At 42.1% G+C, this 144179-nt stretch overlaps 4 protein-coding genes and 1 long non-coding RNA gene across 9 annotated transcripts; 2 read left to right on the top strand and 3 right to left on the bottom strand.

Annotated features, from left to right (window-relative positions):
- Positions 1–6469: 6469 nt before the first annotated feature.
- On the bottom strand, positions 6470–7172 carry LOC115358254 (uncharacterized). Its single transcript, XR_003928170.1, has 2 exons — positions 6855–7172; positions 6470–6668 (listed from the first exon to the last, which is right to left on the bottom strand). It is a non-coding gene; the product is annotated as an uncharacterized LOC115358254 (long non-coding RNA).
- A 37212-nt stretch (positions 7173–44384) lies between these two features.
- Positions 44385–75522, bottom strand: xxylt1 (xyloside xylosyltransferase 1). 2 transcript variants are annotated; one of them, XR_003928152.1, is made up of 5 exons: positions 74848–75522; positions 69979–70126; positions 62268–62400; positions 45327–46394; positions 44385–45068 (listed from the first exon to the last, which is right to left on the bottom strand). XR_003928152.1 is itself a non-coding variant. In XM_030049900.1 (4 exons), the coding sequence occupies exons 1-4, from the start codon at positions 75385–75387 to the stop codon at positions 45998–46000; spliced, it is 1218 nt and encodes a 405-aa protein (XP_029905760.1). In that variant the 5' UTR covers positions 75388–75522; the 3' UTR covers positions 44385–45997. The 2 variants fall into 2 exon arrangements, 1 of the variants encoding a protein (XP_029905760.1); XM_030049900.1 differs by having other exon boundaries at positions 44385–46394.
- A 2579-nt stretch (positions 75523–78101) lies between these two features.
- LOC115358397 (serine/arginine-rich splicing factor 11) lies at positions 78102–88492 on the top strand. 4 transcript variants are annotated; one of them, XM_030050363.1, is made up of 12 exons: positions 78103–78494; positions 80007–80140; positions 82126–82235; positions 83793–83879; positions 83972–84018; positions 84108–84241; positions 85345–85432; positions 85580–85693; positions 86050–86139; positions 86251–86322; positions 86439–86616; positions 87572–88492. In XM_030050363.1, exons 1-12 carry the CDS (start codon positions 78373–78375, stop codon positions 87776–87778), a joined length of 1383 nt encoding a protein of 460 aa, XP_029906223.1. In that variant the 5' UTR covers positions 78103–78372; the 3' UTR covers positions 87779–88492. The 4 variants fall into 4 exon arrangements, with proteins under 4 accessions (XP_029906224.1, XP_029906223.1, XP_029906226.1 ...); XM_030050366.1 differs by lacking the exon at positions 78103–78494 and adding an exon at positions 81731–81850 and having other exon boundaries at positions 80006–80140; XM_030050364.1 differs by lacking the exon at positions 83793–83879 and having other exon boundaries at positions 78102–78494.
- LOC115358396 (ankyrin repeat domain-containing protein 13C) lies at positions 88319–125469 on the bottom strand. Its single transcript, XM_030050362.1, has 13 exons — positions 124809–125469; positions 122476–122517; positions 112905–113009; positions 105301–105386; positions 103570–103615; positions 101650–101716; positions 99308–99452; positions 98541–98672; positions 97262–97423; positions 93381–93460; positions 92049–92147; positions 91366–91466; positions 88319–91079 (listed from the first exon to the last, which is right to left on the bottom strand). Exons 1-13 carry the CDS (start codon positions 125191–125193, stop codon positions 90949–90951), a joined length of 1581 nt encoding a protein of 526 aa, XP_029906222.1. The 5' UTR covers positions 125194–125469; the 3' UTR covers positions 88319–90948.
- A 2415-nt stretch (positions 125470–127884) lies between these two features.
- Positions 127885–141327, top strand: LOC115358193 (cystathionine gamma-lyase). Its single transcript, XM_030050057.1, has 12 exons — positions 127885–128152; positions 128548–128629; positions 128841–128936; positions 129159–129268; positions 129648–129782; positions 130017–130074; positions 130281–130358; positions 133320–133472; positions 133849–133970; positions 135655–135707; positions 136480–136618; positions 139386–141327. Exons 1-12 carry the CDS (start codon positions 127976–127978, stop codon positions 139401–139403), a joined length of 1221 nt encoding a protein of 406 aa, XP_029905917.1. The 5' UTR covers positions 127885–127975; the 3' UTR covers positions 139404–141327.
- Positions 141328–144179: the final 2852 nt, after the last annotated feature.

Raw genomic sequence — 144179 nt, 5'->3', positions numbered from 1 at the left:
GACCCAAATAAGGATCAAACCAGCAGATGGGTTCCAATGTTGTGAGCGACACTTTCACATCTTATTTTAGCAAACGTTTAGATCAGAAAATATTGCTGTGTGTCCAGCGGTCAGAACCCACAACAATGTACCTGATTCTACCAAGATCCTCACATTCGACTGGACAGAGGAGACACTGACAACATCTGCAGTGTGATCCAGGACGCTCGCTTGTTTAGCAGAGTGACTTCTGCCATTATCTGTCCCCAGAATGCAAATGCAACAGTCCTGCGTCATCACTGTTTCCAAGGGATTTATTCACAAGATTCTTCACTTGGATTTGATTGGGAGGATGGGAGGAACTGTGACACAGAGGCAACTGCTAAAGGTTACAATTTTCCAAAAAAAAAAAAAAAAAAAAAAACATTTTTCATTCAGGTTTTTGATTCCAGAATCGATACAATTAAAAAAAAAAAAAAAAATCTCATTACACTGTAATATCAAATCACAATACTTAAATGCTTAAATACTTAAATACTAGGGGTGCATTGTTTTTGGAAATATGACTCATGATAAACGGCTAGAAGTGTATGAACACTTTCTGCAATGTGTATGAATGATCTAGTGTTAAAAAAATGAAAACAAAAATCACAATGAATCACAATATCGAATTGCAATCCTTGTAGAATCAAAATATTTAAGAATCGTAATACAAATCAAATCAGCACCAGAGTGTCATGATATTATCAAATCGGGACATATGTGGGCATATAGGAAGCCGGCCTGAATTTCCACGTGGCTTGACTGTGCAATATGGAGCCAGACGACAGCCAGACTACCAAACAGCACGGCACTTTTATAAAATACATTTTCCTATCAGTATTACTGGAGTCAGACTTTCTCTCCTCCAAATGCTCAGCTCGCCCCTTATCTTGTTTATTTTACAGTTTTTGATTTCTTGAGCTGAAAGCTTGCTATCCAGTCGCCTGTCGCTGACTCGTGTTCATAAACTACAGCACGTGTACCGCCAGCGTTCACACTGAGAAGAACATTACCCTTTGTTCAAAGTGACAAAAAAAAAAAAAAAAAAAAAAAAACAGCTCGTGTTGAGTCAGGTCTGATGAGACATTTGTCTGCAGTCTTTAATTGTCACGTCTTCCAAAAACCCCAAAATTATCAGCATGATTTCCTTGAATTTTCCACCGCTGAGTATGCTGACTCAAATTTGAGACCATGACAAGAGGAGACACAAAAAATGAGAGTCAGGGATTAAAGGTCTATTAATTAATTAGAAATAATGAATAGAGACATATCATAATGGCCACTTCATCATCACCTTAGCAACTGTAGATACATTTGCTCCCTGGTGAAATGAGAGTCTCTCTCTTTCTCTCTTCAGCACACAAACACTTTCTTTCTCTCCTCTGCCTCCATCACTTTCATGTCAAATTGTCCATGTGAAGTAGTGGCTGAATACAAGTTAATTATATGCTTGGAGAGAGACAGATGAAGACTGTGGGAGACAGAGAAAGGGAGGGAGAGCGAGAGATGACTGAAGACCAGACTGGCCTTTCCCAATTACATTTCAACCGGAGAGCTGCCCCCGCCTGCCTGGACCGCTAATTAATATCCATAGCAATAGGCCATAGGGAACCTCTCAGAGTCGGGCCTGTGACCTGCCATTCACCCTGGTCTGACTGCACACAATCAAGCAGCCAGTCAGACCATAATGAGATCACCCTCGGTCAGAGGTGGTGTAAAACAGTGAGTATCCCTTAAGACATAACTTTGGAAAACCACTGGTTGAAAATCCTAGATGAACTTGAGCAATTCTGGATTGCCGACAAAACCGTATTACTGTGAGGCTGAGATCTTTGTATGTGACACCGGAGTTGGCCTACACTTTGGTTTGGGGTTCCGTCGATATGAGTTTTTCATGGCTGATGTGGTTTATTTAAGCTAATGAGCAAAGATTTTCATGCTTCCTCCAGAGTTCTGTTCCTGGCATGGAGTACAACATCAGATGTGGCCTGAGTTGCCCTGCTTTTCCAAAGAGCCTCTCTCTCGTTTCTACACTCTCTCCAAAGCAGTTGTGTTTTAGCTAAAGGCCGAGGCACACCGAATCGACATCAAAGAACTAGCGGCGATAAAGGCCGATTGTTGTGTCGCCTCACAGTGCCTGTGTTGGAGCCAAAAAACTGCACTTGAACTGCAAAGATGACAGCCGATGGCCAACGAGCACATACCTTCTGCACCAGTGTGAGCCGAAATAACTCTCCATACCAGCAAGTGGTGGTAGTCTGTATTCTGCATTCAAAAAGGGAAAGTGGAAGACCTGGGAATGCAGATAGACAAACCGTAAACAAAGCAGCATTTGCTCACCACTGTCACACTGCTGTCACTCACCACAGACCACTTCCTGCTCAATGTTTGGTTGTGGCGGCAAAGTTGTCAACTAGCTGTGTTTTTGTTCATAAACCAAGTCAGTCCATTTTGCCAGAGGAATTTATACAAACTTTGACTGCTGCACAGACAAAAATAATGTATTTTCACTTCAAAACATGAGTTTTCAAGACAAAAAAAAAAATTGTTATAACGCTGCCAATGCTTGTTTGTAGTCAACACATATGCTACATCAGAAACCCAGGATTCCAGGTTTTTCCAGGTTATTTTCCAGGTTCTAGTTCCAGCCTCACGTTGTTTTTGTACACTAAATGTCCTGCTTTGTCCAGCTGGAGCTGCAAACACACTGACTCAGCCCTTTTCTGCATTTCCTCCCCAAGGTGTAGACAGTGCTGCAATAACAAGATTTCCTCTCAGCTAAATATCAGTCATGTGGTTATTTCTGATTCATGTGATGAAAGTATTTGTCATTTGGCTCAAAGTGATTCAGGGAAGGTTTGTAGATACAATATGCAAGAAAAAAGGAGTGACACAGCACTTCTGCGGTTTGAGAGTATTACACCGAACATGACTTGCTGTTTTTGTTTGTTTCCTCATGTAAAGTCCGTCCTCCCCTGCAGGCGAGCAGCACTTTCCAGCCCTGCAGCCACTGAACTTCCTGGCCCTTCTGTGGCTGTTTCACTCTCAGCTCATGCAGCAAGTAATGGGATTTTTCTTCTGAACCTTTCACACATTACATAGTTTTCAAAAATAATTATTCAGCTTTACATTTTATTCTTGAACTGTTACTGATATCACAACCTCCTCTGTTCATTTTATGTCATTATTCAGTTATTTATTTAATATTGTCTTTTTACATTTGCGTTAATTTTTGTATTTAAGGAAACTTTACTGAGGGAGGAACTGTTTATCTAAGTAATTAAATTTAATTGTTAATTGTTGCTCTGCACTGTTGCACACTGCAAATGTTGTAAACCAAAAGAAATTAAAGTGGTTAACTTGTTTACAGTAACTGCATCGTTACTGTTACTTTTTAATACACCATATTCAGTATCCCACTTAACAAATTAATCAATTAATTAGCAAATTAATCTTGTGAGTTTGCTACCTTTTTAAGATTAAAAGCCACAGAAGAGTAAAAACATGCCAGGCAGCAAGCAACACAGCTACAACTAATAAAACTCGATAAAACTCGGGTGTGTTATATTTATAGTAGGTGAGCGAATGATCGGGCTTGGTGTCTCAGGGCCTTTGCTCTGGCATTAGTTGGGTCTTTCTCAGTGTGCATCCTGGTGTCCTCTGATGCTTTTGACACGATACATCTAATAACCATAGTTTGAGTGTAAAATCAAATAACACCAAGGACACAGAGCAGGGAAAGATCCCAGGAGTTTTCATGCCACCACCTCAGATGGTGTCGTGGCCAACAAGAAGGAGCAGGACGCTCTAACACTAACAGTTTCTGATTTGATTACCTGTGTGTCTTATGACACACATTTTAAAACCTCTCCCCTTTCTTTCTTTTTGTCTTTCATTCTGTTTTCCTTTCCTTCTTTCTTTCTCTGTTTCTTTCTTTCTTCATCACACATTCGTAATAAAGCACAAAGAATCTGTACTTTTTCATACTATGTAAAAGCAATCATACACTGTACACTGGATCGACATAAAAGAAGAAATGATTATGAGGTATCACACTGCTGAAAATGGCTTCTTGCATCAAGTGAGAGAAGAATGCTTATGGAAACAGTTGTGCAACAGCTGAACCTAGATATGGATGAAGGGTTATTGCATGAGTGATGGGGAACACTGGCTGTGCCTGCCAGGGAGAGAGACAGAGACAGAGAGAGTGTTAAAGTAATGAGGGATAGTGTTTTGATCTAAGGTGGCAGGGCTTCTCGTTAATTGCTGAGGACTGAACCAAATCAATCTGCACAACTCCAGCACATTTGCACGAGCACACACACTGGCCTCTGAAGATAAGTAATCCCATAGAACATTTCAAATCAATTTACAGAGACGCAATCTTGAAATCCCATTGTGTTCTGTTAATGCAACAACAGTCGCAGCAGCCCATCTTCTCCTCAGCAAAATGGCAATCCATTAATCTAACCTCATTCTCATGTGTCATCTGGGATTTTAAATGGAGTGACGCCGGTATAATCTATCTGCAGCAGCAGTTACCAACATCCCACAGCAATCTTGTCTTGACCTCTGACCTTTATAGCATCATGTCAACAATAATAAACAACAATAACTGGATTTGCAGCAAGAAACACAATAAGTAGTGCCTGACAGAAATCGAAAACACTGTTGCAGAAGAATAAAGCAGGCAAACTAGAATAAAAAAATGAGATAAAAGTCTGTGCAAAACCACATTTTGAGAGGTGATTTGGCAAAGGACAGTGATGAGGCAACTTGCAGTTATAGCTCTTAGAATAGCAACAACTTAAGACTGGTTTTATCCTGTTTCATTTATGTGCACAATAACCTATGGAAATGGGTATGGGAAATGCATACTGCAATACTGTGCTATACTTAAAGAGGATCTCCCTAGTACCTAATGCTGTTTTCATGTGAACACCCTGTAACTGTGATTTTCATGTTTTAGCATTTTATTCTCTGCTATTGGAGAATGAGCTGCTGGAAATCTTTAAAAATCCAATGGATTCACTCCAACATACCTGGCTGTCAACTGCTGTGACTTTTTTTTTTTTTTAGCAGGTTTATCTCAGTTTTCACTCGACAATGACAATCATCAAGTTTCAGTGGTATAACAGTACAATTAAGTACAAAGAGCAGAAACAATGTACTGAGTGTTATTTATCCTAAATGTTACAGAGTGATATGCCAACCTCTGCTAATGCTTGCTGAATTTATGGTGTGATGTTTTTCATGGACCATGACGGCAACAGCTCTTAATACATGAGCTGACACTTAAGGGCCGGGTAAAAACAGGAAAATCTTCTGGGCCCAGCGGAGGCTGTACATTTTTTCCGCCTCCTGGGAGCTGGGAAAACACAAAGGCACTGCCTGCATATCCCCTTCTCTGGTGCTCAAAACTTCAACCATAGGCAAACATTTGAATTTCTTTACTTTGACATTCAGAGCATTGGCTGGAAAGCACATGAAAAACCATGTTCCCCTGGTACTCCGACTGGGTAACACGCCCCTGGTACACCCAGAACCAGAATACTAGTACTGCAGGCCAGAACCTGACCCATCAGACAGCCAGCCACCCTCCAGCCGTCCTGGACCCCCAGGTGCTGATATGAGTGAAGCAATTTTGGGGGGGGGCATTCACTGGACCTTTTCAGGGGCCCAGCTATTTCTGTGGCCGGGCTGGTGACACGTTATGTAAGAAAATAGAAGTGCACAAATTGCTTTCACATTATGTTTCTAGCGATATCTTGATACTGTACATAGGTAGCTGTCAGCACAGTGTGTCCTGCAATCATCTCCTACTAGTACTGCACCAACTGAAGCCTATTTTTTCACATTTTCTAGACAGAACAGAAAACACTGTAGCACAAAATCTTTCATAGAGCACTCAATATGTTTATCTTCTGTAAGAGGATCACACACTCCCTTTGAAGGTGAAGTAATAACATAGAAGTAATGAAACAAATGTGAGTCTCCTTCAAGGGCTCCAACTTTAAGTTTGTGTTGTGATAAAATTCTGGGCAATATGTTAGGGATAAGCCACGACGAGGCAGACTGAGGTGGATTGTTTGGCTTATTACACGGCTTGTGGAGCTTTTTCCAAACCAATTGTAACCAACTGCAAAGAATTTACCCATTTGTAACTTCTTTGCGTCAAAGCGAAGAAGTTACCAATGTTTTCGCAAGGGTTTGCAGTTCTGTCATGTTCATGTTTCAAGGACGAAAGGCTGCCAACCTGGCAAACAAACACATAGAGATGGATTTTTTTTTTTTTTTTTTTTTTAATAATGTGACTTTTCTTTCTGTTTTAAGCTTCTGCTCTGGCATTTTTTGGTCACTGAAAACTCAACTTTTGGCGAAAACTCTGTAGTGTGAATTTTTTTGAGAGCACCATTTTCCTTTTGTCATGTGGACAGTGAAAACAGAATCAGAATCAGAAAGACTTTATTGATCTCCGAGGGGAAAATAGGTAAACGAAATGAAAAATAAAACAAGTTTAAATCACAGATGTCGCCGGCAAAACTTTGCTCCTTTGTGCAAGCTCACAGATGGACAGTGACCTCTCACAGGTGTTCCCAAGACTCGGCGTATAATTTGGAGTCGGCTTTTGATTGAAGTTACAGTAGCTGAAATGATAATAAGGCCATAGTCTGAAACAGTATTGTGCTTTTTACAAATACAGAAACAAATACTAAGCAACAGGTTGCCAGCAGTCTCAGTGCATTTCCAAAAAAAAAAAAAAATGTTCTGTGAAATGACCCTAAATGATCATAATATTGTGGATGGAGTCGTGGAGTTTCCAAGACACTCACCTGTCGATCTCCTGGACTGGAGGACAGTATCTTGGACCACCTCGTGTCTTGCTGTCTGATGAAGATTAATGGTTGCAGCATCTGTTTGAGTCGGCAACCGAACCGACCTCTTTCTCTAGATCTAGCCAATATTAGCCTTCATTTGGAGCAAACAGGCATGTTGATGATGTTGCAGCTTTGCATCGCTTGATAGACCCTTTCCGCAGCAGCCATGTTGACATGAACTAGCAGGTAAAGACAGGTGTTCCTGGTGACATTGATGAAGGTTCAGCTCCATGTCAGTGCAGCCGGGCTTCTCCAGTGAGCCAGCAGGAGCAGCAGCAGATTAGAGCGGAATCAACTGAACCTTAATTAATGTCATTGGTAACACCTGTCTTTACCTGCTGCTCATGTCACAATGCCTTCATTTACCAATCAGTCAAGTATTCAACATAGCCGTGTGAATATTATGATTTGTCTATCTTTAAATTGACTGATGTTATCATGAAACAATACTATTAAGTCATGGTTCTGTTGTCAATATTAATAATAAAAGGAAAATACTCATGAGAATCTCACACAGAATGAGATCCAGAACAAATTCTGAATATTATTTGAAATGTTCGATATATTTGCAGCATCAGTTCAGGTGTGCACGCCCTATGGAGAAGATGGTGCTGCATTCATGTCTTGTTGAACTGCGAGTGGGATACTTTTTGAAAGTGGCCTGGTGCAGACAGAAAGTGGAAAGACACATATTTCATCCAGCTTCATGCAGACACAGGCCGAGCGTTTGTGTATGTTCCATCGATATGGGTGAGGATTGCCCTCACACTGACCCAGTTTCCAGTTAGGTCACCGGTGACGTGCTTCCAGTCCACGTGAGGGAAAGCTGGAGGTACTGTATGTCTGCGCTTGACCAGTTAGATCAAAATAAATCATCAACCTACATGAACATCGTCACTCGGTATCTCTAAAATACTGCATAAAAATAAATAAATAAATAAATAAATAAAATTTTCATCATTTTGTTAACCCAGGACTTTTGTACTCATTCTTTAAAACTGTTCAATTTTTAGTTTTGTGCAACAGATATCAGTCATTTTATCAGGATGTCACTTATTTCAAATCATGTGTGTTCCATTTGGAAGTAAATGTCTGAGTGATGCTCATGCTGCCTCCCCACACGCTCTGACTTGAAAGGGGAGAATCTGGAGGTGAGAGCACAAAGTGTTCTCTCCGCTCTCACTGCAGAGATCAATGCCAGCAGAACACTACAGGGAGATATGGAGAGATATGCTGTACCATCTCTTTCTCTTTTTCTCTTTCACTCTGCCGTGCTTACCCTCCCCTCCTCTCGCTGTCTCTCCATTATCTCCCCCATTAAACGACTGAAATTGAATCTTAGGCAAAGCCCCCGCAGTAATCCCAGATTCCAGGGCTCCACACTTTAACTGAGATCACTCTCATCTCTCTCTCTCTCTCTCTCTCCTGCCAGCAAACCTCTTTCTTTCCTCCTCCTCCTCCTCTGCTCCTCCTCTCCCTTTCTTCTGACAGGATGCAGGTCTCAAAGGCAATTACTGTACTTTTTTGTCATAGCACTCGCTTTGCCTTGCATGGCACAGAAAACCTGGAGGAGAAGACAAAAAGGCTGTGTGCGCTGAACTGTGCATCTCTGGGTATTGCTCAGTTGATGTGGCTCTTATATTTTACTGCCCTGCCATGTAACGCTGAGTTGTAATTATTCTGCGGCAAAGGCTGCGGCTGCACTGGGCAGCTCTCAGCTGGAAGTGTGAGGAACTGTGAGCGCTGAGCATTGCTCTCCTGAAAAGAGCAAGTGTGCTCCAGCCATTATCCCTGGATAAATTAGGGTTTAAAAAGTAGGTCTTTCCTTCTCTGGATGCATCATGTGTATAGCTTTGTAAGGCTGACAGGCATAGAGGGTTGTCAATTTGCTGCCTGCTCGACATAAAACAGATTTAAACTGTCTATAATTATGTCTGACATAATTAAACTGTATATAAGACAGTCTGCTGGCCCACGTAGGCTTTATAGGAAACATCAGGTGTAATTATTCAGTCCATATCTGCAGCATGGAGCACCCAACCCTGCCTCTCCCCCTCGGCTTTACATCGCAATTTGCGTCTTGATTTTAGCCATGGTGGATTATTTCTAAATAAATGAGTCAAACTCCTCAATGTCAGATGTGAATTCACATAAAAATATACCTGGGACTGTGCAAACTGCATATTTAACAGCAGTGTAACTAAGATACATGTACTCAAGGATGTAAGTACAGTAAGTTTTGACACTAGGCGTATATAGATTTTGTGAAACGTCATCATTTCGCTGCACTACATTTCACAGGGAAATATTGTACTTAGTTTTTGCTGCACTACAGTGATCTGACGCCTCTTATCTGACGCCCACTTTGCAGGATAAACTTTCCATGCAAAACAAAATCTGATGGGGTGATGGAGTGTAAACAACAGTATAGTGTAGCCAACAGTATATGGAGCAGTCAGAGCTACAACATTAAAATACTTCTTACAGGTTAGTGCATCAATAATTTAAGTAAGAGTCCATGCACTTGTTGCTGTTTTAGCCGGCGATTGCTGGTTCAAGTTGCTTATGGAACCGCCGATTGGCCTGTTTGAAGGTTCAGAGTCTCCTTAGTTTCTGTTTGTCAGTCCAATGTGGTGAACCATTCAACAAGCCCGTCCATTGATAGTAAAGCTGGAAATTATTCATGCGAAGAGGATCTCTTTCACTTCAGCCAGTTGGTGCGCACAGTTAGGCCTGACAGCCTGTGTTCTTGATTTAACCAGAAAAAAATCAACAATGATTTATTGGGTGCAAGCAAGACTAATATTTCAAAACTGTCTCTCTCTGTAAGAGTTTGTTTATATTGTCTTCTTGGAAATTATTAGGTTTAAATGCAGGTTTGGGGTTGTTTTGCAGCTCCAGCATTTGCTGTTGATTTTGCTGGAGGTATAGGCTCTATCATCCCTACACTCACCACAAAAAACACAAGTTTTAGTTATACTGAATTCTTAGAAATTATAAGCTGTAGCAAAGACATAATTTATGAATAGAACGTAGTGCTCAGTCCAGCTTGGGTCTGAATATCTAGTCATATGTCTAATCAGTAGATGATGTGTGTAGTGTGTCTGTTGGATAACTCGTGCTATCTCTTTGCCCTGTACAGGACGTACCGTTTGAATCAGTACGGACTGTGAAACTTAATATGTTGTTATGATGTTGATATGTTTCTGCAGCCTCGTCAAGCCTAACTCGGACAGAGGAATGTTCTATTGCCTCATTGATGAGTTATGCGGTGTTTGCACAAGTGTATTTTTAGCCCCACGCTCAGAAAGCAGGAACGCTGAATATTGTCTCACCACTATGGGAACGAAAGCACCTCAGGAGACAAAAGAGGGTGGTGAAGTGGTGCAAAATTCAACAGCACACCAACAAAACTAGGAGCAGCGGCCAAGTTATGATATATGCTCCTTCTGTACTTTCCATACGCCTTCGTCCTCCACAGAGATGGAGGGAAAGACAAGGTGAACTCACAAAAGGACTCTAATGTTTTTTTGCAGCCATTAAAGCATCACAGCCCACCCACGGTGCAGGTGCTGCTCATGCATATTTAAATTAAATTGTCCATATGAATTTCGTTGTCGTTCCATACAATGAGGCGAATTACAGGGCAACTTCAGTTCATGAAGACAATTAAGTCAATTAAGGTGACACTGTTCAGAGCTTCCGAAAACTAACTGTCATGGAGGTTTAAAAAGGGATGTGATGGACACATTTTCCAGTCACTATGGCAACTGGGATTGCGACCGTGTGAAGACAAGACATCACCAACTTCCCAGACACAATTTTGCATGAGAATAACGTTTCAGATATCTCAGCCTGGAACTACAGGCCATTAGAGGGTGTTACATAAGTTAAACAGTTGTCAGTGTGTTATTAATGTGTTCAGGATGACACTGAGCTCGCCAGCCACCCAGATCCTATAAAGCTGTTAAATGGCTGTCAACACATAAAGGACCATTCTGGTGATTTTGCATGTTTTCCATTTTTCCTGCCTTTTATCCCAGCCATTGGCCTCCATTCATCCCGCTATGATATGAAAATGAACTTGCAGAGACTTCAAACTTTTTTTCCACACCAGTATACCATCACTGTAGTAAAGTCCTCCACATTAGTTTCCCCTAAAAGCAGCAGCACTGTTGTGTTTTAATGACTTGAATTGGGTGTAGTGAAACAGTCCCTCCACCAGAAAATAGTCCCAAACGTTTGCTTTACGCAGACAGGTATCAGTTTTGTGATTCATGAATAGTGATGGCTTTACTAGGCACAGGAGCAGAACATTATAAACAAACAAACAAACAAAAAAAAAAGAAATAGTTTGAAAATGGAGGGATTTGATATTGATACACTATATTACCAAAAGTATTCGCTCACCTGCCTTTACTCATACTATGAACTGAAGTGCCATCCCATTCCTAACCCATAGAGTTCAATATGATGTCGGTCCACCTTTTGCAGCTATTACAGCTTCAACTCTTCTGGGAAGACTGTCCACAAGGTTGAGGAGAGTGTTTATAGGAATTTTTGACCATTCTTCCAAAAGCGCATTGGTGAGGTCACACACTGATGTTGGTCGAGAAGGCCTGGCTCTCAGTCTCCGCTCTAATTCATCCCAAAGGTGTTCTATCGGGTTCAGGTCAGGACTCTGTGCAGGCCAGTCAAGTTCATCCACACCAGACTCTGTCATCCATGTCTTTATGGACCTTGCTTTGTGCACTGGTGCACAGTCATGTTGGAAGAGGAAGGGGCCCGCTCCAAGCTGTTCCCACAAGGTTGGGAGCATGGAATTGTCCAAAATGTTTTGGTATCCTGAAGCATTCAAAGTTCCTTTCACTGGAACTAAGGGGCCAAGCCCAGCTCCTGAAAAACAACCCCACACCATAATTCCTCCTCCACCAAATTTCACAGTCGGCACAATGCAGTCTGAAATGTACCGTTCTCCTGGCAACCTCCAAACCCAGACTCGTCCATCAGATTGCCAGATGGAAAAGCATGATTCATCACTCCAGAGAACGCGTCTCCACTGCTCTAGAGGCCAGTGGCGGCGTGCTTTACACCATTGCATCCGACGCTTTGCATTGCACTTGGTGATGTGTGGCTTGGCTGCAGCTGCTCGGCCATGGAAACTCATTCCATGAAGCTCTCTGCGTACTGTACTTGGCCTAATCTGAAGGTCACATGAAGTTTGTAGCTCTGTAGCAATTGACTGTGCAGAAAGTCGGCGACCTCTTTGCACTATGCGCTTCAGCATCCGCTGACCCCTCTCCGTCACTTTACGTGGCCTACCACTTCGTGGCTGAGTTGCTGTTGTTCCCAAACGCTTCCATTTTGTTATAATAGAGCTGACAGTTGACTGTGGAATATTTAGGAGCGAGGAAATTTCACGACTGGATTTGTTGCACAGGTGGCATCCTATGACAGTTCCACGCTGGAATTCACTGAGCTCCTGAGAGCGGCCCATTCTTTCACAAATGTCTTGTTTCACAGTCTGCATGCCTGAGTGCTTGATTTTATACACCTGTGGCCAGGCCAAGTGATTAGGACACCTGATTCTGATCATTTGAATGGGTGAGCGAATACTTTTGGTAATATAGTGTATGTTGTAAAATCTTTAGCCCCCAGCATGATTTGCAAAATGGTTTGTTGACATGTAAAATGTGGGTAAACTGTAGTAAACAGGCCAAACATTCAAAATCCCTGATATTTTCCCTTAAATTTCTCCTTATGTAGTTTCAGAGTTAGAAATATTTTTTTTGTCTGACAACGTCACACACATATTTTGTATCTGCTGGTTGCAAGCGCTTCATCCAACACAAGCATTACATCAAATAGTGGCAAGGCCGAGCAAAAGTGTTGAACCCAAATGCACGACTCGAGACGAGAGTTCCAATAAACAAACAGTCTTTAAACGGTGAAAAGTAACAACACAAAATCACTCATATAGAGGAAAATACTAATAAACAAAAAAAAAAAACACTTTTTCGAGGAAAACTGCTCTGAAAACTAAGGAGAGACTAGACAAAGTAACAAAGTAAAAGAGACTAGGCAAAGGCAAAATAACAAGGCAATGATCAAAGAAGCAACCTGACTTGACTTGGCGTGGTTCGCTGGCAAGACGACACAAGACGAACTGGCACAGGACAAAGGGAAGCACGAACTATAAATACACACACAAGGCAATGGGAGACAGGTGGAAACAATCAGGGCGGGGCAGACGTCACGAGACAACACACAACAAAACTCAGCATAATTTCTTAGACATGACAAATACAAAATATGTGCATGTTCTGTGCATCATTCTATACACATTTCCCTGTAATTCGACAGGACATCGTTGCCGTCTTTGGAGACTTTGAGATGCAAAATCAAGTTGTGTGGGTTTGAACAAAACTACTCACCTGTAGGAGCAGTGGAGCTGAGGAAGTTAAACTAAAACAAGCACTAAAATTGTGTAAATTACAACAACATACAAACTGAAAAGCAATATACTGTAGGTGTTTTAAAAGAATTTAAAAAAAAATGATTTCTCCTATATGCCATCTACAGTATTTTGCCGAGGTAACAGCTACTGTATGTCTTCAGCCACAGAGGATCACGGCTAGTCAAAGCGTGGCCAGATAATGTAGAAACTGGCGGCTCACTGGAGCAAAAGGTGTCGGGTTCCAACAGAGGACCTAAGGGAGAGATTAGCCACCCAGAGAGAAACAGAGAGAGAGAAGGGAAGGAGAGACCGAATGGCAGAGAGGCAAACAGCAAGAAAGAAGAAGCTAAGACGGGAAGAAAAGGAGGCAAAGAGAGAGAGGGAGAACAGAGAATGAGAAAGCGGGAGATGGGAAGCAGTCATGGTTCATTTGTGAATGTGGTGGACTCCAACCCGTAACCAGAGACAGTGTTATCTCTGCACGTTCAGTCCTGTACATCTTACATAACAGCTAAACCTGCGACAAGCTCTCCCGCTGAGGCTCAACAAGATTTAATGAACAGGTCAAATTGCCCGTCCGCTCTTTCCTCTCCACCGCCACAAACTCTGAGCGCTCCAACAGCTTCATGTGCCTCTGCTCTGTTCCCTGTGAATAAAAATGCCAAATCCAAATGTACATGGCCTCCTCAGATGAAAGCACAGAAACTGGTTGGCACGTTTGATGCCCATTTTCACAATAAGAGGCATCATATCGATTCGCCGTGGCATGTTGGTGGTCTGTCACCATGGTAAAAGCTACGGGGGATCATAATGTCATCATGCTGCTGTCTGTCTGGCTGCCAGTCTGTCTGTCTGTATGTGGACACACTCTTATGAACACGGTTATGAAAGAACAATACACGATGGAAACTTGCGCCACAGCTTCCCCCTCTGTGATTACATTTTGGAGCACCTCGCTGCACAAATTTGCATATTAATAAGGAGAATGCATTTTTCTTAAACCCTAAGTGCCCTGCAACACAAGGGTCATGAAGTCCACCTACGTCTTGATACAGAACTATTGGCATGACCATTTTAAATAGTATAATGCAACCCTGCCTCACGAGGGTTTGTGCAATAGTCACAAATATTAATCACAAATTTTGGTTGGACTTTTAAAGTGGTGCTGACTGTCCCGGGAAAAAAAAAATGGACAATTTGTGTCCATGAACATGAATCTATACATTACATTTTCATGACTATATCACAAACTGGAGTGAGGCTGTATAATAACACTGACGAATATACATCTACAGTAGCGTAACATCACAGACTGATCAGATCATCATGTAGTGCTAATTCAGTGATGTTGCATACATGAATTCAGTTGAATCAAATTTTAAAACAAGTGAGCACATTGACATCAATCACAGCCAAGCATATGAGAAAATATGGGGAATTTTTCTTACTGTAAAGTACAGTTTAATTGCATTCCTTGTTCACAATACCAGTCAGTTTACCATTAAATGATGTTCCTACTGTACTTCTGGCCATCACACACAGATGTGAACATTTTTCAGTCCTATGGACTGAGTTATAGAAACGCAAGAAAACCAATTTACTGGCAGTCCGAAAGGTAACTCTAATAAACATCACAGAAATGGACTTTTTTTTTTTTTTTTTACCTTCTGAACAGCAAACATAGACTCAAAGCCTTAACAAACACAAGTACATACAGAGTTACAAGTGCATACATAGTTTTGACGACTACACTGACAATATGAATTCATATTTAAAGGAATAGTCTGTGATTTCTCCAGGATAGTGGCTGCCCTTCCACTTCATTTTGGTCAGTTGCTCACTTCTTACAGACTTTTAACACACCTACCAATTATAATTATGCCTTTTTCAGAAGTAGCAAGTATGATAGCTTCCAATGGGTGAAAATTAGGTTTCAGACCAAAAAAATAGTTTATGTAAATATGCAAAAAAAAAAAAAAGAAAAAAGAAAAAGAAAAAGAAAAAGAAAAAGAAAAAAAGAAGAAGGTATGGTCTCAAAAGACTCATAATGGCATTAAATTATGCTAAAAAAAAAAAAAAAAGGTAAGTATTAACAAAAGATTTTTGCTTTACACAAAATTTCACATATCTTCTGTTCACTTATAATGGAGGCTCCAATGGGTCCCTCTGAGGGGTTCTGGGGGACACAGGGGACATTGAACACACCAGTCGCTACTCTGTGTCTCTACGACCTCACGTTCCAAAGATAGAAACAGATTTTCTACTGTATTTTGGTGGGAACAGACTGGTATTCTCTAAGAACTGGGGGCATGACCCCCTCAAAGCATGCGTGCTTACCCCCTAGCTTGTACGCCTGTGCTCTTTAGACTTCCACGAGGCTCAGCATAAATGGAAACCACAATAATGCAGGTGGCCTCAAAATCTTATTCCTGTAAAAGTGAATAAAACCAGTGAAACTCAGTGGCCTCTCAATCATCCTCAGCCTTCTCCCTCTAAAAAAAAAAACTCCACTACAAGACTACAAGACTATTAAGTTAGACAGGTTAAATTACCAAGCTTTCTGATGGATGCTTTAATTAGACAGTTTTATACAAAAAAACAAAATGATTACCTTCAGTTTCAAGTATTCTATTCATTTGGACATTTCATGCAGGAAAACTTTAAAAAATCACAAACCCCTGTTGAAGGACTGGATAAATGCTCTGTAAATAATGAGCATCATCATTATTATTATCATTCTGATTATTGTTATTGTTCACAATGCAGCACAGAAAGAGCCTGGGTAGCTGGGCTGTGGAGGCAGTGGGCGCAGGGGGGGAAGGGGGCGGGGGTGTGCTTGGCAACCCACGCGCACGTGTCATGGCTGCCTGCTGTGGCTCCCCACTGCCTTGTGGGTAGGGAAAAAGGAGGGCTGATTGATCACCTGCTGCACAGAGAGGCATCAGTCAGCAGCGGCTCTGTTCCTGTAGAGAGACACAGACAGAGGGAGAGATGAGTAGAAATGGAGAGGAGAGAGAGAGAGAGAGAGAGAGAGAGAGGGGCAATAGAGGGTGAGATAAAAGAAAAAGGGAGAGAGAGGGAGCGTCAGACATGCAGGTGAAGAGAGCGAGGCAGAGCGACGGGGATAATCGCCTCCACCCTCAAATATGATTTGATGCCACCAATGAGACACAGTGTAGAGGAAGCTGTGGTCAGGAGGTGGGGACATCTGGGGGTGGGGGTGGGGGTGGTGGGGGGGTCAGGGCAGCACATGGCATCCTATAAAAAGATCTATTTTTCCTTCTTTTTTTCCCCCCCCTTAATCACGTTTACTGCGTCGAGGTATTGAGGGAAGGACACACGTGGCGATGGAGGATGTTTCCGTGTCACGCTCGCAGGCTGCCACCGCATCAGGAGAGCATATAGGTGAATGATGTGAGAGATGATGCGGTTTGTGAATGAGTGCCGGGTGAGAGGAGAGTGACTTTGGAGGGGCGGGGGGAGGGGTAGAAATCTAACAGGTGATTAAAAAAAAAAAAAAAAAGGCTTCATTCCGTCATTCATTGTTTCTATTGGATCAATCTTCTTCACGTTTTCTAATCACACTGATGCCACCGTTCATCATCCACCTGACTTGGATGTATTTAGTTGAGTTCATTTCTAATTGCACAGGCCTCCTATATGAACATGTCTAGAAGAAGAAAAAGAAATATCCCCTCAATAACAAATCAGCTGTGTTTTCTTTTGTGTATTTCTGGCATTTCCAGCTTTCTTTTTTATTTGTTGATGAATGTGTCATATGTCCTCATAGTTTTTGTCAGCAAACGGTCGCTTTTGTCTCATTTTCGTCTTGAGTCATCACAAATGCTTTTGGTCTTGGTCAACAAAATGAACCCTTAGGAAACTTTCACTTATCGGTTTGCAAAGTTGGATGTAAAACGTTTTGTTGCATTCATGGGCCTCAGAATTGGAGGCAGAAACGTCAGCGTGAGCCAGCATCTTTCCCCCAAACCATCAATGGTGTCTGGTTTCTAATTTTGATGTGTTGCATCACCTCTTCCACTACGACACGCCCATTTTGCTGCTGCCAAAATCATAAAATCTGACCCACAGTTTGGTTTCATTTTGACTTCACAAACTTGATATCAGCCTTCAACACACAATAACAAGGCCAACTTTAGCCAACAAGCGTGAGTTTTTCACTGGTTTACAAAACCGACCACGGAGTTCATGTGTTCACAGTATTATCAGATCACATTTGTTATCAGTCGCACGGCGCTCTGTGCTGTGGGCAGCCATTTCAAAACTTCACAACTGGGCCAATCCTTGTTACATAGAGAATCCAGATTTACCTGACTTGATCATGCTGGGCAGGGCGTTCACGTGCACTTAATCCATCTCACTATGAGGCAGCACCACTAACCACTGAGCATATTTCTGAAACAGTCATTTCAGCCAGTCACAAACATCAAGTGCTGCAGCTCTGTGTGAACGCACAGCGGGCCAACTCAGAGATTCTCCACTGCTCAGGCTCTGGAAAGCACATACTGTAGCCTTCATATATGCACGCTCACATACTTAAATATGGGGGAAGGGATTAGATATAAAAATATTTTAATAAAGGACACTGGAATAACCGAATTGGATGGCGGTGACTGAAGAGATAAGGATAAAGAGAAAGAGGCAGAGCGTGGAAAAGAGAGACAGAGCGACAGATGGAAATCGAGGGATGACTAAAAAATCCGCAACAGCACGTGAAAGGCAAAGCAAGAGCTGGAGAGGGAGAGAGAGAGAGAGAGAGACAGAGAGAGAGAGAGAGGTAGCCAGTGAGTGACGGAAGCCCAGAGTTGCAAATGTAGGTCATCAATGGAGAAATGTGTGTCAGTGTGCAATGAGCGAGGGACGGCAACTTCAGAGAGCAGAGAGGAGGAACACGGGGAGGGAGAGATAGAGAGAGGGCGAGAAAGCAAAGACTGCCAAGAGAAGGTAAACAGTAAGATAAATAAATAGCGACTGGATACGGAGGTGTTAATGGAACACAGCGGCGGGGGATGAAGGGAAACAGAGAAAGAAGAAAGAGGGAGAGAAAGTAAGAGAAACAGAGCAAGACAGAGGAAGAAAGAAAGATAGGGGAGCTGTGAAGTGTGCCGTGGAAGATCAATTGTCTTTTTAATTATTTATGGACCTGGATCACTGGGTGTACCCAGGCAATTCACAGGCCCGCGGTAAGTCATCTGTTCAGCGCAGGAACGCTCACAAACACAATCACATATTCACACACGCTCACAGATTCCTGGGCAAGAGGTGGCTGGTTTGAAATCACATTAACTGTAACACTCAACATGCAGCAGCAGCTCCTGCACAAGTCCCCATTCATCCTCTTATCCTGCTTTCATCCTGCCTTAGAACTGTATACACTGGTAACCATTGTAGAAGTCCCCCTTTGTCCATTCAGCCTGCATAAATCAGTTTATTGCCACACAAACCTCCAGTGTCTCTCAACCAAGTTAGCAGACCATTCCTGGTAATTTACAACAGCTGACTTTTTTTCCCCCCGTCTCTCTTGCAGATTAAGCTCAAGTGTGGAAGTTGTTGAGAAATCATGCAGTGAACAATGACTACATCTGTGTTTGGATTTTAAGGTAACAGGTCACCCAAAAAAAAAAAAAAAAAAAAAAAGATATTTTACCACTTAGCCCTCTAGTTCAGTCTATGGTTTCTGTGTGATTTGGTGAGGTTTCCAGTTTGTCTCCTCAATACAATGCTAGATGGGTAAAAAAAAAAAAAAAAAAAAAAAAAAAAAAAAAAAAAATTACATGTGAAAAACTCAAAAGCAATGGCTCTTTCCAAAAACAATGACACAGATGTCTGACATAAATAATCCACAACCCTTGGGGGCAAAGAGCTTCATTGGGAAATATTTTGTGCTGAAGAACACCAGCAAAATGTGGGTACAGTGTATCTATCTGCCCCCAATAAAAAAATAAATAAATAAATAAAAATAAAAATAAAAATTAAGAGAGTGTGCATGTTTGATCAGCAGGCCCTCCTGAGCATTCAAAAAGTTGAATGGAGTTTCTACTGTATACATTTGCTGACTTATACACACAATGGGAGTGGATGGGGTTTCATTGACTTCCATGTATTTTATAACTCATAAACCATACTTTTCATCAACATGAAAGGGTGCACATTTGATCAGCATGTCATATTAAGCATTTACATGGCGTCAGTATTAGAACATGCATGTGTGATCAGCATGTCATACTGAGCATTTTAGAAACTTGAATGGAATTTCTCCTGTCCACAGTGGCTGACTTATAATGGTAGACTATGCAATTGTATTCACATGTATACATATGATAAAGTGCGTACACACACACACACACACACACATCTATATATGGAATGTAAATAATAAATAATAATACATGTCATATCATTATTATTATTATTACAAAATCTGCTGGATTTTTTATGGTACAAACTGTGATCACTTTATGGCATAAAACACAATGAGGGCGCTGTCCAATATAAAAATATATATATCATTCAGAGTTTCTGGCAATGGCTTATGGAATAATCTTTTATCCTTGGCAGTGAAGTGAAAGAGGAAACAAGCATGGGTGGGGCCTGCTATTTTGAATTGATCAGAATCTTTTCAAAGCGTATTAACAGGACCTACAGCCAGTTCATATTTTCCTCTTCTCCATCTTTTGCTGTCGATCTTTTCTGCCTCTGATTTGTTTTTCGGCCTCCCTGCCACGTGCTCCTATCAGCCTTCCTGTTCTGTGCTGTTTGCTTGAAGCTCTGGTGTTTGTCATGATGCTGGGAGCTTGGCCGGGTTGTTTCCCTGGGGGCTACATGTTAAAACAAAAAGTTAAAAAAAATAATTCACACAAAACATATTTCATCTCTCTCTCTCTCTCTCTCTCTCTCTCTCTCTCTCTCTGGAACAGCAACAGCTGAGTTGATTTAACGCCACAGAGGCAGTAATGTGGTACAAGCTGCTCACACTAATGGGGATGAAATTAGGGAGAGCGGAAGAGAGAATGTGTGTTTAAAGTGCTTTGCCCCATGTCATGAACACAACACGTCCTCTCGTCAGAGTACAGGAGTGCCCCCTAAAGGCAGCCCACAGGATGACTGCCAACCCTGAGCAGTCAATTCGGTACATACTGTACATACTGCAATACAATGGAATTCCCAATGTAAGGGAATAGTTTAGGGAATATGAAGGGATGAGGGGGGCTGAGGGACACTGACACCATGTAGAATATAAAAAATGTCTGATAAATTGCATAATGGTTCTTTTTTCCTTCATTCAAGTGAAAACATTTGAAGCTTGAGTAACTATGTTATGCTGTGTGTGTGAACACGTGAGACAGAGAGTGTGTGGGTCAGGTCCTAATGACTGTAACTGATGATGTTTCCATTCATTCACCCAGCGGGGCAGCAGGCAGTGAGTGGGTTTCTGACTGACAGGTCAGGGGCCTGAAATCTCTCCGATCGACTCAGAAAACCTGGGCAGGGCAAACGAAGAAATGTTCTCCTCTCCTGCAACATTTACTGCCTAATTGACCTTAGGCACGGTACCCCAAGAGTGCCAGTAGTCACAAGAACAATCTTGAGCTCAAGTGGCGCATGTTTTCTCAGTCGGCTTTACCTGGTTACATACAGGTAACAGCAACCAAACAACCGCACAAATGATCCACAGGAGCTCAAACCACAGAGCTGCGTGTTCTCATCACAGTGGCAGTGACAAGTCACAGTTCCCCTGCTGTGATGGCCTTTAATAATGAGCTGTGATCAGCGTTACGTAACGTGATTAGCTGGAGGCACGGCAGCATCCCTCCACTCTGATTCTAAGAAAATCCAAATGTGATCATCCCATTCTCTGCAGTATCAGCATGTAATGGACGGAGGTGGTGGTGGTGTGGGTGCATGTGTGTGTGTGTGTGTGTGTGTGTGTGTGTGTGTGTGTGTGTGTGTGTGTGCATTAATGTGCTTGTAGGACAAAGAAGTTTGAGATTACTTCACATAAGGTAATTTGCCTCCCCATCACCATCCAAGATTTTAATCCATAGCGCCACATAAAATTAAAATGAAATAGCATGTGAAATTTAAAAAAAAAAAAACACTTCAAAACTGTAACATATGCCATTAGGAAATGTTTATCCAAAAGCAAAATATCATCCAATATGACTCCCTATTATATTTCCAGCATGGACAGCAAACCCTGGCGGTGGTAGTTCCACATTTTATCATTGGAGCCACACAGGAACAGGAACAACCCTGGAAGCAGTGATACTCTAGAGCAGGGTTCCCCAACCCAGTCCTCAAAGGCCCCCTGTCCTGGAGGTTTTTGTTTCAGCTCTGCTCTTTCACACCTGATCCATTTAAGGGCTTCATGCTGATTGGTTGAAGCAGATCTACCTGAACAGGGCGTGCAGGAAGATGCGTGGGCCTTAATGAGAGAGTTTGTGTAGCATGAATATGTATGTAGTATGAATATGCACTATATGAATAGGAGCAGCTGAGTGTACGTACAGTGTGTGTGTGTATGTGTGCTTGCGTGCATATGCCTGCCAGTCATACGTGAATGAGAGGTGTCCCGGCCGGTGTAGCTGCACTGGAACTAACAGCAGTGCCTTGTTGAGTGGGTGGTCCGGGCTGCTGGACAGGGCGCTGTTCCAGGGCTGAACTGGCAGCCTCATTTGGCAGATGGAGGAAGTGGCACTCAGTGGGGTGTGTGTGTGTGTGTGTGTGTGTCTCTGTAGTTTAGGTGGTGATGGGGGACATTTATGAAGTGAGCTAGTTTAGGGTTTGGACTTGGATTTAGATTGAATTATGGATAGGTTTAAGGATAGAGGGTGAGGCATAACGATCTGGTTTGTGGATGAATGTAATGTGCACATAAAAGTGTGTGTGTGTGTGTGTGTGTGTGTGTAGGAAGAACAATGTCAGCTGACATTTGTAATGAAAAATCTAAATGAAACAAGAAATATCTATTTTCACTGATGTCGAAAAGGGTCTGTTTCCGGAGCTCTTAATCAGTCACAAGCTGGCTCGTTTTGATTATTTATTTTCTGACAATCAAAGAACAAAAGAACAGCAGTCATGCCTCTTTGGGTGGCCTCAGTTCAGACACTGAGTTTCCAAATGCCTTTAATCATTATTATATTTGTTTTGATACTTTTGATATTAATAATGACATTCAGGAACTGAATCACAAACTTTAAGACAATCAGCACTTTGATGCAGACCAAAAGGATTTTGAACAGGCATTCATCTCGGTAACAGTAAATAAGAATCATTGACCTGACAACCTCTGTGCAAAAATCTTGAATCTTAAAACATTTCCATTATGTAGTATCTATTCTACTTGCATTGACTCTACTCACTTGTACTTGTCACTTTTCCGGCTTTTCGTCTCCACTGCAGAGAGTGCATCCTCATGGCAAAGCCCCGTTGGTCGCTTGTGGGTGTGTTAATTAGTTTTTCCTCCATTCTCCACTAGGCCCCCACATGAACGTTTTATTTGAAAAAAAAAAAAAAAAAAAAATCAACAAGACCAACTCAAAATGACTGCTTCACATGAACAATATTAGTGGAACTTAGAGATTTGCTGAAAAAATTTGAGTTTTTGGTTTTGTTTTGTTTTGTTTTTAACATGGATAGATGATCAACTACGACACAAGTTTGTCAGTTTTTTGTATTTCCTAGTTGTAAGCAGCGACCAGCAGAGCTTCGCCGTTCAATTTCTCTCTGACTAATAAATGGTCGGCAGCGTTTCACACCACATTTTAGTATCGGCTCAACTTGCTTGGAACCTCAACGGCGCTGAGTCCAAAATACTATCTGATGACAGATACCATCCCAAACTTTAGCCTAGTAGAAAACCAGAAAAACTGGGTAGTGCTAAGGCAAGTAAGGTAGTACCACGTAAATAAAAAAAAACAAACAAAAAACACCCTTAGACCAGTTGCAGTTTCAGTTTTTATGTAAACTTTCTCTGTTGATTTTTCCTCTGCTTTTAATGCAATTCAACTCCATATTCTATCCAGTAGGCTTTTAGAACAGTTTTCAGAGCAAGAATGTGTGCTTTTGGTCCTATTATTTATCCTCTACACAAATATGTGTCAGAGCAGGTATGAAAATAAAATAGGACTATTTTATGTATGCAGATGACTCTGTTATTATTAGTTGGCTCCAGGACAATGAGATCAGACACAACAAATCAACGGCTTTGTCAAGTGGTGTTAGGAGAGGGGTACGTGAGGATCTTCAGCTATACATATCTAAAACCAAAGTCATGATAATTCATTTTAGAAGACAAGACCCCACACATAAAGCCTTATCCATTAAGTGTCAGACAGTGGAATGAGTTAAGTCTTATAAATATCCTGGGACAATTGCTGACTCACAACTGAGCTTAACTTCCACACTGACAAAACCATGATGACCTTATTCTGCCATGCTTTCACTGACGTCGATTTTATCTTTTTCTCTGGTGTGATGATTTGGAAAGCTATCTTTAAAGAACAGAGAGTGAATCAAAAATGGTATGCTCTAGTGGGATGTTTGGTGATTCACAGCTTAACGGAGTGGCCCGGCACACCAGACAGTTACAGTGCATAACCGGCTCGATTTTAACATGACAACTCCCACCCATTGCACAGTGAATATCCGCTTGTTCCCTCTGGACGGAGGTTTATAGTCCCAAGGTGTTAAAAAAAAAAAAAAAAAAAAAAAAAAAGGCAGTATAAAAATAGCTTTGTTCCAGCAGCCATCAACTCAGAAGAACAAGTGGTAGCAATATTGCACAGATGGTGGCTATTTATTTCCATGTTTTCTTTAGTGTTATTTTTCTGGTTTTAAGTCCACATTATTGGAGCCTTGACTACTTTCATCATTTTGGCCTGTTGTCTGTGTTGTTTGAAAGTGTGTGTCAAGATCAATCTACCTACGGCTTCAAATAAAGTAACCTGAACCCGATAACAGCTAATGAAAGCTGGTTGAGACATTTCGTTCATCTTATTATTTCACACTGTCATCCAATTACCTCATTAGTTTCCCGTGGTACCAAATCTGCTATAAATAGCGATTATGTTTTACATAGCCAGGCGCTCTTGTTAACGCCTCTGCGTGTCTAAACCTGAAAGTTTTAAATATTCTACACACCTGAAAGGGAAACTTGTCAGGCACGTGAGCAGAACCCGGCGGCCGTGCGACGTGTTGTGAGCCCGGAATCAAACGTGCGAGGCGTTCTGTGCTCAGAATAAGCTTTAAAGATACTGAAGGTGACATCTCTCATAAACCACATAACCTGTATTTGTTCACCCATGAAGCACTGACAATAAAGTAACTTCAGCTATGCCTGAAGAGCTGTTTGTGTCAGGTACACAACACATATAATAAAACAATTTCTTATCTGGAAAGGCGAAGCAGAGCCGTGTATTTCCAAGGTCACAATGTGAATAAAGTACTAATTGAAAGTACTAATTGAATGCCCTACATCTGCTGTGGCTTGCAGTACTTAAAGATAACAAGGCCAAGTGTAGAGTGTAAAGATAACTGAATCAACACTTAATTGCAATTCTGCTGTCAAAAGCCTGCAATTCAACTAATAAAGACTGGAAGTAAAGATAAGTCAGTGCTGTTTGGAAAAAATAATAACTGTACGAACCCTGTGTTAACTTTCTGCTGAAGACAGAGGTGAAACAGGCAGACAAGCTGACTGTAATACTCAGCAGTTGGTAATTCTACAATGTCAATCATGATGCCATAAATAGTGTGCACATGGAAAAATGTCAAGGAAGGCAGCAGCAGAAGGGGCAGCTGCTCGGAACGTGACTGCAGCCACAGGTATGCAGAAGGGTCTCTGTTGTCTATTGTGTGTGAGTGTGTGGCTGTGAGGGGAACGTGCAAAGGTCCTGTGGCAGGTGTGGACGTCATAGCAACATATGTGCGAGGTTATGTTCACGGGGGGATTCGACACGTACTTAAAGTGACAGGTAATCCTAAAAGAACATGTGAGCTGTAAAAAAAAATCTCCAAGCATGTAGGTCACGCAGACACTTTTTAACCACCAAGGTCCATGTAAAAAGCCTGTAACTACTTGGTTATGGTTAGGAAAAGGTCATGGTCGTGGTCATGGTGAACGTTAGCTACAAATATACTCACCTTGTGACATCCGCCACCCCTGCCTTCTAATGCAAGTGTTTTTTGCTCGCTTCATACTATGGCACGAAATTTGAAAACGTGACATTTCAGCATATCCTTGGTTTGTAGCAACATAAAATGCCAACACTTTTTCCTGGCAACTGGGTTAGGAAATTAAATGAGATTACGCAGCCATAGGGGTTGCATGCCCCACATGTACCTTATGAGCATGCACACACACATACATCATCATCATCCTCACACCAACAAGAGGAAAGGCATAAAACAGCATATCAATACACACACTCCCACAGATACACACTTTTCAAGACATTTCAAAGTGCTCTCCGACAGCACGTAGCCTGTATTGCTTTTAGGCAACAAGCTCAGGTGCATTGAAGCGAGTCCCACAGTAGAATTAGTTTCACTCTAGATGACAGAAACGGCAGCCTTGTCTGCGTGGGGCTTTGCTATTCACTGTTGGCACCAAAGCTGGCGGAAAGCATGGTTGAATTCAGTTTTAAGTACTCACTGCCGCCACCGCTGAGTTTAATTAAATCAAAACGATTTTTCCTTCACGGAGCGAAAACTGCGTCCTGATCTCGACGTTGCTTTGGTAAAACAGCAAAACATTTAAAGCGCCGTCGATAATTTGTGCGGCACCTCGCTGCTTTCTAAAGCACCCTCACCTGAGGGAGAGGAAGAATTTTTATGAGTCATTCTCTTTTTTTTTTTTTTTTTTACTCAGCAGGCAGGCTCATCTACAAAAAAAAAAAAATAACGATGACTGCAGAGAGAGAGAGAAAGAGAATAAGCGAGACTGGAACAGTAGGAGCACTTGACTCTCGTCTGGGTACAGAATGTGGGTCAGACTCGGGGAGCCCACACTGCTTACGAGCCCCGTCAATAAAACACTCCTTTGCCTGGCAGGAGATGAATTTTTTTTTTTTTTTTTTTTTTCTACCAGTGGTTTAACCAGTTTGTGCAGCTGTGTGTGTGTATGTGTGTGCATGCGTGTACGAATCCATCCTCCACACCTATTCAGGTGTCCCTGCGCATCTGCTCAGCGTGACATGTTTTAATCAATCAGCAGCTGGCCCCTGATCTGCACGTTTCCGTCCCTCTCCTTTTCCGCCTTTCCCTCTCCCTCTCTGCATCATCGCCACCGCCACTTTGAGGTCAGCCGTGGCCTTTCTGTCAGATCCCTCTTGCTCACTGCAGTCGTCTCCCCGTAAAGGGTCAGTGTGTTAAAAACAATCTTGTGAGATAACAGCAAACCTTAAGTGAGCAACATGACCTACATTATTGTGCAACCCACTGACCCACATCCCCATGGTGTCTCATAAGAGGTCTTAAACCAGAGAAATTATTGTTATTTTAGTCATGATAGCATCAAGAAATTAGTTTTGGGCCGAGCAACAGACCGAACAAGACTGATGATTATCCTCGTATCCGACAGTAGTACAGTCTAAACTAAATAGGACCCTCTTGGACAAATTGCAGACAAAATGTTTATTGCTTTTTCATTAGGCAGTTGCTTTTCTTGATGTCTTCCAGATGAGAAGCCGTGCAGATCGATTGATCGACCCTCTCCGTGGGAGCAGCCTCTGTAACACTGGGCTGTGGCAGTCCTGTGTGCCGTGTCTGTGTAAATGTGCATACTGCGAATGTGTACGTGTGCCTGTGCGAGTGCATGTGTGAATGTGGGGCGGGATGTTTGTGCATGTGCAACGTGTGTATGCACGTACAGTATGTGCATATGTGCAATTGTGCGTTTGTGTGACTGATGTTGTAAATGAGGGCACCGAGTGTGAAATTTTGAGTGTGTTCAGCGCATTGAGGTCAGTGGATATGACACAAGTGCTCAGTCATCAGTGATGTTACACAGAGCCAGCAATTTGATGAGACAGAGTCTCATCAAATCAGAGTGAGGGGGACAGAAAGAGGGGATATGTACTGATTTCTTGGCCTGTGTGTGATTGCAGGTTTGTCATTACATGCATCACATAGATTGTAATTACATACATTGTAATCAATAGTTTTTTCTTTGTTTGTTTGTTTGCTTTTGCCAACTGCACATGCTGTGATTCTGTATATGTGTATGTACTGATCGCTTGTCCTCTATGTGATGTCTATTTGTCGTTCCAATACAGCACTTTTGAATTTGACTGCTGAGAAAGAGAGAGAGAGACTTTTGATATTCTGAATACTTGCATTTCAACACAAGAAGACTCAAGAATATTAACGATAAATTCAAAATGAAGCATCCAACATTTTAAGAGCCGCACTTACTAACTGATAAGAGAAACCGGACGTGGATTAATATCAGCGAATGAATTTAGAAATTCAGACAATGGTTCTTTCCATTCTGGACACAGATTTGAGTTACATACAGCCATTTACGCTGATCTAAAGCCCCTGGACCTGGCATTTCAGTCCTGTGTTCTAAACCCTGCCACAGCCCCAGGTAATGGTTGCCTTCAGGTCTGCTTGGCAGGTGAAAAATAGGTGGAAAAAGGCTGGCTACAAATTTGTGTTCTGCATAGGGCACAATGGCACAGGACGGTCTCTGCATATTAAGGAGGCCGTCCTAACCTCAGAGTGACTTCAACCCCTTGATCTCGTATCTTCTCTTGAATTCCCTGTTAAAAGTTCCCCTTCAAAGTTGGTATTGCATGATAATGCTGCACACATATTCTGTATCTCCTGGTTGCGGCACTTCACTGAAGCGACATCACACTTACACTGAGTGAAATATTCAAAGCCAAGATGCCATGAAACAAGATTTGTTATGGCTGCAGCATCACATCAAATAGAAAATATCTAGATGTCTTGTGCACCATTTTACACACATTTCCCTGTGATTCAGCAGGACATATTTGGTATCTTTGGAATACTTGTGATCTCGACTACAATTTAAAATAAAATAGCTTTGAGGAAAGCTCAGCCATGCGGTACTGACAAACCCATTGATGGAAGCAGCAGATCTGAATAGGTTGATGTATGTAATATGCTAAACTGCCAATACATCATCATCTTCTGCTTATGTAAATGGTGTCATTAGCTTTTTTCTAAGCAGATAGTCCTGGATAAAGAAAAACAAGAAAAAACACAGGTGCAAAACCTGCGTCCTTGATGTAAGAGTGGTATTAGTCTTATCCTGCTTCAAAAGATCCGCTTCATCTCATGTGAGGGGGGATTCTCTCAAACCCTCACTTACCCAGAGGAAAATTGGCTGGGCGTGCGTGCTCATTTTTCTTCACGCACATTCATTCATAAACACTTGTGCCTGGAGAAGCATTAAAAGCCACGGCTGACGAGTGTGCCGTCTGGCCTATAAATGGATTCCTATTGAGCATCAGAAAGAAACGCCATCAATGTCGTGCGGCCCAGGTGGGACAATAATGAGCTTAGAATGAGCATCGAACCGTTTGCAATGCTGTTCCTTGAGGACACGTGAGTGGGAACCCCGCAGCTCTGGAAATCATAGCTGCCAGTCAAAGCTAGCCGTGATGAAGGGGAATTTGGCATGGGTGCTGAATGAGTTTCCACTCCAGGTAAGTAATCACTGCCTGAATGGGGAGTCGAAGGCAGAATAACTGGGACCTTTCAATTCTTAATGTCACTGGCTGCTGCCGTTCCCTCCAGTGGATGACTACCGAGGCTTTACCTGTCTCGTCTAATATACAGGGTTTTTTTTTTTTTTTCAGTAGACCCAATCTCTGCTCTGTTTAGCTGACACCTGGGGAGTCAGCTCGTGCCTGGGGATGATGACAGTGATGGCTGTGGTGGGATCAGGTGCAGGGCCAGGGCTGAGAATGAATGTGTTGTTTTGAATGCATGCACTTGAAAGAGAAAAAAAGGGAACCCTTGTGATGAAAGAGCAGTCCAAGGCATAGAAACGCATGGCCTTCGAGTCAGTGTGCGATTGTTCGGTTGTTTTTGAAATCCAAATAGGACGTAAAGGCGAACATTTTCAAAGGGGAAGGCACCCCACCTTGTTATGACGTGGTAAAAAATGATGAATGGCACTCGATTCTCAACACAAAGTCACTTAGAAATGCCTCAGGAGCTCAGTACAACTCTTTTATCCCATCATAATAGGTATATGAGAATGTTGCTCAGTTTATATTTATGTGTACTTTTGACATCAAAACATTAGATTCAAGACAGACATTTAAAAGTGTAAATTAGTTCTATGGGTTATTACTCTTGGCATGAACCTGAGAGGCTTTATCCTTCCTCAGCCTCATCCTTAACATCAGTAAACAGTGTGGTGTGCTCTCCCATTTCAAGCTGCATAGTCTGCCTTTAACGCCATAATCTTTAACAGAAGAAGACAAAGAAGCATTTTAGCCTCCTTTTTGTTGACATTTGTACGAGTGTGTGTCCGTATGCAAAGAGGTTTTTGTGTGTGTGTGCGTTTATGAGAGTGCCATACAGAGAATTAACCTGGCTGACGGCTTTGTTCATTCAAATTGCTGATATTCAGCCAGTGTCAGGCACAATACAGTCCCCTTATTATCTGCACAATAAGATCATTACAGCCATTCCAAAATACAGAGAGTCTGGTGTTAGTCTGGTGCTACAAGAGAACAATAGAACATGCATTTTTGGTGGGTTTTAGTGATCCCACAATCCTCATCTGGCCGCAGTTAGGGGTGCAGGCTCAGCCAGATTATGCAGTATGTTGCTCAAGATTCAGGTACGATGGAGCATCAGAAACGCTCCCTTTGACTGGAGAACAACCGCACTAACCACCAAGCCTGCAGAGCCTTTTCTGCCTAAAACCTGTAATCCACTTCAAGTTGTTTTTGCAAAGAATTTAAAGCACAAGCAGAGCAGAGATGTGGGCTGGGACCAGGACCTTTATGTGCTCGGCTTATCACCTAAAAGATAAACTTTTTTTTTTTTTCAGCTTTATCCGTGTGGAAAAACATGAGCTGCCTCACAGTTAGTACTACAGACAGAATCTGCAACTTTTCACGGCATTTTGGCAGAAAGCGCCCTGCAGTCTGAATGGGCCCTAACACTGCTAGGCATGTATGGAGCTCAGTAGCTTGAGCATGACACTAACGCTGGTTAAAGTCCCACTCAGGCCACCTATACTAAAAATACATGCTGTTGGGATGAAAACAACTGTGAAATAGGAAGTGAGGCCCCCAAAATGACAGTACATATGCACCAGTCCATGCCATGTTTGGGTGATGACAATATGGGAACAGCATGTGCATCAGCTGAGAGGGGCTTGGCTATTTGACTCCTCTATCATAAATGCCAGCGAGTCACCAGCAGGCTGTGGACGTTGGCCATCTGGGCCAGTAAATGAGGACAGAGCCGGGTCACACAGTCGGGGTGGGGGAGCAGCGGGGTGCGCAGTCCTTTGATGGTGGATGGGTGGATGGTGGATGCTCACGACACCATCCTGCAGCCCTAAAAACTTTTTGAATGTGGAACAAAAATCCACCTCCAGAATTGATGGAATAGATTGAGAACGGACCCCATCCATGTGCAGAACATTTCTGAATAACGACATCTATTCAGGAAGACCTTCCGCCATCTGCCCGCAGCACCTACATCCTGTTTCTAAGTGCATCAGCCTCGTAAGAAATGCAGAGGCATGGCCATAGCGGCTACTAATCACCAGTAGGAATTCTTCACTGCGAGCCTGTTGCACGTAGCACACTGACCTACTTCTGCAGTCCACTGTGAGGCCGCCTGTGTCTTATCGTACGGGCTGTGCCGCAAGGTGACCGGACAGATAGACAAATTAGACTTTCATCATCACATGAGGTAGGCAGCCTTTCTTGTTGCTTTTTCTCCCAGACCCCAGGGAATGTGTGATGGCAAGCTTATATAAAAACCACACAGTGAGAGGGATGGTGACTCACAATATCAAAAAAACACTATGGGGCAGGCCATTTTGTAAGCTCCACTGACCTTTTCGTATTTCCATGGATCTCCCAACACACATGCGCACACATGCACTTACACACACGCATCCTGCCACTATCCCTTTGAAATCTGAGCTTATTCGCTTGATTTCTTGCGACTACACATGGGACAAGAGGTGAATGACACATTAGCAGGAAATGGCGGGAAAATGAGCAAGAAATTGGTTGAACAGTTACAGGACAATGACCAGAAAATGAGCAAATATATTAGCAGAAAAAAATCTAATAATGCTACTATTAACGTTGACACTACTACTACTAGTACTTATAATAATAATAATACTAATACTAACACATCGACTTGATATGTTATCTGGAAATAGCCCCCCCACCCCACCCCCCGCCATCTTCCTGAGCTGACTGCTATTTTAGTCGACATGAAAACCCTGCAGTGCTTTATAATAAAAAAATAATGACTTGACAGGAGATAAAAGCACTCGGTCTGACTTTTGCAATCTCATTTACAAGTTCCTTAATTGATTTTTTTTAATTGTCACTGCTCTCCCAGCAGCCACATGAGGTATTAATTTTCTGCTCAATCACATCCAGTATGAGCTCAGGCTTTATTAATTTTTCACCGACTTGAGAAAAGGTTATTATATGCTGGAGGAAACAGGTTAACAAATCTGCTGCCATCAGTGGCAGATGAAAGCTATTCATAATATTCGCCACATGCACTGATTTATTACCTGCGCTTCTGGACAGGGGACTATGTTTTTTGCCCCGTTCCGTCTGTGCGTTTGTTAGCAGGATATCTCAAAAGTTTACGAACGGATTTTCTTGAACCTTGGTGGAAAGGTTGAGCATGTGCCAAGGAAGAACCGATTAATTTTTCACAAGTTTTTGGCCAAAGGGGAACCGAAGGGTGGTGGACGTGGCTTCGCATAAAAAATGCATGTAACTTTCAAACAGATTCACGCAACATCATAAAACGTTGTGGAAAGGTTATTCACGTGACAAGGAAGAACTGGCTAGCTTTTCACACCGATTGGCCAAGACAGTGACGGTGGGCGTGACGCATAGTGTAGGCGGATGCATGTGTTAATTTCTAATTTCATTTTTATTCTTTTTATTATTTGTTGTTTTGTTATCAAATCCTAAATTTTCCCAGCACATTAAATATCAATAAAAAAGACTACCAGCCTTGTTTTTTTTTTCTTTTTTTTTCTTTTTTTGGTGGACATCCTTGTTCTCATAAAAGGCCAATAATTAAATAATAAATGAATATAATGCCTCAGTGAGGAAGTGAATCGACTCTGCACCAGCACAATAAAGCAAGTGAATGTCGCCTCTTGATGATGCAGTTCCACACCGTCATGGCGAAACTGAATTTTGAGAGCACTGCTTCCTCGATGTGATGCATTTCCTGTCCATAAACTGTTAAGGAGGTGAATGTTACCAACAGCATGAGCTAAAAAGGCAGAAAAGTCATTTTTCATTTCGGCGCGACTTTGAAGGGACAATAACTTAGCAAGATAACAACAAGATAATGCGAGTGTCTCTTGAAATTCAATCCACTCACCCCGCTGTCAGAATACTTTGCCGCCTCAGACTTTGAGTCCAATTGTAAGGCTGAATACAAGATTAAATGTTAAGATGGCTGTTTCTCACTGTGAACTTTGAAGTCGGGCAACACAGAGACCTAATTCCTACTAGATACAGACATATATTATGTGGGTCAGCATCCCAGCCAGTTTTCAGTCTGCATCCTGCCAGAAGGCATTGTCATTCTATATCTTGTGAATAGTTGCCTGTAATATGTCTAAGTGTAGCTCTTGAGACAGTCTCTTCATATGTTTCACTGTCAGTTCATTGTGACTCAGCATGCTCCCTGCAGTTCCCAAATCCATCTTCTCTTCCCACCTAATCTGACATGGCTGGTCCTGCGTCACTCACATGATTAGACACTGAGCGTACATATGAGGCTCAGATGTCTCAAGAGTTGCTGAATGCATCCTGTACGTCCTGAGGTGCTCAAAGCTGGACTTTTGAAGTGCACTCGTATAATAATCCCTTTGAGGCCGAATGGAGTTTTTGGTTCCCCATTACTTTACAGTGGCCTTATTCCACTGTGTGCTTAACCTATGGAAAACTCATTTACACTTTCAGTACGACATAATGGAAATCTCCATGTTACATAATGTACTGAAGGGTTCAACACAATGTAAGTACAGACAGTCCCATCTTTACACTGTGTACTTACATTGTGGCGTTTCAAAAGGGTAAGTACATTATATGACTTCCATTAAGCACCGAAACAGCATTATTGCGTGCATACAATACAAAATTTATATCACAGAGTACCCAAATGTTCACTAACATAAACATATAGATCATTGTGGATTACTATTAATGTCGTGTGAGTCTGTTGCGTACATAGATTATTGCTTAAATAGATTATGGATGCTAGTTTTGAAATATTTCCTGATAAAAAAATAATTTGTGCAGGCTGCTATTTTGGATTTAAGCTCTGATTCTGATGTGAATTCCTCACATCCTGACATGCATGCAAACGCACACAAACAGTGATTTTCTTTTAAAATCTGATCAGTCCAGCAGGGTATTTTGGATTTAAAACTCTCTGTATGAATGCTGGCTTAAAGCTTGTGTGGGCAACTTTCGCCAGAATTTAGCCCAAAAACGTCCACCTGAGATTCAGTATACATCTTCCAAGTCCCTCCCACCCTCATGCATGCTCCTGTGTGTGATAGGAGTTCATAAACCACCTCCTCTCTCTGCCATTCTGCAGTTATGGTAAGAAAGTTTAAAGGAATACTCCAACATTTTGGGCAAAGTACCCATTTTTTGACTTACCCAGACTGAGACAAGGTATTTGATACCATTTTCGCCACTGGTTCACCTATGGTAGCATTTTCTGTTAGCTTAGCATTAAGACTTAAAGTCTATAGGAGTCGTTAGCCTGGCTCTGTCAAACTGAAAAAAATAAACCTTACAGCAACTTCAAAGCTGCCTTATTTACACGGTGCATCATGCGGATTTGAAATACACGCCTTGGAAGTAAAAAAAAGAAGAAAAAAAAAGAGAGTTGTTTTGGGAGAAGTTAATTCGCTGTGCACTACAACAGACAGAAGGATAAACGTGTTCAGTGGTTACACTTCCACCATCTAACAACTGAAACCGCTCTCATTTTTTAAATTAAATTCCAAGATAACAGATTAGAAACCACAGCCCCCGGAGCGGCCTGAAAGACTGTATTTTGTCTTAACTGGCAATAAATCATTCAGTTCTTGATTCAGTTCTTAGCATGAGCAACAAAGGGCGATTTGTTTTCTGTCATTTTTGTACGCTCTCATGTTACTTGGACTGAAATCGGAGAAACCAGTGCTCTCAAACGCTACTTCAAACTTGTAATTCCAATTGGACTGTTCAGTTTGTTGTTTAAGCTCATTTTTGACGACACATTATAGGGTGCGACCACACACATTTTCTTTGGTTCGAATCGTTGCTGCAATTTTGCATTTGGTGCATTTCCTGTCCTAGATCACACTGCTCAGGTATTTTGTTTTTTAGAACAATGTTTAAGTAATACCGGTTTCACACCAAACAACTTTTCAAGCGATTTCACTGTCGTCGACAAATTTCCAGTGTTGGCATAAAATCACAAGAGTTCTGCTAGATTGTTGGATGTATCGCGGTCATTAAACTCAGTAAAACAGTAAAATCAATTATATCATCATTAGCCTTGGCTCCTGCAAATAGCTGAGTTAAATGATGCGAACATTGTCAGCAGCCAATAGGTGCGCTTTCTTCAGCACCCAGCAGGTAGATAACAGGCTAAACATGGCAGGGACTCACAAGGGGAGGCACAGGAGCGTGAAAAAGTCATGTGTGTGTGTTAAAGTGTGTGTGTAACGTTGCTGAAGGCTCCCGCGATCCTCCAGCTGTCATGTTATGTAGCTCCATCCATAATAACCACGATTGTTTTTAGACTCCATACCTTCATACACCGGTAGTCAAGGTAACCCAGACAGACAGACACGCATACACATACATACATACACAGAGACAAAAATACACACACACATACAAGTATTACTATTAATTCACCCCTTATGGCTTACCTGAATAAGCATCACTGTAATATTCCTATAATATTTGTCATATAGTCACAAAAGGAATCAAGTTGTTGTCATGCAAATAGTTACCCTGCAAGATCCCCAGTCTTTGCAAAAAATTATATTCTGTGACTAAAAACTCTGTCCTCAGATGTGACAGTGTGTCAGACTTTAGTCTTTTAGTCTAACTTGATAACGTCTAACGGGATGCCAAGTCTACCCTGGCACCTTGCGAGGGTGAACATTTTGACACAGGGGAATGGGAGGTTTGTTCCTGTGAGCCAAGCATATTTGGGCTCTTTTTGTTTTAATTTACACTCTGTGGTGTTAAAACCAGTTAAGAGCGCATGGGCGTTTGGCCTGCAAGTCATTTTGTTATGCTCGGCTTTCCAAGCATGAGAAACCGCTTCCTATCAGATGGCAACATCTGTCTCCTTATACCCATAAAACCGCACCTTTTTGGGTCGTTTCCTGTAGTTATTTCAGATTACGCACATTAACTAGAGCAGCAAATGCTCCAAAGCGCAAATAAACCACAGTAACTGTGTTTGGGGTGAGCACACCCTTCACTTCACTAAGTTAGAGTGAACAGGTCCAGCAGGATGGCTTTAAAACAAAGGCTGCCATCTTCGCTGCTCACACTCTGTTTTCTTTGCTTGTACTTCTCAGGACATTTTAGTGTCACAGGTATATTTTGCTATGTATTCATTGCTAGGCAGCTATGGCTTTGACTTTTGCATTAGCTGTGATATTGGTGATTCAGGGATTTAAGGGTATTCTACAGTTACAGTCATTTAAAGTTATAAACATTAGAGAAGAGCATCGGCTTTACTACAAAGTAAACTGAGACCGACGCCTCGCAAAAAAACCCCCAGGAAACGCTGCTCGTATTGGAGATGTTTCTGGGGGATGTATGCGCTACCTGTTTAAGAAATGCTCCTGTGGTTTGTATTAGAGGCTTGGAACAAGGGGTTGGAGGACTTGTGTAAATTGCAAAATCACATTTCAGTGGTTGAACCTGCTGTTGACTTTAATTAATGGGCCGAGGAGACGAAGTTGACAGTCTGTGGTCAATTACAAGCAGCGCTGATCTGGCTGACGTTCATCTGCTGGTGATTCATGAAATGACCCTCGACTGCCGTCGTCATCATCATCTCCTCTTGTTTATTAGTTGCAGCTGTCCAGACACCCAGAGCAATCTCTGAAGACTTTGTTTGTGTGTGTGCCTGCATATTAATATGTCTCTTCCTATGCACATGCACAAGCTTTGGGTCAAAAACACCCTCTAAAGAGATGAAAACAGCAACAAAGAGAGAAGGAGGGAGGTGGAGAAGCAGGGAGCTGGGCTACATTTACATTGGGTAACTCCCCCAGGTAACTCTGGTATTTCCCATCCTGTACACTGAGGTCTTAGTTAGGTCTTAGTTAAGCTGTTGACCCTTTGACCAGGCACCTTCAAATACAGAGGAAAGATTCAGTTCTAATAATGCCATGTTTTGACATGTTTTTTGATAGCATCAAAATGTAGGCTAATACTGTAGATGTGAATATTTGGCTTAACAGATTCAATTTGATTCATGATTCACATGGCAATTCAATTTAAGGATTTTTTCCTTAGGGACAGTTAAATTTTGGCTCAGGATCAACTGAAGCCAATGATTTGATTCAGTGCATACGTGTGCAATCATGTAAAACTGTCCTTAATCTTCTGAAATGTGAAAAAAATCAGACAAGAGAATAAACATTTATTCTAAATAAACATAATGGAGAGGTTGTAATTCATAATGTTCTGTTAGAATACAAATACAACACAAATATTAGGTCTTTTTTTATGAATCATGAATGATTTGATTCAAAAATATTTCATATCGATTTAGACCAAGGTCAGTGATTCATTCTTTTTATATTCTTTGCAGTTGAATCCGCAGAATTTCTGATCGATGCATCCGTGCACTGAATGAAACATCACCCTAAAATGCACGCTCAACCTTGTGCAAGTTTGTGAAAAAGCAAAAGTGTTGCGATGTTTTCATAGCACAGTAACACATTTAATGCAGGACTGAGCCAGGCATTATAACTGCGTCTCATGATCAGCGTATGAGCTTAACTGGGTTAATCTGTTGGTGTTATGGCATTTACAGTTATGGCAATTACATGCATTGACCCAGAACTGGGCGACTGAACAAAATTCTTATGCAAGTAAATAGAGCCGCAGTCGTCTTCTACTGGCCTCCATCATCATCATGACCTCCTCATCCTCACATAGGCTGATGCCTCCTCCACACATGATGATGAGCTGTATGTGTTCACTAACATGCAGGTACAGGTGGGTTAAGTGCCTAGATGGAGGGAGTGTGGGAAAGCTGATTCCCCTCCTGCCTCTTTCATCACTGAGAGCCAAAAGCGCCGCCACTGCTGCCTTTCAAGGGGTTTTACCCGCAGCTGCTTGTGCCAGGCTCTTCCAGATGGGATCCTTAACAGCTGAAGTTAACCAGCAGCTCGCTTAAGACGTCAGCACGCTGAAAGTAGGCCGCGCTGAGGCCACCGGATCTGGAGACACGTGAAGGCCTTTTACTTGCGGCCCCCTGGAAGCATCATTCAGTGTTTCTCGGTGTCGACCTCGGCCATTGTTCACCGATGGTTCGAGAAATATCAAGAAAAGATGGTCGAGGTCAAAAGCTTTTGTGGCGCTCACTTGAGTGAAGGCTTTTCATGCATATCGACTGTGTCGCTGAGGTTAGAATCTGAGACATTGTTGATGGGTCAGTGTTTAAAGCGGTGGAAAAATGTGACAAGGGTCAGACAGGTGTGCTGCTGGCTTAGAGAAAAGCACTGACACTGAACAAAAGCAGAGGCAGCACCCAGTTGAGTGAAGCTTGGACATAACACATGAAATCAATGGGAGACATCACAGAAAGGAAAAGCCTGTCCACTGTTGATGTTGACCTGAAACAATCAATACGGACTCACCAAGAGGATTCAGTTTTGCAAGCCGAAATATTTTCTGTTTCAAAGAGACACAAGGTGACAGTGGGAGAGAGAGCAGAAAACAGAGTGACACGTACACACAAATCCAAGAACAGTGTGAGCGGATGTGCACAGTTGGATGAAAGTGTCTCATTGTGTGTGTGTGTGTGTGTGTGTGTGTGTGTGAGCCTCCTTCCTGCTTTGAGGCAGGACAGACTGCAGGGGCACTCAGGAAGCTGTTGGCCTACATTCAATCCACTGGGGCAGTGTGCCAGCTGTGCACACGCACACATTAAGGTAGAGCACACATGTAAACACACAGACGTGTACAGCCTCACACAGTTTACAGCTCTTGCTAAGTAAGTGCAAATGGCCGGTTGTAATTTTTTTTTTTTTGCGACGAGCATGTGTTCTGTTTGTTTGCGTTTCAGGATCAGATGCGGCATTAGTTTTGGATTTGACACGGTCTGGATCCTCAAATTGCAGCTCATATAAATCTATCACTGCCAGCAAAGTCTGTGGCATTTCATTTGTTTTGCGACGTAAAAGCCATTTCCTGCCTTTCTGCCATATTATCTCCCCGAGCAGTTTGAGATGTTTGGTTTTGTGCGACGGCACATTACCGTGGTATCATGTTTATCCTCAAGGCAACACAACAACGTGAGCTTCTGCGGCTGGTAATGGCTCTGCGCTCTCAGCATTTTTATCGAGAACTGTTTGTGTGAACAGTGAAGGAGGGGACGGATGTGCTCAACATTGCTTTATCACGCTAACACTGGCATTCCTCATGGGTAGCATATCCACATATTGGTAATGCTCTATTATTTTATCTTGTGGCTGACGGCAGGCAAAACAGAACTTCGCATGCCAAACACAAACAAATTATGTTTGATATATTCATTTTCTGCCTCTTTGTTACACTGAGGGACGGTACCTCTCAACAAGGATAGTGGCTGTCAGTGATAATGTGTCTCTGACGTAGATAGAGACAGGAGCCCTGAAAATCCAAAGCTACACCTATGCTTAAGATTGGTTGAACACTGAAAAGATACGTTCAAATATAGCAAGACACTGATTCCTCAGAATGACCATTACCAGCTGTCTCCCTCTGCCACATTTTAATGGCTTGCACTGGATGATGTAGGCGATTGAAACATGCCATGTGGAGAATGAGGCAATCTGATGTTGGTGCTATGAAGTGTGACAAACGGTGGCCTCACACATCTGATTCCATGCCTTAGTAACCTCGTTCCCAGGCGAGGGGGGCCTAATAAGACCCAATGACGTCCTCTCGTTGGTGTCTCAAGACGTCGTCCTGACTTGTGCAAGGCTCTTCAATAGCCTGAACACCGTCTCCGATCTATATTTCGCTGACCGCTTCTTTGTCTTCACACTCTCCATGGAGAAACATATTTCGCAGGGCAGGCAGAAGCAGAAACACCCCCAAATTTTCTCGCTCGTACAGGGGAATGTCTTCAAAGCTAAGGCCTTAAGGCGATCAGTTGCGATGGACAAAAAGAGTGGCAAAGATGTATGAAAATATTAGTGGGATCAGACTGGGTGAGAATCTCTTTCACTAGTCTTCCTCAGGTTCACATTACATATCAGCTGTCTAGATTTCCAACGCTTTTAGCGGTTATGTGCTTTAAAAAAGTAAGTTGCTAACAAGTTGCTATTCTGAAACTACAAAAGCTGTCGAGGTCAATTCCACATAAAGTCAAGCACCTTCACTCACATTCTTGTCCATTCTGCTCTGTAGCTTTTAGTTTGTGTTCGTTCAGGCTTTTATCAAACGGACTCACTTAGTATTTGACAAATGAAGTAGGGCAAGGGTACGTGATTTTCAAGGCTGATATGGGAATGATTTTGAGATCGGGTGGAGTCCAGGCCACTTGAAGGCAGTGGCACCGCAGAGTAGCTGTAATCGTGATGTGTGTGTGTGTGTGTGTGTGTGTGTGTGTGTGTGTGTGTGTGTGTGTGAGTGAGTGAAAAACTCAAATCTTCCTCAGTTGGTTCCCAGTCGGCTAGGTCATGATTCAGTCCAGCTTTACACCATGGTCTAGGTCAGTGGTTCAGGCATTTGTTCCAGCTCTGTACGTGACCAGCCCTGCGTTCCAATACCCATACTGCCATACTATTTAGTAGGCAAAAAAAAAAAAAAAAAGAATTAGTATGTCCAAATACATAGTATGTCAGATACAGTATGCCAAGAGTACCAGGATGTTCTACTACATCCCGTCAGATTTCGCAGTATGGATTTCAGCATGCTTCTCTGGCCATTCTGACCCACAATCCTTTGCGCAGCGGACGTAATGTCACACTGACTGAGCTGAACGGAAGACAACATGACACACACATCGCACTCACCTTGGTCAGTGACAGCAGAAGCGACAGAAAGACAGAAGATAAGAAATATGACAGACGTCGGCGCAGTATGAAACAGCACCGGCATTTTGACAACATTCAAATGTGGCGCTACGGACGGCGGCAGAAGTGAGCAAGAACGGCGGAGTGTGTCCCAATAGTATGCATACGCATGCATACTGCATACTACACTACATACTTTGTAAGGGCAGCTGCAGTACATACTAAAAGTAAAAAGTAGAAGTATGCGATTTGGAACGCAGTCCAGGTAGGACCCACACACCTTCATGCACGCCCTGTTCAGGTACATCTGTTTCAACCAATCAGCATGAAGCTCTTGAATGGATCAGGTGTGAAAGAGCAGAGTTGAAACAAAAACCTGCAGGACAAGAGGTCTATGGGGACTGGGTTGGGAACCACATTGTGCCTTTAAACAGTTTAACATGCACCTCCTCATTTATTATCCCTTATATCCCTTATTACCTAACTGTGTGGTTCAAAAGTTGAGAAAAAAACGCATCGGTTTCTGGAGATCACTGCATTGCACATAACGTATTATAAGTTTCTTAACTTAAACTCTTACATCTTCACAGAGGACTTGGAACAACCTGTTGGAAATGTTGAAAAAACAACAACAACAACAAAAAACTTACACACATACCCCTACTGTCTTTTCGCAGCTGGCACTGTAGCAGCACTGTCCTCAGCCACCACAGCCTGCATTTTATTACAGCCATATATTTGCTATAGTAAAACTGATTTTGATTTTCAAAGCCAGACAGTTTTTGACTCTTTTATGTTGCCTCCCGTGAGTCGGGGCGGTAACTGTGTCACCAAGCATAAATACTGTCTTTAATTTGATCTGTTGAAGCACCTTATAACATGACGTTTAATGACTATTATGTATGCAAGCTTATCCAAACGTCGGCCAGACTGAATTTGTGTTAAAAATACATTTCATAAGTGAGTCATGATATACACTACTCACAAAAAGTTAGGGATATTCGGCTTTTGGGTGAAATTTCAGGATGAACCTAAAATGCATTATAACCTTTACAGGTGAACTTAATGTGACCTTCTGTAAACTTTTGAATGCACATGTCCAACTGTTCAATGTTTCAGTACTTTTTGCACAAGTTGCTGTTCTCTAACAAGGAGTTTAACGGCAAAATTCACATCAGGTGTTTGATGCTCCAGCTCATCGAGGTCGTATCATTAGGGAATGGCTGCTGGAGACTGGGGTACCTCAAATGGAGTGGCCTGCACTTTCTCAGACCTGCATCCCATAGAAAACCTATGGGATCAGCTGAGTCGCCGTGTAGAGGCTCGGAGCTCTGCACCCCAGAACCTCAATGTCCTGAGGGCCGCCCTTCAAGAAGAGTGGGATGCCATGCCTCAGCAGACAATAAGTCGACTTGTGAACAGCATGAGACGTCGTTGTCAAGCTGTAATTGATGCTGAAGGGCACATGACAAGTTATTGACACTGACATTTTTTGTTGTGGTATATCCACCACTGTTGTTGGCTTTTGTTTCAAGAAATTGTTTGAGATGAGGAAATCACCAGTGTATGCTTCTACTTAAATGCCCTACTTTCATGATATAATATCACTGTAGCGTGAACATTTTACATTTTCCATAAATTTCACCCAAAAGCCGAATATCCCTAACTTTTTGTGAGTAGTGTAGATTGGAATGTCACACACTTGTTTTTCTTAACCTGTTTCACACAGTGTAAAATTGGGTCACAACTTCAAGCTAAAACTTTGGTCCTGCTGCAAAATCATCAGTTGGGTTTGATTCAGCAGCAGAGGGTTTGCTTACTAAATAATGATGTCAGCTCCAAATGGTCACTAGTCACCTTGAGAGGCAACTGACTAATGATAGGAGGTGTGTGTGAGCATATGCCCCGGCACGTGTCCATATGCTCTCCTTTTTGTTAACATGCATGTCTGTGGGAGTATCTTCATGTGATGCTTGACCTTGCGTACACACAAGGCGCTGATCTAGAGTGAGTCATCCTACGAACAGGCCCAGCACTTGCAGCAGCAGTGGAGTCTGCAGTGCCTCGGCATTGCCTCTACTGTCACAGTGCGAAGCAGAGAGGTGCAGAGAAACCTTTTAACTTTAACCAAGAGATGGATCAAGCTGCTTGTGTTTCTTGGCTGGGGTATACAGAGCGGCATCAAGTTTTTTTTTTTTTGCTGCTGTTTCTAAGGATGAACGTACTCAGTGTGTTCATGAATGAATCTAGGCGGGAAGATGTACAAATCACAGTTTGCCAACGGGTTCCATTGCCTCGGTCTATGCCCAAACCAAATAACTAACCTTGTGGGGTCTGTAACACAAATCTGCACTTTCAAGAAAACGTGAGACAGATTGTATAAAATCCATTATGTTAAAGGCACAATCCATTCTTGTCTCTTGAACCACGGTCACCCCATCTCTGGTTTGGTCTGCAGAATTGGACTGAAGACACTTCTTCCCATTCATAGCTATTTGGGTTGAGCTAAAATGTACAACTATTCAGGTGTAAATGCTTTCACAAAATTTAGTGAAGATCAGATTGCCAAAACCACCTCAAGGTGGTCAGCAAGCTGTTTCAGTATCTAAGTGTAAATGCAATGGCATTGTCATTTCATACCCAGGTAAATGGCAATACATGTAGCAAAGGTGCACAAACAGGTGACAGGTATGTTTGGGTAGAGGCTCAAAATTGGCCAGGACGGTATCCTACAAAGCAGGGCTAACAAGTTTGACAGAAAACTTTAAAAAGTTGAAAGTTGAAATTGTTTTCAACATGGATAACTGAAACACATTTCTGAGTGACAGAGAGGAGACTTCTACTTTTATTAAACAACAGAAAACAATCACTTAATTCTTATCCAGAAGAAAAAGAATGACAATTCTGCAGTAAATATGTATATCATATAATTTATTTAGAAACAATCCTTTTACAAATTTGAAGAGTAACAAAGCTGTGCACATCAACAAAAGTACACTATACTGCTCTGAAATCATGTAAAAAACGGAGTGTATTGACTGTGTGTGATACACATGAAATCAGCACACTGAGTGTGTTAAAGGTCAGAGTTGCTCAAATTATTTTGGAAAGACAGTGTGTCAGTTAAATCAGTTACTATACAGAGATCAGCTTTCACATCTGCCTTTGGTGATGCAGTGAAGCAAACATGACATGACACACGAGCTCTTACACTGAAAAGAAGAGCACTCTCATCGACTCGCTGGTACACAGCTGTCATCCTACAACAAAAAAACGTATGGATACGTACACTGGGACAAGTAGTGAACAAAATACAAAAGAGAGTCACTGAAAAAAGCTTCATTTATGAATTCACCATGAATGAGTGACTCACAACTCAAACAAAATTATATACTGAACCCAGCCAATAACGGCTGGACAAAACCCTTCATCATAAAACATTCGTCTTGCTTACAGAAGTTAGGAATTCAGAAGGGGAGGATCAGAAGATACTGATGACTTAGCTTCTTGTTTGCTTCACTTTTCTCTCTCTCTCTCTCACACACACACACACACACACACACACACACACACACACACACACACACACACACACACACACACACACACACACACACAGTCACTGACCAGAAAAGACACCTTCAACTGGTTTGCTGCCATGTAACTCTTCGGGAACAAATAAGTTTTAAACTACTGAGGTAGAAGTATTGCTTGTTCACTTTTATCTCCAATAATTTCCAGTCCAACAAAAAAGTTCCTGAACACAAATCTGCGTCTCTAACCTCTATGCTATTGGCTAATATTGATGGAATATATTATTATTTAATGGATTTCTCATATTTGAACTAAACTATGTTTGATTAATAGACTCAGTAAGAGTGAATGGAAGGTTTAGTGATTTGAAATATCCGAGTGGTCTTCAGTGCCTCTTCTAGACTCCTTTGATAGTGCAACGCATTCAGGTATTTTATTCTCACTGTGTGTTATGTGTGTGCATACATGTGCCTCATATCAGACAATTTCCCCAGTTGCTAACTGGTAAACCGGTAACTGAGTGCTGACGGTTCGGTGAAACGGAGTGCCAGTTCAATGAACACAGCAAGAAAACACAAAAGTGGGTCAATATTTGCAGTCACACTCTTGGCCGTGTCACTTCCCAAAACGTGTGCTTGGGCTTTTGTGTGTCCGTTTGGCCTCAGCTGACCTGTAAGTGCAGGGAATGAACAACAGCTATCAGTGCCATCATTGCTAACCCTTCCCTCTCCAACCCCTCGTCCACCTCCTCCTTATTTTCTTTTCTCTCCTCCTACCTATAAAAAAAAAATAGGTTTAAATGAAACCGTGCCAGTGTGTTGTGCCACTTGCCCCACGTGGCGTAGCTGACTGGAATCCAGGTGGTCAACAAAAGCCCCCCTCTTCTGCAAACCATTAGAAAGGTGAATGGTAACAGATTGGCCCTTACCTGGTGGTGAATGAGGACAATGCAGGGGGGCCCTGGGCCACTGACAGACAGCAAGAGGACGTGGCAAGAAGAGAGGGAATTGGAGAGAGATTTCTTTTTTATAAAAAATAAACAAAACTGAACAAGTGATGAGCATGTTTATAGTAGCTAATACACACACTTAGTAACGCCATATTAGTCGCAGATTATATTTTGACTGTTGTCAGCAACGTATTTTTTGAAGGAATTATTAGCTAAAGTAGTTGCACTATTTGGTAGTGCAAGCATCTTTTGGCCTCTTGTTAAATTGGTCGTATATTAAAGTAGAATGTAAAGAGACATGAGGCAAACAGCTAATTTAACATGACATATAAACCATATGTGACGTGTGTGAGCCACATTCCTCTTATACAGTGGCTTTGGAAGCCATTACTGAGCCCTGTACTGTCTGCACTTGCCACTGTATGTCTAACAAGTGTCTTATGGTTGGTTTCAGTAAAGAGCGTCAGCAGCACCCCTGACCAGCAGGGGGAAGAGTAGTGATCAGTGAGGAATCAAGCAAGACAACTACTAAAAAAAAGTCACAAGCTTCCCTTTCAACAACCTCAAAAAATTCGGTGTACATTCAGTCCAGGTATACCACAGTCGTTCATGAACTAATTCTCAGGTCCAACATTAGTGTGGTCCATACGTCAATCGTCTGGTATGGGCGTGTTGCAGTTCCCATGATAGATATAGATAGGTCCATCACAGCGATAGTACAACTGAAATACATCTCCATATCCGTGATCCCTCCACCAGGTGCACAGCTGGCGGTTCCAGCCACAGGCCAAGACGTGGAATAGCTCAGGGTGCTCCATGCCGATCATGGTGAAAAAGTCCTGGTCCCCGAGGTGGCCCCTGAAGCGGTACTGGTCGGCTAGTTTGGCCACATTGCTGGGCTCCAACAGCTGGTTGTACAGGGCCGAGGTCCTCATGGTCCCCAGGTTCAATAACATCACTCCACTGTTGAAGCCTGGAAGCCCATCAGGAGGAGGTTCCCCTACCCTGGTCTGCGCGTTCTCCTTACGATACTGCCAGAAGGTGTGTCTGTTGGGGTGAAAGGGAGAGGTGTGGGGTTGAGGTTAGTCATGGTGAAAGCCCTCAATCAAAAAAGCACTTTGACAGGAAAGGATTTCATTTGGATCAAAACCGCCAGGGTTAGGGACATCTTCTCTAAGGGGCTACTCACATTAGCCCATTCGTGCCGTGCCCAAGCACGTTTGACATTTGACGTTTGGCATTTGTGCTTCAGTACGATACGGAGCAACTGGGCCCTAAAACTCTTGTGGTAAGGTGCTTTGGGGAGGGGGGGAATCATACTGGGTATTATAAGGTGAGATTAGTGTTTACGATTAAAATTTACATGTAGGCTATGACTGTAGAATGCAAGTGCAGAAAACTCTGGTTGCCATGTGTAATACTTGGCTCTTGCCTGTTTACAATGCCATGATACCTCTTTGGGTGGGTATCATACCAAACCTCAGATTCAAAAATCGGGAAATCTCAGTCCCTCCCCACACTGTGGGGAACTCGTAGACCAGTGGTGAAATGTCTCATTCACATGTGTGTTTGGGCTGATCTACAGTTAGAAGAGTGAAGGGCAGCTCTGTTTCTGCCTGCTGAACAAACAGCACTGCGGCTCAAAACAGGAAGAGAGCTGGCCCAGGAGCATGTTAGTGTCAGTGTGCCAGAGGCACATGCCAACTCAGCACCCTGTTCTGCCAACACACCAACTTCTAAATTGGGACAGTACTGGAGAAAACCATGTGTTTTCTATCACCACTGTATTTCTATTATTCATACATATTCTGCACAAATGAGGTATCTCGATACTTCACTTAGCTAAAGCTAAAACTATAAAACGTAAGGCCTGATTTAGCTGTCCCAGACAACTTTTGAGAATAAAATCCTTACGTTGAAACCAAATTGGTCCAAGTGTCTATCACCAAAGTTTGTTAACAGAGGGGGTCAGAGAATCAGTCTGATCCAGTCTTTGAGCTGTCTCACACATCTGAAAAATTTCAAACACAAAATCTGCAGTGCTCTTGTAGTGTGAAATATGTTAAGACAAGTTTGGAGAACAGTCAGCAGCAATAGCCAAGGAGGGCTTGTGAGGACACTGGGCAGAAATCTAAATGTAAACTAAAAGACAACAGAGCATCATCACGACTTCATAATTCACCTACAAACACTCTCCTGCAAATTCAGCATTTAGCCCTCTTCTTTTCTCTTTTTTAGGACAAATGGGCACATACAGTGCATCTTAATTTCAATATACTGCTCTTCCTTTTCAAGCTTCATTTTTCCAAGTAGAAAACAAAGTCACACTTTGCCTTTATTTTCACAAGAAAGAAAACTCGTGATCAAATACAAGATATGTTTGTGTGAACCTCGCTCTTTCCCACAGGCCATCTCTTCTCTTGCTCACAATATGTGCAAAACAAGAAGCGATAAGAAAGAATATCATTTAATGTAAGCAGTATGAAATCTCATATTTTTGACAGTTATGTACATTGTGCTAAGGTTTAAACATATACCATGTAACCATGATGGCCTGAGTACTTTCCTGGCAGAAGCAAAGTTTTCAAGCCAGAGGATGAAGCATTTTGCTTTGGTTTGCATGTTAGATTGACCTGAAAATAACTTGTGTTCGATTGTTTACAGGCAGAATTCAGAAATAAGACACCCACTCCATTCTCATCTCAACCGTTGTGCTGTTCCTCAATGCACAACTTAATAAAAAACAGTGAACAAAACATCTTTCACAATGTTAAAATGGCTGAGTTAGTCTCCAGAGTCAGTTGCAATTGAATGTGACTGAATAGTATGTCTAGGAGATAAGGCAAAACTGATTTAAAAAAAAAAAAAAAAAAAAAAAAAAAAAAAGATTGCATAAACATCTATTATTGACAGAAAAAGAAAAAACTGCAATTGTCCAAGTTTTACCTGAAGTACGAAGATTCACACCTAAGATCTTCAATACTGGTTAATAATTAGCATTAAGATTACTCAAGGAATATAATCTTCAAGGCATTTACTATCTTTCCACAGCAGCTCCAGTCTGCTGAGGAATGTGAGGTAAGAAGCTTGGTGGTCAGGTTGTGGGTTTGCTCAGCTGTGGTTAGCTTAAGGGACTCTATTCTGAATTTCTCAAGTTCAGCTCCATACCTTATGGGTCACACAGCCTCAACTTCCAACATTTTTCATCATTCCATCAAAGCAATTGAAGGCTACTTAAAAGGGATTAAAAAAAAAAAAAATCAAACTTATAAGCTTGACTCCTCTTCAGCTAACTAGTGTGAAAAAACAAAAACTTTACTTGTCAAGGAAGACTCTCTAAAAGCAGGGTGTTGTTAAATGAAAGCCAGTGGAGGAGCCTTAGGAATAACTTGGCAGCAAATTCATGGAGAGTTTGGGCACTCTGTCACTTTACAATGAGAATATCTGAAATGCCAAATATGTCAAAGATGGTGTCCGAGTGCCCTGTCACCTCTTATAATCACAGTGGATGTATTTTATCATATGGTCGTTTCACAGACAGGATCTGTATTTATCAATTTCATCTTTGGTGTACAGCTAAGATCAAACTCATGTCTGGTCAGAGAACATGTAGATTTGGACACAGCATTTCAGCAAGCCAGAAAAAATGCATGTTCTCAATCAACTGATCTGCTGACTTTAAAGTGACTAAAAAATTACATAAAATATGCCATTTGGTGGATGATGCTATTCAGCATGCCTTATAACAGTATCAATTTACACTTTAAGTGTGGACTGACGCAGCACAGACTAAACACATATTTCTGGCACTGTGAGTGCCATGTTCTACATAACCACTAACCTACAGCATTATTAACCTACAAGTTATTTATAAGTAGAACTGTAAGTACAGCGCTTGACAACCAGCAAAATGAGTGGATTTTCATCATTGTTGCCAATGTAGTCATGTTTTAGCTTGCTCTTAAAGCAGAAGTTTTGCTGCCTAAGAATTGTAGCCTGGGATCTCTCATATGTTTGCATAGATGTGCAGAGACAGAGCACACCAAAGTTCTGGCATGATGGCTGAACATGGCAAAACACACCCTCATCTTGAGGAAAGTGCAGGAAACACAGGCAGGATGGAACACAGTGTACTCCTCATGCCCTCTCCCTATACATCTAGCCCCTTCCTCACTGATTCTTGTTCTTTTATTCTTTATTCCCTCTCTCATCATTCTTGAAAGGAGACATTGAAGAGAAAGCTTTGAAGAGAAAGTTTCACAAGAGCAGTGTAGCTCACAGGGATATTAGACTCTTAAGTTAGAAAACAACAGCGCCTGGCCTTTAAGCTCTCTGCTCTCAGTGGACAACACTTCAAGCTTCAGCACAGAGGAGCCTAGAGAGTGGCAGTGGGCCATGAAATCATGTTTTATTTTGTTGCCGCACCGTTTTGACAAAGAGTTTCTGAGTGTCTCTCAGGCACTCCTGGCATCTCAAAGTCATATACTCCTGGGTATGCCTGCCGTGCTATGACCATCAGTTTCTTCATTTTTCTCTTAAAGTTTAGGAGGATGACAAAAAAAAGCATGAAAACTGAGTCATGGTCATCATTAACTCTTGTTTTTTCTATCTATCTATCTTTCTCTCTCTATATCTATATATTTATATAGATAGAGATATAGATCTCTCTCTCTCTCTCTCTCTCTAAGTAGATAGCTATACAATTTACAGCATCTACAGATTCACTAATTAATTCAGCTCAAAAAAGTCTTAATATTTGAAGATAAGCCAAATGAGACTGATACCACTCAGAAAACAACTGTGGCTCTGAAAAGACAGACATACTGGATTCATCTAAAACATCCAGAGGCATGAGACCTTTTCTTTTCTGCAGTGAATTCCAGATATCTGAACGATATTCCTTCTTTGTTAAATATGTCAGTTATTTATCACTGAAAATAAACAACATAATAGAGGCTTAAGTGAAGGGAAAAACAGTGTCATTATGGTCTAAACTGGTAAATTTCACAATATTTATTGTGGCATATTTCTGGGACTCTATCAAGACAATGGAGAGCATGATGTTCTATTTTGTAGGTCTAACTTTTGTTTTTTGGGCTGATTGATCAGTTCAAGAAAGGACAAAGAACTCCATGCATTGTCTGGCCAATGCGGTGAGATTTTACCCCATCCAAAATTTAAGTAGAGGCAAAGCCTCTGGATATCTTTTGAGGATGAAATATTCATGCAGACGTGTGCTGGCTTAAAACGCGTGGTGATGGACGATTGATAGCATGATGATACACAGAGGAGCGAAGCTATTGCAGGGCAGCTCCTCTGTTTAAGTCAGGCAGACAGCAACTCTGTTAAAGAATACAAAACATCCCTTAAGACATCTTGTTTCTAAAGTTGAATACATAAGTGAAATCTGTGAGCACCCTCTATGTTGTACATGCCAGTTCATTAGCCTAGCTGCCTTGGTGCAAATAATCATCAGTGGGGAAATTTTAAAGAGGAAGATAATTAGGATTCTTTTAGTGCTTGGTGTATTGCTTGGTCAGATCTAGTGAGACTGTTGGATTCTCTCTGCCACAGTTCACTTTTACTGCTGACCTATATATAGCAGCTACAAGCTACATGGTGCTTGTTCTCATACAGTGGCATTAACACTTCATGCCACCGCAGACCCTCTTGGCATAAAAATATGAATGTCGCAATTCATTATTCTCTGAGTGTTGAGCCTCCGCTCCGCAGGGCTGAGGAAGTCGGTGGCAGATGTGTTTTCATTTCCTTATATTTTCATAAGTGGTAACAATGGGCCAGATGCAGGAAGCCATATACCAGGGGTAGGCAACCATGTGCCATGGAGAGCTGAGAGTCTGCAGGCTCTCAGTCCAGCCAAAACCGACACCAGGTGATTTCACCGATGACCTCACTTCCACGCAGAGAGGAGGAACTAATCAGTGAAATTACCTGGTTGGCATGAAAACCTGCAGACTTTCCCACCCCTGCCATACACAAACAAATTTGCTCTTATTTTTGTTGGTATCCACAAGAGAGAAAGAGAGCAAGAGAAAATTTGACAAGTGGTTGAGAGCACTCTTACCAAAGCCGGTTTTACACCCAAATTTCTTGGGTAAAGTATTACCAGGGTAACTTTTCAAGAAACTAAAAGGTTCCTACAGCCCATTGCTGGCTGTACTTCCACTGCAATCTAAAGACCCGCAAAGAAGCAAATTAGTCCACTGATATATGAAACAGTGACAGCTGCTTTACCCCGAATTTTTTACGATCATAACCGATCAGGCTTTTAAACCTATTTAAACCACCTTGTGGACAGATTACCAACTAAATAAATAAATACCCATGTGTGGGTATAATAATAACTTGATGAAAACACAAAATTGAGCTGTAATCATCGTCCATTATATTGCATTTATACCTCTCTCTCTTCCTTTCGCCAGTATGTGATGAGACTCTTAGTGTGCAAGGAATTTTAAAGCTCCTGTTTTAGCAGCTTTACATCTGGAGGCAGTGTTGGTCTTGATGGTGCCACTCTGCCATTTGCAGGGATTCCTCATTAGCCTTTATTTTAAAACTGTGTCAATGCCTGGAAGAATACCGGCAGTTCAATGTATAAACAGTTTTATATACAAATATGCAATTACATTTTGTACTATCATAGTAATTCCTAAGAATAAGTTAAATCCTTTTAGCCGCCTTAGATGCGCTTAGTCTCAAACGCTGATCAGAGCTGGAGACTGTGTGAAAATGCAATATTGTGAAATGTAATGTTTGGTGTGAAACTTGAATAAATAATTTTTTTTTGAAGGACAAATTTGTAATGTTTTTCACAGCAATATAAAGTAGATACTGGAGAGGGAGAGGGTAGGTGATGAATTGGTTGCTCTCTTGATAATTTTGCCTGCCATTTTACTTTCATGTTCTTCTTCTTGGTGAGCAGTAGTGGTATTTGCTTCCTTTTCATTCTCTGTGTGAGGGCTTTTTCCTCGTCTCTGCTCATGCTTGCCTCTTTATGGAAGGCCTCCCTCATCTTCTCTATCCATGCCTTTTCTTTAATGTAGGCCTTTCTCATCATGGCCATTTCTGCAATTTCCTGCTGGAACCTCTTCTTCCTCACAGAATTTTTCATTTTCAGTGTTGAAAACCTTCCTCCTCATTCGCCGTGCTGCAGTCTCTCTTTCGAATACGTCTTTCTTTCACGATGTTGTCCCCCTGTAGTTGGAAGGCCTTTCTCATTGCATTCATTTCATCCACCTCTTGTTAAAAGGCCTCTTTCTTCAATCATATTCAGTCTTTCCATCTCAAGGTCAATTCTCAATTTGCCTTCTCTGCAGCGAATTTCTCGGCTTCCACTCTCACCATATCTTCAAGCCATTCTCTGTTGAGAATGGGATGCTCTGTCTCTCAAACCAGGACATTTTCTTTCCTGTTGATGTGCATCTGCTGTAGAGACTAGTTCTCTTTCTGGCTCTCTTTCTTCCTAGAACAAAAATGACGTAATTTTGTTCGATCATAAAGTGGGCAATCTGTATGTTGCCTCTTACTCATTGATCCCCTCTGTCATAATGTGAAACCTCAACCTGTCACATCCTCTCCAGCCTCCTTCCCTTCTCTACAGTGCCTCTGTATTCTTCAGAAGCCATTCCTCCTGAGAGGAGATAGGCAGCATGCATGACTAGAGTCATCTTTTCTCTGTCTGAATCTCCCTCTTTAGTCAGAGCCTCAATTTGCTGAAATACATCAAGTGCCCCAATCTTCATCTGGAAGCACAAAAACGTAATTACAACATATAAGCCACACAACATAGTACCAAACAATTCACTGTGGAAAAAATTAAACTGAAATTGCCTGTTTCGAATCATACAACAATCATAAAACCAAATCTCTTTTCAGGGGTGTTAAGAACATGACTTCACTACAAAGTCAAGATGTGGTGTACTTTGAGAGTCAATAATCATTTTTCTTCTGATCACATTTCCTTTCATCTCTCATATTTCTTTTTTTCTCTAATCTTACTTTGAAACCTTTTTTTCTCGGTGTTTGTGCAACAACAGTGGCTAATTTAGTGAGAGGAGTCTATGAACTTCAATCCCAAACTACTGTTGAGTCAGTCTGATGTTAGAAAACATCACTACTTTTTGAACAGAAAGACAACACAAAAAGGTACCTACCTTTGAAGATGGGTTGTGTGAGAGTTCCAGGTCAGTGGTTTCAAAGTGGTAATGGTCGCTGTGATAATTCTTTCTTAATTTGTACTTAAGGATTTTGTATGTACAGTATTGATCGTCTGTCTGTGATCAGCTGAAGTAGCTTCTCTGATGAGCAGAAGAAAAGGACCTGCCCCATGTGTCTAAAGTCTACCCAGGGCAGGATGAAGTTTTCCTCAGACACAGATCTGAATGTGAAAGCTGTGCCTTCTAACTAAAGGTTGCCTGAACACTTTTCAGTGATGGGGCTTATACGAAATCCAGCAAATCAAAGACTTGTCAAGCCTTAGCTGAATGTAAAGTTCAATTTACTGGCCCGATTCATCTCCATGATTGTCAGAGTTTTTGGCTCAGTATAAACAGTATCACGGTCTCTTAAGTTACATTCGCGCTGTGGCTGAAAGTGACTAAATTCTGATTTGATTTCTGACATTAGCATGGACAGATTTCTGCCATGTCCCCAAATGCACATATTTCACATTTCTTGAACAGTGATGTGGTGTCAGTCCTTCAACTGGTCATGCTGAACAGAGGCAAAAAAGAAGGCAAAAAAGGGCTTAGATTGAGGTGTCTTCCCATATAGCTACTAAATTTGCGACCGCCTGTCTCCCTGTACTGCTGCTGCCATCCTCCATATGTTGTTTTGGCCCACCACCGCCTACAATACATGAATGATGACAGTAATGTGAGCATGCTAAATGGCAAAAACATGAATTCTGATCTGACTGTTCACACTGCCATGAATCAGATACAGTATTAGCTGACTTTTCTGATACCTATAATACTCACGTTTCCTTTTTGTCACAGTAATAGAGGTGTTCATTCAATTCTATGTTTGGCATTGAGCTCATAGTTAGAGCTGCTGTTGAACTGGGCTGCATTTTATTGAGAGTTTTTTTATTCCTTATTTATGCAGATGGTAACAGTATATGTATTAAATTCTTTTTCAATTTTAGTTCAATTTCCCACATGGAAAATGGTGTCTTTGTGCATATGCATCATTTATGCATCTGGCCTCACGTCTATGGTGAAGATGGAAAAAGGCAAACTCCAGAGGTGTTTGGACAAATAAGTAATTAAAATTAGTGCTAAAATTATCCTTTTTAGAGTAATACAGTACAGGCCAAAAGTTTGGACACACCTTCTCATTCAATGCGTTTTCTTTATTTTCATGACCATTTACATTGTAGATTCTCAGTGAAGGAATCAAAACTATGAATGAACACATGTGGAGTTATGTACTTAACAAAAAAAGGTGAAATAACTGAAAACTTGTTTTATATTCTTCTTGATGAAGATGATAAGAAGACAGTGGTGTAATGAAGATGTGATGATGATGTTGATGAAACTGCCTGATAAAGATTTTAGAAGCAGGACTTTGTACTAAGTGAGGAGTTTGTCTGTACTAAGGTTGCGCTGAAAAAAAGGATGTCTCCACTGTTTCTGTCTCTTATACTTGTGTCTCAAATGTGATATTTTGAACCATTCAATTTGGTTACAACACTAGTTTTATGAAAAAAAAAAAAAAAATGGCCACTCGTTTTTCTTTAGTTAGCTGATTGGTTCTTGCCATAATATGAATTTTAACAGTTGTCCAATAGGGCTGTCGGCTGTGTAGTAACCTGACTTCTGCACAACACAACTGATGGTCCCAACCCCATTGATAAAGCAAGAAATTCCACTAATTAACCCTGATAAGGCACACCTGTGAAGTGAAAACCATTTCAGGTGACTACCTCTTGAAGCTCATCGAGAGAATGCCAAGAGTGTGCAAAGCAGTAATCAGAGCAAAGGGTGGCTATTTTGAAGAAACTAGAATATAAAACATGTTTTCAGTTATTTCACCTTTTTTTTGTTAAGTACATAACTCCACATGTGTTCATTCATAGTTTTGATGCCTTCACTGAGAATCTCTCAGTAATAGTAATGTAATGTAAATAGTCATGAAAATAAAGAAAACGCATTGAATGAGAAGGTGTGTCCAAACTTTTGGCCTGTACTGTATATTAACTTTCTTCAATCTGCTCTCTGAATTTGACAGGAACGTTTAACATGAGGCATGATTAATTGAGTTCAAGACATCATGAGAAAGATTTGCGGTTAACTGTGTTAACAGTTGTCTGTATACAAGTGATGCTGCATAATGTTAGGTCACATGATGACAGATATTCCACACACACTTGCAGTACAAAATGAAACCCTCTGCTTCTCATATCCTATCCTTCAGCCATGTAATATTATGAAATACCATAATGTTGTTCAAGTGCCTAGTTAAATTAGTAATATTTTAATTACCTCTGTTGCTGCTAGCCCTTGAAACACTTGCAGTGCAAACATTACAATCAGTTGTTTGGCTGCTTTCAGTCTAAAGTTTAAAGTAGCTCTGACATACACACAGCAGACATAACTGCTCACCAGCTGCTTTCAAACAACGTGTTGCTGTAAGCGCCAAACAACGCTTGTTGCATGTATATTTTTAATGTCTATTCAAATCCATGGATTGAAGCAGGATATTTTAAATAAATGAATGGGAAGTTCAATATCAATGGAATTGCATATGCAATTTCCTGATTGATACTGTACACTTAGTTAAAGAGGTCAAGAAAAAGAAGTATTATTAACTTTTAGTAACTCTCAAATTTGGTGGATGATAAAGATAGTATTTAACAATGAAGTCCCTATTTTTGCCCATCCTTTTAAAGATGTTGGCAAATACCTCTGCTAGTTCATCAGTGCAGTCCTTCATTACTGCATATCAACTCTGTGCATCTCTAATTTAAGTATCATTCTTTTGGAAGTTTTGTCTTGCACACTGGTCATGTCCTTGTGTGCTCTAATGCAGTTTCTGATGCTTGAGTACCTCTTCAAACTGGTCACCTTGACCTTACATAATGGTGAGATTTGAGTTACTGGGGACATGATGCAGCGCTGTCCTCTGAACCTGGCTTGGTTGTATTGGTACAGAACAGAAAATGCTGTATATGAAGACATTCTGACAATCCAACGAGACATACAGCCTCTTAGCTAAGATCAGCACTCCTATAAGTTCTCCCGATCTGATCCGCAAGTTCACAGAGCCATCGTCGCCTGCCTCTGATTTTCACTGCCAACCTCTCGGCGAAAGTGTCTCTCTCCATCCAAAAAGAACGGCAAGCATTAGCCGGTGACAGGGACACGCTGTGCTGCGACACCATCCAAATTGGTCCTCCAGTTTGTTCAGAACAAGAGACAGTCTGATCTCTGAAAGCTGCTTTAAACATTTTTGCTGATAGTATCGTTCTGGGATAAACAAATGAACTGTCTGGTCCTTTTCATCACCCAGCAGTTTGGCAGACTGAAGCAGGTATATCAAAGAGAGCTCCAGCAATGACAGAAAAAGGGAAGCAATTCAGTGTGGAAGCCCAGATATATTTAAAATGTGACTTCACCAAAGCTAGAAGACTTTATTCTAATTTAAAATCTATCCTGATGAGTAGTGGAGCTATTTGATGATACAATCTTTTTGAGAAGTTGTGTGTTTTGGGTATGAATTTGCTCTCTTTCTTTCCTCTCTCTCTTTGAAAGATCTGACTGCAAAAGATTTGAAAGACTAAGTCTGTAAATGGTACGAGGCATAAAACATTTGATACCATCTTATAACAACTATATTCAAGTTGTGAATATGCAGGATGTAACATGTCTACCTCAAAACCTAAATACACTCATCCGCAATAAGAAATGCTGACATGCTTCTGGCTATTGTCTCTCCAGTGGCTGTGTTTGTGGCTCTGAAACTGCCGCTTATGTAAGAAGGTCTTGTTTCTCCGGCCTTAAAACATTATGGATGTGGCTACAGGAGGAAGAGATGTGACATTTTTTTTTTCCAATAATGAACTTTTCACTGGCAGGACGTGCACTGACTGCGGCTAGTGGGTGGATGCTTTCTCCTGCATAAAACTGTCCATTAACAGCAAACAAGAGTGGGAGCTGAGAGCTCTCTTCGCTCACCACAGGAAAACACTCCAGTGAAGAGGATGCACATGCTGGCTCACACAAACCAAGTTTCAAACTTAAGATATTACAGAATATCTAGAAATTTCCAGTATACTGATAATGACTTAGAGCCATATGTAATTACATTCATCTTCTTACAGTCTTACAGTTACTCAACAGCAAAGAATAGGCTAAATCATGTTTCACTGGGCAGATTATATTAAACAAGGCATTTTCTGTTTATGTGATTCACTTAACTAATTATAACTAAATTGGAAACTGCTGACGTCTGGACAAATAGCAATGCCCTTGAGAATGCTCTGTGACTTTAAGTACAACTTTCAAAATGTGCTTCGCTGTCAACACATTTTAATTTCTTTAAAAAAAATACAGAAAAAGAAAGCAATTGCTGGTCTCATAATGTCTATTAAAATGCCCTTCTCTCAAAAGCCAGAGAGCCTGCTGAATCATGATAGTTTTCTGAGCCCGGACAAATGGGCTCTGAGAGGGAGTTATCCTTTATGTCACTGCTGGATGTTCACAATCACACTGGCATGCCTATACACACACAGACCAATGATGGTGTGTGTGTGTGTGTGTGTGTGTGTAGGGTGAGGTGGGGTTTTGTCACATGAGGTCTTGCTGAAACCCCGTAATTTTCAGCTAGGCAGTGAAGCGGTTTCTGTTAACTGGCGTGAGCTCCTGCTCGGCTGTCGTGTGTTTTGAATGTGTGTATCCGGGCAGACAGGGAGAACATTTCTGGGGTTTCCACTGGTCAGCAGACCACTGAGCCGTTACAGTGGCAGGGCTATGGAGAGGGCAGAGATACAGATCTGTTTGGAGTTCCTGGAGCCCTCCTGGCCAGCCAGGAAAGCCCGGGCTGCATTCCTAAAACCACTGTACCATATACCTGACATCATCCTCTGCATATACAGACATTCAGACACATCATTCGTTCCCTTTCACTCATGGAGACACACAACAATCTCTTTTTGTCAGAGATTTTTGACCTTTGTATGCAATGCCAGCACATAGTTGCTGGTGAATGGCCATGTGTAGTCATGTAATATTAGGATAAACTGTTACATGAGCAAAATAATGGACCTGAACATGTGCAGCAGATTGAAAATATGGTGCTCAGTCTTGTAAAGCCTTCTTCCGCCACATTATTTGAATTACAAGTTATTCTGAAAGCAATGCTACTGAATGGCAATTGGGTATGCAGCATTGGGCATCTGGTGCCTCAGGACAGAGAACACAAAACAAGAGGCACTTTCAAAGCACGTGCAAGATTTATGATATGCAACTCACGCTAAATTGGATTCTTTCTGTGGCCGTCTCCCCCAGACTGAAGTATATTGTTTCATTATTTTCCTTTCCTCTGAAGAATGTCCAGAGAACGGACTTCAAAGCGCTGGAACAAAAGGTTATCAATTAAGGCTGGAAGTTCCTCTCTGTTGACTGGGACAGTGGCGGCATGTGCTGAGGCATGAGGGCATATGGAAGGTGATGCTGTTCTTTGTCTCTGCAGATTAACAAACGGGAATAAATTGAAGAGTTCAAAAGGGCCGCTGTTGGTGCACCTGAAGCCATAATCATTACAGTGCACTCATCCCTGAGTGTGTGTGTGAGTGTGCTTGTGTGTTGCTCTAATGAATAAAAGGAAAATGGTGAGAATTAGTAAAAAGATTCAAGGCACTAACACAGCTGCTAACTTCTTAACCCTGACTCCCTTTTTAATTAATACAAACGGTGTGTAAAAACCTGGAGGAAACCACCTGGCGTTGTGTTTATCGCAGTAAGCAGCTGCTCTGCAAAACCACCCTGTAAGTGTGATCCAGTCTCATGTCGTCTTACTCTCCCTCATGCACCCAAGCATGCACACACAGTGACGTCCTGTTTTGATGATGTGCCTGAGTGGAAAACAGTGAAGCAGTCTAAATGGACCAGTTGTGTTTATGTTAGTACCTCAGCGAAGGATGGAAAAACACAGCGGAGGAACAAAGAGCAAAAAAGTCAGAGCCCCTTGTTTACTGCAGCACACACACACACACACACACACACACACGCACACAGCCAGACAAAGACACATACTCGCACACGCAGACATGCACGCACACAGCATCCGCTATTGGCTGTACTCCAGAAATCTATTTTGGATTAGTGACGGCTGACGTCATGATTTGGCGGACTGGCCGGTGGCAGATACCTTAATCAGATCTGTCTCTGATCAGAAGCTAATAAAGGCAGGAAAAACTGGCTGATAGGCATGCTGAAGTGGGCAGAGAAGTACGGGAAGCTGATCCTTACTCATTCCCAAAATGTCTGACTCAATAATTGTCCCGACTGATTCGAAGAGGCTGACTGTGCCAGCAGAAGCTTGAGTTGATCATAACAAAGTTAAAAGTTAGACTGAACTCAACTGGGACTAAACCGGTGAACATCATTTTTTACATTAAAAGAATTATTTTATCACCAAATATGGCGGCGAATCAGGAAAACTACTGTGAACACAAACTGACTCAAGATTCTGGCGCTTGTGACTTTTCTAGACGAGTGCCATTACGCACACTGTTGAGGCTAAAGCTGTGTTTATAATGGAGGATAGAAACAATGGTCTGAGAATGCTGCCTATTCTTCCTCTTGAGCTGCTGTGCTGCTGCAGGGCTGAGGATGTGAAGAGGGGAAGGAGGGAGGGAGAGGACGACAAAAGCAGCGAGAGAGAAGGGGAGGAGAGAGGGAGAGGGGAAACTGGACAAAAAACAAACAGGAATCGCCGGTGGAAAAAGTTTGGTCTGCAGCGCCACCGAGGGGGCTGCCACAACTTGACGTCCAAGTGGGCTCGGTGAGTCAGTTTCATTTATTTTGAGTTTTGCCAAGAGCTCAGATCGGAATACAGCCAGGTAGATGTCAGCCAAGAGCAGGGAGGGATGAGAACATTGTTTACTGATGCCAAACAGGTGTGACAAAACGACATGAGATGCATATGAATCACAAACCTTTCCTGACATTGAGCATCAGCTTGCTCAAGTCTGCCAAATCATCAATTATTGAATTAGGCCATTCATAAAAGCCACATCACCGTGTTTTTGCTGCCAGGTAATGGCTTGGTTCTCAATGGTGTGTTAGCCTTTTGATTTTGTACAGTGGTAACATTTATCTTGCAAATAATAGGGGAGCACCACTCAACTTTAATTAACAACAATTTTGCTTTTATATGCGATAACACCAGGGCTTCGAGTCTTAGTTCTGTAGTTTTGGGAAAATGTTCCTCATGTTTGCACAAAACACTGGCGCTGACAAAGTCCTTTTTGTCACAACATCTGTTGAATGGAACAAGTGATACTGGACTGCATCCGTGCACCACCAATCCAGAAAAAATGTCCTTCTCTGTGAAATAACATCCTCTGCATCCTGTCCTTATTTATTGGACTGTTTATTGGACAGTCTCAGACTGACGGATATTGTGACTGCTTTAATTGAGTGGTATTTCCCTTTAAGCTGTTTCCCTGTTTCATGTGAGGTGGCAAATGCCTCAGGGAGGAAAACATGATGAATGGAAAGTTAATCAGCTAGGGGGTGATGCAAACACACACTGCAGGGAGACTAAAATTGCACCATTCTATACTCATTAATATTACGATGGAAAAAAGTAATCTGTGTCCCATTATTTTCAAATTCATTTCAAATCCCGTCATTTTTAGAAACACTGCTTCCTGTTGTTGACCCCAAACACACGCACACACAAAAGCAAAACACACTGACCTTCAGAATGTCACAACACTCACATAGAAGTTTCCTTTAGAGCCAGAAAGCCTAGTCTCTTCTCTCTCTCTCTCACACACACACACACACACACACGCACAGGTCACCATTTCAAACGCCTCTCTCTCTCTTCTCTCACTCTCTTTGTCCTCCACACCTCCCTGACAGTGTCTTCCCTGCTCACTCGAGCCCTCAATCTTCTGCTTCAAAAGTCTTGACAGTGCAGTTCATGGGGCTCCCTTTAACGCTCTCTCTCTGTGCCTTTCTTGCCCTCTCACAGTTATGCAACAGAAACGGCTCCTGTCACTGTCACTTTGATGAGAACCTGAGACTGGTGAGCTCTCTGAAATCAAAGGTGGCGTCTCCTCTCAGCTTTTAGTGGGCGCCCCGTGACACTGATGGGCCACGTGGCTCCTATCGACCAGACCGCAAACCCACTTCATCAAATCTAAAAGCCCTGTCCTTGAGGAGAAACACATCAGGAGATTTTATCTAAAGACTGCAGCTAGAAGTTTCAAATTGTTGTTGGAGGTCTGGAAATGACAGGCTGGCTGTGTTCTTGTGATTCAGTGTCTGAGACTGTGGGAGACTTCTGATGTTCTTTCTCACTTAGAAACTGAGAGAAAATGAGTGAGAGTGTGCAAGTGAGGCTGATAAAAACTTGATTTAAAACCATCTGGGGTCGACAGAGAGCATGCAAAATTTGCACGGTTGATTTTAACCACAGAATAAAATGAGCACAAGACAGAGTGAAAGAGAGAGGTAGAAACAGAAAAGACACATGACATCTAAAATGTTGCCAAATACCAAAATTCAATACCAAGAGTCTTGTGTAAAATGTCATACATCAAAGCAAAACTTACGTTTCTACCATAAAAATATGTCATGGCTCTCCCACTAAGGGAAAAAAAATATAAAAGAAATATGAATGCGTGTTTCTCTAATAGCTCATGTGTTGCACCAAACCGCCTACCTGTAGACGGGCTGCATCTCTCTGGTGATGCCTATGACTGCTCCAGGAGGGAAGCGATCAAACTCTTGGAAGAGGTCCCTGATGTTGGTTCTGTATTTGAGGTCCAGGTCCAGCTGCACTATGCGAGTCAGACCTAAAAAAAAAAAAAGCAGCTTCTGGTCAAAAATCCTGAAAGGTTTTCAGTTTTTTTTTTTTTTTTTTTTATTTTATTTTAAACATGTCATCTGCTGAGAATAAATTCTTATAATAATCAGCTTTTATTAAGGAAGGTTAACCTTGCTACTTATAACTACCAAATTCTTAGTAAAGATGAGGATTTTCTCCAGTTTTATTTAGGATTATTCATTCTTTTACTAACATGCTCTACAAACTAGGAAGAAATCAAGGACAGACATAATTTACAACTTTGCTTGTCTGCCACAAAAATATGCAACCTCTGTACATTCAAAATGACTTATGATGAATGCTGTTCTCCAGCAGGTGCAATGAATATAAAATGTGAGCTGCTAATTTTTCAAAATTGCTGATGCATTTTCTCAGGCAACTCTGCAGCAGAACTGAATTTATTTTAGACTAATACTTAATTGACAGATGGTACATCACCCAGTGATTAACCAACTACTTACTTAATTCCCCTATCTAGTTCTATGACTAAAATAAAGCGGCTGGGTCAATACAAACAGTAGCAACAGTCCATGGACTATGCAACAATTTATATGTAGCAATATATATGTAATAGGTTATGCAGGTGTAGCTGCAGCTTTCCTGTTATTTATACTGTTGACATCAAACAAGGACTTTCCATGAAAATGTGCAATAAATGTTCAAAATACATGGAAAAGCATGGTTTTAAATAGGATTTTGTCAGCAAGGCCATGTACAGTACCACTGTGACTTGTTTTTTGTGGACAAAATCATAGCACCAGTATCCAGGATACACAGACCCTCATCTGTTCATTGTTCCTACTTCCTGTGTTTTCCTGGTTGGCATAGCGATGAAAGCTTGGGAAACACTCAGGATGCTGGACTGGTGTGCCATGGACACAACATAATTATTGCACTGGTGAAACATTCTGTCATGCAGATTTGAGATGGACTGTCATGCTAAATAAAAAAAAAAAAAAGAAGAAATATTTTGGATCACATTTTGGGGAATGGCTTTTACCACACATTGGCATCCTGATGGATGGATCATTATAACTATCTGTAGTAATTTACAGTGAGATTAAACTAGTCTTCATTTTGCTGAGAACGCCCCCTGGAAAGATGACAAAGTGACAAATATTATGTATGTATGTATGTGTGTGTGTGTGTGTGTGTGTTTGTGTGTTATTTCCATAGTGAAAACCTGTGCCATACATGTGGTTTACTAGGAAAATGCTGTTAATAGTTCATGCTTATTGATCAACTGTTCTCTGGTTTCACCTGATAGATGCTACGCACTTTTATGGCTTCTAGGGCTCACTCTGGTGAAGCCAGAAGAGCCAAGCAAACTCAAACACAGGACCAACTAGGGGACAGACATCATCATCATCATCATCGACCTGCACTTGAAAAAATGAAACTAGACAACCTTGAGCCTCAACTAAGCTCACTGACACGACGAAAAAACGATGACCGCATGGTGAGCATGGCTGGACCCAGAGCTTGAGCTGGAGAGACATTTTAGGTGCCAGTTTCTGTTCAAACAAGTGACGAAAAAAGAAATCTCAGCGAGACACCATCAGCATGTTTTATGTCCTCTCCAAACAAGGAAGCAACCCGTCACAATGCGTGCATGTGCTATGCCAACAGAGAGGAGCTCGGAAACAGAGTCATCTCCAAGCGGTCAGGGCGGTTTGTTTGCACTGAGAGGGTTTAACTGGCGGTAGAACAGCAGGAAGAGGGTCTTTGGCTGTTGCAACATTGCGGTGTGGTGGGTTTGATGTTATGTCAATGATTCAACACCAAGTCCCATGGACAAGAAAGCTCGCATGCACTAAAGCTTGGAGAAGTGGGCTTGAAAACAAAGAACACAGTCCAGAATCCCTCGACTGGCTGGGAAACTGGGAGGAAAGTACGGAAAACAGGTCCTGACCTCCCCTCCATAAATGACACAACCATCTAGGTACCCTTGGGCAAGGCAATTAACAATAGGACACCTTTGGAAAACAGCAAGAATCAATTTCATGATAAATAGATGGATAAAAGGAATGATCTGGATCAAACAAGCAGGAAAAATCTATGTCTAGTAATGGTCACTCGGACATTCTGGTCAATTCTTGGACTAAATGAGTTTCACAGGTGTTTCACAGGTGCTTCATGTCACCTTGGGGTGACATGAAGAGAGCTTTCCCAATGTGTGGCACCTAATAAGCAGACCGTGACTCTGATATACAGGACACAGATGATAAAACACTGCTTTGTTTCAATAAAACCTTAACCATAGTGAGACCCTTTAGGACAAAGAGCTTCTCTGTTATCAAATCTGGAAGAGAGGAGTATGGGAATATAGCTGGAAAATGTAATTTTGAGGACATCACTTGTCAAAATATGAATGTCCCGACTTTCAACTGGTAAACATGTTCCTGTTTGTTTGGTCATTTTACCTCAAGTTCTTTTGTCAACTGTGAAATTAGCAATTCCATCTAGCCCTTCACAATGACTTGTACCGAATGAAATAGAATAACAATAAGCAGTAATAACAGGGGTTTAAATCAATCTCAGATTTTGATTTTCTCATGTTGTGGTGGCCACAGGCCAGGTGGTTTGTAGGTGGAGGAAATATATCGCAGGAGTAATGTTGTTATGTTGCTTGGAGCTTGCCTGAGGCACTGACCAGCTCACACGGTTGTCTTAAGTTGGTGTGCACCCCAAATGGCTACAACAACAAGAGACAATGTTACCCAACAACATAATTTTTTTTTTCAGGAAGAAAGTAGGCCAACCTGATTAGGCTCCAATACCGTCTTTATGTGAGCAGTTATAGCCTACAACATGCTGGGTGCATTTCAAGGTTGAGCAAAGCCATTGCCGCTGAAGAGGACTGGTAAAATTATAGCCCTTTTCCACCAGAGGAAATGTGCCCAGAAAACAGCAGCTTTTTTGAAGAACCAGGAACCCTCAACCCGGTTTGCACCAGACGAACCAGTCCCTCTTTTCGCCCCGAGGTAAAAAGTTCCTGGCTCCCAAAATGAACATTGCAATTGAGGTAGTACTCTCTGAGACCCTGACAACGATGAGGAAAGAGTTTTATCGTTGAACATCCCTAGCTGGTTCAATGTTCAAAAGTATGGCCCCCTGCCATTTTCAAAAACAAAGGTGAGTGACGAATTACTATTAAACAAATGATTAAAAATTTGTTTTATTAAGAGATAGTCCAGCTAATAATTGAGAAAAAAACATACCATTCATTTCTGTGACTGCAAGCTGGCTGATGTCCATTACTCAAAAAAAAAAAAAAAAAAAAAAAATGCAACATCATAACGGCACTGTAGTTAAAATCATGAACATAATGACAGCTTTGACATCAGCCTGCTGTCAGCCTGATGCAAAATAACTAGACACTTTCATATTTGCATTACGTTTGCTGTTCTTGGGTTGCACTAGAAACGCAAACACAATGCTTAGGATACTCACTTTGACCCTGGAACCTTTTTCACAAATCAAGAACCAGGAACGTTGTGCCCAGAACCTTTTGTTGGAAAAGGGGCATTACAGTTTGAGTGCATTCTTGGTTTCAGTAAATATCTAAACTTGAATTACCAAGGCTCGTTCCAATAAACACAAAGGGTCAGAGCAAAACCACTTTTCAAGTATCTATTTCTCAAAACACTGAAAATTTTATGTTTTTTGAGCCCCCTTTCTTGGCATGGATACAGTGTAATCTCTGGAGTGGATTTTGGCCAGTGTAGCAACATGGTGTTTGTGTGCATAGGATAGACAGCTAATCCAATGTTCTCTACTAAAAGCCAATCTGCTCACGGCACAGCCTTTATCCTGGTAAGTCGAGAGTGGCTGAGTGAGTGATTCTAGATGTCGGTCAGTTGGAGAGACAGATAAATGCAACCGTATGGTGTTGTAGTAGTAGTAGTGAAGTAGAGGTGATGGTGGGCATTAATTGTAAAACAGTACTCTCTCAAGTGTATTCTGAGTGGAGGGACTCGGCACGCTGTATGTAGGTCAGTGAACGTGCATTAGACTGCATTGAAACTAGTCTCATTGTTAATTGTGGTCAAGATTGACAACAAACCAATCCCCCACCCTCCTTGTGTAAATCATGGTACAAGACAATAGCAGCTCTTTTACAATCGCCAAACCCCTCTGGATAATAAATGCATTTGTACAGAGAATGAAAACATCAGCGTACTGATATGTTCCACTTGTGCCTTTCAGGTGGATGGTGATCTATATTCAGTGATTATTAAGGGTTTGTACCACCAATTCATTCATTCATTTCATTAATTGTTGTGTTTTGAATAACAAGTGCAGTTCTGTTCTCCAGTGTACTGTTTCATTTATTCAAAGATATTTGTGCACACTCCTGTTTTTTCTCTCTTGTCCAGTACAATCTGCATATTTTCCTATATTTTTTTCCCCTCTGTTTTCATGAGTCAGTGTCACATTATTTTCCCAAGTAAACAAAAAATAGTATTTTTTTTAGGTGCTAATAAGTAACCCAAATCTTTCCAGTACCAAACACTGAAAAGTGTTATTATCTCTGTATAGGTGAGGGTATGGCTATAACATGAGTAAACGGGTTTCTTAACATTTCTCTAAATGTTAATATGGTTAATATAGGTTAATATGCTTTGATGTTTTTTCCTCCAGAGACAGGCTTTTCATCCCTATACTTTAAAAACAGGGCTTTGTTCAAAACAAAGTGACATTAATGAATTAAAGACTCTTGCCAACGGCAACTGGGATGTTTTTTGTGTTTCACCTTGGAAATTGACCAAGCAATGATGTCTGGTGTTGTGAAAGCCACAGGCTTCATCACTGCAGAGGGAAAAATAAAACTAAAACTGCTGTAACAAATCAACAACGTAACTAAAGACCTGTGAGACAAACGACAGCTAAGCTACTACCACATTTCCAGATCATCATCATTCGCACTTTAGAAAGATGTTCACACATTAGCGATGCCATTTTCTAAGCCTGATGGTAAATGAAGGTTGGAGTTGGAGGGACAGTCAAGCCACAGCATGTTGATACCTGTGGGAGCAACACACAAACATGGAACACTTCTCTGCTAACGCAAACAGTGTGTCTCTTAGGGAGCTTGTCATAGAGCTACTCTTTAAGAACTTAATTGCGAGAGAAATATTTCCACTGCGTAAGTTAATTTCCCCTCTATCAAGGACAGTACCCATTTTATTTTAAGATATTTCAATTATGAGCTGGATTAGTTAGTCAAACATTTACACAATGACAAGATTAACAGTTTATGAAATTCAGTTTGTATGGCAGATGGAAACAGAAATCTAACACTTTATAGAGGATGGCATCACATCAAACTAATGCTCATATGCTTGTTGCATCTTTAAAGATGGGTTGTAAAGAGCCACTTCTAGCACCCAGGAAAACACATGACACACAAAGCACATACACTGTGGAGGTGTGCTTTCACACAGTTATTCACACATTTCCTGTAAAGACTACCACAGCATACTTACTCCCTGTTAATCCAAGTATTGTTTGGACAAAAAAAGCAAAAAAGGACAACCGCTTGGAGACACACAGAACACTTATCTGGCCTGCTTGGTCAATCATAAACATCTCAAACAAGCAAACCTGGCCATCAACAGGCACACACTCCCAATTCAGATGAGTGAGGAATGCTACAGGGGAAAAGAAAATGTAATGCAATGCGCAAAAATGTTCCTAATATCACGTTGATGAGTTTTAAAATACAGAAGAAATAACATCTTTGACCCAAAAGTGGCTTTTCAAAACTGACAGTGAAATGACGAGACAACCAGGCACTAAAAAAAAAAAAAAAAAAACATTTACCCCAGGGAAAATATGGTAATTTCTCTCTTTAAATTACTTTTTTGCCTAAAGACATTCAGCGATTTTAGAGCAAATTTACTATTCCGCTTCTCAAGTGATTCTACCTACCGGCATAATAAAAATAGTATACTTAGTACTTATTCTGTGAAGACCTTTGAAGGGAAGCCTGAACTTGACCTGAGGGTGTGTGGAGCTTGCAAATGTGGACCTACAGTATCTTATATGAGAGGAAAACTCAAACAGTGAAATTCACTGCTTAGCAGTGCAAAACGACTGAATTCAAGAAATATTTATAAATATGTACTGTATATATTTCAGCTTCGCAGGCAGATACTGAGAGAGTACACTCCTGTTCCGATCTTGGAATAACTAAACCTAAATCCCAACATGAATAGATTGAAAGCTACCTCATCATCAGAAGGACACAAACAAGAACATGTGAAGCTGTTCCCCTCATCACACCCTGAGGCACAGTTTCAATGCATCACGCTGTTTGGAAAACATATGTCTGGATTCAGGGTTTCGTGTCTGTGAGTGTGGCAGCCAGGGAAAAGTGTCCTGTAGTGAGTATCGATTCGACCCCCAAAGTCTGATGACTTGTTCCATTTGCAGAGGGCCACCCCATGCTGCACTTCCACCAAGGTGTGAGAAGTGCAGGACCACAGCAACGTAAACAACAGTGGGGCTGCTGCCGTCAGTCAGTGCAAACACAGGGGGGAGTAACGTGGTTGAGCGGTGACAGAACACAACACAACAGCCTTTCCTTCCCAAATCCACAGGGCCTCTCCAGCAGGCCACGTGTCTGTCAGATGCCTGCCCCTGCTGCTTCTCCCCTCGGCACACTATCTCCACTGGGACTGAAGTAAGTGTCTCAGTCAAAGTTTAAAGGCTAGATTAACCCATGCAGGATCTTTTACCTCTCTCTTCCCTTGGGTAATGCACTCACTAACTGGACAGTCAGGAACAAAGAGTCGATTCATTGTACTGAAAGGCTGACTCTAAGTTGACTATGGAAATTGTGAGTCGGGTACAGCCCAGTAAAATGACCTCTTGCAATTTGAGAGTAATCGCTGTGAGTCTTCTTTCCACGATACAATTTACAGCCACCCTGTTGTTATGTCCTGGTTTGAGCTTTCTAAATTTCTATACTGGCCCCAATTAGATCCTCGTCTACCATCCACTTGACCACCCTCACTGCCTCAGCTTCATTCAAAACTTCTCTGAACCTGCCATTCTGCAGATAAACATATCCAAATTTCAGATCCATCAGCACTGACCACCATTTTTGAATTGGAGGTCATAGACAAAATAATTCAAGTAATCCAGTAAGACCGTTTAGAAAGTGAAATGTATCCCTCATCTCCATCCCAAAAAAACAACATCCTCTACTGGTCAGAAATAACTTAGTGCAGAAAAAATAAGAAATCCAATTTAAAGCTAGTCAAGGAAAACATCACCTTTGAAAGTTTTGAGAGGCCAGACACTTTTCTCTTAAATACAGCAGTAGATTTCTAAAGCAATTTTTTCCTCCATGTATCAAGTTTAAATGTGTCAGTATAAATTTTACAAGTGCAAATTTGATTCAAATGAATAATGCTATAATAAGATGCAAAACCCTCGTAGTTCTGGGTTCAAATTGTTCACATAAAACTATTATAAAACTAAGCTGGACCAATAACTGATTAGCTGCGTGAGGAATCGGACAGTGCGTTAGTCTTACTTGGAGGCATGATGTGGTGCATGGCTACGGACAGGAAGAATATAGCATCGCTGTAGTAAGCCCCAGAGCCAGCGCTGAAGTGCTTCTGCATGGCTTCCACAATAGGGAACAGCTTCTGTGTGAGGGACACCACATCGTGGAACACCACCTGCATGGAGATTGACAAAGTGAAAATATGTTGACTAAAACTGCAACACTGACCAGAGCAACTGACAAACTACAATGAGCTGCATTTTTGGATGAGAGAAAGGACTAACAGAAAGCATCCTAAACAATATTAACCAGTACATGACTGTGTATAAATGAAGGGTGACTGTGTATTATTGAGTGCGAAGCAGAGCTGAACTGAAAAACACAATGCATACATAGAAAAAATGTTAAATTTACAAGGATTTACAAAGAACAGCATTTTGACCTGGCTTGTGACAATGTCTTGGTTCCATAATGCAACACATTTCTGGATGAACAGAAATGCTTGGACAGGACATAATGAAGGAAGGGAAAATTGAATATGTTGGATCATAACAAACATGGAAAGTAATTTAGAAGATCTTCTAGACTGCATTCCAGTGCAGAAAATCCCCAACATTTGACTCTGGAATAGGAAAACATTTTTCTAGTGGGTGAATATCCAAAAATGTACCTCCATACCATACATTGCTTTGTTTTGTTTTGTTTAAATATGATGTGCATCTACCTGCATGACCTGGAGGAACCACTAGACCCTGCAATTTTCCAAGAAGTAAAACAGGATTTTAAAATAAGAGGAAATATATAGGCCTATACATTTAGTCAAATTTGTGTTTTTTTTTTTTTTTTTTAATTGTTGAATAGGTGCACAATATGTTAGGGAGAATGAGCCAAGACAGTGAAAAATTCCCCATGTCATTCTGACCTGAACAATGAGTCATACTGAATGATGCTGAGTAAAGAATGAGGCTCTAGTTCTACCTCACTTGTATCGTCAGACAAAATCCAAATTGCCATTAAATCAAGAGCTGACTACATACAGAGCTGTCTGCCATGCAATCATTCTTAAAATCCTCCAAACTCCCAATCGGTTTCATCTTTTTGTTTACAGGTTAACAGCTGCTCCAGCAAGCCCCAAATCCCATGATCACTGCAAGGCAGCGGTTTCTGCCCTGATCACGTACAGTAGATATCTCTTCAGATTACGGAAAGAGGATTGAAAAAGATACAGTAGTCAGTGATGCCTATTAAAGCTATCATTCCTGCAGCAAAAATCAACAAATACTTTCATGACATTTTCCGGATTGGGATCAGGCCTGACAGCAATGAGAGTACGTGTTACAGGGTTTAGATAAATCCTGGTCAATATGGCTCTTGTGTTTTAAATCAGGTTCACAAGTCTGGCATGCCAAACATCATTTAATGATCCTGAAAAGATTAAGGTAAGCCCCAGGGTTGTTCTTGGAGAGTTATCCTGGACTGCTGCTGGTATTGAGCTATAATGGTATACAAATCATTGAAGGTGTATTTCCAGAACTACTGAAGAAAGGCTGACTAACTTAGATGCATTAGATATATCTGTATATTATGTAATTTGCAAAAAAGTGCAGCAGTAGAATAAGCTTTACTTCATACATCCACACAAACATGGATTATGTGTGAAGTGTAACAGACAAAACACCAGATACATTTCTTTAAAAAAAAAAAAAAAAAAAAAAATTTCCTTCTCTCTTAAAAGTTGTGGTTTTGCTAAAATGACATGCATAATCATCATTGGGTATAATAAAAGTTACAGCTAGTGATAGATAGTTAAGGTCTAAACAGATAATGACATATAAATCTCTCTATAGGCTTTTTAACAGCTGAGCACAAAAAAATCTGAATTCTACCTTTATAGCATGGGTATTTTTGGATTTGGAGTGTTTTTCAGAGCTATGCATTAATAATTCAGAGAGTAAACAGAATAAAACTAGAAGTTTATTACTTTCAATAACACTGGCACAATAAATAATGCAACATGGTCTTAGAAAAAACCCAAAGGTTATTTGTTTTAAGATATCCAATGCTGATCTCTATTTAGGCACATGAACTCAAGATTTGACAAACATAGATCAAGCTATCCAATTGTGCTGTGATATGAAAAACTGCCAACAAAGTCAGCCTAGAACTGCGTTTGTATGTCTGATTGTCTATATCTATGGTTCTGGGACATTTACATTACTGTGATACTCTTCAGGTCAGTTTCAAATATCAACATAATTTCACTGAAGAGAGATTGACCCAGCACCACGCACAAGGCTTATGGGTGATTTGCTGAAAGAGGAAGGGATATGAGCAAATAAAAAGGCAAACTATTTTATGCCGGCACAAGGAAAGCCAGTTAATGTGAGGAAAAGGCTAATATGAGGGAATACCTATAGGGCCTGAAAGAGTAACTCAACATACAGTCACACCATCGAGATTAACATTGTTCTCTGCACCATGCAGACCTGCATGCTCCAAACAACAGTTTGGGGAAATGAATGAAATAGACCTTTTTCACAGCAGCCATTCTGACCTGAAATAGCAGGTAAACAAAAGTGTTACTAATGACATAAATTAAAAAGTGTAGCAAAGTCCTTCCAGTGACTCAGAATGCACAGGGCACTAGTATCACCTGTGTTTACTTGCTATTATTACTTTAGATTTTCTTTTGTTGGGTGACCACTGTGCCTAAACTATTTACTGCATTATCCTACATTATCAATCAAAAGGGTCACACCTCAAGAGTTATAGCTACTTGTTGGCATGCCTGCCACAATCTCTACTGAACGGGGAATAAGAAGACTTGAGGTTATGAACAATCACCCCGATATTTTGACAGAGTTTGGAGGGGCAAATTTAATATGGACAGTCAGCATCCTGTTAGTGGTGAGATCTACTGCCCAAACATCTTTTACACAAGTGTACCATAACAACACATTTCCCTGTCCATAACCTCCAGTGGTCACATTTTTAAACAAGGAATCAGTTTTTAGCACAACAACTGCTTCATTCTTGTTGATAGACCTAAATAATGTGGTACTATTTAGGGAGCACTGGGAATGACATGACAGTCAAACAGCTCATGGAGTAACAAACTGTGAATGCACAAAGACTCAAATGTGTCATGTCATTATGTGTGTGAATGATGGTCAACATTAATGAGCACGGCCCTTGGGCACAATGCGACTCTACAGGCTTTTTGTTCCGAATGTCAAGAGGGTCTTTTACTTCGCCACTGTTGGGAAGTCATGGAGGTTGAGATTCTTGCATAACCACCGCCTTGTCCTCATACTCCACTGAGATGAATAATTAAAACAAATGAGGGTAGGGATGAGCAGATAAGGATGTCAACATGCTCATGCACTGTCCATGTCAGCCCTAGGGGACTTCCCATCCCATTTGGAACTTTGGCAGGGCTGTGTGTGTGTGTGTGTGTGTGTGTGTGTGTGTGTGTGTGTGTGTGTGTGTGTGCTCGCGTGCACACGTGTGCATGTCAAGAGAGAAAGAAAATGGTTGTACTTGTACCAGTGGTGGCAGTGCATTATTTTAGGCTTCATCATCTCAACATGTTTGAAACCAGTGGTCTGGAATGACACCATGTGGATGATAATAACACTGACACAGAAAACCACTGGATATGCAGCGATCTACGGCGAGCTCGGCAGAGCACACGCTGTTCTAATGTGTGCAGCATGCAACTTTGATAAGCTGGCAAGTTGTGTGAGTGAGTTATGAGCACACTTGTTTCCCTAAGATATAATGGTGCTAACAGCCACATTCTTTGGCAGCTTGTTTATGACAATGTTTATGTGCCTGCATGCTCTAGTATCTGCTGTAGCGTTTTGGGATTTTTCATATCCTGCTGATATTGACACCAGTACTTTGTAGTCACACCCTTGTTTCTAATTCACATTGCATTATTTTATTACAAGCTTTAACAGATGTACATTGAACAATTTTGAGAATTGTTTTGCCACTGCAGTCTCTCTTTTGGGGACCCTACAAACTACTCTTAATATTACATTACAGTGGACAGTTCAGTGTTGCTCCGAAGAAGAGTCTGAGAGAGGCCTGAGCTGAAGAGTAATGAGGCTGAAACGAGCAAGGAGTAATCTGACCCTCTAGCTCAAAACCACCTCAATGCTAAGCTGAGCAAACCTCTACTCAATCCAAAGCAGACAGGGGATCAGCCCAAGCTAATGCAAAGCTTCAACATCCATACCAGATGATGAAGATGGTGCGATATTCCTTGGGGGGAAGGGCTGGCAAGCCAGGGAGGATTTGGAAAGGGATATGCAAGCTGTAAACAAGTTTGTTATCTTGTGCTCTGGGAAGCATACAAAAGAAGGGAGAGGGGGCAGGGCGTCATGTCAAACAGAATGAGACAGAGAGAGGGGACATGATCCTCTCTTTTGGCAGAAAAACCACAGCACAGGAGGAATACCTCCACTGCTGAGGGTAGTTTGGCAGGCCAACACTGCCCCCATGTGTTGGCATGGCATATAATTACTTTGTTGAATTCTCCTACCAACTGTGCATTTAAAACTGCATTAAAACAAATTCATCAGTAATACAAATGCCTCAGCCAGCTATCTCTAGAACTGGGTGTCACTAGAAAAACTGCAATACCAACACTGGCTCTAAAATACTAGCTTACTTTTTACAATATCTTTCTTTATTAAATGAATGCACATTTCAATATGTAATAGAATTAGCTTCTTTTCTATGTAGGTTAACACCTCACTTGATTGACTTCTTCAGCACAAAGCACTCACAGACTAGTTTAATAGTCAAACATTCTCAAGAGCTTAGATATCTTGAAACTGATACAGAAATATTGATGGATATTATTTTAAATTTCCCAACTTTACCTACCTCATACTTAAATGTTGCATCCAGGAGAAATTCCATGAGCATCCTCTCTCCCAATTCCTGGCTGGCCTGGTCGCTCACAAAATGAAGAACAAGCACCTCTTCTTCCAGGAAGTGGCTGTGTTTAACCATGGATAACATGGCCACTCTGAATTTCTCCTGAAGGCTGCGACTCTTGTCTACCTTGGTGAACATCATGAGTGCGTGGTAGTGTTTGTCGCCCACAGCCTCGCCGTCCCCTCCCCGGAATCGCCGATCCTCACTATCATCTCCTACATCTCTCTCTTCCCCTCCGTCTTCCTCAGATCCATCCAGGTGCTGCAGCTTGGTGTCCACAGTCAGGTCTGCATCATTTCTGTTGGTGTTGTGGCTGGCCTGCGTCTGCTTGATACGCTTGGTAGTGCTGGAGAAATTCTGCCTCTCTGAACCAAAGTAGTAAAAAGCTACAACTGCTAGGGCTGCGGCAAGGAGCAGGACTAACTGATAGGACCTGAAAGTGCTGATCCTACCCATGCTGCTAGCTATCATTCTTAGGATGCCCATATCTACAAGCCACTTCGCTATCCCGTTGATGTCATGGGAAAGGCGATGTGTATGCAAATAAATGCACCATCTCGTGTCCTTCTAGTTCATTTTCATGTGTCAGGAGTAAGTTGTCTCATCAGCAGATAGCCTTTTTCCTGTAAGAGAAACAACAGACAGTCTCTAGAGTGTGGCCTCACTTTTCTGCTTCATATTTAATGACTTCTCCTAATTTAATGGGGACAAGTGGGTTAACATAAAGTTAATATAATGATATGTTTTCAATTTCCTGTACACAATTTGTATGCATCTGTGTTTCTTTGGGGTCTACTTGTGGTCTACTTGGGGTCTTTTTTGTGATTTTTTTTTTTAATTGATTTTTTTTCTATTACTGATTTAAAGTAAAGATATCGGTATCATATGAAGCTAGAAAACCTAAGGAATTTGTTGGTGCAAAGCAAAAAGAAAAACTGGCATTGCTGTTTTCAAAAAGGTCCCTTGACCTCTGACCTCCAGATGTCTGAATGAAAGTGGGTTCTCTGAGCAGCCACAGCTCTCCCCTTTGCAGACATGCCCACCTTCTGCTAATCCCATGCAGTTTGGGCCACAAACCATGCAGTCCAAATGTGTTCTTTTGGCCTGCTGTAAAATGGTTTGTTTGTGCAGACTGGGGCCTAAACAGTCTTGGAGTTGCATCAATTGGCTTTAACTGGAAAGCTGAGACTTTTGTGGATTCAATGAACCACATTTGATTCATGTGTGATGATGTTAGCCCCCACAGCAGCCATTTCATTGCAGTGAGAATTTCTTTTGAAACTTGACATCACTGTATAAAATGAACTGCAGTGACCTTTAGGGTAATCGCAGCTTCATGAAACTTTACAACCACAAACTAGAGGAGAATTCAAAAAAACAAAAAAATGCAATAAATCATAATAGGATTGCAATACTTGAAGAATTGCAATACACATCAAATTGGCACCCAAATATCACATAAGCATATCATCCCAGCCGTATTAAAAAAAAAAAGAATCAACATTTTAAAACACACTAATTTCAGTTGTTTTGGATGATACAGAGGAACTATGACATGCCATTTATAATCTTCAAAAAAAAAAATAAATAAATAAATAAACTTCCCTGTGCTTTAGGGTGCTAACCTAACATAACCACACATGCAGTAACATAACTACTGAGAACCAGTCCAGGTCATGACACCTGGACAAGAACTTTGACTTTTAAAGGAGGGATGAGTGTGGCAGCTTATGTTTCATTTAAAAGACTTTTTAGGTAGTCAGCAAGACACATATTTTACCTGACAGATAACCCTGAGTTTTTTATATTGTGATAATTTACTGGAGGTTTAGATTACTGGGGTCAAATTGACCCCAAGTGATAAAAAGTGTTGGTAAATTTGAAGGTAACAGGAGGATTAAACGAATGCAACACTAAACGCACTGCACTGCCATGTGGATATGCTGCATGTTGCCCACAATATCATTCATTTGATAAAGCACCGCACTTAGAGCCGCCAGTCTTTTGGCGCCTCTGTTGACAGCAGACAACATCATCAACAGTCCCATCCCCCATCATGCAAGTCAAAGCTTGAAGTCATTACTTCTTAGATACTGCCAGAAAATCTTACTATATATCATGAAAATCAGCCACTCGCCTGTTTCAACTTGTAGCTCCCCGGAGAGTCATCTTGACAGCTTGCTCGGGTCTTGACAGACTTGCAGCTTTACTAAGGTCTTAAGCATCTGAAGCAATGCGTTTGCTGCTACTACATTGCGGGGCATTTTGCAGCCGTTGCAATTAATTTGTAAGAGCTGAAAATAACGCATCCCCTCCAGGAGCATCTACACTGAAACAACACTGGGTGCTGGTGACAAGCTAACGTTAGCTAGCTACCATGCTAATTAAGAACGAACTACGGCAATGCGCTTATGTGCGTCGCTGATTCGCCCTCCCCCCACTCGGTTCCTCAGCCAATGCTTATGACAACCCAAAGAAACTGGTAGTATGAATGCAAAATGTCTTATCGCTTACAATATTGTTGGATTTTAATATGTAAGTACTTGGAGACAGTGTGGTGTATCGGGAAACTACTACAAGACGCCCTGTGACACGAACTCCGCCACACCAGTTTCGGTTCAGCCGTGTTCCGACTGCCATGCTGCTTTTAGGTGCTGTCGGAAATGTTGGCACTAAACTTTAGACCGAGCGGGCATGAGCGACTCAAATAAAATAAAGGGGAAAGGGGAAATTTAGACTGATGATGTTGACGACGACGACGACGACGACGATGATGATAATGATGATGATGAATAAGAAGGACAATAAAAATTTTGCAGAGAGGTGTAGAAGTCATATCTACTGCTAGCCTAATGGCATTACAGAGAAATTTGATCGTTATATGTTGGTGACTCGGTTGGTGGCATCAATGGGCCCATTTATTTCACTTGTGGGTCTGTCTAAAACATTTTCTAAAATACATCCATATCACATATCACCGTCATCAATCATCATATCAAACAAATCAATTTAAGATCAATTGTATGTTTGTTTTGTAGCACTGTCCTGCTTCATTTTTATGATGTCAGAGTATGTCGTTTGTGTCAAACTAAATACTCCTAGACGTATTCCTGGCCTCATCCTCATTGCCTCCAAAAAAACACTTGAGTGGGGGCGGTAAGTATTATTTACGACATAAATATTTAGCAGTGAGAGCTTTCGGGGAGCACCTGAAGGCAGCATCACCCCTCACGACATTTTCGACTACGGCCATTGTTGGTGCACGCTCACAATAGCTGGCTACAGCTAACGTTAGCCACATTGCCTTTCGTAGAAAGATGCCAGTTTTTGTCTTTTTCCGGTGTTCAACTTTTGCCTGAAGACGTTACAAACACTCGAGTATTGTATGCGCTACTCAGCGTGACCTTTCCGCGTTACTCATCGGTTACATCGCTAGCAGAAAGCTAGCCAGCTCGCTAACATCTCGGGAAAATGAATTCCAACACGAACGTGATTCAGGTGACCAATGTCTCCCCGAGCACCACGTCCGAGCAAATGAGGACTCTGTTCGGATTCCTCGGGAACATAGAGGAGCTCAAGTTATTTCCACCTGAGTGAGTATTTGGCACAGTAAATCAGCGACTGTTATATGTTTAGGTTGGCGGGGCTCGAGCTGAGTTCGCCGAGGCCTGTAGCCGCACGCTGGCCTAGTTGCTCGCTAGCATTTGCCCGCGCGGTGATGCAGAAAGCTAACGTAGAAGTCAGCTACACTAGTTAGCAGCAGCTTCCCACCGCTTATGGACCAGGGGCCAAAATCTACAGTGTTTGTTGTACAGATTTAAGCACAGCACCTTTCCCAAGACACACGTGAGATGGGTTTCAGGGTTTCAACACTGTGCTATCATTGGGGTGGGATAAAACTTGATTTACGAAAGTATCGCGATTGTTTTGGGGGATTTTTTTTTTAAAGATTCTATAAAATATCGAATGGCGGTATTGAATCATTAAACTAGTTAAAGATAGTGGCATCATGTGAAACTAGACTACCCAAGGAATCCGTTGGATTTTGCTCCAAAGTTAGGCTGAATTTTGGCGAGGAAAAATCTGCCATTTTCAAAGAGCTCCCTTGACCTCTGGCCTCCAGATATGTTAATGAAAATAGGGTCTGTGGGCACCCGCTGGTCTCCCCCTGTGCAGATATTCCCACCTTATAATAATCCCGTTAAGTTTGGGACAAAAACCATGCAGGTTTTTGTAGGCAGTCCAAATGTGATCTTTTGGCCTGGTGTAAAATGGTGTATTTGTGCAGACTGGGGCCTAAACAGTGTTGGAGTTGCATCAATTGGCTTTGACTAGAAAGCTGAGACTCTTGTGGATTCAGAACCACATTTGATTCATGTGCGATGATATTGGCCCCCATAGTAGTCATTTGAAATCTGCCATCATTGTATGAAATGTATGAAAATGGCAGTAAATCATAATATTGAATCACAGCACTTGTAGAAACCCAGTACATATCGAATTGGCACAATGTGGTAGTAACAAATCAGGATATAAACATATTGTCCCAACCCTACTAAGTGAGTTTGCCTGTACGTCCTCTCCTGGCATGCACACAAACTTCTTGATTTCAAAGTTAACAACATTACATCACTGGGAATGCCTGTCTCACCTTGGACTCCCCTGAGCTGAACTGCAGTAGTTTGTCTGTTTGTATTAGTTAGCAGGGCATCATTGATTGTTTTCTGCTGTGTGTGTTTTTCTTGTCCTATCACACCTGGCTACACTGCAGGTAGGATATGCGAGAGACGGTATTACAGGTGGGAGGTGGAGATTTAGATCTGAGTTTCATTTTCATTTTGAAGAAAACAGCATCCTAACAGCTGTGCCTCAGTTCCTCTGCCCTGGCAATATTCCTATGACCCTCAAATGACAATGTTAGAGAGAAGTGCCAAGGGCTCGATTGCAGGGATGCTTGGATGGAAAATTGTTTGTTTTTGATACACAAATTATTTTAATCATCCTCATGTATATAAACTAGTACTTTCTTTGAGTTCCGTCTGAAGAGGGCATGTCGCATATCCTTGTTTGTATTCTTTGCACAACATGTTTGTATTTTCTTCCAGTGACTCTCCCTTGCCTGTGACTTCACGTGTCTGTTTTGTAAAGTTCCATGAGTCTGAGTCGGTGGGCGTGTCCCAGCACCTGACAAACACCGTCTTTGTGGACAGAGCCTTGATTGTTGTCCCATTTGCTGAAGGTGGGTGCTTATTTTGTTCTTGTATCACTCACTCTATGAACATAAAACACAATATGTAGGTGTATTTTGATAGAGTTACAAACACTGTGAATTGTTTTGACCAAGCTAGCTAAGCTTTTCAGTGCCTGGCAGTTCTAGGTTAGGGAAATGTACATTTGTGCCCATGTCTTACAATCTAGCCTTTTTTTGTAAACTTCTCTCTCTGTTATTTGTGTTGTGGTTTTCATAGTGGACAAGTCATTTGCAGAGAGCCCATTCCTTGCTGGCTGAAAGTGGTCCTCTGCTGCCATCAGGAGATTAGAAAAATTAATGGCACCAGGCTCGCAAGCCCCTTCTCACTCTTATTCTGCAGTAAAATATTAACTCTTTTTTTCTCTCTGTTCAAGGCATTTTTTCATTAAAACACACTAGCCACACAACTCTTAAGCAAAATGGGGAAGGGGGTGCAGGGCCATCTCTGTCCCTCATTTCTGATATAAAGGCTTTGAAAGAATTTTCCAAATATGATTTGTTTCAATCAGTAGGCATGCACAGACACAAAGCATGCAAGGGAAATTAGCTAATTAGTTATGCATGCTAAAAAACAAAAATTGAAGGTCTGTATCATCAACATTTAGTAATTTTCAGCAGATGCTCTGGAAATTTATCAACCCACAATTTGGCTATTAATCTTGATAAAAATCTTGTGCTTAGCTTCCTTTGGCTTGTATTTGCTCCATGTGCCAAAGCCTTATATTGTTTTTGTACATTGTGCATCTCCATTCCCAAATTTGTACTAACATACTGGAGGTAAAAGTAGTCTTAAGCCTCTGCTTGATGTTGCAGTGAAATGCTTATATTATTGACCCTCTCCACACATGACTCTGAAAGGGTTGAGTGAATCTCACGTTTAACGGTGGTGTTTCTTTTGTTGTTGTGTTTTACAGTTCTTTTTCCTGGTTCAGCCAGCCCTATATACCAGGCCCTGCTGAAAATGCCACCCAACAGTTTTGTCTTCTGCAGCCTTATCCTGTTTCTCAAGTGTCCTTTCTGTCTGGTGTGTGTGTGTGTGCGCGCGCATATGTGTGTGATTGTGTGTGTGTGTCTCTCTCTCTTCGTGAAAATGAAAATTGTCACATTCGAAAATAGCCTGTTTTCAGATTGCACAACCATGGATCATGATCTCCATAAGATTTTCCCTTAGATTTTTTTTTTCTTTACTGTTCTATGTTTTGTTTCTCTTCAGCTTTGGGCACATTGTTCATGATTCTATCGGGGTTTTTGCTGGCAATAGCCCTTACTTGATAGAACCTTTTTCAGTGTAATATAGCCTCAACTTTGTTTGCTGTTTTGGCGAGTTACTGTTGGCTAAAATCGAGCAGTACTGTATCTGGTGAGCACTGTATATGGTTGCCATGTAAGTGTCATGGTGGTTGTGTAGAAAGTAGCCACCAGCAAAAGCCCAGACAAGGGCATATGATTTGAACCATTTCTGTTATTGTATTGGTAATGGTAAGTAATGAACCATAAGTGATGAATTGTACCCTTCTGTCTACACCCAAATCATGAACTTTGTTTTCTGTATCTCAATGTTTTTTGTGTGCTTTATAGCGAAGCAGCCGGCGCGAGTCGCTTGTTCATAAAACATCTAATGAAAGTTGAGAGCACATCCCACTGGACAACCGACTGTGCTTGCTTACGTTTGGTTCATGACTTAAAAAACAAGTACAGGTGATAAAATCTTGGTAGTGTTGACCACAGTGTGTATTGTGACATTTGAAATCATAGCTGCTAATCCTAGCATCATACTTTGAAAAAAAAAGAAAAGAAAAAAGTCAGGGATCAACATTTACAGACAAGACAAGAAGTGGAATGTGTTTTGTTTTTGCTACATTTCTCTCTCATGGTAAGAGTAGTTAGACTGAGGTGGCTTGTCTGTAAGTCTTGTCTGAGTGTAGTAGATTTTGGCTTGGAGCATGCACTGATATGTTGTTGTCCTTCTCCAGGAGTTATTCCTGATGAATCTAAAGCTCTGTCGCTGCTGGCTCCAGCCAATGCCGTGGCAGGAATGATGCCTGGGGGAGGCCTTCTACCCACACCAAATCCTTTGGCATCAGTAAGTTTTCACATTTGTCTTAAAATCCTATGTTGTATTCATAATCTCTGATTAGCATTTTATTTGTTTGCTTTACATAGCTTGACAAACTGTTGGAAAGCTTGGAAACTTTTTTTTTTTTTTTTTTTTTAAGCTATAAAGGTCATTACTAAATCCAAGCTAAATTTGTGATCTGTGAAAATGTGTTTTTATTAATAATATCAGTGGGTTAAATTATGTGATTTGTGCAAAGCACAAAAGCAATTTCTGTCATTCAAATAAATTGCTTTGATTGTGCAGCACATTACATTCCAAAGGCATTTTAGAAATTAGGCTTATATATTTATTTAAAATCTTCAAATTCTCAATAATGCTATTTTCTTGTAGTAGAATTAAGAGACAACAGTGATGAAGGCTTAGCAGGGGCAGGCAGCAAACATGGCACTGTAAATGCTTTTAAAGGATTGTTCTTGCTATAGTGAATGTTGAGCCGATTTTTTGTGAGAGACAGTTTTGTGCTAACCTTTACTGGAGGGATTTCTAGGATGTTCCACATTATTCAGTATTCTGTAAATTTTGAAACTGTTTCAATGGAGAAAACTGTTTCTCAGCTGAAAAGGTTGAAATGAGGCAGTATGTAACCATAGAGGCCATCAGAGGTTGCTGAAAATTGCTGTGTGAGGTGGGACTGAGGTGGGAGCAAAAAGTGTAAGCAATACCGTGATGAGTGTTGGGTATAACTGGCCAAAAACGTCCATTGCAATTTTCAGAGTTTTTTTCCCCTTAACAGTCCAGAATGCCAAGATACAGTGTTAACATTTTTACATAATATTAACACACCCCTGCTGTGTCCAGTTAGGGCTTCCTGAATGCCTTGGGTTAATTCAGAACATTCAAGTGTACAGATTTTGCCATGATAAATGTAATGCTTTTTAAGGCAAGGCTTCACAAAAAAAAATTGACACTGAATTTCATTGATATTGCTGCTCTGCTGTTCCCAAAACTTTGTATATAATTTTGAGCTGAGCAGAAGTGGGTAGTGGTAAATGGACTGCATTAGTGTCCATACTGAAAGATACTGAAAGCACTTTCCAATATATGCCTCGCCTTCTCTCATTCATTCACACCCACATTCATACACGGATGGTAGAAGCTGCCATGCAAGGTGCCAGCCTGTTCAGGTGTGGTATTTAGAGGTGGGAAATGAGTCACACAGTGATTGTTTCTTTAATAATGGCATTTTTAATCAGGAATTAGTTGACAGGAAACGAGGAAATGTTGCAGAACAGGCTCAACATTCACTGTGGACAGGATTTAATATTAAACTCAAATATCCCCACAGTGCCGTAAGCAGACATTGAGACTAGCATGATGAAGCATTAAGTAAAACACATTATCAGCATCTGTACGCCCTTGTTTTTTTTTTTTTTTTTTTGTTTTTTTTCCCTTTATGAATACATACTTTTTTAGCCCAAGTGAGAATAGCCCCTGTAACTGTGGTAACTGTGAGTGTTGGTGTCATGCGCTGCTTAATGAGCCATGCAGAGTGTGTGTTAAGTGTCTGTATCAAATGTTCAGATGGGAGGGGCACCATTCGGAGGTCTTGGAGGTCCTAACATGGAGCAAATAGCCATGGGGATGCCTGGACCTAACATGAACCCCCAGGTTAGGACTTGATCAGTGGCATTCTTAGTCACTGCAGATTTGTTTTAAAAAACCTTTCATCAAATGGATAATATCCTGCTTCTCTTCTGTAGGCTCTTTCTGCTGACTTCCTGAAGCTCATGCAGTCGATGGACCCCAAGTAAGAAACAACACGCATAGTCCCGATTCAATAATTTAGTTCCTGAAATATTTTGAGAAAATAATGGTAACCCACTGATGCGCTTGCAGGTTGAATCCTATGGCAGCTGGACTGAACTTAAACCCAGGGTTGAAAGCTGATGCCTCCAATAAGGAGATTGAGGAGGCCATGAAGAGAGTTCGAGAAGCCCAGTCCCTCATATCTGCAGCCATAGAGCCAGGAAGTGAGTACTTGATTTCTCTGTCCCACACAGTGACACTAGCACCATAGAGTTATGTCTCTCTGTGTAGCCAGCACAACATAAGACACCACTGTTCACGCTTTGGTGAAACTTGAGGGAACGAATTGTCTCGCTGCTATATCCTGGCATTCAAAAAAAATACACCATTGGGTGCTACAATAATGAAACAGGGTTAAACAAGGTCATATTTGTAAATGATTGGTTCAGTAATTGATTTGGAATTAGAAGCTTGCTGCTCTTAAGAAAATATATTATGAGGGACTAAACTGCTGCAGGTATTTCTGCTTTGTGAGTATCCTCTCCTATGTCAATATAGAATACAGTGGAGTGATAATTACAACAATGGACGGCCATTGATGAGCCAATTCTTTACTGAGTAGAGAACATGCTGTTGACTACGTCTGACTAAAGTAAACTTCCCAGAGTATGTTGGAGGATGACAAAGCAAAAACATTGTATTCTGTGCAGCAGTTTAAACATTTAATGCGAATATAAACTAGAAAGTTTCTTGAAAATATTTGCCATCAGCACTATACTTGCCTTCTGTCCCTGTTGTTGCCAGACTGAAACAGAAGCAACATGTTAGAAATGGAAAGAAATCTTCCATAAAGGAACTTTACAAGCTGCTAAGGGGCATTGATCTCCACCTGCCTCTGGGCTTAAATAGACATGTCTGTAGATGTTTGTTAATTGGGTCATGCAGCTTGGGTCAGATGATCATCTCGTGGATGCAGAACTTGTTTTCATCCCCTTTGGCATGTGGTGAAACTTGCCAGAAATTAAAACCAACACTTAAAGACACTATTTTTTCCCCCCTGTCATCCATGAAGTAGCTAAGTATACAGTCAGGATAAATGGCAGGTTTGTAGACTGTTATTGTTTTATGGTGCATTTAATGTTCACTATTGTGTGAAAATGGTAATGTATTTTTATTAAACTGTCATGTGTTTTTATTTGCTGCAGATCAGCTGTCATAAAGGATTATGATAACTGGCTCAGTCAGCTGTAGAAATTTGTTACATTTTGTGAGTGGTACATAGCTGCTCTCTCTTCACTTCAGGCTTTTATTTTTGTTGTATTTGCAGATAAAAAAGATGAAAAGCGCAAACATTCCCGCTCTCGCTCCCGGTCACGGTCACGACGCAGGAGGTCCAGGTCTCGTTCAAAACACAGGTAAGACCATTGTCTGTCAAATCCTGTTTCTGGCCTGGCAGCATCAGCAATGAGACCAACATTGTCATGTCTGCACAGTAAACATGAAAAAAAAATCTGGAAATTCTGGGGATTCTCCAGTTATTAAATGTATCAACTTTATGGCAGACGATCAAAGAGCCGTTCTCGGCGGAGGTCCCACTCGAGGAGCAGGAGGAGGTCCAAGAGCCCACGAAGGAGGAGGTCTCACTCCCGAGATAGAAGCCGCCGAAGTAGATCCAGGTCAGCATCTCCTCTGTGGTCTCTGAGACTTAGACAGCAGCCTTTCTATATTTTTATTTTTCTATTTAAACTTTCATCCAGGGAGGCTTGGTTGACGACCACTACTGGTGCATAATCTGACCTGCAGTTTAAAGTGACAGTTTTACTGAATACATATACACATGTTGCATATTCACATGCAGGAAATGCCAATATGTCCAAGGTATAAAAGCCTGGCACTGTGACAGTTAGGGGGGAGTTTTAAGTGGTTTGGGCATTTGAAGCAGTAACTGTCTATTCACAGCTTCACCCATCTAACCTTCATGCTTCTGCTCTTTATTTATAATGTGTTCTTTTCTTATATAATCCTTGATTAGGGACAGAAGGAAGGAGGAGAAGTCTAAGAAACGGTCTAAGACGCCCCCCAAGAGCTACAGTAGCGCCCGCAGGTCTCGGAGTATTAGCCGGTGAGTGGCCTGGAAAATATGATATGATGACGTGCAGACAAACCTCTGATTGAATTAAGACAAGCATCACAAGAGTCACACCCGGGTGTTTTTTGTAATTAACCTAACTAGGAGACGCAGGCGAAGCCGCAGTGCATCTCGGTCCCCAAAGAGGAGGCTTTCCAGATCGCCATCACCCAGACGGTGAGTACAGTACAGTTGTCCCACCTATTTGATGTACAGGAAATGAAGATGCTATCAGTGTGTAGGACCTAAGGAGTTTTTCAGCCTTTACTATTATGTATGTGTTGTGTACACAGCCACAAGAAAGAGAAAAAGAAGGACAAGGATCGGGAGAAGGACCGCGACAGAGACAGGAGGGAGGACCGGGACAGGAGCAGAGATGAAAGAGAACGTTCCACTAGTAAGAAGAAGAAGAGCAAAGACAAAGAGAGAGATCGGGATCGCAAGTCTGATAGCGAGAAAGGAGATGTCAAGGTTTGTATAAGGGATGGAGTTCCTTATATTGGTTAAATTTATTGACAGTTCATGGAAAAAACGCTTAACCCACTGGTGATACATTAAAAGCGTCCTTAAAGCTTAACTTTGGCCGAACTTTCGTCAAAAATTGAGCTCACAGTTCATGCAGCACCCACCAGAGATTCAGCACCTCATTTGCTCCCTCCCTCACACACTCATACGTGTGGCTCCAATGACAAGCAGCAGGGGCGTGAGAACTGGTGAGCCACAGCTGCAGTAAGCTAAGCTAAAGGACTGTAGACTGTGGCTGGCGAGGTGATATTTTTGGGGAAGGGGAGGCGAGCACGCATGGTGCGCGTGCACATGGTTGTGGTTGGACTGCGGTAGCGACACCTCCTTGAGGTGATTGGTTGTTTGGTGTCGCACCATGTTGGATTTTGACAAATCAAATTACAGCCCCAGAGCCAGGAAAAACAGATTTGTTCCTTTAGTTTGGCCCGTATCCTCTGTATAACAGTAATTTGTCAAAATTATGAAGGAAAAGGTTAACCTAAACAAGCTTCAAGTCCAGCTTAAATAGGTTGACTGCCTTTAAATGCAGGCGGTAGCAGATGTTTTTCATTTCCATAAGCGGTAACATTGATATAAAATTATTGAGGAACCATGTTGAACAGATAGTGAAGTTTCTAATCTGAGCATTGTACAGTGTGTGCTTATTGCATCATTTCCTGCTCATGGGCTCACACCTGCACCCCATCCATATTTTCAGTCGTTTTAAAGGGCCATACAAGTGATTTTGAATGTGTGGTCCGTTTACTACTTTTTACCCACATTTTACATTTCAACAAATCATTTTGCTAATCATGTGGGGGTTTGACAGCATGTGATTAAAAATGGCTTAATTGTCACATTTTAATTTTTGGTCGGTTCGCCCATTGTTAAGCACAACCCTTCACCCTTGTTGCTGGAACAGGTGACCAGGGATTATGACGAGGAGGAGCAGGGTTACGACAGCGAGAAGGAGGGAGAGGAGGAGGAGGATGACAGGAAGAGTGACTCGGACTCCGCCTCGTCCCCCAAAGCCCCCGAGGAGCTGGAGAGAGCCGAGGGAGCGATGCCTAAGAAGTCCAAACTAAATGGAGACGATCATCACCAGGAGGACATGGAGATGAGCGACTAACAATATCTGCAGCTTTCCTGCTTTGTTTTGTTGTTGTTTTCCTTTTTTTAAAAAAAAAAACATAGGCCACAAAACAGTTGTGCCTGATCACTGAAAGTTTAAAAGGTGATTTATAGTCTTTGGGGGGAGGGTGGGGTGGGGTACAAGTGTTTTGCATTTTAGATTCTCTCAAAAGACAGACGGGATAATCAGATTATCTCTGTATTGGACAGAGTGTCTAGTCAGCATGTGTAGGAAAATTGTCACAATTTTTTGTAAAGAAAACAGTGAGGAAAAAGAGAAAAATATTAATATTAGACATGGTTTTAAATTGTCAAAATGCTGTATTTTTAAAACCCTACTGATTTTTTTTTTCTCCCATTTAAGTTTCCATTTGTCTTTAAAAACTTTTGGTCTTCCTGCCAGTAGAATATACAACAGTTTCCACTATAATGCAGTTTCTATATACCAGACAGGATTTGGTCCCTTGCCCATTCTGACTGTCATGTAACACTGAACATCAGCACCATGTTCCATTTGGTGCAGTGCAGCTTTTATTTGTTTGCTCTGTTGGAGACATAACCAATTTGCTTTAACTGTATTGCACTCAGTCCTGCTCCATCTGTCCCATCCTTTTCACCACCCCCATGTAAGTGTACACTGTAGATCCAAACGTGTTGCTGTAATACATTGTAATATTTTACAACAAAGTAATAAAATTTGGGTTAAACTGTTTTTCTTTGTGCTGAGACTGAGGAAGGAAAAATCATTACAGACGATAAATAAAAAGTCTAAGATCCTGCTCGTGATATCAGTGATGTGAGGATGTGAAAAACATGGAGCCCATTAGTTCATTCAGATATGTGGGGTTTTTATTTTAGTACATTTTATATGAAAATAGTGTGGCAGGCTTATACAGGGGTTCTTGCTGTACAACTGGCAAGATGTAGATGCATGAATACAACAAACATAAGAGTCAAGCTGCTGAAGCCATCGGCAGGAAGGGCCATCAAATAAAAGTGTACGTAACATAAATGAGGAGGCACAATTCCATCGACTGCACTAGCCAGTAGTGAGGAGTGGAATCGTGATGGAGAGAAATGAAAAGCACTGTACCTGGCTGCACTGATACTGGAAATAAGAAGCTGCTCCACCATGAACGCCTGGCTGCTGGACAAAATCTTAACCAAGCCTAAACCATCGCATCAGTGAAGCCAACGGCTGAGTTTTGACTCCGGGGTTAGCCAAGCTTAGGAATGAAGGAAAGTTAAGCGTAACATCCTGCAGAATATCTATTTGGATCAACATCGACCAGATAAAGAGCTCGTCCACTGTTTAAGCAGCTATAAAGATTCAGAAGAGTTTACAAGCTTTTCCTGCCCGGGTCAGTGTCAACACCTCCTGGACTGCAAGTTTCTACAGAATGAATTTCCAAGGAACCATGGTGCTTTGTGCTCTTCTCCCTGTGGAAATGGTCTAAAAGGGGTCCATACATTTCTGCAAATTAACTGGGATTAAAAAAAAATAATAATAATAAGGGAACACAATAAGAGAATAAGGAGATTTTTTTTTTAAACCAGCAAAGAAATCTATGTACAAAAATATCAACTGCCACCATGGTATAAACCAATAAACTCTTTGAATTAACTCACATGACAATACATAAAAATTTCCACATCTCTTCCTCGCGTAGACTACATCTTAGTCCCGTCAACATGAAGAAAATAAAAAAAAGGAGAACGTAAAAGATCAAAGCAATAAAAACAAAACTGATGTATTTACATATTGCGCAAGGGAAAGGCCCAGTTTTTGTTACATGTAAAAATGGCGTGAACATTGTACTTAAACATCATTCATTCATTCCCTAATGTCTACTGATAACTCCTTAAAAGAAAAAAAAAAAAGTACAACCCCCCTGGTTTGATACTTTTCACTGGATTGTTCAGTTTGTCGTATAGTTTACAAAGGTAGAATATGAAGACAGAAAACAAGGCTTAGACGTCAGGACTTGTAATGCCACGCTCGCCGTCCCGTCAAACAGAGAAGACTTTGTGGTACCGTTAAAAAATCTGCAGCATCTCTAGCGTCACCTCACTGACACGACATTTTCAAACGCGGTGCCGGGGACTCGCACCGCGGCCGCCTCCGTGAGGCCGGCCGAGTGCAGAGCAGCTGTAGTGAATCGAAATAGTGCCCAAAATGTCAGTGATGCTACTCCACGCTCGGGACAGGCCTTGTCAGACACACCCAAACCGAAACAAAACAAAATAACAAAACAACCTATTTTATCACTTGCTGATTTAAAGTGGAAACTTGTAGGTTGTTAATCTGTAAAAGTAGCCGTTTCATTAAAATGTACCTTTTTATTTTTTCACAGGTATTAAGAACATGACGGTCTTCTATCCGGTGATGTCAGAGAATTGCATTTTCTTGACCTTAAAGCTAAAAACATCTAGAGTTTTTTTCAGAAAATGTCTACTTTTGCAGAGTAAACCCCTAAAAAAAAAAAAAAAAAAAAAACGTCAACTGTGGAAATCCTCTTCAACATTACCACATACAGTAACTTCAGTGCGTCACTACGGGAGGTTAGACCTAGTCCCTTTATAAACATTACATACATACTTACATACATAGCATCGGCCTCTCTTTCCTCACTTCCTCTATCTGCCTGCTTCTCTGTCGCTCACTGCAACCTCAATGCCCGCTCGTGGAAGAGACCCCCAGTCCCTCTCACTTGCCTGATGAACGTAGTGACTTTGCGTCCTGCATCACGTTCCCGGGCTGAACCAAAACTGAAGGTGGTGCAAAAAGTAGAAAGTGCAACACTGTGCCCCACAACACTTTTTAATGATCACCTCTCTGCCACGATGGGCTGTTGTCATGGCGGCTGCTTTTTTAACTGTGGCTGTCTTACTGCAGTGGGGTGTTGTAGTGAATAGGCAGACAACCCCTCCCCTCTCAACCATGGTTCAAACCCCCCCCCTGTGTTAGCCAGCATCTACCCTGCCCGAGTGTCCTTTAGCAAGGCACTGAATCCCTACCAGCTCCAGATGTGCTGTTCTGTAGCTGACAATAACCTTAGTTGTTGTTTTGCTTTTAAAAAACAAACGGGGGGGAAAAAAAAAATGTTTTGGAGTGTGATGTTGCCACGTTCTACGTTTGCTTCCCCCGCGGCGGTCCGACCTGAAGGGTTAAAGGTCGGGGAAGCGGCTGGGGTCTTCTTTGTACTCGTTGGGGATGGTGAAGATGGATTCGTCGAACTCATCGTAGCGAAACTCCTGAAATGTCACCGTGGCTGTGATCGTAGGAAAGACAGGGATGTCTGCGGGGGAAGCAGAAGCAGCGTCACAACTTTTTAATTTTTTTACAAGCCTTTGAACCAGAACCTTTGACATTTTGACACCTGTCACAGAAATGTCTCTACTTCTCCTGTTAGTTTCTTTTACAAATGAAAACTAAACTGCTGCAGAGAGAAAAGAAAACAATTCTTAGTTAAAAGCATCCCTTAAAATATCCCTCTCAACCTAATTACACCATCCCTTCAGTCCACTGATGTCATATGTTCAAATTTCCATACAGCTATGCTTGATTGAGTTATGTCTACTTACCGAGTTTGACAGGAAAGCCAGGGGGGAGCTTCATCTGAACAAACTCCCTGAGTTTATTAAAGTGCTTGAAGGGTGCAATCACCTCCAGAACATTTAATAGCCTGAGGGGGAACACAACCAACAGATGGCGTTACACAGGGAATTCAACCAACATGGAGTGAGCACAAATTTTACGTGTGGGTGCGACGCCCCTTTGTCCAGCCACGCTTGTGATGCACCAATAAACTGTCAAAACTAAACAACTAAAACATCCCATCCCGTGTTCACAGGGAGGGGTGAGGAGGACGGGACAGCTGGAGCAGGACTGAGTGCAGTACTGATAAAACAAACTGGTTCTGTCTCCAGCAGAGCAAACCATGAAAATCTGCACTGCGCCAAACGCAACATGGTGCTGATGTTCAGTGTTATGTAACGGCCCACGTAATGGACGACAACTTTGTTTTCCAGTAAGTTTTCATTTTGCCTTTGGAGTCTTTCATCTCGTTTATCTACATGTGCTCTGCGTTAAGATCTGACCTGCGTCTCTGTCTTTATTTTGATCGTGACTGCTTTCTCTGTTGCACCGCTTTACCAGCTTAACTTAATTATAACCATCCTCGGCGCTCTCCAAATGTTAATATCTTTACTACGCGCTTCCCATTAAAATAAAACAGTTTTGATGGTGAGGTTGTGAGGAAACTCACGATTCAATGCCCAGAGGGAAGTCTTGACTCATGGCTACTGTAGCTTTGAAGTTTTTCTTGCTCTCTTTGCAGACCAGCTCTCTCCCAAGATGAGGAGCTCTGTGGAGAGAGAGGAAGGACAACCCGTCAGAATATGACTCAATGATAACATCACTTAAACACTTATGAGCTTCATCATCTGTTATGTAACACGGCCGAGCCCCTGGAGGCAGAGCTGAGCTCTCTGTGACAGCCGCGATGTGAACATTTTGGGCTGAGCAAAGTAAAACGAACATGTTTCACCCACTACAAGATCTTCATCAGGCCGTTTCATGCTTTCATGTGTCTCCTTGTTTCCTGGAGAGCTTTTTGAAATCAGAGAGCAGTACGTCTCTTGTGCATACGACTGTTGTGGATACCGTAGGTGTGATGAGCAGCGAAGACAACGACATTTTTGCAAAACATATGCACCACTCATAGTTGTAATTACAGTATAGCAGTGGATAGAAATACGTCGTATCCTGTATCTTGCCGTTCAAAACATTCTGAGTTCAAATGTAAACACTGACCTACATTGACCTACATCTATGCACATTTTATCAACCTATGCACACGGTTTTTTGCACATTGTTTTTTGCACACTGTTGTACCTAGATCTCTAGTGTGTTGTACTTAGATCTTATTCTTTATTTTTTATTTATTTAATCTTGTAATCTGTGGATACTGCTGAAAAACTGCGAATTTCCTTCGGGATGAATAAAGTATCCATCTATCTATCTATCTATCTATCTATCTAGTGTTTGTGTTCTGTTAGGAGGAAATGCACTACTTGGAAAAAGTGACATTAACTCTTACACATTAACTATTAAGTTAAAACAAAAGAAGGTACTTTTGGAGTGACAGCTGTATGGAGCTCATTTAGCACCAAGAAAAAAACATTTTGTATAGACTATAGATATAGATATGGATATAGATATACATCTTACTGCTGAGATCTCAAATGTGCTGAAGATGTTGTCACGAATGTCCTATATAATAATATATTGTTACTTTTGGCACACATCATGTATTACTTTTTTTTGCCATCTGTTTAATAGGCATCTTTTATATTAGTAAAACAATCTGTGTAAGTTAATGGTGTTTTGTTGTTGCAAAATGCATTATGTTTGTTTATGATTTGCAGAGCATTTGTAAATCATGTTTTGGAACTAAATTAGCTCCAAATAGTAATTTAAGATGTTGGCTCACAAAATGATAACACTTCTATGAACTTTAGTAACACTTGTCCCCCCTCTGAAAGGCAATATGGTGATCTGGAAATGAACTTGCTTGTTGAAACACATGGATACCTACTTTCCATTGTCAGCAGAGATGTATTCCTCCCAGCTTATAGTGTTGGGTGACGGGGGAGTCAGAGATTGTCTCCTCACCGGCTGAAAAGTAGCAGAAAAAGCAACATGTCAAGGACGGGTACCAGAGTGAAGACCTGCCAAGTTCCACATGGGAAACACAACAAAGAGAGGGAAAAACAAGCTCTGCAGCAAGGTCGAGACCAGACGAAACAAACAGAAAACTGAGGAAACTCTGGAAAGTCACATCGTGCCAGAGTTCCTGCACTGGTCTGATCATTTGAAAAAAGTCTGTGAGGCGCAAACACCATCTGCAAATGTGTCAACAACTGGAGCAACAATTTTCAACTCCAGCCACTAGATGGCTCCAGCGCATCACTAAAGCGGCTGGGCTCGGTGTTTAAACCCCGCTCGGTGTCACAAAAGCACCAAAATATTATGCAGCTGAAATAACAATGTACACAACTGAACACCAGTGGAATCCTGAGACTTAAGCCATGACAATGCAGCGTGCTCTGTGTGCCAGCTCCGTGCACATTCCCCTTCCTTCCTAGACAGCTGTGGCTCTGCCCTGTAATCCTCGCTTTTGCTATTCAACTGAGATTACCACTTATTCAAACTACAGCACTTGCCACCCTCAGTATTCTGCAGCTAATCCCATAAACAGGATGGTTTAGTCTAACCACAGGGACTCTTTTCATCTTCATTTAAAGCTGCCATATAAAGCTTGTTTTTACTTTAAAATAACTAAATGAAATGGGTCCTTTATACAACTTTCAACTTTCTGTGACCTTGTGTGCAAATGTCCAAGCATCTCTGCCTGAGGCTGGATTTTTACGTTAGAGGCTTCTTCTAGCGTTTGTTGTGAGTGTGTGTTGCATGGGTGTGGTCACTGCTGAGCTGGACTGTGGCCATCAAGGTGAGGCCTGAGGCCGCGGTGGAGGGGAAGTCAGGCAGCACCAACCATGGTGGAAACCACAGCAAAATGTAAAGTACAGATGAACATACAAAGAGAAGAGCCGCTCAAAATCATGATGAACGTCTCTGCCTTGAGAAGGCAAAAAGCTGTCATTTCAGTTTTGGCTAATAAATAAATAAATAAATAGATAAACAAATAAATGTCATATTTGAACTAGTAAAGCCTGGATTTATACTGCAGAATATTCTGTAAATGCTATTTTGGCAGAACACAGGAGTGTGTATTGAAATTTGAATTAAATAATGAATATCTTTTCTAACTTTATTATCTAACTAATTTCTAATTTATTATCCAACGGTGCTTATTTATATCAATGTCCCTTTTTATTCACAACATAGTACACTATATAATTTCATTTTTAATTTCAATTTTATTTATCTAATTTTTAGAATTTCTAACTTCCAACACTATAGCATATATTATATTTAATTTAACAGACTAAAACTGAGATACATCATCAGCATGTTTTAGTGGAAAACATTTACTGGTATTGTTTAACTTGTGGCATCGCAACACTATTTTATCCTAAGTAACTAACTTTTATTTTAAGATTAACACCCAAGTGAGAGATCAGATGGAAGTTTTCAGGAGCCTTTGATAGTAGCTAAGATACAGGACCTTCTGGGAAAAGGTCAAATGTCTTATAATAATACGTTAATATGTTGATAAAATTATTTCATGCAAAGACAAAAACTTCCATATTTCTAATACTTTCTCTAAAATTTTTTCTCATTTGACTGGACAAAACAAAACAGCAAACTAGCTGCGTTCACCATCTCCTGCCACCCTGTGCATCTATGTATACGCAGGTTCTCCTCTTACATATTGTGGAAAGTGCACTGAGAATTTCTTCAACATGTATAAATGACCTGAACGAATATGATAAATACAACAGCAGGAGGAGACAACCCTCTTAATGTTGCTTCAATCGCAGTGCCACTGCAGCCATCACAGAGATGTTTTGGTGTTTTTCCCCCGCTGTGGGCCGTGGCCTCCCGCCGCTCGCTCTCACACTGTGTGTAACAGCTCTGCTGTGTTGTTGTGACGGCGACAGAGTACACACACAGTTCGCGGGGGCCCTGCTCTGCTGGTATGCCGGTCCCGTCTGCCGGCCTTGCCCCCCTTCCATCAGTCCATGGCACCAGTGGGTTTTAGCTTTCATCCGTCTGATCAATAGTGCCGAGCCCTGATACAAAGCCCCCGAGCGCTTCCATGTGTCTACAGGCGTGGAGCTGACCCGCTGTCCCCTCTCCTGCCCCCCTGGGTTGTCCTCCATTAGGCCACAATCGCTGTGGTAAACAGAGCTACGTCACAGCGACTGGCCTGCCCGGATACTTTCCCCTCACCTACTTCCATGTATCATTTTCCACCACAGGCGGAAGGAACATCGAGTACAGCATCAACACTACAGAGCCAGAACAAGAAGACACACACTAGCTTTGGCATAATCAGTTTTTCTTTTTCTTTTTTTTTTTTTTTTGTAAAACACAAGGCCAGCAGGCATTGATTCAAACACACAGGCGATAAAGAGACTGACAAACAACAGAGGGCACATTGATGGGACAAAGCTTCACAGAGAACAGGGGGGGACTCGACGAAAACAACCAAGCAGTTAAAAGGCATTCACCGAGTGTTGCTTTGTCTTCACTGTGTGACCGGCATTACCAATAGTGTTTAGAGAACGGCTTGCGGAGCAAATTCTGGAACATACTGTAGTGAAGGGACAGTGAGCGCGAGTGTCGCCCTGTGCATTCGGCACAGTGTCGCCACTCGGGCCGCTAGGTGGCAATGCTGTGCCTCAAATCCATGCACAGTGGATTTTTTTTTTTTTAGTGGGAAGAGGGTCGTCCCGGCTCATACACAACAGTGACTGGGGCAGCTTTTCATTCCAAAGTACTGTCTGGGAGGAAAAAGAAACAACAGCGGGGAGACAGACAGGTATTTTTCAATAAACCGTGACAGGCTGATGAAAAGAGCCAGGTGTCGGAGGTGGATATGAGGTCCATGCTCTTTTTGGAGGCTCTGTTTGGCTACAGGTGGAGCAGTGAGTGTCGTGAGGTTTATCTTGTCTGAGGCTCAGGTCCTACCCCAAGGGTCCAACGTGACAGGACAGTTTCAGGATTTGACTGGCGGTTACGCTGAAGATACAAGCAAACAAGATTTCTACACATTAACTCCTCTAACAGTTATATACCGCCGCCGTGTTTGCCTCACTTCACCCCTCTTTCACCTTTGCTAAGTTTCTAGCTCGAACTAGTAATGTGAAAAGACTGGAGAGGCATCAGCGCATTCATTCAAGATCCAAAGCCTCTGTGGGCCTCTGTGTTTTAATACAGGTGGCTACGATTTGCACTAAAATGTACGTCAAAAATGTTAAGAAATGGCCACAAATCATGAATTAGTATGCCTAGTATGACACCCACTTGGCATTTGGATCACCGACTACCTTGACAATAATTTTATCCATCCTATTTTGTGTGCCAGAGCTACAAAATGTAGAAAAAAAAGGCACTTTTCGTGGACTAGACGATCCACAGTTTAGAGTGACAGGAAACCCAGAGGAGAGCGAGAGACAGGGCGGTGGAGGGCGTGTTTATAACAAGCATTATTGGAGCAGATTATTCAATCTCTGAAAGTTAAACCCTTTAGTTCGGTCCACTGGGCAGGTGAGAACAATGCCAGTGGAGCATTATCTTTCAAAACATCTGAATGCAGGTGTCAGTCCTCTTTCAAGCAAACTGTGGTGCTTGTCAGGAGGAAGAGCGCAACCCAAACCGATGACATGAAATGACCCTGAATTTCATCATCATGATTCCCCACCGGGAGTTTGCATCCAACTCTCCCTGCTTTTTTTGCCTTGGCTGGCTTTACGTTTCACCCTGCAGGTAGCGACACGTCTGACTCACCTCAAAGTTCTGCTCGATCAGGTTCCCCCCTTTGCTCAGGCTCTCCATGATGGCTTTGTTCCTCAAGATGTCCTCCTCGCTCAAGTGCTCCCGCCTCTTCCTGGACTCGAGCACCAGGCCGTTCACTGAGTAGAAATCTGCCAGGAAGTTTCCCACACGTTCCTGGAGAGATGATGAACAGCAGCAAGTCATCAATTTCCCTTTCAGCACATCTCGACGGGAGAACGGGATGAGGGAGAGCATTAGCCACGTATCACATTCGCAATGCTCCACACTCAGTTTGTGTTGTTTTGACCCCCTGGGTCTGTCACCTGCAGTTTGTTTGTGGGGGTACCCCTGCAGCTCCTGTGTTTGGGTTACTGTATTCGCTGCCTTTCAACATTGTTGTTGTGGGGAGGGAAATGTAGCCCAGGAAATATGACCAGGAATGTGGACAGTCTGTACAGCGCTGAAAAACAGATTAGCTGTTGTGGCCAAACAAAGGTCACATTCCAAGAAGAGAAAGCTTATGTATTTGATTAAAAGGAGTAGACAGGTAGAGACAGACATCTGCTCTATGACGTTTGGATGCATGTGAGGCATACATTGTTAAGGGCTTTTATTAGTCTATAGACTAGAAAAGGCTATATAAATGCAGTCCATTTAGCATTTATACGTCATACTAATATAACAGCACTAAAACATAACTGCATTACAGATTACGTGAAACAAAAATAGACGACGCAATGGAAGACGCAAACGCATTTCCAGTCCAGCAAGAAGACCAGACATGACCAATAGCTTTGAAACAGTTATTCCTGAGTAACCACGTTTTTTTTTAATTATTGATTTTAAATATTTAACTGTGTAACCTCATATTATCTGTTGTGTTTATATGGTTCCCTGACGTTTCAATGACTTTACATGACAATGTCTGAGTGCTTAGGTGACCATAGAAATATTTTATGGAAAAATCTGCTTGAAAAGTCTAGTTTCCACTGAAGTGCATTTCTTATTGTGACAATAAGAAATGACACTATCTAATGCAATAGATGTAAGGAATGAGTTGTAAAATACATTCTTATACATTCCTGTTAAGTAAAAGTCCCTGATATCCCCAGCCTCAACAGAGAATTTCCTGATTCATCCCATCTAGAATGTACCAAAATTCCATAATATTCCAGAAATCCCATGACAAGGTGAAGCCCTATGAGTAGGAGTAGTGTTCTTACTAGTGGTGGCCAAGGCAGTGATATTGACTGTGATGGAAGCAATAATGGGAATAAAACCTGGCACCGACCGTCTTGTCTTCTCTGAACAGCCAACCGGTCTGTGCCCTGGAGAAAGTGATGGACTTGGTGGAGAGGGTGGCAGAATACACATCACTGCTCATTAGGATGTCCACTTCCTCCTCTGTCTCCATCTCTGACTCCTGCACATACAGGTCAGAGTTAACAAACTCCACATGCCACTCCACAAAGTCCACACACACACATGCCAACAAAAATTCAGAGGAACACCTCCTTAAAATTGTAAGGTTCTTTCTCTTTCCTTCCCCTGGACTCGTTATTTGTCAAAAAAAAAAAAAACGGTGGTGCCTCTCGGTTTCCACTCTAACAGTGCTAACAAACCAGGAACAGGAACCTGAAGGACAAAAATAAAAAAAGAAAGTGGTAGAAAGAGCCCAGTGACGCCATTTGGCTCAATATATGGGACTGGCGAGGCTCTGCCTGTTGCTATGGCATTGATAGGATGCTTGTTGCTATGGCGTTGCAGCTGTGTAAGAGCTGCTCTGCTTATAGTTGTAGTATGCTACAGTTAAGACTGTTATGTTTGCTTTAACACCAAAGCGTGCTCCTCTGTACTTAGCCTTGTTTGCATTTTCACCATGACATGACGGGCTTTCTACAGATTTGGGCTTGGTGTTGAATTCCTCGTTAGCATTTTATTAGTAGGATCTGGAAAAGCAGTCTGACTGGCTTTGGCAGTCTGGTACTGAATGAGAATCTTATGACGAGAAAACTAAACTCTCCCAAAAGGATTGTTGTAACGGCATCCCTCTCTCACCTCGTGGTGTATCCGCTGGTAGACTTTCTGTTCATTGTCAAGCACCACAAAGGACTCGGAGGGGATGGCATCGCCATTGAAGATGAAGCTGAGGTCACCACGCTGGCACTTCATGTCTGTGAAGTCTATCAATGTGGTGTCCAATCTACACACACACACACACACAGGCACATGGACATTACACATGACATTAGGAAAAGACACAGGGATGAGGAAAAGGAAACACAGGAAGACGGCAAGAGAGTTGGACTAATTAGCGATAAAGAAAAAAAAAGGAAATTAATGAAGACGAACTTAAAGGGCCACAACACAGCCACTAGGAAACGCATTGTCAGCAGTGTAAGCAACGGAAAAACAACTTTCACTGTAGACAATCTCGATGTCTAACTTTGGCTGAAAAAGCTTGGAGGCAATGTGTGTGCTAATCGTTGCCATGGGAGATGTACAACCCATTGCTTTTTCTTTTTTGCCACTTTTGTCGGAGTGGGTAGCTGTGGAACGAGGCGTGACAGCAAAGAGAATAACTGAGCTCCGTGTGAAGACCAGACACAAAGTGGTAGGTATGAGGAGGGCGACGGGGTTGACACACTGTACCGCTGGAATGTAAATGAACTTGCAGTGACAGTTTCTTCTGTCTCCCTCTCTTCCTGCAGCTCCGGGATAATAAGAGGACATTTTGAATACCAAATTAGACAGCCTGGAGCAGCTCTGGAGAAGGATGACAAGCTCGACATCAAGGCTAACTTGCGCAGGTATGTGTGCCAGCACGCAGAGACACAAACACACACTCCTTTATGCACTGAATTAACTCTCAATTTCAATCCTCAGATAGGCTTAGCTCACCAGCATGTGTTCTAAATATAAAGCCAGTGCGTGCATGCTGGCAGACAGGGTGTGGTGTATTGTGAGTAACCTTCCAACATAATTATGTCATCCATGCGTGTATATATGCATGCATGTATGAATGACAGTGTGCCATAGGGGACTAAGACCAATGTAAAAGCTGTTGAAGGATGAGTGCTTTGAGCTTCCTACTGCAAGCCATACCAGGACTGTGCTCATTCAAGCCCAATAACCCGAGCAGAAAACACACCATTGTGGATTCCCGCTGTAGATTCACTGCTTCAACAGCTAGTAAGAGTTTGATGGCTGTCTGATGTTCCCCATTATAACAGAGCTGAGTAGCAGGGGTACATGCTGCTGCTACGACTCTCCATCTAGGAAGCTCTGATCTGGATTGGAGCACAGAGGTAATAGATCTGCATACAGAAGCGGGGGCCATTCTGTTTTGCTGATTTTACACTACAGTTATCCACACTGAGTTGTTGCAAGCACCGAAGGCCATTAGACAAAAGTAAAGGGTGAGAAGAGAGTGGAAAAAGAGAGGAGAGGAGAGAAAGCGGAGTGCACAGCGCACAATGACAGCGACGCTACTCTTAAAAGTTACAAAGTGCCTCAATAAGAGATGTTTCCTTGGGTTTTATGGCACCGGCTCTTCCATTCAGAAATGCTCCCTTTTTCTGGGAGCGTTACTCAAAAGAAGCGGTAGTATGCATGCAAAGCTGAAGCAAACTGGCTAATCGAGTCCGATTCACATGGGTCGAGGCAAATGTGTTCTGTGGAGCGCAATGCAAAATAACCATGGGTGTTGTCGAGCTATTTTGGCTCCGACACAAAGATAAGCTTGCTTTAGGGCAATCAGAATGACGATTCCTTGGAAAGTCTGTGACGGTTATTGCCGGTGAATCCCTCATGATCGTTAAAGGAGGGTTCGACTGATGTGGAGGTAAACCCTTAATGACTGAATTTCCACGTTATCGGGTGAACTGGTCCCTTGAGCAGTCACCAAAACGGCACGATGACGCCAGAATTCACCAGGCTCAACAGCTCATCTGGTTGATGACACCATTTCGGGAAGAGTTTCGGGGTGTGATTAAATCCCGCCTAATTCACATCTCCTTATCCGCTCCTCTCAGCTATGTCACATAAAACTCCATCACTACTGACAACAAGACCAAAGGCTTGATGCAATAATTTAGCTCTGGCATTATAAGCCTGCAGATACACATTAACACTAAATTAGAGAACACCTAGAAGACTTGTTTGGCACACATGCAATGCAAATAGGAAAGAGGCATCATTTGTATCCAAAACTATCAGGTAATTCTGGCTTTACATTTAGATTGATTTCAAACTTGAAATGGAACTGGCTGCCTATAATTTCTGGATGTATTTTATATGCACAGAAGACCACAAAATACCCATCTACAAGGCAGTCACAGAGTTACCTCAGTATGAGCCTTATAACACCACTCATTTTCTTACAAAGCTTGTTGACTTGCCTGATGTTGATGCCCTGCTTGTAGATCTTACACGCGTCTGAAGGCAGGATTCTGGAGAGCAAAGGCACTGCAACATAAAAAAGAGAATGATGTGAAAACACAGGCTGAAACTGCCCAAATTTAGAAACTCCACTGAATAATGAAGATCCACCATCCACTTCAAAGCTTCTATAGCGTACAGCCCTGTAGACTATAGGGCCATATACCAGCAATAACTGGTAGTTCTGTTGCTAAATATTTAATGACTCTAAGAACCCTGGCTGTGGTACTGTAAGTCACTGAAAAATAAATCTTTAGCTCTGTGCCGACATTGTGCAAATCTAAGACACAAAAAAGAAGAATTCGAACAGTCCAGAAGAGTTTTGCCCACATCAAAGAACAAACTTCCATTACAAATCCAAGCATCTCCTCCATAGCCTAGTTAGACCCAAGTTGGCACCAAGCCAGGATTCTTTTCTGATGTGAGCACAAATCCCGACAATGTGTTGGTTTAGACCATGCACACAGGTCAGAGCTGAAAGATCCCTACACTACAAATACAGTTTTCAGCTCTCAATCCCCATGTCAAAGCCTTGGCATTTTTTTTTTTTTTGCTCCTCACCTCACACTGTTCCAGGGGTGGAGATTATTTACTAACCACAATCTATGTTGCTCCTTTTCCACCTTTTCCCTCTATCTTATGTATGTTCTGGACCAACATGCGCATAAAAAGAGCGGGAAGTGAGTGAACCATCCTGGGGAACATTCTGCTGATCAAATTGCTCCCGGCACTGCTCGCGACGGTGAATTTTGTTACCATATTAGCCAATTTTCCATCATAAAAATGTATTAGAGCGAAGTCACCATGTAGTCTCTACTTGGCACAATACCTCTGTTTCCTTACATGCCCCATTACAAACGCACTGTTATGCAACGAACTGACATTTTACAATCTTGCATCTATTATATAACCTTGTCCAGCATGTAAATAATTTACAAGGGACGTGTGTACACAGCATTCAGTCTTGCTCACACGCTCGGGTTTGCCATGTGCAAACTAGGTAGGACTGCAACTAATGATTAATTTCATTGTCAGTTTATCTGTTGTTAAATCTTTGTTTATCTATCCAATATCAAAACAAAGATAAATGACCATCACATGTTAACAGAGTCATTAAATTGCTTTAGTCTGACCAGCAGCATGAAAAAGAGAAATGTGAGCAAACCTTTGCATTTCTGAAGCTGTAATGAGCAAATATTAGGGGTTTTAATGAATGACTAACACCGTGACTTGATGATCAACATTAAAATCATTAATTTTCTGTTGATTAACTTCTTGATGAACCAACATCATTTGAGCATTAGTGACCATGTTCAAATGTGGCAGTGCTCAGGTGAGTCTGTGTGAACCAAATGCAGCTGATCAAACAATTCTGATGATTCCCCTTATTTAAGTACCTCTGATGAAATTACGTCAATAACACAGAATTAATTGCACAACTCAGATGTTACAACATTTCTAGTCAGTTTTGTGCATGGACACTGCGTGTTCACAGAAGCATGCAAGACAGGAAGAAGATCCTTTTTTGGACGGTGGTAATGTCATTTCACCACCACCAGGGGGAATGATTTTCAGTATGTGGCGCCTGGCCGCTCCCATGGTGGATAACCTTTAGGGCGCGGGGTAAACAACCTCTCACAACTGTTTCCTCACTAATCAGATGGCCTCCTAACACCAGCAACACACACAAACACATTCTGCCACATTTTCCTCTCTACCGCATCCGTGTTTTGGTATTTCAGGCTGAACCCTTATCTAGGACATGCTGGCTGTTGTTCACTGTGGATAATGCGTGTGAAACAAGCAGTTTGGGAGTGATGTTTTCTGACAACCTCTCGTTTGTGAGATCGCAGCGGGGGGGGGGCTGTGACCTGACTCACCCCAGCTTTGGAAGTCCCAGTGAAGCTCCAAGTAAAAATCTCCAAGCTGCAAATGAAGAGAAAGAAAACTCAATCACAGGTCAAGCTGCACAAATGAAAAGAAAATGGAGAGAAGAAAGAACAAACTGCAGAGCTCTGCATCATTTACATCCCTGAATAGCTGTTTACATCAAAAACACTGTCACTTTGGTGAAACAGAAAAATCACAATGAAAATTAGCAACAGAATCGATACATACGCAACAACTAGATAAGAGAAAAATGGGCCATTCCACAAAATAATTAACAAGAAAATTTTGCCAGGTGGAACGATAAACAGTGTGAGCACCACCTGGTAGAAAGAAGTTTTTTTTTTTTTTTTAAATTTCAAAACAGAAGCCACTGATAATTTTCATCCTGAGTATAAACTGAACCTGTTTAGACATGAACCACTTGGTCCATGCATAACTAATCCATCCCGACAGCCACAGAGAAAACAAAGGCCAGTTTTATCCGTCAACTGTGCAACACATTGACCGTGAGGCTGAAAACTAGCAGGTCAGGCTGCGCTGATCTCATCGCCCCCACATCTCAATCCTTCCCTTCAGCGGTGACGCAACGCTGCCGGAGCATCATGACTTCTCAGAGCTGAGTAATCCCCGAGCGGTGATGATGCGGACAAAAATCAATCTCTGACATCTCGGCTACATCACCCAGGAAGGAGGGCGTCGTCATGTGTCTGATCGGGCTGAGCGGGCTGGGCTGGCTGTCGGGCGAGGTCTGGGCATAGAGGGCTACTGTCTGGGCTGCTAGGCGTATGTGGCAATCTTGACAGGAACACAGTTAAAACCATACAATGTGTTTCGTGTAGGATTTGTTTTTGCCTCTTTCTTCTCACATTTTCCTGAATTTATGCCTGTCAACTTTATTGTTCATTGTCAAAGCTTTTATCTATTGTTGTCCAAATATCCAAATATATTCATACTTTGTGTTAATTCTGCGTATAATCCGCCCTTTTTTTCTCCCTGTCATTTTGCTTATACTCTCCCTGAGGGAAGGGAGGGCGTGGGACACAGCTGACGGGGCAGTGCTCTGCTCGAAAGGATCAAGATGATTACGCCTACAGTTTGGCCTGTGTAACATCCTGCCAGGCAGCCACAACAGCATTAAAAGGCTCCTTGTGGCCCTGAGCAGCACATCTGCAAGTCTGGGAGCAGTTTAATGTTTACTGTGTGTGTGTGTGTGTGTGTGTGTGTGTGTGTGTGTGTGTGTGTGTGTGTGTGATGTCACGCCCGACAGTCACAACAGCACTGAAGGGCTCCTTTTAGTGTTAAATGCCGTGTCAGTGAGTTTCAATGGTCAAGCGTTTTGTGTGTGTGTGTGTGTTGGGAGGGAGGGGTGTTATGACTGTCCCTTCTGGGTCTGCTTTGTTGTGATGGCAATAATTACTGCACTGTAGTTAACTGTAGGTGTGGATTTGCATGTCCGACCGTTTGAAGAGAGTGAAAGAGTGTGTGTGTGTGTGTGTGTGCTTTGCTACATAAAGCAACTGTTGGGACAGCCGACTACAGTTCATCTGAAGAGGAGAAGAGAGGAGATGAGAGGGATAAATGAAATAGGGAATGGAGGACAACATGAGTAACTGGAAAGGACAAGAGCAAGGGAGGAGAGGAATGGAGAGGGGAGAAGGAGAGGCAGCAGCGGCATTAGAGAGGATCGAGAGCAGACGACGGAGTAGGAGAGGGCTGTGTACTTCTTTCAGGGCCTTGAGCAGCTTGGGCCTCTTGTCCTCCACGCTCTCCCTGGACTGCTGCTTCAGCTTCCTCAGCAGCGCTGTGACTGAAGGACACACAGAGAGAAAGAGAAGGAGAAAGAGAGAAGCAGGGGGTGAGATCAAAAGCATGAACCAACGATGACTGGCAATTTCTAAACGCTGAAGAATGAAGAAAAGGTATTGTTACAGCTGCAGAGTGAGACTGCAGAGACTGTGTGTGTGTATTCCTGCACTTTTTCTTTCAATGAGGACTTAAGTACACTGCAAAAAGTCAAAATCTTACCAAGATTATTTGTCTTATTTCAAGTAAAAATGTCTTATTTCTAGTCAAAATATCTCATTACACTTAAAATAAGACATGATCCGCTCAGAAATTACTTGTCTACTTGAAACAAGTGAAAATTAGCTGGAAACAAGAAACAAATTTTGCCAATGGAACAAGCAAATTTTACTTGTTCACTTGTGTCACAAGTAAAAAGAAACAAATTTTGCCAATGGAACAAGCAGATTTTTACTTGTTCACTTGTGTCACAAGTAAAAATTTGCTTGTTCCATTGGCAAAATTTGTTTCTTGTTTCCAGCTAATTTTCACTTGTTTCAAGTAGATTTTCACTTGAAACAAGTGAAAATTGTCTAAAGACAAGTAATTTCTGAGCTGATCATGTCTTATTTTAAGTGTAATGAGATATTTTGACTAGAAATAAGACATTTTTACTTGAAATAAGACAAATAATCTTGGTAAGATTTTGACTTTTTGCAGTGTAAGGAAAGAGTGACGACACTTTGCCAGTTCGGGGGGCTCCTTATGAATTAGGGACAGCAGGAGGATTACTTTCACATAGCGGCAAGGTTAGTTTGGGGTTCAAGGCTGGGTTTGGATTAACAGGAATACTGGGGTCATCTGGAGTCACAAGCCTGTGCATTCAAATTAAAATGAACTGCTCTCCGAAATAACAAAGACAGTCTTGATATGAGATATTAATGTGAAAGTGAAGTTTGCAGGACAACATATTTTGAAAGATTATTTCTTGGCTGAGACTCATTTCTTCTTGTCAGGTGTCAGATGAGTGAGAGCAAGCAGAGCATAAAGCTGTGTGTGTGTGTGTGCCTGGACATGAAAACACTCAATTGAGCTCAAATGAAAACACTGACTAAAACTAAATGAAGTCCTCATGTTTACTAGGATGGAATATTGGTCTGTAAAAGCTGTATGTCGTTCTGCACGAGGTTTCCCACAATCCAACACTGAGATGTGAGCTGTAGGCCATCTACAAGCAGTAATAATCGCAGCTGCTTCGGAGACGGGCTGGCTTGCTGGAGCCAGATAGGACTCTCCCGGTAGCATCGGGGCCAATCCCAGCGCACCGCCTGCAGGGATCAAAATGCTCCGGGAAGTTCAAAGGGAACGAGTCCGAGATATGAACACATAAAAGTTGCCCGCTAATGAGGTGTGCCTTTAAGCTCCTTAATGACCTGGGGGAGCCTCATGCTCCTAGGAGACTTTAGCCCACGTCGGTACAGATTAATAGGCTTTCGCAGCAATTTAGCCCTTTGGCTGACTGTTTGCGAGCGGCTTACTCGTTTTTTATACAAGTAACGAGGCTCGAAAACAAAAAAAGGAAGCCACACCCAAATAGCGAGCATTTATTTAAGCATGAGGGGGTAGTTATGACAGAGAGGGAGCATCAGTTACTCTGTAGAGCTAATTATGCTGCTTTGAGGGAGCTGGGGGGGGGGGGGATTAAATGACAAAATTGCCGTGCCAATTATAGACTAATGGAAAAGTAGGCAAAAAAATAAAATACAAATCGGCTTGTGACAACTCAGATCATGCCACAATCCAAGGGAAAGCAGATAATGGGACTAAAAGGAACGGTGCATGTATCAGTAGTCATTAGCCTGGCTGGCCCCCGTGCTCCCTAACATCCACGTGGCAAGTCAGCATACACAAACATGTTGTTGATGCTGTCTGACTGGTGCGCCCCACAGGGCTCAGGGGAGCACAAAAGGGGGCTGGGGACTCGGTGCTGATGGTAAAACTAGGTCAAATGAGAGCACAGGCACGCATGCCATGTGCACACACACACACACACACACACACACCAAACCCTCACAGAAGCAAGCGCAGAGCGAGGGTGTGTTTCTGTGGCCCGGCTGCTTAATGAGTGTGGACAAGCTCCGGATGGGGGCTCCTCCTGATCCTCACCGCCTCTCAGCAGGCCAGGAAAGGGAGTACAAACTCACCATCTGCCCGTGGACCACCCAGCGCACACTGGCAGAGAGACCACACAGGCCGGCTCTGACGCTAAACCGCAGTGACTCTCTCCACGCTGGCACACATTCTCCCAGATACTGATTACAGCATTTTCCTGACGTTAATTATGTGAGTGGTCTCGGCCGTTTCACCTCTGGCCGCTAATGGACAGAGACAGAGTCAGGACGGCGCTGTTTGAGCAGTCTTTGGAGCGGTGCAAAACCAAAGCGTTTATAACAGTGGGGCCTTGGGGTCACGGGACAACTGCCACCGGCCCGTTCCCAAGAATCTGAGGGGAGTCAATCTGGACAAAGGTAAACTGTGGGGTCAGTGTTTGAAAGAGGCGAGGCTAAGCTCACAGTAAAGGTGCTTGCAGCGAACACCTCGGCTGTTATCAGTGTACATACAACAGCAGCTTTGCTCCTGCTTAAAGGTACACAGACTGAGATTAAGAATGTTCAACTTTTCCAGTTTAGCCTTAGGATTAGGAGTAATTCAATATCATCTATCGTTCAATGAATTTCAGTAGAATCATATTGTAATTTATCTTAATAAACAACTCTGCCGTCCAAAGTAATAAAGAAATACTAATTAAAGTCTCTCTCAAAATGCAATTTGAAATAAATTAGAGAACAACGTTTTTCTAAACTTTATAATACAGTGCAGCTGAAGATGAGCAACATCAAATTGATATGGTAGCATATGGATATGTTTGTAGATACTGTTATGCATCAATTTCAAAATGCTTTCTTATGACTGTAATAATAATCTGCTTGTATTGACTTGCACTATCTAAATATGGATTAAAGATTTAAACTAGCTGAGGCGTTATAGACTCTTCAATGGCCTCACAGCAGTCACGTAACCTGATAAAGTACCACCTGGAAAAACAGGAGGCGCTTGAGGACTTACTCAAAATAAAGAGGTCTATTTCAAAATATGGGACAAAGGTAAAAATGTTATCATTAAGTCAAGCGACGGCTTATGTAAGAGATACATTCACTTGTTGTTTTATTTGGTTATCAGCCTTTATGTCACCCGAACAAAGCACAGACAGGTTTTTAGAACAGAAAATAATCCTCAGGCTGTTGTTTACCTGTGTCTGGGAGATTAGACAAACAGACTACATGCAATGAGATTCTGGTAGGGCTTGACTTGCGGTGATAATTTCCCATGCAATCAGGCTCAGGGTGTGTCACTCTATGGCAAGCCCTTCTGAAAACAAAATATACATCGCTGTCCTTTTTCCTCTGACCACTGGAGTGTGAATTATCCGAAACTTTGATGAATAGCCAGGGCCTTAAAAAAAACAGAAATTAGGGAGATTAAGTAAAAACTCATTCTATGGAGAGTATGTCTCTAATATAAAACAATACTGACGTGTTATGGTGCATAATAGGGATGCACGATATCCGATATGCCGGTAATATCCAACTCCTTAAGCAGATTGTTGACACCAATATATGGATATATTTTTTCAGAGAATATCAAGTCTCTCCTGTAGCAGAATTAACATTTTATTATGCCTACTTTTATTGTGAAGGCCCACAGGCAGATGCAGACACAAAATGTGGTGCTTTTCAAAATGTACACATTCACTGGGCAAAATTTGAAAACTTCAACTTAAGTTATGTAAAACGTGCCAAATTTATTTTAAATGACATCTTCTATAATATCTGCTGATACCGATGCCGTGCCGATATTATTGTGCATCCCTAGTGCAAAGCTTTTGCATCACAATTCATCGTAGTAACTGCTGAAATTCAGACCAGCTCAAGTTTATGTTCTGAGAAGCGAACCCTGGGACCGGTTCCACATTTGACAGCCAAGCACCAAGCCCATTACTGTCTGACACCCACATGGAAAAATAGTTCCTTGTCTAATAAACACCAACACGAGTGTGACGGCCTTCAAATGAGCTCATACGGCTGACAACACAGCTGTGTGAGGAGAAGTCAACTGCGCACCAAAATAGCTCTTCCTGAACAAAACACATGACAAAGTCTATTTCCAAGCCACATTTTTGCCTCCCTGTTCAGACGTTCAGCCACCAGTGACAAAACTGAGGTGACAAATTCTCCATCAAATTAGAAAAATTATGGGCTGACATCAAATTGGAACGAATCAGGAGGGCGGGCTATGAATAACGCAGCAGCTAATCACACTCAGTAGACTGCTTGCTTAATAAACTGACAACTACTGAGAACTGCTGAAAGCCAGACTTCTCCCCCTAAATAAATGTAATGTTAGCAGCTTTCAGTACTTTTACTGGCTGGGACATCTGCCTGCCAGCAAAGCAAACAAAGCTCCTAGGTTCCTACTTCCCTCACAGGCTCCTGACAAACGCTGAGTCAGCCCATATTGCAGAACTGCTAGGCAGTGCTTTGCTAGGCTAACCCTGTAAAGGACTCAACGTTTATAGTGCTGAATAGGGGAAACAGTCACAGTTTCCCTCGGCAGCCGTCTCCTCACGTGTGACCAATGGCGGCCAGGTAAAACTATGTGAGGGCAGGCAGAGTGCAAGTGCTTTACAATGTGCAGGATCAGCCATCTCCATGTCAATTATTGGCGAGCATGGTGATTGACTGGAGCGGTTATGACAAAGGTCCTGAGTCATACTTTGGAGCTACACTGAACTCAGGCGTTTAGGAGTTACAAGAGGACAAAGACACAAAAAGAGCGAGAATTTCTCAGGAAAGCAGAACACAACACGTGGCTGCAGTGCATTATGGTCTAATGACGCTACTGTTAGTGGAGAAACTGGTATTTCTGCCTCATGTGCAGTGGATTTCTCCCTCTGTGACTGTTTAACGGCCATGAAGTCCTCTCTGAGGGAGTGACACTGAACCCTGATGCTCAGCCTGCCGTTAAAGCCAAAAATGTATTGATATTCCTGTTCCCCTGGGGGAAAGTCTTGCTGCAGGCACAGTTTAATAGCACATATAAGACAGCACTGAAGTCTACATGGTAACAGTAAAAGAAACCAGATGATAAAACCAGCAGATATAAAAATATGATGTCATCTACATTTTTGCCAGTTACCAACAGGAATAAAATAAAATGAGACCATCAAACTTTTAACAGTGTCTAAGTGTCCCACTGTGAATAGTTCTCGCAAAGGGATAGGAAACTAAGACATGCAATCTCTCATTAAAATGATTTGCACTTTACTTTTACTTTCATTGGGTGTAAAATCCTCTGCAACTGTGAATCTCAAGTCGTTTCTATGAAGGGAAGCCTGTCAGCTGATTTCATTTGAGTCAAACCAGCAGTTTTGCTTCAGATTAAAAGCTACTTTCACACAGTCCAATCAGAACACCATCTCCTTTTTTTTTTCCTCCCGCCCCCGTTTGATTGACTCGTCAGTTGTACCTGTTATCCTCTGCCAGGCTCAACAATTAACAGTGGGTAACAGTAGACTAACTGTTTCACTTTGCTGGCCAGTTGGCTGGTCTTCAGGATCCAGACAATAAGTGGAACTAAAGCCCACCCAGCCCTGCTGCCATGTATCACTGTACAAAATGCAGCCCCTAAACCTTCATTTTAATAGTTATAGATTTCAAGGAAATCTTGTTGCATAATGGAGATAGTTCTCAGGAGTAATGGTGAATGAGAAAAACCCACATTTTTAACTGGGTTTACCATCCCTGTTGTGTTCTAGGCTTGAAATTGTTGACAGCACATGTTTAAATGACACCCATTTGCGACATTCTCATCTATTTTCAGTTTTCTGTCTGTACTGTACCCTACTATTTGCTGCTGCAACAACCCGGTTTCCCCACGGGGATCATTAATGTTTAATGTCATCCGCTGAATTAAGTGCAAGACTAGTCCTCTAGGTGAAGGATCAAAAGAGCAGCAGTATTTCAACAAGATTGCAGTAAAAAGTGGGACTTCAACAATGACTACATCTGAAACTTCCCAGCTTGGACCCAGGGGGCGAAGAGGAAACCTCTCATCTGGCCTCTCCTGAAAAAAAAACAAAAAAAAAAAAAACAAAGCCAGCTGACGGAGGAGTGGGAGGCTGAGAGGAAGTGTTCCTCAAGTCAGTCAGCTGAAAACGGGCACTGCTGCCAGCACTCCTACCTCTGCTGTGGCCCACACAAGTTCACACAGCTCGAACGCAGCAAGCCCGGAGAAGAAAAGCTGCTTTGATACATGCTCTAGGCATTCCCCCTTTAATCCAATATTCATTAGTTGATTCAATTATTTATTTGATATAGCCCATATAACCTAACCACCTGCTGTCTCACAGCCATTTTGTGTGTTTCAACGCCTCTTCTTGTGCAAACTCAGAGCCAAAACACAGACGGGATAGCAGCTGTATACTTCTGGAAGGCCAAAGTTCAAGGCTGTAGGACCGCTTTGGAAACACCTATAAACCCCAACCACCCCAACCAAGAAAACCAAACCAGTTTCCATGGCTTCCTGTTCAACAAACAGCTCTACAAAGACAACAACAACTGGGGGAGATGGATGTTTCTGTGTAAAAGTATGCCATTGAGTGTGTCTTTGCAGCTTCTTCAAGGTCTAACACACAGATAAGAGAGAGGGGGGTAGATTGATGACCCAGGAGAGAAAATTCATTTCCAAAGCACATTAAATCGGTTTTGGGAAGTTCATCATTCAATGTGTCTAACAGGAGGGCCAGCCTGCAAAAGGGATATTATTTTGTCAGCCAAGGACTTACCTGCCATCCCATAAAAACGATCATGATTAGTCTTAATTTTGTATCACTGATCCTTTTGTAAATGTTGGTGTCACTACTCACAGTCATGAACTCATCTCTTTTGGGGGGGGGGGGGGGGGGGGGGGGGGGGGGGGGGGATACATAATAAATAAATTGTGAGGGCTTCAAATCACAGTTCAAACTGGACTATGGTTGTGGGTGGAAGTGGCCAAGAGAGGGGACTAGCAGTAGCCTATGAGGAGAGAGAGAAACATCTAATGAATTGCCTTTCATCAGAGTACAAAAGCCAGAGAGGCTTGAGGAATGGCCCCTCTATCCCAGGGACAAAGGGGGCAGCCCTGTTTCACAGCCACATTGGGAGGCAATGGCATGGAGGAATGTGCAGAAGCATTTGTTGATTTGCATCTGTTGATCTGTGTGCCCCCCCCTCCTCCTCCCTCCTTGCTGTTTTCAACCAAGCAGTACATCAAGCTGCCTGTGAAAACCAAACTGCCCCCTTGAAACCAATTGAAGCCACATTGTTTTCGTGAAGTGAGCTGGCTGAGCACCATCAGCTAGGTATGAAGGAGCGGTAGGGACGGGGTTTTTTTTTGATGCCGTGCGGTCTCAGTGCACTGCCCGTCAGTCACAGTCGCTTACTCATCTGTCGGTCTCCATAGCTGATGGCCTCCGCGAGGGGACTCCATCCCTGAGCGTTCTTCACCTTCACTGGTGCATTGTGGGCCAGTAACAGATGGGCGCACTCTGAGTGAGTGAGACAGACAGAGAGAGAGAGAGACAGAGGGTGAGTTAACTGATGATGCTAATTTTATCTGTAGGGTGCTTTTCGATAACAAAGCTTACAAAGCTCTCCTCACAATCAGGACAAACAAAAAGCATTTGCACAAGAAAAGGAGAGCAGGATAAACACAGATAGAAACAATCAAAAGGGAAACATCGTTACATAAAAACTCACCTGCAGAGACCAGCCCAAATTCTGCCTGCCTGAGCATCTCAAAAAGGGCTTTGCAAAGAGTAGCTGCTCTGGTAGAAAAGGGCCCATCTCCTAAAGTCTTAAGTTTGGACTTAGGAATGACTCAGAGGTCACTGCTGAGATCTAAGGTTGTAGCAGGGTTGTATGGGAATAAAAGGTGAGAAATATGTGGCAATTGGGGGCAATCCTATCTAAAGTGATAAGCAAATTCTCAGTGGTGGTTCCCAAACAGTGAAGCTATACCAGAATGAGGACACAGATATAAAGAGTCACCGAGTCTGACTACTGTATTTTAAGCATACATGTGCGGCAGCAGAGATCCAAACATCAGTGTCTTCTGGATGCAATTTTGACCCCGTAGTTAGAAATTAATGGACCATGCCAGTGATTTTGAATGCCTGGCCCATTTCCTACAATTTACTCACGTTTTATATATGCGTTCTGCTTCTGCAGCTAGCAAAGTCATCGCCATTCATAAACCACAGAACTGATAATTGGTTGTGCAAGGCAAACGTCTCGCTCCGCCCAATTACAAGTGTTACAACAGTGTTGCTGCTTTTAGGAAAACTAATGTGGATGACTTTTATTACTGTGATGGGTTACTGGTGAGAAGAACGTTTTAAGTCTCTGGAAGTTAATTTCCATATCATAGTGGAAAGATTGGAAAAGAGGTGAGGAAAAAGCATAAAAGGTCAGAAACAATATGTCAGAGTTCTAAAATATGATTGCTTGCTTTGGGAAAAGATGAACATGAAGTATATACATTTTTAGATATTAGGCTAAACATGCAAAAATCACATTAAAATGTATCTGGGTTGTATCTGGATTGAGAAAAAATACACTGTGACCCTGTTTGGGAGACAGTGCCGGCCAGGTGGCAGATGGTTCACTCTGAGGTACTCCAGCACCAACGTTTGCACACACTACTGCTGCAAAAATGGCCAGCTCTTTCAGCGACTCTTTCCCCCTCAAATGCAAAGCAAATCAAGGCTGCACGGCATCATGTCGAACAACCCTATATGTGCTTTGTTTGTTTGTGTTGACAAATGCCACCTCCCCTCGCTCTGCCCGTTTTGCATAATATACATGAAAAATGAGATCCTATCACGATGCAGACCAAATGCAGCTAACAAGTGACACATATAAATGCCAGGGGGAAAAGCACACTGCATGCTGGGACCGTTCATTATCTGGATGACATATCTGGACACAGATCCCATTTAAATACCAGGTGTAAACGGGAGTGTATGTCAGAGCTGACTCGTGGCCATTCAACTGGTGCTGCCACTTCAATCAATGAAGCATGGAAATTCACTATTTTGACTTGTGGGTGTATCTAAATAAAACAAAGAGAGACTAACTCAATAACCTTTATGACGTGACGTCTTCATTGTGCAAAAATGTCAGTATCCCACTGAAATGATGGCATCCAACTTTGATTTCACTATAGAGTACAATGGACACACTACACATGACACACAAGTCCCAATGAAAAAATCTAATTATGATTTTTTTGTTGTTTTGGCCTGTATTTTAGCCTAGCTTTTTGTTCTCTACAAAGGCTGTCCTGTAACCTAGATTGTTATCTGTCTTCCCAGCTGTGGGCAAGTTCAGTTTTCTGACTGAAGCCAAAGACGGGGACACGAAATGAGACCTGACTGCCACACATTGTCAAAGCATCAAGCCGGTCACACCTTTCACAAATTGCATGCTTGTTTTTCCTCTTAGTGCCGGGGTAAATCCTGGCTGCTGCTTTCTGCACATGCGGGGGGGCACCGGAGATACTTTTGATTAAGGCACGAATAGAGATTGCTGCAGCGGTCTAGGTGAGGGGAAACAAAAGTCCAAAATGACTTTTTTCCTCCAGATTACTAAGCAATAAAAATGGATTCATTTTGGAGGCAGCGCTTAACTAAACAAAACAAGACTGCACATCTAAACTTATCTGCATCCAAATGACTCTGAGGGTTTATTTGAGACAGGCTACAGGCACAAAGAGGGACAGAAGCCATGGTTTCCACTACATGGTACGAGCTTGGCTTGACTCTTCTCGCTTTCGGTACCAAATACTTTTCTGAATTTTGTTTTCCATGGCAGAGAGTACCCCCTCAGTGTAGGTGGTTGTCATAATGACGCCGTGTGAAACTTCCATGACACCTACAGGAACAATGTTTTGTTTTATTTTCCATTCGTTCCATTTTCACTTGGCCTTCAGCCTCATTTTCTAAGAGGCTGAAGGCAGAAAGACAAAACACTGCTGGGAAAAATCTGTGTGCAGGATGTCCCGTGTCACACCTTGATGACCCAGTGATACTTCTGGTGAGGATTCCCTCTGACCAACGCAGTGTTTTCATGTCACCTTTTAGTCGCGGCTCAGCCCGCTTTTAGCCTAGACAGAACTCATAGCAAAAAACAGCAATAGATTCCAGGTATTATCCACTTCCCACAGCTTTTGCCCGAAAAACAAAACAGCTAAGTAAAGTCATGTCAAGTTCAGCTGTAACATGCAGTGGAAAAGCAGCTAAATGAGCAGATGGGGGGACATACGGAGAGATGTGCAACTGCCTTAAATGAACTTTAGTAAAAAGGTCATAACATAGAGTTAGGGCGAAGAAAGATGGGGCTTCGTCTGATTAACACGGCATTCACTGGTCAAGCCTGCTTGTCATGATGAACGTATGTTGTTCTAATGCATAGGATAGGTGAAAAACTGTCTTTAAAAACAAAGGTGCCTCTGTGCTACTTACAAACTAACACACCTCAAGCAAGTGGATACCGACAGGTAAACATACAACATTTCCCATGAGCTACTTCCTGTCAGTCCTCCTGAGGTTGCCATGGTGACAGGAGCATTTAATTCAAACTCAGTGCCTCCATCAAACACACAAAAAAGCCAAGGAAACTAATTTTAACTCCGTGCCAACACTGTGCCCATGTCAGAACAAGCTCTAATTTTGTGTTCAACTTGCCCTCCTGAGGGAACCCAGCCAGAAATGAAGTGACTTTTGCTGCCCTGCTCCTGCTCAAATGCTCCTCTATGTTTTGCAGTACATTCTGACATAGGTTTAGGCTACTACCTTTAAATAAGAACGGCATAAGCCAAAGGCAATTTCTGTAGCATTTGATCAATGATGGAAACTAAAGCCTGGTGTTGTGGAGGAGGGACAGATTGTGTGTAGGATTGAGTTAACAAGAGAACTGTTAACCAAAGGGCCATATGCCCCCTACTACTATGTAAGTTTTAGTGACATACTTTATTATCTATATTGCTCTAGAAGAGGGAAAGATTCTCAGGAGTACAATGTCAAAAATCACAACATCGACCAACATACAAGCCCTTGGATTCTGTACAGCAACTCTCTGAGGTCTGCTTGCTATTCCATCAACGGGACAAAAGCCAGGCCCTTTTTCTACGGCGAGTTCATCAGCGAATGTGATACAGAATCCCACCACTTTCTGGGCACCTTGTCAACAGACCACAGTGAGCCAAAATGGAACTTGTTCTTCCGGCTCAGCTGTCAGTTTGGTCGTGACATCATTAATTAAAATGGTGGCTTCGGTACAGCTCAGTCTCAGCGCTGGGCAGAAGCCGTCACAGTCCTGTGCCCAACAGGCGGGTCAATATGCATTGATAGTGGATGATAGGCAAAGCGCAGGCTAAGTGGAACTGCTAAACAGTCTGCTGCCGGGAGGATATGTAGGGCAGTCACTTGACAGGGCAGGATCTTGGAACAAGTCGCTGGTGTTTGGCCGGGTGTTTCAATGGATGACCCTGATCATTAGAAATAACAAAATCCACATGGCTGCTCTTATGTATTGTGGAACAGTACAATGTTCCATTCATCACGGGTCTTTGGGCAAGCCCCATTAGTCAACTAAACAAAGTCAAAATGATAATAGCTCTCTCATGTTGAGACTCGTTGCCCTGCCAAACATCAGTGGCATTGCTATTAAAAAAAGTGATATGCTCACACAGCCAACCACAGGCTGGTATCGGTGTCTAGAACTGGTGTTGTTTAACCACACGCTGGCAAAAATAAGCTACTGCCTACTGAAGAGAGAACATACCCAACCCCCGAGACATACTGTCATATAAGCCCAAAATGCCATATCACCTCTCTGATCTACATATCCACCATGTTTTATTAATGACTGCCAGGCCAGGATCTCATGCATTCTTTATGGAAAGAGGAATATATTTTGAGACTCTACCTAATTAAACATATTATCCATACAACAAAAAGTAGCATGGGTATCCCCAGAGAGCAATTACAAGTTAATGAAAAAGCAGATTAAGTAGGGATGGCACCTAAAACAGTTCAAACCTTCACAGAAATGTTAAGCACAGCCCCCAAGGTGGGAGCATGTGAGGCACTATTGTCAATGGAAAAAATGAAAATGAAAAGCCGATGGGATTTCATTGTATTCACACTGGGGAGTGGGGTGGGGGGCTGTGTTCAAAGCTTTGGCCGCTGCCTAGCCTGTACGCTGCTTTAATTTCTAGCCAGTTTTACTTGAAGTGGTCTGCATGTTAGTGCTGTGATACTGTCAAAGGGCTGACCACTCCAAACGGAGTGGTTAATATCGGCCATAATGTATGCTTCATTAGAATAAAGTAACGTTGACAGCGGGTGAGGGTGGCTGCAGCTGTGTAAAAAGCCTTGCACTGGCAAAGAGGAAGAGCAAATGTCCCTGTGTGTGTGAGTGCCTGCATTAGCCTGATCCCCGCCTGGGCTCGGGGATAGAGCAGCTGATAACAGAGGTTAATGTCGAGAAAACACTGGCGGCTAAGTGCATGAGCACTCTGCTGGCTGACGTAAGCCTCACATTCCCTCAACCCATTGACCTATATCTTGTTCAGCCCAATACAATGATTGTATAATAATAATAATAATGACAACATTTGGCAAATATATATATTATGTAATCATATACTGAATGGAAACAGTATGTTCCTACACCGTAAACCTGCTATCTTCAGATCAAGGGCTTTGTGTTTCAGGGAAGAGGCCATTAGGAATGGGACAAGAGGAATAATTCCTGTTCCTGTCATGTTCTGAGATGATTTGAGTTAACAAGGCTCTTTTTAGCCTTATTTCTTTTCCATGGTTTAAAAAATATTCCAAAAACAGTGCAAGTAATTGCCCGTCTCCAGCTAAATGTCTTCTCCTGACATGCAACTAGATTTGCGAGTCAGAGATTTGCACCACTACACAAAGTGTGAAGCTGCCTGTGACTTGGAAACTGCAGTGAGCAATTTTTGATTTCAGAACGTTTTAAATTGATTGTGTAGCCATATAAGTCACCACTGTGAAGTCACAGCAGCATTACGGGGGTTAAAAGTCCACCATAAAAGTTTATTTAACATCCTTCCTAAGAACTCTGACAGTGTGATAGGTTTCTGTGAAGAAAAAAACTCCAAAGTTATAATCCACAGGATAAAGACCCTAACCTGCAACATCATCAAGAAACAAGACACAGTTATTGCTCCATTCAAAGCGAAATGTAGAACAACTCTGGAGAATATCTGTTTCTTGGAAATCTCTGGAGTGGTAATAGCTACAAGCAGAAAATGTGACTTTATGTCCATAAAATCCAGGTGTAACCATTTCTCCCTCTCCTGTTCACTGTGACTGGAGCAATGCAAGGACTTGCTTGATATTTTGACATCGAGTATGCTGTCAGTAAGAGATACTGTCTTTTATTTTTAGCTTTGACATCCAGCTGAACAACTCATTGCTCATCTGGATGGAACAGTTCATTGTGGTGGTAACAGTTTTGAAGCAGAAAATGTGCCTACATCAAGTATGTTGTCATTTTCAGTAAGGCCTTGTCATATTGTGTAAGGTCTGTTATGTGTGGACACCAGGAGAACTGTTCGTGGCGGAGGGAATCTTTAAATAAACGGCATGAAAAGACTGTTGGTTTTCTCTTTTCTAACTTGGGGACAACTTGTTCAAATTCTTAAATCAAGGCTGAGCTGTCCGCAATCATAGGAGTGAGATGTGAATCATGACTGAGAATAGATTTCCTCTTTTGGCAGCTGAGCTCATAAAATGCTTTCCTTACAGAATCCTTGTCAAAAGCCAAAACAAGTGCTCGGCATTCACTGGGATCACACTGAAAATAGCTGCTTCGATATGTTAACATTTAGCCTATAACTCATTAGCCATGGTCTGCTGTCCGATTGGATCCCATAGGCAGTTGTGACAGTATCGATTTAGCAAAGTCCCCCGTGGCTCTCTGCGCCGACTGTATGTGCAGCAGCTGTGCGGGGCTCCTGGCCGAGCCAAACGCCACTCTGACCGGGGAACCGAGGGAGGGAGAGCAGGATGGAGGAATGGTGCGCTAATCTAATGTCCTCACGCTACACTACGTGCATTGGCTGCAGATGGGGCACTTGTCAAGAGGCTCTGTAGGCTGTGAAGAGCCCCCACTCCCCACCCCGCCCCCCGACTGAGGCTGAGCACATCCACAAAATGGCTTTCTCGTTCACTTCTTCACCATCGATCACACTCTCTGGCACCGATAGGGAAACACTTTGTCACGGCCTCTGAGGCGAAACTCCCAACTGTTTTGGGTTAATAGAATGCCTCCAATTTCTGTGTCTGTTATCTTTCAAGCATAAGTCGTATGGTTACTGAACATAATGAGACTGAGTTCCGCCAGAGACAGAGTAACTCCCCTCTCTGGCAGGCACACGGGCACAAACGCTCACTAGGTTGTTGTCTTACATCTCCAAAATCCATCTGAGATTTGATATTCGCAGCCAAGGTCGCACCACAAGAGAAAGATGAAGATACTGGCCCCGTCTTGTGCCTTTGACAGCGCTATCTCCTCAAAAACAGGTGTGAAACATTCACTGGAATTGTGTGAGCTGCAAGATCCAAATTTCAAGAGAAGGCATCCAGTCTCAGCAGAAACAACTTGTCACATACAGCGCTCCTGCAGAACAGCATTCATTATAAAGGTAAAATCCACCCCTGGCTATTCTTACACTACCATCAATTTGTAATGTTCAGTACTGCATTCCAGGAGTAATGTCGTGATGAAGTGCTGGTATTTACTTTTCTGGTGTAACCACTTTCCCCTTGGCCAGCCTAGTGTACTTACACTTAAGTTAGTGTTTTCCTACATTTCCCAGAATAACTTTAAATCATGCCAAGAGAGGGGGTTCTCTGTGCTGTATGCTTTCCTGCCATAATTTGATTGCTCACAATAGTCTGATTTCTTGTGTGCATGGAAAAGAACCGACAGTAAAAACAAGACTGACAGCGTATTTTCAAAGTCATGAAAAAATGAGTGTGAAGATTGAACAGTCCTGTGGTGCAGCTGCCTGGTTGATAAAATTATTAAAAAAAGATGGTACTTTGCACACTGTGACAGATCTGCAAAGATGGAAGCTTCGGCTGCATTTTATTATAGCCTCTTGAGGCCACTGTCAGTGGTAAGTCTAGAAATACACTTTTCCTCTTTGATTTTGAGACTAACGTCCTGTTTACTGTTGAGGTTTAAGATAGCTAAAAAAAAAAAGGGCCACCAAATACCACTGTGGCTGCATCGCAACTCTTCTGATGTGATGTCATATTGTTTGGCCAGTTTTCTGTAGGGATAAGAAAATCACACCAGCAAACAACAACATGGGCCCATTAATGCAGCATACTTAACACAGTGCTGTTTTATGGTGCAGGAAAAAACAGCAATCATTGCATCACTGGCCAGCTATTCTTCACAAACAGACTACTGGCATGCATCACTGTAGTCTGGTGGACAACAGACACACACACACACACACACACACACACACACACACACACACACACACACACACACACACACACAAAGAGAGTGCCTCTTGTCCTTTCCATCCCAACAAGACTGCCACACCCAGACTATGATTTCATGCTGTAGCCTTTAGCATGTCTGGCCAGAGCGTCCCTGGAGGACGCAGCAGCAGCACCAGCTACAGCTAGGCTACCTCATTAGCACAATCAATTCCATAGCTTTCCATCTGCCACTAGGCTTCTGTACTCCGCCACCAGAATCTGCAGCGGACGGTGACAGGGCCTATACTTCGGCGACGAGAATTGAATTTTGCAAATGTGGAATCAATTCAAATCCATGCTCCAGCGACAGAAACTAAACAAATGGGAGTGAGTAGCACGGGTAACCTGACGCTTGAATCGTTCACTGAGAGCCTTCTACAAAAAAGAAGAAAGGACATTAATTTTTCAATAGCATGTTCTGAAGTCTCCTGGTGAAATTAAATGTAGGCATCGACTCACAAAAGGCCGCTGCGTTAATATTTTATGCGCAGGCATGCTTTCAGTTGAGCCAGTGAAACTCAACTGAAAACAGATTTGTGTACTAAAGGGCTCTACAAAGCCTTGAGAGGTAATAACGTATTCCTCTTGTGCTCTAAGCTGTGTGTTATTCTAGGGTCTGTTGTGTAAATAATACATAGTCACATGCAATACACATGCAAAAAAAAGTCACTTTTTGAGATACTTAACTCAATTTCCAGAGTGTTATGTAACAACACAACTATATCTGTGTATTAAACATGCTAAAGAAATCAGCACTGTTATTTGCTGGAACTTATTAATTCAAACTCAATAACTTCTGCCTCCTCAACAGAAGAGCTTACAGCTGACAAAGCTGAAAACACTTGTTTTCATAATGTGTGCACTGAGCACACACATTATGGAAGTTGAAAATTACTTCTCATAACCACCAATTATCCTCTTTGCCAACTTTAACCTGTTGCAGCATTTTAGCCAGTAACAACGCCACATCAGTCTCAGTGAGAAACTGGAGCCACAAAAAAGCCATTTTTTGCAGTGTAATCATTATCTAATCACCACTAATTGGACAGTCCCTTCTAACATAGAGCACTGCTTCTTCAGATACACTGTGCAGACAGGAGAACAGCACGTCCATAAAACAAGAAGGTTTTCCTGTTCAATCCAATTTCTGTCCAGACGGGGATCCCCATACTCAGCCTCTTTATACATGCATGAGCATCTTGGTTTCTGAGATTTGTGTGGTGATCTGTGATAAATGTCTGGTGGTGTTTTGCCAAACAAATATTCAGACAGAGACTGACAAATGAAGTCAGACAGATGGAGACAAACAAAGGCTGGCAGACAGAAAGAGACATATAGAGAGGCAGAGTGACATTAAGAAATGACAAAAAAAAAAAACACAACACATAGACATGCATCTGCATTTACCCACCTTTGTGCCCCATCATGACAGCCAGATGCAAGGGTGTGTTTCCTGAGGAGGGCAGAAAACAAACACAAACAGATTACAGGCTGCCTTTGTTACTCGCAATAAGAAAAATGAAAGCAGTACCTGAGACAAGCACTTGCGTTTTCAGCTATTGCACTTTGGGTGAAATTGCTGTTTAAATTGGGAGGCATAATCCACTAAATTCCAAGTGGTGTGAAAGGCACAGGCTTAGTGTGTGTGTGGCCTACTCCCATGACAGGCAATATTAGAGGCCTAAAAAGACTATTAACCTACTGCACTCCATAAATCAGCATTCAGCAGGAAGGTATGGCGTGTTGACAGGCACAAAATGAACACCGTTAGGTTTGGATGCAAACAGAGTGCTCGAATGCTAAAGGTGCATCCAGACAGAATGAGAATGTGAGGTGTACAACACCACGTGTTTTCCTTGCAGGATGTGAAACATGCCCACGTAAGCATAGGAGAATCCCTCTTGAGGCAGCCAAAACACCCAGATCAGCTCCACCAAACTTCTCCTCCCTCAGACCTCCAGCTGGAGGAGGTGGGCAAGCTTCCAGAGCAAAGTAGGCCTGCCTTGTACAAGCCTTGATGTGGGTGAAAACACAAGCTGGGGATTAACTGGCAGTCCCGCTGGACACAGTGATAAACTGCACAGAGAGGGCACTGGAATAACAGGGGCCAATTCAGGCCACATAGATGTTAAGCGGGTCAAGAGGGACGGCCTGGCTGGCCTGGGCTGTAAAATCACAGGTTCAGTCCCAGCCAGCTCGTGTCCATCATTAGCCATTTGTCCTGGGCAAGTGTCCTTGAGCAAGACACTGAATCCCAACCTGCTCAGGCACTGTAAGTAGCTCTGAAGAGTGGAGCTACTGAGTAAGAATAAGATTTTCCAAGTGATCAGAATCTTCGTGAAAGATCTGATATCAGCTCTTAAATGATGAGTGTCTTTTTCCATTGAAGGAGTGAAGAGCTAAATGTCATTAGTACTAGTACTACAAGCCTATGGAAACGAAGATGACCTATTTATGTTTTGAACAAGCCTGAGGCGGATCTCTTCAAATTTAAAAACCACAAATGGTAGAGGAACCGGACGCAAGCAGAGCTGTATGTAAGCTGCAAAACTCGTACTGTCCCTGAGCTGAATAGATATGGAATCAAAGATATTGTTTGATATGACATATCGGATATCATATCTGAACCTTGCGAATCAGAACTGATTTAGGAAATTGGTGCCAATAGCAAGCCCCACTGAAAAGGAGCATCCAGTATCCATAAACTGTACATTAGATGTTTTTTTTGCTAGAAAGGTGAATAATGTCATGAATAGGAAGTCACAAATGTCATTGCTTTGTTTGTTGACCTAAACACTATGTAAACAAACACTGTGTTAAGGGTGCAACTTGAGGTACACTGGAAAGCTGACTCACTGCCACACCTGAATATCGGCTATGAAATTTTTTTTTGGTTCAACTGGATCCAGTGAGACCACAGGCAGCCTGCACCCACTCAGAGGTGAACTAACAGGTGAGCAAACACACATCAATGCCAATGGGCCATGCCAACTGCCGTCAAGGTTGGAGAAACTTGTGAAAAACACAGGCTCCTGTTCCAAAACAAAACCAAGGCGAGTGCCCTGACACCCGACTGCATCACGCATGTCAAAGCTCCAATTATGAGATAGATCACATTCAAAGCATTCCATCTGGGACGCTAAGCAGGCTAAACATAGGCTGTCTTTTGTTTCGGTGAGTGAACTGAACGAGCAACAGAGCCCAAAGGAAGAAAAACAACCCTCTCCAAGAATCCCCAAATCAGTGAGTGTTTTCTTTGAAAATGCCGGGCACAGCTTTCTACATGGACTCCCTGTATGACTGTTTATCAAAAAATCTTGTGTAACTACCTTATGACAGCACCAACAGCCATCCCTACAAAATAGATGGGGGTATTTGTTAAAAGATGCCAAAATCAAACATGATTTTCTCTGACTGCCCGGCCCTACAAGGAAGCCTATCTGTGAATTCCACCACTGTCTATATTATTGTGGAGGAGGTGGCAGTGAAACCTATAATCAACACTGTCATCTGACTCCTCGGTTGGCCGGGGACCCCTGGAAGTCTTCGGACCCTGATTTAGCAACCAGTGACCTGAAGTGTTAGCGCTGGCAGGGGAGCAGCCCCGCCTAAGGCCACCCCTGCCTCAGACCGGTGGTCTGTCAGAGTGAGGCTCCGTGGTCCTCCAAAACAGGTGGATGGTGCCGGTCTAGCTACAGGGATCCCGCCCCTCGGACAGCTATGATAAGCGGTTAGCGGACTCACCGTGGACGTCTTTCTGGGCGATGTTCTGCGTCCGTATGAGGGAAGACAGCCGTCGGACATCGCCTTTAAACACACATTCGTGCACCGGGAAGTCTTGCCCGGTTCGGATGATGGGGTTCTTGTTGTTGTCATCGACGACATCCGTCGTTGACAGTGTGTTCGTGTTAGCATTGATCTGCGACTGCTGGTTCTGGTGCTGTTGCTGCTGCGTGGATGGCGACTTGATTAACTTGTGGTTGCTGAAGATTTTACTCGCCCTGCTTTTGCTGTTCGCCTTGGTGGTGGTGAAGGTCCCGGTCGCCGCCTCCTCGTCCGGCTCGAGTAAATCCTCCTCCTTGCTCGGTTTCTGGTCCTTGCGCAGGGAGCGGATCTTCTCTCCGGTCATTTTCTAAACCGTTGACAGTGAGGCAGAGGGTGCCGCCGTCGACGATGACCCTCCGGGCGAACAGATGCAATTCGCCAGCGGTACTTCACCCAAGAACTGGAAATTGCACAACATGAAAACAACTAATCCTCCGCTGAACATAAAAAACAACAGTCCACTCGAAGATAAACTGGTAGCGGCTCCCACTCGCTGATTTTAAATCCAAAAGTGTTCGCTTTCGCCTTGTTGACGAAAGTGTCCCTGGTTGCTGCACAACACAAGCGGCTCCAGCATCATTTGACTAGTACGGAAGATTTGTCTGTCGTCTTCCGCCTCACAGTATCGCGAGACTTCACAAAAGGTTACAATCGGTCACGGTCACTGTAATCATCTTATGGACCCAAGGTACCCGTGCGAACTTTCTGCTACTATTCATGACAACAACAACAACAACAACAATAATAATACATCTACAACAATTTACCATATTTACAGACTATCGGTGATTATTATTTGTAGTAATATTACTATGAAGAAAGTTGGAGAATATAACAACTTGTTTTATTATTGAGCAGTGATGTGTGTGATGATAACTGCTAACAATAACAATCACAAAAATATGTCTTGTTATTCACTTTATATAGAACATATTGGCATTCATATTATGACTGTGATTATCATATTACGATTATTATTAGCAGCAGTAGGGCTCACTATCAACATAATACAAATAGCAACAACAATAACAACAGTAATAAATATAACAATAACTATATCCCGTAAATATAACTTTTCTTTCATAATATTCTATGGTAAGTTTTATAATTATTAATGTGCATCTATTTGTATAGTGAAACGTACAAGGAGATTTTGTTTTAAAGTCAAATCCGATTTCTGCTTTTATTTTAAAACTATCTTTCACGAATTGTACCAATACTCATATAACAGAAAAACAAAAGAATCAAAAGACATAAAACAATTACGCGTGTGTGGATGGACGGGTGTGTGTGTGTGTGTGTGTGTGTGTGTGTTGTAATCCCCAGCAGTGCGTAATGTGACACACTGCGGTACAACAGGCACAGACAGCCTGAGTAACTTTACACTCAGAGTCTAAAAGCACTTCACTCCCTGTGCACTGTCAGTTTTATAAAGACGACTGCTTCTTTTTTTTATTCATATTCTACGTTTGAAAATAATTTGCCAGAGCACTTACAACACTGAAGGAACTCAGGCACAGTCATCTTCTCTTGTCTTATAACCGTTATTACACGGCCTCTTACTTTGTCTTTTTCTTGTTTTTATCTTATTTTTCTCATTCCGCTTCTTCTATCCACTTGGCTGGCAACATTCATTTTGCGTTATTTTATTTTACTATTCAACACATTTTCGGTCATGTATTGCCATCAATCATTTCCTCGGTCTCTTGATCACTTTGTTTCGAGAAGTGATGTATCAATTTGTGCAACTCGTTAGAAGAAAAATTGTTTTGTTGCAGTAATGTGAATAACGACTCACAAGGGCGTGTCATTTGTCAGAGCAGATGTATGCATTATATAGGATATACTTTGGTCTGTTAAAATGTGAAAATTATTTTATTTATTGGTTAATTTTAAGATTTATTTATTTAATCAGCCAACTAAGTAACTAACAGAGGATATTAGGAAGGCTGCCTGGTGTTAAAGGCACACAGCTGGACAGTTGTTTCCAGCCTCAGTTGAATTTACTTCAGAGGAGCCATGCAGGACAAGACTAATGAAATGAACATCTTTCTTAAAAATGTGTCATCTGTTATTGATGCCGTGATGCGGTAGTGACACACACAACGGCAGGGAGCGGGCGGCCTGTGGGGTCAGGGACCGGCCCGGTGCGCCCTCATGGCCCGCTGCCGCACACACATGTAGAGGAAGCGTGCCTCACAGCAGACACCTGATAGGTGCCGGTAACACCGAGTCATGACGCTGAAGCCGCAGCGCAGAGCACGTACGCCCCCTATGGCTCAGGCATGGAAATACTGATTTCCTGCCTCTGCCACCCTGACATGTAGCCGACAGAAATGCCGCACTGAAGGTCATCATTCCAGTCTTCTTGATCAGATTCATGTCTCCAGTGAAGGATAAAATGTTTCACTGTTGGTCGAGTATCAACCGCCTGTGAAAGTACACTGAAACACGTTTTCAAGGCTAAATGTCAGCTGTCAGCTCAAAAAATAGATCCCCTCTCCACTTCCCTTCACTGGCAGATTTGCGCTTTGTTCAGTCATTGTGTAAGCAGGTGCCCTCTATCAGCCTGATGCGTGGATGTTGGACTATTGCTTTTTTATTTGGAGGAACACAGCCATTTTAACTTTGCTCTCTCTGGCTTTGACTGGCTTTTGACTTACTACATAACCTACGTTGTAAGTTTTTCACGTCAGAGATTGTGATGCTGCGTCTCTTACAACATCAGACTAAACTGGTCAGTTAAATGGTTTGATAAAATAATGATAAAAAATAAAACAAGGCTATCAGTGTCCCTCCTTCTTATATGCCGCACTCACTCAAGTCATGGTATAGATTGCATCAGTGTTTAGTGAGGGGAAAAAATTATAGAGAGAACAGGTCACATGGGCCTGACGCCCCTGTTGATGCACCAATCAGTGAGCCTGTGCTGCTTGTGGTTGGGCGGTGATTGGGTAAAGGCAGACTAGCGTGTCACACTTGCCCATTAAATCATACATAATTCCCCTATCAGGATCACTCAACGGTAAAAGATACACATCCGACCCTGTGAGACAGTCAGCAACTGCGTCGCCGTGGCTCGACAAATGGCTTCAATGAACAACGAGAGCGACCTGTTCACCGGCTTCAGGACCGGCTTCAAGTCTTTTGCGACAGAGGCGATCCACGTTGGGCAAGAACCAGAGCAATGGAAATCTATGGCCGTAGTGCCACCAATTTCCCTGTCCACCACGTTCAAGCAGTACGGACCCGGAAAGCATGCTGTAAGTAGCCGGATCTGTTCAGACTTTTAGGGAGGGGGGCTTCCCCCGGCCGCATTGCCCGGGTGTGGAAGCGGCCGCTCCGCAGGGGATCTGACATAAGCCCCGGTGCCCCCATAATATCAGGGGAAATTCCCACGTTTGTTGAAGAGAGCACCCTCTGCGGCTTTTAATGATGAACGTTTTCAGTGTGTCGTTCATATGAAAAATATTTAATTTCTAAACACATATTTGCTTGATCTACTCATTGTTTACAGTGTGCGAATTATCTCGTAGTGTGAACATAATCTGACATTCATGATCCATGCATTTTTGTCAACAATAGTGTAAAACATTATCACAGCGGTAGTAATAATGGTTGTACTTTTGTTGCTGTTATTGTTGGGCTTTTTAAATAGGGATTTGAGTACAGCCGGAGTGGAAACCCCACGAGAAATTGTCTTGAGAAGGCAGTGGCAGCTCTGGATGGGGCAAAGTACTGTAAGTAGGCTAAACCTATCTGTCTGTGACAAACATATGGCAAAGGCTGAGGTCTCTAGGCGGATATCAACCAAATACTTTCACTCATAAACAGGAAATAACAGCACATAGGTCACTGTTCTTGATTTTTCCAGATGTTTGAATGTCTGTCTCCTACAAAGAGCATGTGAAGAATTTGTGGCTGCAGTTCTTAATGTGCATTTCTGTGCAGGTCTTGCTCTTGCCTCAGGTCTGGCTGCAACGATGACCATCACTCACATGCTCAAGGCTGGAGATGGTGTTGTCTGCATGGATGATGTGTATGGAGGTAAGAGAACACCCTGTGCTGCTTTGAGGCATGTGTGTGTAGGTGAGATGTGCTGTCCTGAAATATGATAGCTACCATTTGGGGAACAAAAAAAAAACGAACAAAAACGATGCTCGCTCTTACAAAACAATTGCTGGAGGTGATAGCAAGGCAGAGTGTGGCTTAGGACTGGATATATAGTCTGGGAACTACACATTTCATTTGTATACTTTTTATCGTTAGGTACAAATCGCTATTTCCAAAGAATCGCTGCTGAAGTTGGTCTGGAGGTGTCTTTTGCCGATTGCACAAAGCCACAGCTGCTCAAGGCTGCTCTCAAGCCCAATACAAAGGTAAGCCCGGGCACAAAAATATACAGTGTCAACTGTTGTTTGCAACTTTTCTGTTTCTCATCATTGCCGCTTTAGTCATGATTGTTTAGTTTTGACTTGTCACTGTTACTCCCTACTATTAGTGGTTTTTACGCTTCATGTTGCGTGTATTGCACCTGTCATGAGATAACAGTTTTGAATCATGTCGTAATTCACAAACATATGCGTCTCCTGCCAGTGGTAGCAATTATGGGTGTTTTTTTTTTTTTTTTTGTATCCTCTGCGGTGCCAGTGTTACACAACCTAAAACTTGGCAAACAACAACGCCTTTTGGCTCCAGCAAGCAGGTATGCAACATGTCAAGAATTAAAAGGTATGCTCTGTATTTTTCCTTCTGTAGCTGGTGTGGATCGAGACCCCCACCAACCCCACCATGAAAGTTGTAGACATCAAGACCTGTGCTGATTTGGTCCACCAACATAACAAGGACATAGTGGTAGTAGTGGACAACACCTTCATGTCTGCCTATTTCCAGGTGTGTGTGTGTGTGAGGGGAAATGTGCAGTGGATGCGATGTTATTTTATTTATTTATTTTTTAAATAATTTACTAGTTACCTATATTCGCTTCCAGACAGTGTTGTAACATGTCCTTGAACCCATGTTTGGTCTTGTGTGTGTGTGTGTGTGTGTGTGTGTGTGTCTGTCTATCTGTGCGTGTCTGTCTGTGCGTGTGTGTGTGTGTGTGTGTGTGTGGGTGGGACTCTCTAGCGCCCCTTGGCTTTGGGAGCTGACATCTGCATGTATTCAGCCACCAAGTACATGAATGGTAGGTACCCACATTCATACCTAAATGGGTTTAATCACTTTACTGGAATACATTTTCAGGTTGGATTTAATAGAGGTTAATTAAGCCAATAGATGATTAAACACACACACAAACAAGCATCTGATTTTTGCTTCATAAGATGTACCTGTTCATTTAGGCTTGCTAAGATATGAGCCTGAGTCTTATCCCTCTCATTTAATCGGCAGGTCACAGTGATGTAGTAATGGGCCTGGTCTCTGTGAGTCGGGATGATCTGTACGAGCGACTGAAATTTCTGCAGAATGGTGAGTAAGGGAAACAACAAATTCGGTTACCCTTGGAGGCTGCTCAGTGATCTAATAATCATCTTCATTGGCACATAAAACCAAAACGTCTGTGGAGATTCTTAGTCATCCAGATCATGATATGCAAGTAAGGTTAGAACAAAGTCGCCTGGACTTGATAGTAGGATTTCAGAAGACGTTTCGCTTCTCCTCCAAGAAGCTTCTTCAGTTCTGGCCGACTGGTAGGGAATCCCAGGTATTTAACCTCTGTGGGCTGTTGTCAGGGTAATTGATACCACTAATATGTAGGTGCTCCTAGGTGTTAACCATTATCATCGAGAGTCATTGGAGTCACCTGGTGTCAAGTGTGGTTGATCACTGTCACATGAGGTCAAGTGTGATTGGTGTTTCAATCTCCTGGGAAGGGATGACAGAACAGCATTATAGATGAGGAATAGATGGTGTCTGAGGCCTCTTCCTCTGTTGAGTGATGGTTTCTCTACTTTGACATAGATAGCCTCTTTCACTGCTCTTTCGAACCACCTGTCCTCCCTGTCCAGAATATGTACATTGTGGTCCTCAAAGGTGTACCCCTTGTCCTTCAGGTGTAAGTAAACCGCAGAGTCCTGGCCTGAGAAGTTGGCCAGGACACGGTGAACACGTTAAGACAGAAACTGGTCCAACCTAAAGGCCGCACACCCAAACACAAGAAAAGCAACCTGGTGTATGCAGTCCAATCCAGCGAGGACTGCACAGATTTATACATCGGAGAAACAAAGCAACCATCAAACAGACGCATGGCCCAACACAGGAGGGAAAGCCTACAGGAGCAGGTTGTTGCTGTAATCTTGGCAGTGCAGGACAATTTGTTGACCAGGGTTTTCCCAAGTCAGTCTGAGAGGACAGCATGGTGGTGTGGACAGGTTTTTTTTTCCCAGGAGAAAGAGTAGTTTTGTCTCGTCAAGACTGAGCTTGAGGTGTTGCACAGACATCTAAGCAATTCTGTCTATATTTTATGCAGAGATGAGCCCAGTAACTTGTGTTTTTGGGAGATAAGAGTTGAGTTTCATCAGCATAGCAGTGCTAGGAGGAACAACTAGAGGAGACCACATGGCCAAGGGGTAAGACATACGGAGACAACAGCAAAGGTCTCAGAACTGAGCCTGGAGGGACACCAGTGTTAAGAGTGCATGGTCTGGACAGAGATCCATTCCAAAGTGGTGCCCTAGTGGTTCACTTGGTAGAGAGTGTACCATGTACCATTTAGGCTAGTTCTTGTTGGAGCTGCCCAGGTCAGATTCCGGCCGTTGCTTTTTGCTGCATATCATCCCCTCTGCCCTGTCCTTTCAGTATCTATTTGCTATCATTGTCCATAAAGCAAAAATTAAAAAAAAAAAAAAATCCGAAAAAAGGAGATCCACTCCAGCAGACTTGGTGAAAGCAATTGACTAAGTACGATTCAAGTGTGGAGTGTGAAGTGTGAAGATTGTGTAATACTAAGCTCAGACAGGATGGAGAGAGGGATTTGGTTGTCAGCTATGTCAAAGACAACAAACAAGTCAAGTATAAGGACGGAGGAGAGGGATGAGGCCTTGGCCATATGTAGAGCCTGTAGGCCAGCCGGGAAAGTAGTGTCTGTACAGTGAGAAGCCTTGAAATTGGATTGAACTGTGTCCAGGAAGTTGTTCTGAGGGAGATAGAGGGAGAGTTAATTGGAAACTCCTTGTTCAAGGTTTGTGGATAGAAAGGAGAGAAGAGATCTGTAGTTATGGACAACAGCAGGGTTGAGGGATGATTTCCTATAGTTGAAACTCGACTTTATCAATCTTTAAAACAACAGGAACAAAGCCTGAGGACAGGGAATTGATAAGGGTAGGGTGGAACGTACCAATTGTTTGTAGGATTCAGAAGCCAGGTGGTGGCTCGGTTGGACCTGACAAGTGTGAGGTCATTTTCTGGGGAGAGAGGAGTGAAGGAAGCAAGCCCAAGTTAACATGTTCCCTAGTTTGTAAATGACGTAACTATCCAGATGTGGAGCTCATGCTACTCTGTGCAGTTAACAACTATGACGGAATATTTGGGTGGAGCCAAACTACTTTTCTTGTTTGAACTAGTCTCAGCTAGTCAATCTCCAGTTTTGTCCTGTTTGTCACAGAACATTGCAGATGAATGTACCATTCCCTGCTAAACTTGAAATAACTCATAGGTACATCTCCTCCAGATCATAGTCCCTGAAGAAGAGCTTTTAACAAACTAAATTCAAATGTCCACAGTCTCTAAATTAAGCCACATATGTTACCAGAAGCAACAGACAGTTTTTGTAATTTGGTTATGGCAGTTAAGTATTTGAATGCTTCTAAGTTGTAGCAATAAGACACCATTTCATTCCTCTTCTTCTATTACGACATTACTGGTTAGACCACATGTCAAAATGGCATGACATGTGACATGTAGAGTCACACACAGTAGAACAACAGCATGCATTTATATAAACTTTCTATAACTAAATATACTATATACTTTATACAATCTTATACTTACTTATTGTATTTATCATAAACCAGGAAGTATTTCAGTGAGATTGCAGTCTCTTTTACGATCTCTTTTATGGTAATTATGATTGTAATTAAAACTTGTTTCACATTAGAACCCTCAATAGGGAATAAACAATAATCGTGTGCAACTGAAGAGAAGAGCAAGTTAAGTGTGGCAGTTTTTTTATGTGTAAAAATGCATTGCATGATTTCTGTGTCAGACATTCCCTTATGTCGTGTTGTGCCACCCTCATTCAGTGGAATGGTTATTTCAATCTGACCTACATTCGCTCATCAAACATCCAAAATATGCTCCTGAGGCCAAGCTTCTGCACTCAGATATAAACCCTTACAGAAAGGAGTCTTTGTCTATGTTTGCCACAGTTGCCCTGATCTGGGGTTTGTGAGACTTTGTAACCCCTCTTCATGTGATCTTGCCCTGGTTCAGCCCTTGGTGCGGTGCCATCTCCCTTTGACTGCTTCCTGTGCAACCGCGGGCTGAAGACACTGCACCTGAGGATGGAGCAGCATTTCAAGAACGCCATGGCTGCTGCCAAATTCCTGGAGGCAGACCCCAGGGTGGACCGTGTCATCTTCCCAGGTGACCTGTTAGAGATTTATCACTCTCGAATTATAAGCCTGGTATTATTGTGGTGCCAACATAGAGTGTTGCATCCTCCAGAATATTCCACATATCCTCTCATGACACATTCAGGTATCTGAGTTGTGGCTGTGCACAGGAACATCTGCAATTGCATATACATGTGTTTTTGGTCTAACCCAGGTTTAGTAAAAACAATGTAACTGACATAATTTGCTTGACACAGCCAAATGAAGACAACTTGTTCAAACCGGCACAAACCCCATGTGTAAACACGTACTTCTGGTATGGCTTGTTACATCGCCGCATGTTTCACCTCAGGTGGCCGTTAACATAAATACTAGGCGTCTGACTGTTTGTTTTCTCCTCGAGGTAGGCCTGCCTTCTCATCCCCAGCATGAGCTGATGAAGAGACAGTGCACAGGATGCCCAGGGATGATTACCTTCTACATCAAGGGCAAACTGGAGCATGCCACCGCCTTCCTCAGCAACCTCAAGGTGATTTAGAAGTGGATGTTTTAACTGATTTGCACACTATGACAACTGCTGATTTGCTCGTTTCATGTTTAGCAATGGGTGATGATCACCGTAAAGCTAGTGGGCCTGCGTTGACAGATTCTCAGGCTGATTCAGATCTGCTAAGAGACAGCAAAGGAAAGGAAGAAACACTGTGGAGCTGTTTAGTGGCCAGCAATAGTAGACTGCTGTGAATCATGAGGAATTCAAGATGCTGCTGAAGAAGAGTTCACTCACCTTTAGTGTGATGTTAGTTTCAAATAAAATTTCATGAACCATATTGTTCATCGCCACTCTAATGTAAAATCTAAACTTGCAACAGTTGAGCCATTGGATTCATTAAGGGTTTCATACATAACCCATGATTCAATTATGTATGGATTTTTGGTGCTTATTTTAAAGCATAATTTTAACTTTCTTTGGTTATATTGTTACTTGGGTGGTATGAGCACACATGGTTGTGAAATACCCTCATTAGTTACTCTGTGCTCCCCTGGGCTTCACTATCAGGTTTCCTCCTGGCACAAAGCTGTTATGCAGAAGTTTCCTGCACTCACTACATGCAGGAAATACTTTCCCGTTCAAAAAAGAAAATAAAACTAAACGAGCCATTTAATTTCCTCAAAAGGGTAGAGGGACTTGTTTTTACATGGTCATGTTGGCTTTTGTCTAAGACCTGTTGTTGCTATATATTTTATATAATCCACTTTGTGTTTATGTGCTAAAAGAGTTATTTGGAGAGCTGTTTTGCTGCACTATGCATGCGAATGGAGAAATAGCAATAACAGCATTCTGGATTAGCAGCCCAGGGGAGCAAAAAGCAAATAATAACAAACAAATTATATTTTCCCCTTTAAAATTGGCTCCATAAATTACTTGGGAGCCCTTTCAATGAATTGCATTACATCCAGAAAGTGCTGATTCATGCAAGTGTTGTAAGTGTTTTTTGGATCTTTTTTTCTGTGTGATTCTCATGTTGAGAAATCTGATGCTGTTTTTTTTTTTTTTTTTAGCTCTCCAGTAGGGGAGCTGTTGACCATAGGTGGAAAGACTGAACTCATGTAGAGGTTTCAATAACCCAACTAAATTTTAGTGGCTACAAAGAAAACTCAAATACATAGATAAGCAACTCATTTTTTGCATGTTGAAGCTTGCAAAAAATGATTAAAACAGGGAATGTCAGGTCACTATCAGTCTGAGATTTTGTTGTGGTACCGTTGCTTTGTGTTGTTTGAGAGGCTCATGACTGACTTTATTTCTACTGAAAATCAAATGACCTACACACTCACTGTTAGTATCTCTAACAATTAAAACTTAACTACATGAACATAGATTACAGTTGCCATTTACTAAGCCGGATGTTTAATAAGCCGGATGTGTGTCACAGTCTTGAATATGAATTGAATTGAATTGAGATTTGAAGGTTTAAATTACCTGTGACCAAGTTAAAAATCAACCAGTTATATTCAGTTTCATACTAGTATTCATCTCTGCCCATGCCTAACCAAACCACAAAGTTTAATCCAAACATATTACTGTGGTTTAGGTAGCTGTAAATGGTTACTAAGCAGTACTTTGATTTTGATGCCACTGGACTTGATGTGCGTACTGTTTGTGGATGATAACGTTCGATCACCTCACATTGCCCGTTGTCTTTTAATTTCAGCTGTTTGCAATTGCCGAAAGCCTTGGAGGATATGAAAGTTTAGCAGAGCATCCGTAAGTATCCATAGTGACGCCTCATTAGATGGTTGAATTGCTAGTTTCCTTGCTTAAGTCTGGTCTGATTTTGTTCAGAGAGGTGGGAAAAAAATGCAAAAAAAATCATGTATTGCATTGTGAAATAATTGAATTTAATTTGTAAAGAACTAAATGAAACAAAGCGCAACAAATGAAAAACAAATGTAACAACAGCTATAGCACTTGATGTATTTCAAATAGTCTATGACACTTACAAAGATTTATAGGCTACATAAAGGCTTTGATTTAAGTTTTAAAAGTAAGTAATGGCAAGGTAATGTAACACACACAAACTAAGGATAATCACAATTCAGTGCACCAATCAAATGCATGGTTATACAACTGCATATACACTTGCTTGCTTTCAACAATGAGGAAAAAAAGAGTATTGTTTTTGGAACTGTAATTGAATTTTGAGTGGCCAGACCCACATATAAAATTTAAACAACACCAGCTGAATCTTAACCTAATGAGCACAGTTTTGCATGAAAAGCTGTGGTCGGTAGAAACAGTTTTTCTCTGAGCTGCCTCTGCACCGCTGTCACTTAATGAGGAGCGCCACAAGGGAGCAGCAGTGTTCAAGAGGAAAACCGGCAGGGACTTTTCCCAGCGTCTCACAAACAGTTTATTCCCACTGCGACTCATAGCAATGTTGTGAGACTCTTTATCTGCCAAAGTATTTGCTGTATTAAATTTGAGCAAAAATAAACAGCTGCTCCATTTGCTATGTTGTGTGACATTTCTACTTTAGGGCCATAATGACCCATGCATCAGTGCCAGAAAAGGAGAGGAATGTCCTGGGGATCAGTGACACGTTGATTCGACTCTCTGTCGGCCTGGAGGACGAGGCAGACATCATCGAGGACTTGGACCAAGCTCTGAATGCTGCTGTAAGTGCAAACAATGAATTACTGGTCAACCAGTCAACCTGTCAACCAAGTCTTCGGGAGATTGGCCCATTGGTTAAGCATTAAGTGGTGAGAACCAATACATGTGACCTCACTAGACCTTTATCCTATGTTAAACGTGAAAACATGGACACCTGCTTTTAAGATAAATGGGAGATAATCTTGAATGACGTGGTTACATGTGGCAGTTGTGTGTCAAAGATTGGCACAATTTATAAATAAAAATCTAAACAGAGCTTGTTTTGAACAAGCCTGGCCTGCTCTCTCTTTTTCAAAAGCAAATGATGGGAATGGGAGCCTGCGTGCAGCTAAAATTAACTACAGTAAGGGTGAAAATATGGTTTCTGGCTTGAAATAGTTCCAAAAATAAAGTTGTATTGAGTAAATAATATTATTTTTAAAATTGGGAAGTGCACAGGCCGTATGATTTAAAAACTACAAACGCCTTTGTGGCTCATGAAGGTAAATTTTCTTACTTAGCGAGTTCCATGCAGTTATTTCACAGTGTTGGCATGAGGGTCTCAAGCTAATGATCTGCCGGGTACACGTGCATGCTTTCGGTGTGGACTTAAGTTGACCAATCTTACACCTGTAGCTTTGTAGCCAGACACAGGCTGTCTGGCTTGCTAATGATTAATCAAAGTGTAAACACCCTGACGGCGGGCTGTTGGTTATCAGCTCATACTCAACAGGTCATATTGACTCTCAAAACTATGCAGGATGTCACATGAGTCATGATCCCGCTTTTGTGGTCAGTCTTTAATACGGATACCTTTATTGTCATTGCACGTGTACAACATGTACTTATTTCAATTATTTACTCATGCCCTCAAGTTTCCTCGAGGTGATTTCTATTCTCCCAACAGTCAGAATGGATGATCAGTTTGAAACCAAACAAGTACCGCTGCAGACACACAATTTGCCACCTCTCTACTTTACCTCGGCCTAATTTGTCTCCTTGAGAGCGGGCCACAGAGCGGTAACCTGCAGAAACATGGGATATCTTTCTTCCTTTTTTTTTTTAAAGCCACACAGTGGGACGAAAACAATGAGACACACCTGTCAAATAATGACAAATAGGGCCTGGTCAAGCAGAGGCAATTACCTCAGGAGCATTTTGTGTAGAGCGAGCCAGACCCAGAAGGGACTGCAGACCAGGGCTGAGTGAGGCAGGTGGCGTGTTCACACTGTGCACTCCCTACAGGGCTGTGGTGCACCCACCCATCCCGTAACACACAGCCACCCCCCCGCCCCCTCCCTCTGCCGCATGGTGGATTCACCATGCATCCTGATGGCTTGAGGAAAGAGGATTCTGCATCTCTGCTGTTGATTGAGGCACGTCCACTCTCGGGGGATGTTGTTTCATTTACACTCACTCAGCATTTCCCTGACAATCTGTAATGTCGATATGCCTTTCACATAGTCCGTCTCCCTCATGCTACCATATTACCAGATGAAAAACCTTCATGGATTCTGTGTCTTGCACACACAGACATGCTTCGCCTTGGAAAGAAAAAGATTTCTTCTTCATGAGAGTCATAGATGGCTCACAGTAAATGCAACAATATTCATAGAGTTGACTTTTTTTCAGCAGCTTTTCTCAAGCACTGTCTATTGCGGTGCACTTGTTCTTCTTAGTTTTGGCATGGCTAGTCCAGACAGCTGCATTTTTATCACATCTCTGTTTCTCCCTCTGCCTCTCTCTCTCTGTCTTGGTCTTTTTTTTTTTTTTTTATCAGAGAATGGCTAGCCATCTTCTGTTTTATTACATCTCTCTCTCTCTCTCTCTCTCTCTGTCCGGCCATGACTGGTCTACACGGCCAAGGTTTTGAGGCATCTTTATGTGAAGTAGATTTAGTTTGAAATTGTGTTCCATCCTGACTGAAAAGGTAATGGACTGGATTTTCTCTTAACATTTTTCTTGTCTTATTGCACATAAAAAGCAGTTGCATGAATGCCGAGTGAAATGTGAATAGGAAATACATGACCGGTACTCAATAGCTCATCTAACACCACTTTACCTGGCGAAAACACCAAGTCGAATCATTATGTATCATCAAAAAACGGCATTCATTGAGCCGTGGTGTGCTGGTTTTGGATACATCACCTTTTGGCTTCACTTAAACTGCCTTTTCTGCCCGAGGCAACTGAATATGGCCGGCGGCTCCTCTCCTCAGGACTCACATAATGTCTGTGAAGCGCACTGCTGTCTGTCCAGCAAATGGAAATTAAATGGAGACATATCTCTAATAATTGCCGGCGGTCCCGGGGAAAGGCATGTCTGATGGGTGAGGTGTTTAATTACACGCGACAACAGGTCAGATCCGGGACACTCCATTAAAATTTCCGGTCAAGCATCCTCTTCTTGAAGATGCTTTGGAATCACTAACTGGTCCGAGGTCAGCCGCAAGTCCCAAACAGCCTCATGGCCCCATCTTGGATTCTGCAGCTCAAAATGCAAGCTCTTGGGTGCTGTACTGAGCCTTTTCTCTGTTCACACTGCCTCATCCATTTGGCATGGATCCCATTTCAGCCTCATCAGACTTGGATGGCAGTGAGATAATATTGGCTGCGCTCCCTCCCCTCTTCCTCCCAATAAGACGGGAGGCATCATTTTAGAAAAGTCTCATCATGTTGATGTACTCTGGTATTTGGGCTGTCATCTGTTGCTTCCTGTTGCTGTTGCATGCAGATTGGATTGAATATAGATTTCATCAGCCAATTTTTTTCCCCTTTTTCCTTTTAACAGCATCCAAAGAAGGTATAAAACGTCTCCCGGGTGTCCTTGAGGCCGGTGTCGGAGCAGTCGATGACGCAACAAAGATGGGGGATACCTGACGTTTTACAAAGGTGGCAGATCAACAGATGGTACCTCAGCCTGATGCACAAATAGTGTAGATGTATCTTATCAGGGAGCAACCTGTTCTGAAAAGAAAAGTCAGAATGATGCTTTGTGAATAATTAACATCATTTTTACATAACTTTCTTTTTAATGCTAATTTGAATAGAAAAAAAAAAACATCAATTGTAATCTTTTATTTATCTCATGGAGCTTTTGCTGTGTTTTTATTTTTGTATGTGTTTTGTTTGACTTTTTGTTTTGTTTGGAGGGCTTTGATGGAGCAAAGTGATAAAAGGTCCTAATCATTCAAAACTGGTATGAGGGTTTCTGCAGCAAAGCACCATACAGCATTTTTTTCCCTTGCAATCCTTACTCAAAAATCTGGGATGGTAGCGTCCTGCTTTGATGTCATTTCCAAGCCTGCAGTGCAAAAAATTTCATACGTAAACATATGTGTAAGCAGTGGTGGACAATAACAAATTACCTTTGCTGACATATATTTTTATCTGTGCTTTACTTGATTATTTGTTTTTTGGAAACAACTTTTACTCCACTGCATTTCAAAGACAAATATTATACATTGGACTCCATTACATTTCTATGAAGGTTGTCATTACTTGTTACTTTTAAGCAGAGTTTTGAAGTCAGCTGTTTAATTTTTTTTCTCTTCTAAAACGCGACTGGGCACACGTAAAAATGTAAAAGCGGAAATACCTCATCCAGCTCTGTGAAACAAGTACAAGCAAGACATCTGCTTTCAAAGTAAAACTCATCCGTTCCATTTTGTTCATAAAGAGCAAATAACTAACCCAGTGGTGGTGGTGAAGTACATTTGTGTAGCATTCATGAAGGTGATTTCAGAAAGTTCCGTAAATGCATTGTTAAAACAATACAGCAAAGTGCTGATGGACTTTTGAATAATTGACTTTTTTAAAGGCAAATGCTGTTCTTTAGCTCAAGTAAAACTTGACAGAGCAACCTTCACTTGCAGTGGAGTAATATTTGACCAGGATTATCTAAACTAGAAGTAATTGTGTCCTTTGTCCACGGCTGTATGTGTTTATAGTTTCTCCCTATCCATTTCATTCATCATTTTATTTGGACATGTTTGAACCAGTGGCATCCAGAATTGACCTGAGGGACCACACACAGTCATTGGATATTCATGACAACATCACTTTCCTAGGCACATTCATACTATACAGTCCAAGCTCGTATCGCCACCTAGTGTTCCCAAGTCAGAAATCTCCTCTTGGCTGTGAACAAAAACATCAGAGCATGAAGCTGCCCTCTCTCCACATCGCCTCTGTCTCCAGTGATTCTAAGCAGAGTCTCATTAATTTAGTTACACAAGCAAAAGAATCATTTGATGCCAGTTTTATTTGACTAGAACTCAATATTCTGTTTCATCAGGTGTATGCCCAGTAAAGGGAAAGAGGGGAAACATACTACCTAAGTTTTAGTCTAATTCAGGATATGAGCAGTGAGAGAGCGTCAGGTGCACACTCGACTCCTGCCTTCTGTTTGAGAACAGATCTTCTTGGCAATGAATAATGAGGTTGCTATGAGATTATTTCTCAAAAGGGTTCATGTGCTTCCCTGAGCTCAGAACAAAAAACAAAGTGTCTGCCAGTTCGGGGCACTGAGTCATGTTGAGGGGTTTGGGGTGGGTGGGGGGTAGGGGTAATCTGTTGGGAGTGCAGGTTTTACCGAGACGCTCTCTCACTTGTTTGCTCTCAGCCACATATCACATAACTTCCCAAGTACACGCTTCATTTGGGACAGACCACTCCTGATCAATGTCATTTGTGTGACCACCAAATCCATTAAAATCAGTTTGCTGTCCAAGTCTCCGTGTCTCTCACTTCCTCGAAACCATCCCTGTGCAAACACAAGCACTGTAATTGTGAGTTCAGCACCAGTAACCCAGGAAAGTCAATATGCCAGATTCAATTTGGCCTAGATAGTGCTATGCTGCACTCAGGGGCTTTGATAGGTAGTTTAAGATGGATCAAATGAGCCGGTCAGACTCCTAATGACCAAACCATCAATAACATTTCCACAAGGAGATTGAGGAGCCTTAGGCCCCTGTACAAGACTAATTATCATCCCTAAGTATTTGGTTCAGTGCAATTTTAATTTCCTGTCACCTCCAACCATGTAATGGATTTTCCATCTCTGAGGAGTTTAGGGGGGTACTAGGTTGTGAAGGAGCTATTCTCTATGTGTGAAAGCCCTACTTCAAGTCTCAGTACCCTGTCAAATCGGTTTAAATTTGTAAGCTTAAGTGTTAATTTGGCAACTGCTATAATACTTCACACGACATTACAAGAGACGGCGGTTAAGAAAAGAATTCCCCTCGAGTGGGGGTCAACATGAGAAAGGCTAGACAAAGCTGTGCATTCGAAATTGAGGTGCGCCTGCGGTGAGGGGGAGTAGGAATTGAGCTCCACTTTCCCCCGTCAAAAAACATCCAGCCTTGACAGGTCCACTGGGATCTTTTATCGCCAAATGTGTGGCTAGGCTTCCTTAGAAAACATCTTCACTCAGAACAGATTCTGTCTCAGCCAGAGCTGTTTTGAGAAGCCTCAACTACCTGACAGTCCACAGCATAGAGGCATAGAGACAGCTCACTGAGGGATAACATGAGCAGAAGCATGTGTGGCTGTGCTGCGGGTGATGGAGAAATGGTTTATTAAAGATTTGCCCTGGGGAAGACCAGTCCCTGTTGAGGTATCTGTACTATCACCAGTTTACACAATGAGAAACTACTGGACACAACTCAAAAACGTAAACAGAAAGTGACTTTCATGATTTCCAAACCCATGTCTGCTTTCAGTCCGTTGCATCATGGTTTGAAAAGAAAACACCCACTCTTACTCATCCAAGGCCTTCTGGACTGGATCACATCAGAACCAATAGATGATTTACAGCACATGTAAGCAAACCTGCAGATAAGAGGTTTAAAGCTCTCAAGGGCAATTTTGTATGTCAGTGACCCCAAATGGCAGCAGCAGGCAACTGTTAGACTTATTTGACCTCAGAAAAGCTGTAACATGACATCATTAACCTGCACAAGAATAACTAAACCCCAGACTGACATCTCTGTGCAGCCTGACCTCTAATGGTGAAAAAATAGGGCGTCTGGTCTTTGGCGGCAGGTGATGCCACCCTACTTTTCACCAGTAGAGGTCAGGCTTCACACAGAGTCAGGTTCTGGATTTAGTTACTCTTTAACACGCTTATGTCCTGAACCTTTACAAGTGAGTGATACTTCAAGCGGATGAGAGAGACAAAATATCTGATGCTTTCTCTGAACGGAGAGTTCACTCCCCGCTGTTTAGTAGACAGACTGTACTCTGCTTTTTTCAGTTCATCATGTCTTGTGTGTGGAGACGATTTCGCCACCAGTGACAACACAATTTAATTTGGTTAAATAAAACCTGAAGCTACAGCATCTCAATTTACTTTGCCGTCTCTCACTATAATTCACCATTATATCCCATTTACAGAGCAGGTTCCCCTCCAGAGTAATGTTTCAGCTGACAAGAAAGTGTTACATTCACTGTGCTAATTCTCTTCACTTTGCTGTGAGGTTTGACTTTATGCCGCACCTGTGCCTGATTTGGATTGATTGTGCACATTTCCACTTCCTCATTTCCAGCTGTACCTTCTCAAAGGTCTTCTAAGGTAAATGTGTACTTAGTGAAGTGATGGAGGAGACAGACAGTGAATTGCTAGATGAGATAATGACCTCCTCCTGAACCCATTAACTCTCGCTTGCATCGACCGCTTTGTTAGTGGAGGGGAGAGATGGAGGATTGATGAGCAAGACTACACAAGTGTTTGAATGTGGGCCATATTTACATACATGAGCAGTTTTGGGGTCACAATGTGTTTGGAATTTTTCGAAGTCAGCAGATAATTACATAGCCAGCACCTGCAGCACCAGTTTTGCACATGGAGCAGATCTTTAAAGAGTAGCTAAACCCCAAAGCCAAATCTGTGTGAAGCCTGACCTCTACTGGTGAAAAAGTTTTGTGTCTGGTCTCTGGTGGCAGGTGATGGGTCACTACTCATGGGGTACAACAAGTGCTGACATCACCTGCCACCAAAGACCAGACAGCCTACTTTTCACCATTAGAGGTCAGGCTGCACAGAGACTTGGACCTGACATTTAGTCGCTCTTAATGCGCACACTTGAATGGTTGGAGCTAAATGTACACTACATGCAGCTCTGAGCCGGCTGAGTAAGTTAGAGAAAAGACAACGAGTGACACTAAATAGTTAATCAGTGATGGTGTGCAGTGATATTTTAGAGGCATTCTTGAAACCACAATTTGACATCTGATTTCACAAAAAAATAAACACACAGTAAAACAGCAAACCCCTGATGGAGTTTTACAAAGTGGTATAAAGAAAAGGTTGCCTTCATCACAACACAAGCCACCATGACCGGAGGCGGGCGACCACAGGGAGCCGGAGGGACTCAGCCAGCAGACTCTGGCTGCAGAACAGGTGGAGGGCGTCCTCAGAGTGGGCCAAGGTTGCTGAAGCACGTTTCAATTCCCTGATGCATTCTTAACAATAAATTACTGCACTCTTTCTAAGAAGCCATTTTGTGGTCGAACAAAATCAAAATCAGGATTGGGACAAAACATCAAAATGTTGAGAAGCACTTTTGAGTTCCTATGTGGTGTA

Source organism: Myripristis murdjan, chromosome 4 (genome assembly GCF_902150065.1).
Source record: "Myripristis murdjan chromosome 4, fMyrMur1.1, whole genome shotgun sequence".
In the NCBI taxonomy this organism is placed as follows: domain Eukaryota; kingdom Metazoa; phylum Chordata; class Actinopteri; order Holocentriformes; family Holocentridae; genus Myripristis; species Myripristis murdjan.
Note: the sequence above shows the minus strand (reverse complement) of the source record. Positions and strands in the feature narration are given on the sequence as shown.

Bases quoted from the DNA above. Each gene is read 5' to 3' on its own strand.
- LOC115358396 (XM_030050362.1), bottom strand. From the start codon at position 125,193: ATGACCGGAGAGAAGATCCGCTCCCTGCGCAAGGACCAGAAACCGAGC. The intron at 93,461-97,261 runs GTGAGTCAGACG...GCTACTTTTCAG, and splicing joins TGATCGAGCAGAACTTTGAG to CCGGTGAGGAGACAATCTCT. The intron at 92,148-93,380 runs GTAGGTATCCAT...CTCTCTCCACAG, and splicing joins ATCTCTGCTGACAATGGAAA to AGCTCCTCATCTTGGGAGAG.
- xxylt1 (XM_030049900.1), bottom strand. From the start codon at position 75,387: ATGGGCATCCTAAGAATGATAGCTAGCAGCATGGGTAGGATCAGCACT. The intron at 62,401-69,978 runs GTAAGACTAACG...TTTTTTTTTTAG, and splicing joins GCACCACATCATGCCTCCAA to GTCTGACTCGCATAGTGCAG. The intron at 46,395-62,267 runs GTAGGCGGTTTG...TCACCCCAACAG, and splicing joins GAGATGCAGCCCGTCTACAG to ACACACCTTCTGGCAGTATC.
- LOC115358193 (XM_030050057.1), top strand. From the start codon at position 127,976: ATGGCTTCAATGAACAACGAGAGCGACCTGTTCACCGGCTTCAGGACC. The intron at 129,269-129,647 runs GTAAGCCCGGGC...TTCCTTCTGTAG, and splicing joins CTCTCAAGCCCAATACAAAG to CTGGTGTGGATCGAGACCCC. The intron at 129,783-130,016 runs GTGTGTGTGTGT...GGGACTCTCTAG, and splicing joins TCATGTCTGCCTATTTCCAG to CGCCCCTTGGCTTTGGGAGC.
- LOC115358397 (XM_030050363.1), top strand. From the start codon at position 78,373: ATGAATTCCAACACGAACGTGATTCAGGTGACCAATGTCTCCCCGAGC. The intron at 82,236-83,792 runs GTAAGTTTTCAC...TCAAATGTTCAG, and splicing joins CACCAAATCCTTTGGCATCA to ATGGGAGGGGCACCATTCGG. The intron at 84,019-84,107 runs GTAAGAAACAAC...ATGCGCTTGCAG, and splicing joins ATGCAGTCGATGGACCCCAA to GTTGAATCCTATGGCAGCTG.